The sequence below is a fragment of the Pinus tabuliformis genome, chromosome 4_1 (assembly GCF_031772625.1).
Source record: "Pinus tabuliformis cultivar Carrire ecotype Pingquan chromosome 4_1, CPIR1, whole genome shotgun sequence".
Taxonomy (NCBI): domain Eukaryota; kingdom Viridiplantae; phylum Streptophyta; class Pinopsida; order Pinales; family Pinaceae; genus Pinus; species Pinus tabuliformis.
Window position 1 is genome coordinate 748,407,854 of NC_142303.1, and position 144,179 is coordinate 748,552,032.

A 144,179-nucleotide genomic window follows, 5' to 3' on the forward strand; every position below is an offset into this window, starting at 1 on the left:
GAACTAGTCTAAATCAAGTCACTGTGGGAGATTTCGCATAACTCTTCCTTGGAGAATCCAATTTGGGTCAGACTTGTGGCATTGGAAAGAGGACACAGAAGGCTACTACAGGTTGCAATTTCAGAACTGGATGATTCGAAATTACAGAGATACATCAGATTCAATATCAGGCTTCTACAAAGTGAAAAAAGGTGTGTAGTTTTTTTTAAATTTTTGCGTAAGCTTGGTTTGAAGGAATTCAAAGGGCATAGTAAAGCATTATTATCGGTAACTGATGCCCCGAGGAAAGAAAATGCAAACACCTAGTAAGGAACCTGAAAGCTCTAGCATGACTCATGAAGAAGAGGAAGAAATGCTACATGATATATCAAAATTACAAGAACAAGTGCAACAAATGTCACGCTCACAAAAGCTAACAGAAGCTAAGATAAATGGCGTGGAATCTAAGATAAAGGGCATGGAAGCTAAGATGGATGATTCGAACACAGATTTGAAGACAGACATGGACGAATTGAAGATAAATATGAATAAGTTGCTACAAGAAATGGGCACTAAGGATGAAAGGGTACTAAAGGAAACTCATGATGAGAATAAAAGAAATGTTAATCATGATTCCATAGATCTAATGTTGGATCGAAGACTCACCATATTCCAAAAATCGATATGAGGAAGTTTGATGGCAAGGATCCTGCCACATGGATATTACAGATGGAGCAATTCTTCGATCTCAATAATGTGCAAAACACACAAAAGGTACGTATGGCAACTGTATATTTGGAACCAAATCAGTTTGTATGGTATCAATGGCTTTGCTCTCGTAAACAATTTATCACTTGGGCAATTTTTACGGAAGAATTGATAGCACATTATGAGGATACAAAAAGCAACACTTTTTTTAGCCAATTGATAAGTCTCAAACAAAAGGGTTCAATAATGGAGCACATTGAGGAGTTCCAAAAATTGAACATAAGGGTAAAAGATATTCCAGAGGAGCATAGGATTGATGTGTTCATAGGGTCTTTAAAGGATAATATCCAACATGATGTTCGCCTTTGGGAACCTGATTCATTAGAGAAGGCATTCAGGTTAGCAAGAAAAATGGAAAGCAAAATTATGGCAACCAGGAAGCATACCACTCACAACTATAAAGATGGAAGTGTTGTTGCCCTAGTCTTCCACAACCTATAAGGTTGACACCACAACAATTGGAAGAAAAAAGAGCAAAAGGGCTTTGTTACAGTTGTGATAGCAAATACACTAAAGGTCATAAGTGTGCTGAGAAGAAATTATTCTACATAGATTGTGAAGAGGAAGAAGAAAAGGAGCAAGAAAGGTCAAAAGAAGAGGATATACTCCAGGAACAAAGCCTAGATGAAGAACAAATAAATCCGACCATATCTTGTAATGCATTGGCGGGAATTACCACTCCTCAAACCATCAAGATAGAAGGACAAATCAAGAAGAAAAAGGTAATAGTGTTGATTGATTCAGGAAGCACCCACAATTTTATTCATTGTAGGGTAGCAAAAGAATTGAATTGCTTCCTATATCCAGCACCAGAGTGTCAAGTGATGATTGCAAATGGAGGAACAATAAATTGCTCTGGAAAGTGCCATAATATCAAGCTATCCATGGGAGAATATGTATTGACTAGCCCAATGCTTTCCATTCCAATGGGAGGTGCTGATGTTGTACTAGGAGTCCAATGGCTACAATCCTTGGGTACAATAGCTTTTAATTTTCAAGAACTTTTCATCAAATTTTCTACGGAAGGAAAGGAAGTTGAATTAAGGGGTATTGCAGGGAAACCAGGAAAGATAATCAGCTCTAATGGTATGACAAAGCTTCTAAAAAAGGAGCAAAGAGGTGTAATTGCACAATTATGTTCGCTAGATGTTTCCACATTGGAATCATCTATTTCTCCAGATCTCCAAAAAGTCCTGGACAATCATTCCAAGGTATTTGAGACTCCCAAAGGTCTCCCACCTATGCGTGATCATGATCATGCTATTCATCTGATTCCAGGAAGTGTTCCTCCAAACATCAGGCCGTACAGATATCCCTATGTCCAAAAAAGTGAAATTGAACGTATGGTTGCAGAAATGCTAGAGGCTGGTATAATTCAACCGAGTCAAAGTTCTTTCTCTGCTCCAGTAGTATTGGTGCACAAGAAGGATGGATCATGGCGCATGTGTCCAGATTATAGGGAGCTCAACAAGCTCACTATTAAAGATAAGTTCCCCATTCCTGTCATTGATGAATTACTGGATGAATTGCATGGATCAATTTACTTCACCAAGTTGGATCTTCGTTCGGGATATCATCAAATCAGAATGAAGATTGAAGACATTCCAAAAACAACATTTAGAACTCATGAGGGTCATTATGAATTTTTGGTCATGCCTTTTGGCCTTACCAATGCACCTTCAACATTTCAAGGTTTGATGAATTCAATTTTCAAACCATTCCTTAGAAAATTTGTGTTAGTATTTTTTGATGATATACTAATCTACAGCAAGTCTTGGAAGGATCATGTTGAACATGTTGACAGGGTGCTACAACTATTGGAGGAGAAACAATTATATGCAAAAAGATCCAAATGTTTCTTTGGAGTCCAGGAGGTGGAATATTTGGGTCATATTGTATCTCATGAAGGAGTTAAGGTAGACCCTAGCAAAATTAAAGCCATTAAGGAATGGAAAATCCCCACATCCATAAAGCATCTGCGAGGATTTCTTGGGTTGACAGGGTATTATCGCAAGTTTGTTAAGAATTATGGGAGAATAGCAGCACCTCTAACAACATTATTGAAGAAAGATGCATTTTCATGGACTCCGGAAGCAACAAAGGCCTTTGAACATCTTAAAGAGGCAATGTGCCAAGCACCGGTCTTAGCTACACCGGACTTCACAAAAACCTTTATTGTGGAATGTGATGCTTCAGGAAATGGAATTGGTGCTGTTCTAATGCAAGATGAAAGACCCATTGCTTTTGAAAGTCGTCCAATCAAGGGAAAGTTTTTAAGCAAAGCTATTTATGAGAAGGAAATGTTGGCAATACTCCATGCACTTAAGAAATGGCGACCCTACCTAATGGGAAGACACTTCAAGGTAAAAACGGATCATGATAGCCTTAAATACTTTTTAGAACAAAGATTATCCTCTGAAGAGCAACAAAAGTGGGTCACAAAGATGTTGGGTTATGACTTTGAAATCATCTACAAAAAAGGGAAGCAAAATGTGGTGGCAGATGCACTCTCAAGAAAGGATGAGGATGTGGAAGCATTGTTGTGTGCCATTTCTATTATCCAACCAGATTGGATAAACGAAGCAAGGGAGGAATGGAAGAATGACGAAGAAGTGTGGGCACTTATTCGAAAGCTACAACAAGATTCCAGTACGTCTGATACATTTAGCTGGAAAATGATTCGTTATGGTACAAAGATCGCTTATACCTCTGTAAGAATTCCCAGCTAAAACAAAAGATTCTTATGGAATTGCACACTTCTCCCTTAGGAGGGCACTCAGGATTTTTAAAAACTTACCACAGGGTTAAGAAGGAATTTTTTTGGGATGGCCTTAAATCAGATATTCAAAAGTTTGTGGCGGAATGTTTGGTTTGCCAACAAAATAAAGTTGAAACAATTAAGACACCGGGTCTATTACAACCTTTATCCATTCCAAGCCAACGTTGGGAGGAGGTTTCAATGGATTTTATCACAGGTTTACCCAAGTCTGAGGGAAAGAGTGTCATCATGGTGGTAGTTGACAGACTTACCAAGTATGCACACTTTTGTGCATTATCACATCCATTTAAAGCCAGTACAGTTTCTACTGCATTTATGGAAACAATTCAAAAGCTACATGGAAACCCAAAGATTATTGTAAGTGACAGAGATCCCATTTTCACTGGAAATTTTTGGACAGAATTATTTTCTTGTCTTGGTACTCAGTTAGCTCATAGCTCATCTTATCATCCTCAATCTGATGGGCAAACTGAGATAGTAAACAAATGTTTGGAAGGATATCTTCGTTGCTTTGTATCTGATAAACAGACACAATGGGTCAAATGGTTGCCTCTGGCTGAATGGTGGTATAACACTTCCTTCCATACAGCAACAAAAATGACCCCATTTATGGCACTTTATGGGTATCAACCACCATCCATCACATCATATTTAAGAGAAAATTCTAAGGTTCAGGCAGTGGAACATCACATCGAACATCAACAACAAGTCCTCCAACTCTTAAAGGATAACCTCGTGTTGGCACAAAATAGAATGAAACAACAGGCAGATCAACATCGCAGTGAAAGAAGTTTTGATGTAGGTGATTGGGTATTCCTACGGCTACAACCATATAAGCAAATGTCCCTAAAGCAAGCTAAGAAGGATAATAAATTATCACCAAAGTATTATGGTCCGTACAAGGTGTTGCAAAAGATTGGTACTATGGCATACAAATTGGAGCTTCCTGCAGCTTCTCGATTGCACCCAGTTTTCCATGTTTCATGTTTAAAGAAGGTTATAGGCGACAAGCTCCCAGTTCAAACAATATTGCCAGAACTTGACGAGGAAGGAAAAATTATATTGGAACCGGAAGCAGTCACAGAAACAAGAACTCGACAGCTACGAAATCGATCAATTTCAGAGTATCTTATCAAGTGGAAGAACTTATCCGCTGAAGATTCCACATGGGAGGATGAGAATTTTATGCAGAAGTATCCAGAACTACTCAAGCATTGTTGAGGACAACACTTTTTTGAAGGAGAGGGGCATGTTGGGTCCCTATAATACTAGTGATTACCCCATTACTATTGTAGTTATACCCCTTATTTATATTGTTGTGCCCCTATTACCCCCATATTGTTATTTCTGTGCCCCATAGAATCCCTCTATTGTTATTTTTGTGGCTTTATATTATTATTGTTAGGTCGGCTGGATTATATTGTGACTCCTTAGACTCCTATATATAGAAAGGAGGTTTTGTCATTTGAATCATCCAAGAATTGTTCATTTATGTAATGTAAAGGAGGTTGCCCCCTCGAAGAGGCTGAATTCTAAGGCGTTGATCTATCTTTTCTATCTTTTCTTGAGCTAGTTTCATAACAGAGGAATTGGGATTTGTAGACAAAATCAGAGGTAATAGCCTGAAATTTGGTTAGCTGGAAATGTCCCCAGCCTAGTGAATTTTTTTACAGCTCGGACTATACACCTGCAACACAGCAATAACAATGTATAAGAATAGTAACCGATGAATGGGTGAAAGGAGGGATTATATAGTGTTTTGGGCTTTCCTGTTGATGGTGGCGTAGGTCCGTTGAATTAATGGTTAAGCCATTTAATTTCCTAATGGTTTAATTTTGGAGGGAGCGGAGGTGACTAGCGGGATCAACGAGAAGATGGCGTTTCAGAGAATGAGTGGTGGGAGTGAAACGGATAGAGCAGTGGTATCAGGAGGTGGAAAAAACAACTTTTCATGGGGGGAGGTGGTTAATGGTTTCACATGAGGGGGGTGTGAAATCATGTGGTGTTGACATGTTTCGATGGGCGTGTTTTTGAATACCACCCATTTCGGACCCCCACATGCACGCCGATGGTAAAGTTCAGATGGTGAGGGAGGGCTGAAATGCACTATGGGTCGTCAGATTTTAAGAGGTGGGTGTGGATGAGGGGAGAAGTGGCAGGATGTTAATGTGATGTGACAAGGTGTATGGTGGGGTCGAAAAATATATTTAATGCATAGCGGGGGAATGGTTGGAGTGTATGGTGGGGTAATGAAACTTAGGAATAGGGGATTATATACCAAAATCACTTGATATGCTAAACTTTAGAGTCAAACTCTAATTCTTTTTTCCTTTGCTCTGTGCATGAAAATACATTTGAAATTCAACTTAGAATAAAATTTTCATGCTTTTCCTCTAACCACCATAGTGCTTCTACCTACCCTTTCTCATTTCAATTCTTTTTCTAAGCTAACATTTTCTCTTCTTGTTTTGCAGGGTGCATTTAAACTAGCAGACCCAAATCATTTTTCTTTTGTAAAAATCTACCTCATCCTATCACTTATTTTGCCATTGATTTAGATTAAACTATTGAATCAATTTTATTTCTTCCTAACTGCTGATTTACCAAGATTAAACTGGTAAATATTCATTCACTAATGTATTTAATAGAAATTTAAATGTGTCCAATCATGATCAAACTATATGATTTGAACATTAGTCTAGTCATTGTGGCATTCAAAAAAAATTTGCACACAACCTTGTTTTTTAATGACTCAAAAGAACTAACTTATTAGTAGTGGAACCTAGACTTGCAACACTTTTAGTATTATTTTCTATTTTTTATTTTATGGGTTCTTATTTCCTTTTTTCTTATTTATTTTTTAACATACCCTAATTTCATTTTAATTTTTCATATTTTTGGAAATCATTTGAATATTGAAATTATGTACAATATGAAATCACTAATACAAAATACTCAATCACCTTGGGGTCCTATAAATTATAGGACCCTAATATGAGGGAGAGAGAAAAGGGGGTAGGAAGAGAGAGAGAGGTGGGGTGGGCAATGGGGAGAGAGTGAGATAATTGGAGAGAGTGAGATATTTGGAGAGAGTGATGGGAGATTAATAGGGAGGGAGAGAAAATATGGATGAGATATCTAGGGAAGACAGGAGAGAGAGAGAGAGAGAGAGAGAGAGAGAGAGAGAGAGAGAGAGAGAGAGAGGGTGAAAGAGTAAGAGGAAGAGGGAGGAGTGGGAGTGAAGGGAAGGGAGGTAGAAGGAGAGATAGAGGGAGGGAAAGAAAGCAAGGGAGGGAGAGTAAGAGAGTGAGGTAGAGTGGGAGAGATATAGAGAGAGAGATGGGTAGAGGGACAAGGAGAGGGACATGGTGTGAAGGGAAGGGAGGTAGATGGAGAGAGGGTCAAGAAGGGAGGGAAAGAGAGAAAGGGAGGGAGAGAAAGAGATCAAGGTAGAGTAAGGGAGTGATAAATATATAGAGGGATGGATAGAGTGCAAGGGTGAGAGATCGAGGGAGGGAGTGAGAGAGAGAGGAGGAGAGAGAAGGGGTGTAAGAGAGGGATAGGGAAAGAAGAGAGTTGAGAGAGAGGGTAAGGTATATGGAATGGGAGAGGGAGAGAGAAAGCAAGAGATAGATTGAGAGAGATATAAAGGGAGAGATGGAGTGGGATAGAGAGAGAGAGGGAGAGAGTTATTGGGAGAGGATGATAGAGCGGAAGAGGGAGATATAGAGAGAGAGGGAGATAGTTAGTGGGAGTGGGAGAGAAAGTAAAAGATAGAGGAGAGACATAGAGAGAGTGGGAGATAGGGGGGGAGAGAGAGAGAGAGAGATAGAGAGAGAGAGAGAGAGAGAGAAAGAGAGAAAGAGAAAAATAGAGAGCCAGGGAGAGTGAGAGAGATGTAGGGGAGTGTGAGGGTGAGAGGGAGAGAACAAGGGAGAGAGTGAGAGTAAGGGTGAGTGAGAGAGGGAGGGGGAGATGGAGAGGGAGGGAGAGTTGAAGGAAGAAGGAGGAAAAACATGTGATGGAGAGTGAGTGAGAGATAAATTTAGAGAGTGAGGGAGAGTGAGAGATATGTAGGGGAGGATAGGGAGAGAAAGCAAGGGGGAGAGAGAGAGAGAGAGAGAGAGAGAGAGAGAGAGGAATTGAGGTGTTGGGATAGAGGGGGATAGAGGAAAGGAGAGGGAGAGAGATGGGGGGAGAGAGAGAGTGAGAGGGAGGGAAGAGAGGTAGATGTTGAGAGATTCAGTGGGGAGGGAGAGAAAGAGAGCAAGATAGATTGAGAGAAAGATAAAAAGAGGGGGGTTTAGATGGAGGGGGATAGGGAGAGAGAGTAAAGAAGGGAGTGCAAGAGAGAAAGGTAGAGAGAGAGGGGGAGGGGTGCAAGAGAGGGAGAGGTAAATAAGAGAAGTGAGAGAGAGGGAATGGGGGATGGAAAGGGAGAGGGAGAAAGAAAGAGAGAGAGAGACAGAGAGAGAAAGAGAGGGAGAGAGAAAGGGAGAGAAAGAGAGAGAGAGAAAGAGAGGGAGAGTGTCTCCTGGGACCAAAGGAAGATGAAATTACGTGACCTGTAATTGTTCAAAGATAGATACATATATTCATGTTACTGCTATAGTGAACAAAGTAAACGAGAAGAGTTACATATCTATCTCTAATGTAGCAGTGTGGTAAAGGTAGGACTGCTTCACCCACTCCTAGAGGAGAACCTGCAGATAGACAAGACAAGAAGTAACATTCATAACATATACATGTTGATGATTAGAAGCATTTAACATATAAGAATATATAAAGATATCATGCATCTAAGAGAACCATCAATCTTGATTTCAAATCAACATATACATAAAAGACTTTTCAACATCATCAAGTAGACAGAAAAGGAGCAGATCTATATTATCATATAAGAGAAGAATGATTACAACCATGGTTTTTGAATCACATCTTCCCTTATCTCCTTGGATCCTTTCCCACTCTCTCTCTCTCAACTCTTCAACTACATGACAATACTTGTCTCAATATTCAGATTCAGATCCTTGTTACAATGGACAAGCCTCTAATTTATAGATGAGGAGAGGCTCTCCTTGCCAATTCCTTCACGAGTTCCAATGAGGAATAATCTTGGATGTTGCCTCAATTTATTACTCTTTTCTTTCTTGTGAAGCTTTATTCAGATTAGCAATGTCCTTAGTTAGGATTGAGGCAGATGTATCCCACTTTTCGAGCTGCCATTTGAGTGAAACGTGGAGTGTCAGTTAGCCAACTTGTGCTTTGACCTCCAGAATCTCATAAATATATAGTAATTCTTCCTTTTAGGTAAAAAATGCATTAAACTAGGGAATAACACCCTTTGCTAAGTCATGAGGAACGTTATAACTCCTTTTGTCTATTTTTGGGGTGCCTTACTCTAGCAAATGGGCCTGCAACTTTGGTATTTTCTTCCAGTCAAAGTGTCCTCCTCTCAGCTAATGAGGGTGTCATTTTGTGTATAATAGAACCACCCTAAAGTGTGAGGTTAGAGACGGATACGATGGCTGAAATACCTTATATAAGAGAGAGAGAGAGAGGATTGAAGCTTCAAAACTGCAAGTGACCCGAGAACAACAAAATATGTCAAAAATATATAAATCTACCCTGAGTTAGCCATTCCCATGTTCAATAGTTGTATCAGAGTGATTCTCAAAAATATATATCCCTGTCATGTCCACTAATAAGAATAGTGTGGAAGACATGTGTCAGAATATGATCAATATAAAAAGATGTATGTGAAAACAATATATGTAGCTTGGGAGAGGAAACAAGGTTAAGTGATCTAAGGCTCTACCCAATGTCTAGGTGGTTGCCTCGCTAAACGTCATATTTCCACACATATGAATAAATGAGTTGAAATCAAACAGATCTGATAAATCATCTGATTACCAGTCAATGATGAAAACTATTAACAAACACAAGGATGGCCACCGATAAGGATGATGTTCTCCAAGATGTCTAGTACAAACTAGCGAGTGTGAAAAGTTTTTTGTCATTGATCACTTGTAAAATCATTCAACTAGGAGCCAATAGTGAAATCCACCAATCAAACATAGAGTAACCTTCCACTAAGGACTGCAAGTTCTAGGGTACTGATATGTTTCTAGATCTTGTTCCTAGATAGGATGTTGAAGTCGATAGGAAGAGGTCTGCCAAAAGGTAGGAAATAGGGTGTCCTACATCAGTCATTAGGGGAATTGTGAGGTCTAAAATGATCCTCCTAAGAAAAATGTACACACAAAATACAATTTATAAGAACCAATAGGATTCAAGATGATTATGTCAACCATAGGGGATGATTCATCCTTGGAGTAAAAAACTAAAAAGATTAAAAAGTAATAAAATAATAAAACTACTTTTTCAGCTTATCTCCCTAAGATTTTAATCAAATTTCGATTGGGAGCACTCGTTGGATGTAAAATTTAATTCCCCATCCAAGGAGTACCCATGCTCATAGTTTTGATGGACCTTGCGACATTAAAAATGAGAAATACATGAAAAAATGTGATTGCAATCACATTTTTCATGTATTTCTCTTTTTTCATGTAGAAGGGTCTATCAAAAGTATGCAACATGGGTAATCCTTGGATAAGGAATCAAATTCTGAATCCAATGAGTGTTGTCACTCAAAATTTGAGTAAACGCATAGGGATATAAGTTGGAAATACGAGTTGAAAAAATAGTTTTTTCTTTTTTCCATCTAAAATTTGATGATGTAATCTAATCTTATTTTATTATTTCCACTATTATTATATAATTTCCTTAGGAGGCCCATTTTAGACCTCAAAAATCCACTAATGTGACATGAAACGAGACAATAATGATTGTTTTGGAGATACATTAGAGCAACGGGTCCAACAAATGGGGGGCGATTTCAGGCATATGATGGTATGGTCAATACAGAAAGTAGAGGATAGATGAATCCCTTGAAAAATAGAAGGCACACCATCAAGGTTACCAAGCAACTTAGACTCATGAACACCAAAGAGTGTTAGGATATAGGGATGTAGGAACATCAGAGTATGAAGGCTAAACTCATAGGATGGTAAGGTTTAGTGAGAAGCTGACAAAGAGGTTTGTTGAGGGGGTGCCATGTTCAAGGGATTGACTGCTGCCAAAAGATCCTTTACAATATAGATATTGAGCCACCATTTTGTCCAATTTTTTCCATCTGATTAAGCTTAACGAGTCCATATGGGTAAATTCTATGGTTTTTTCATATTCAAAGAGTGAAAAGATCGTAAAGACATCTCCAAGGGGTAACTTTGTCATGGTTAATGATTAGATGTGACAAAAGGTTAATAGTATACCTGGAACAATTCCTTTTCCGTAAGATAGTCCATTGAGTTTGGATAAAGTTACAATACTATGCTCAATAGATTTTTACCTCATTCTTTTATGAGTACGAGGAGACAAAGTGAACTCGATATTCTTCATGAGATTTTAATGAGTGAGATGAAGAAAAAATCGATGGATCTTGATAAAATCTTAACAAGTCAGATGAAGAAATCTCAATAAAACTTTTTTCAATTTAAGGAGCGACAAAAAGAGATAAAAATAATTGCTCTGGTCTTCTTCCTAGAAGATATGAGCTCAAATAGGGTAACTCTAGGGATTTTAAGTTCAAGAGTGAGAAAATGTCCCCAAAAAAGAATGTGCTCATGTCTTCTTCATAGGAGTTTAATGAGCCTGAAGAAGGTAACTCGAGGGTTTTTCAGTATAAGAGTGAGAAAAATCCCTAAAAAAATATGTGTTCATCTAGAGTCAAACTTGGTCAACTCTGTATAAATAAATTAAAAGATCATCAGAGCATAAGTAAAATTTGATAGAATATCGATATGGTGCATGTTTAAACAAGATATGAATGAATAAGTTCAATTTCAATGACTAGTTAAAGTGATTCATATCTCTAGAGTGACTATAAGAAGGGTGTTGGGCCCTCTTTTTCACTTTTTGATGTTAATGAGAGTGGTCTGGAGAGAAAAAGGAGTAGAAGTTTCCCAAGTGATTGTGAGCAATCTAGGCATCGATTCGATGTTCCATCAGTTCCAGGTAGGTGGATTGATCCCTAACTTGCATTTAATTACTTAATTCAAGTTGATTACTAGTCATTTTTTTCATTTTTGAGCAAGCCCTATGTGGCTTGGCTAGCTAACATGGCTAGTTAGGCCATGGGGTGCATTAAACACCTTTTTAGTGAAGGGAAGGGGTGCTAAAACTCCTTGTGGGCATTGGAGCACCGCGTTAGTTGGTCAAGCATAACGTGAGCTTGGTTTTCTTGATTTATTACGGATTTTTTCCAATTACAAACTAATTTAAGGGTTGTGTTATGTAGGGTTGAAGATTGCAAGATGATTTATGGGGAGAAAGAGCCCATGATGCTGAGAAACTACAAATTCTAAATGATTTGGCATGTTTGGCAACTTTGAGATGATGTGGGTTGCTAAAGTATGCTAGACTTGACCTGATGAAGAGTTAGGAGGATCTCTTGAGTTGGATTATCCAATGGTGGGATGAATGACAGGGTGTGTTTAGGATTAGGGACCATGAGCTCTCTACAAGGTGCGACGACAAATATTTCCTCACTGGTTGATAATATATAGATGCATGAGTAAACTTGAAACGAGGCATAGTAGATCTTAGGACCACTGTGGAGTTGATCAAAACATTTTGTGGAGATGGGAGTTGGTTAGTGAGTAACAAAATTCCCATACAGTGGATTAGAACAAAACCCATGACGGCTACTTTTTAGATGATTGTTCACCTGACGGGGTCTAACAGTCAACATGTGGCTACAAAGACCTAGTTTCTATTGGCATTCAATTTCTTGCACCTGTAAGTTTTCAACTGGTGAGAGGGAGACCTCCATCAGGTGAAAGAAGAGTTGAAAATGTGTAAGATTTCAGCCGAAAGAGAATTTAGGGATGACGCTTTGATCATGTCCTTCATACTAGAGAGGGTGCCTGTGAAGAGGCCTCGTATGAGTCTTGGTATAACTAGTCCTAGGGAGCTTAGATAGGAGAAACAGACATCCCTAGCACCTCATACTAGAGGGGGATCAATTAGACACTTCTTTGAGGATGACTTTTTTGAGTGGCTCAATGGCAAGATCCTTATGATTGAGGACTATTCATATGCTAGTATGAACTATACAGGGGATCTGAAGCTGGTATTGCCACCTGAAACTTAACGGGGGCCACTAGGTAAGAGGATAAATCAAAGTGAAAAGTGTGTTTTGTCTTTTGAAGTTAATTCGAATTTTTTTATTTATGGGTGAATCTTTTTTACATGAAGAGTTTACTTCACACAGATGTGGCACCAGTGTGTCCTGAAAGTATGCCTTGCCATGCTAGGCGAGGTGATAAAATACCTGGGGCTAGAGCACCAGCAGAGGGTGTGGCAGTCGTCAAAGAGGGAGATGACACACAAAGTCTGTGTGAGGTTGCTAGGAACCCCGAAGGTTTGAGCATGGGTGTGTTTTCTCTTCCTATTAGAGAGATATCGATCCACATGTGTGGCACACAATGGGTGTGTAGGAGCATTTTTTGTTTCCTCTAAGGATGTGTTTTGTGATTTTTGTAAATTTGTACTATGAAAATTTTACACTCATCCTTGTAACTATAAAGAATGTGAGAGATGCGAATCCAATACATAATTTGCCAACAAATCAACTAATGCATTAGATTCTTTAGGAATGTGTAGATAAGTAATAAAATTGAATTGATATTCTAAAAGTCGTACCCTTAAAAAGTAACATAACAAGATTGGATTGTGAATGTGATAATGATTAGTCAATTGCATAACATAAAGTTGAGAGTCTAACTTGACAAACAAATTGGAGATTTTGCGAGATGGGGCTTCAGTAAGGAGTTTGATAATAGACATCTAAACAACAATATTATTGGTGGCATAACAAAGAAACTCCACCCAGAATGTAAGTAGTTCCAACTCAAGTGTATAAAGAACCCAAGAAACTGATGCAATGTGTCATGTGTGACGACTGACACCATTTGCATATCTGATGTATGGTAAGGGTGATGAAGACATCTGTGCAACAAGAGACGTGTATGAGACAAATACCCATTTAAAAGCCAAAATATCCATACACACAAAATGAAGAAAAATTTATATACATAAAATTACAAAGTAGATTCCCAGTAGAAAACGAGGCAAAATACTTTTTCAGATAGAACCCACTATGACGCCCAAAGAGTGGGATTCCATCACAATCCTAAAGCTAATAGGCACCTTTTGAAATAACCTTAGTACCAACATATGTACTGACCCATAATGGTTGAAGGGTTCCTGCCCCTAAAAGATCATGCTTCTAATCATAAAGTAAAAGAAGGTCACCCTCTTGGTAAGATCAAGGCTTGACATGTTTTGCATATTGGGCTTTGACTCACTGTTTATGTGGTTTTAGAGCTAGTGCGACATCTCAACAAGTCTCATCTAGCTAATTTATTGACAGTAATCACTCTTCTTCGGCAATAGTGTCGAGAAAGAGTCCAACAACTAGTTTAAGGGAGGGAATCTGGCACTCGATAGGAAGAACTACTTCTAGGTCATAGGAAAGTTGAAATGGCGTGAAGCCTGTAGCAGTTTTGACTGACGTTCGATATGCCCAAAGAGTAGGATATAACATTCGATTCCAGTGGGTTTTATGATTTCCCACTAACCAATATATCATGGTCTTGAGGACGCCATTGACATACTCCACTTGGTCATTGGAATGTGGGTAGTAGCAGGAATAACGTTCTTGCGAAAAACCAAGAAAAGATGTTAAGTCAGAGATCATATGGTTCTGAAAGTGGGAGCCATGGTCTGTAACGATCATGCGAGGTAAACCAAAACAAAAGATTACCTAATTAAATAGGAAAAAGGCAGTGGTTTCTCCATCAACCAAAAAGTGGGAATGGATTTAGCCCATTTTGTGGAGTAGTACACAACAACAACAATGTAGTTGTGTCTATTACAGGAAGTGGGATTACATGTGACAACATCAATGCCCCATTTAGAAAAGGGGTTTACAGAAATAACTTGTTGAAGAGGGGTAGGAGGTGCATGCATTTTCTTTGTATAGATTTGATAAGGATTGCACTTCTAGATTGCAGTAATACAATATTTAAACAAGGTTCACCAATGGTATTATACGCACAAAATTTTCTAAGCAATCACCATGCCATAAATATGACTGCCATAGGCCCAGCATGACAGTCATTAAGAACGTGTTCTACCTCGGAAAGTGTGAGACAACATCGAAGAACTGAGTCAATGCCACGACGATATAGAGTATTGTTCAACACTAAGTAGTTCTTAGCTTGGTGGCAAGTGCGACGTCAATTGTCTAACGATAGATCTTGGCTAAAACATTATGCTTATAGGTAGAAAATAATGTCTCCAAACCAAGGATCAGTAGAGTCAACTAGATAGACAGATTGATCAGGCATAAGATCATTGGATACTTCATCTAAGTCAACTTTGGGAAGGTCCCACAATAATTTGGTGAATACTAGGGATATTTTATCATTGGTAGTGGTGAAAACCAGATCAAATTGTTGGAGGATCACAATCCATTTGGAATATTTTCCTCTAATAACTTGTCAAGACAAAATGTGTTTCATGGGATTCTCCAAGGAAATGATAGTAGTCTTTTGCAACGAGATGTAGTGTCGAAAGCAATTGACAACAAAAAAACTGCCAAGGATAGTTTCTCCACATGTGAATACTGATGTTTAGGCCCAACGAGGCCTTTCGAGAGATAGTAAACCACATGCTCACTATGATCATCATGAGTTTGAACCAGAACCATGCCAATGGAGGATGGTGAGGTTATCAGGTATAAAAGAAAGTCGCATGAATAGTTAGGAGGACTAAGTAGGGTGAAAGATATGAGTGCATGCTTCAAGGCATCAAATGATCATTTATCTTGATCGCCCCACAAGTATGGCACTCCTTTCTTGAGTAGACACATAAATCCTTTCATTAATTCAACATAATTCACGATTAAACGATGTAAGATGTTTTCCTTCCCCTGTAAACATTGGAGTTGTAGGATGGATTGTGGTACAAGAAATTGAGTAACTGCCTTTACCTTATCGGGATCAACTTGTATCTCGTGTTTGGAGAAAATCAAACCAAGAAGGCGTCCAAAATCGAAAAGAATACACACTTATGTGGATTCAGATATATGTTATAGTCTTATAGATCCTACACCTAAGAAAGATTACTCAAAGATGAGCCAAGTGTTAGGCTCATTTCCAAGAATGAGCTGCAAGATTATCCAAGTAAGCTTGAACAATATGTTTGATATCATGAAATGCATAGTCCATAACCCTATGAAAGTTTGCACCCTCATTTTTGAGACTGAATGGGAGCTTCTGATACATAAATGTGCCCCAAGGATAGATGAAGGCGGTTCTATGCTCATCAGAAGGTCTTATAGAAATCTGGTTATACCCTGAGAATCATTCCATGAAGGAGAAGGACTCAAAACTGGTGCAATCATCAATTGTTTGGTCAATGAGTGGAGTTGGATAGTTGTCTTTTGGACATGAGGTGTTCAAATCGACATAGACATAGATTTTGTCTATAAGAACCAAATTGGAAACCCATTCATTCAAGGGATCGGAGTAGATGAAACCAACACTATATTTTTCGACTTCAGTTTTGATAGACGCAGTTTTACAAGGGTAGAATGGTCAAAGTCTTTTCCGGACATGCCTAGCATTATAACAAATCTTGATATGATGATCGACAATATGAGGATCTATGGTGGGAATTTCCTTATAAGACAAGAAAAAAACACGTAATTCCTTGAAAAGGCAGGTGAAGCTCAGAATTTCCTTAGGACTGTAGTCAGCTCCAATATGAATGTTTTCCATAATACCTGTTTTGATCGAGATGTTAATAAGAATAGTCTTTGAAATATTTCCCAAGTTACCTTAAGGATCCATCGTTTCGACAATCATGTGTTGGGTCCCTATAATACTAGTGATTACCCCATTACTATTGTAGTTATACCCCTTATTTATATTGTTGTGCCCCTATTACCCCCATATTGTTATTTCTGTGCCCCATAGAATCCCTCTATTGTTATTTTTGTGGCTTTATATTATTATTGTTAGGTCGGCTGGATTATATTGTGACTCCTTAGACTCCTATATATAGAAAGGAGGTTTTGTCATTTGTATCATCCAAGAATTGTTCATTTATGTAATGTAAAGGAGGTTTCCCCCTCGAAGAGGCTGAATTCTAAGGCGTTGATCTATCTTTTCTATCTTTTCTTGAGCTGGTTTCATAACATTTGGTATCAGAGCTTTGGATTCTAGGGTTTCGCTGCTCCAAACAGGTCATCGTGGAATTTTCGCTATAACTTTTTTTCTGTGACGTTTCAGAAGTTGCAAAAAAAAACCCATTTGAGAAGAAATCGCGCTGAACCTTGGGTCTAAATTTCAGAGCTTTTCGCGCGATATTTGCGGAGATATGATCTGAGGAAGTTGGTCTTTTTGCAGACTCCTGAATTACATTCAAAACAGGTGACCTGGGGAAAATCGTCATAACTTTCTCTCTGGGGATCGGATTGAAATTTCGTAAGAAGGTACAGAAAGAGGACGGACTGTAGTTTCTTGTATGTGTGTTTCAGATTCAAAGGTTGAAACAGTGACTCGTGGCACGTCGTACAAGTTCGCTCTACTGAACCAGTCTAAAAGCAAGTCACTGTGGGAGATTTCACATAACTCTTCCTTGGAGAATCCAATTTGGCTCAGACTTGTGGCATTGGAAAGAGGACAAAGAAGGCTACTACAGGTAGCAATTTCAGAACTGGATGATCCGAAATTACAGAGATACATCAGATTCAATATCAGGCTTCTATAAAGTGAAAAAAGGTGTGTAGTTTTTTTTTTAATTTTTGTGTAAGCTTGGTTTAACGGAATTCAAAGGGCATAGTAAAGCATTATTATCGGTAACTGATGCCCCGAGGAAAGAAAATGCAAACACCTAGTAAGGAACCTGAAAGCTCTAGCATGACTCATGAAGAAGAGGAAGAAATGCTACATGATATATCAAAATTACAAGAACAAGTGCAACAAATGTCACGCTCACAAAAGCTAACAGAAGCTAAGATAAATGGCGTGGAATCTAAGATAAATGGCATGGAATCTAAGATAAAGGGCATGGAAGCTAAGATGGATGATTTGAAGACAGATTTGAAGAGAGACATGGCAGATTTGAAGATAGATTTGAAGACAGACATGGAAGAATTGAAGAAGTTGCTACAAGAAAGGGTCACTAATGGTGAAAAGGTAGTAAAGGAAACTCATGATGAGAACAAAAGAAATGTTAATCATGATTCCATAGACGCTAATGTTGGATCGAAGAATCACCATATTCCAAAAATCGATATGAGGAAGTTTGATGGCAAGGATCCCGCCACATGGATATTACAGATGGAGCAATTCTTCGATCTCAATAATGTGCAAAACACACAAAAGGTACGTATGGCAACTTGTATATTTGGAACCAAATCAGTTTGTATGGTATCAATGGCTTTGCTCTCGTAAACAATTTATCACTTGGGCAATTTTTACGGAAGAATTGATAGCACATTATGAGGATACAAAAAGCAACACTTTTTTTAGCCAATTGATAAGTCTCAAACAAAAGGGTTCAATAATGGAGCACATTGAGGAGTTCCAAAAATTGAACATAAGGGTAAAAGATATTCCAGAGGAGCATAGGATTGATGTGTTCATAGGGTCTTTAAAGGATAATATCCAACATGATGTTCGCCTTTGGGAACCTGATTCATTAGAGAAGGCATTCAGGTTAGCAAGAAAAATGGAAAGCAAAATTATGGCAACCAGGAAGCATACCACTCACAACTATAAAGACGGAAGTGTTGTTGCCCCTAGTCTTCCACAACCTATAAGGTTGACACCACAACAATTGGAAGAAAAAAGAGCAAAAGGGCTTTGTTACAGTTGTGATAGCAAATACACTAAAGGTCATAAGTGTGCTGAGAAGAAATTATTCTACATAGATTGTGAAGAGGAAGAAGAAAAGGAGCAAGAAAGGTCAAAAGAAGAAGATATACTCCAGGAACAAAGCCTAGATGAAGAACAAATAAATCCGACCATATCTTGTAATGCATTGGCGGGAATTACCACTCCTCAAACCATCAAGATAGAAGGACAAATCAAGAAGAAAAAGGTAATAGTGTTGATTGATTCAGGAAGCACCCACAATTTTATTCATTGTAGGGTAGCAAAAGAATTGAATTGCTTCCTATATCCAGCACCAGAGTGTCAAGTGATGATTGCAAATGGAGGAACAATAAATTGCTCTGGAAAGTGCCATAATATCAAGCTATCCATGGGAGAATATGTATTGACTAGCCCAATGCTTTCCATTCCAATGGGAGGTGCTGATGTTGTACTAGGAGTCCAATGGCTACAATCCTTGGGTACAATAGCTTTTAATTTTCAAGAACTTTTCATCAAATTTTCTACGGAAGGAAAGGAAGTTGAATTAAGGGGTATTGCAGGGAAACCAGGAAAGATAATCAGCTCTAATGGTATGACAAAGCTTCTAAAAAAGGAGCAAAGAGGTGTAATTGCACAATTATGTTCGCTAGATGTTTCCACATTGGAATCATCTATTTCTCCAGATCTCCAAAAAGTCCTGGACAATCATTCCAAGGTATTTGAGACTCCCAAAGGTCTCCCACCTATGCGTGATCATGATCATGCTATTCATCTGATTCCAGGAAGTGTTCCTCCAAACATCAGGCCGTACAGATATCCCTATGTCCAAAAAAGTGAAATTGAACGTATGGTTGCAGAAATGCTAGAGGCTGGTATAATTCAACCGAGTCAAAGTTCTTTCTCAGCTCCAGTAGTATTGGTGCACAAGAAGGATGGATCATGGCGCATGTGTCCAGATTATAGGGAGCTCAACAAGCTCACTATTAAAGATAAGTTCCCCATTCCTGTCATTGATGAATTACTGGATGAATTGCATGGATCAATTTACTTCACCAAGTTGGATCTTCGTTCGGGATATCATCAAATCAGAATGAAGATTGAAGACATTCCGAAAACGGCATTTAGAACTCATGAGGGTCATTATGAATTTTTGGTCATGCCTTTTGGCCTTACCAATGCACCTTCAACATTTCAAGGTTTGATGAATTCAATTTTCAAACCATTCCTTAGAAAATTTGTGTTAGTATTTTTTGATGATATACTAATCTACAGCAAGTCTTGGAAGGATCATGTTGAACATGTTGACAGGGTGCTACAACTATTGGAGGAGAAACAATTATATGCAAAAAGATCCAAATGTTTCTTTGGAGTCCAGGAGGTGGAATATTTGGGTCATATTGTATCTCATGAAGGAGTTAAGGTAGACCCTAGCAAAATTAAAGCCATTAAGGAATGGAAAATCCCCACATCCATAAAGCATCTGCGAGGATTTCTTGGGTTGACAGGGTATTATCGCAAGTTTGTTAAGAATTATGGGAGAATAGCAGCACCTCTAACAACATTATTGAAGAAAGATGCATTTTCATGGACTCCGGAAGCAACAAAGGCCTTTGAACATCTTAAAGAGGCAATGTGCCAAGCACCGGTCTTAGCTACACCGGACTTCACAAAAACCTTTATTGTGGAATGTGATGCTTCAGGAAATGGAATTGGTGCTGTTCTAATGCAAGATGAAAGACCCATTGCTTTTGAAAGTCGTCCAATCAAGGGAAAGTTTTTAAGCAAAGCTATTTATGAGAAGGAAATGTTGGCAATACTCCATGCACTTAAGAAATGGCGACCCTACCTAATGGGAAGACACTTCAAGGTAAAAACGGATCATGATAGCCTTAAATACTTTTTAGAACAAAGATTATCCTCTGAAGAGCAACAAAAGTGGGTCACAAAGATGTTGGGTTATGACTTTGAAATCATCTACAAAAAAGGGAAGCAAAATGTGGTGGCAGATGCACTCTCAAGAAAGGATGAGGATGTGGAAGCATTGTTGTGTGCCATTTCTATTATCCAACCAGATTGGATAAACGAAGCAAGGGAGGAATGGAAGAATGACGAAGAAGTGTGGGCACTTATTCGAAAGCTACAACAAGATTCCAGTACTTCTGATACATTTAGCTGGCAAAATGATTCGTTATGGTACAAAGATCGCTTATACCTCTGTAAGAATTCCCAGCTAAAACAAAAGATTCTTATGGAATTGCACACTTCTCCCTTAGGAGGGCACTCAGGATTTTTAAAAACTTACCACAGGGTTAAGAAGGAATTTTTTTGGGATGGCCTTAAATCAGATATTCAAAAGTTTGTGGCGGAATGTTTGGTTTGCCAACAAAATAAAGTTGAAACAATTAAGACACCGGGTCTATTACAACCTTTATCCATTCCAAGCCAACGTTGGGAGGAGGTTTCAATGGATTTTATCACAGGTTTACCCAAGTCTGAGGGAAAGAGTGTCATCATGGTGGTAGTTGACAGACTTACCAAGTATGCACACTTTTGTGCATTATCACATCCATTTAAAGCCAGTACAGTTTCTACTGCATTTATGGAAACAGTTCAAAAGCTACATGGAAACCCAAAGATTATTGTAAGTGACAGAGATCCCATTTTCACTGGAAATTTTTGGACAGAATTATTTTCTTGTCTTGGTACTCAGTTAGCTCATAGCTCATCTTATCATCCTCAATCTGATGGGAAAACTGAGATAGTAAACAAATGTTTGGAAGGATATCTTCGTTGCTTTGTATCTGATAAACAGACACAATGGGTCAAATGGTTGCCTCTGGCTGAATGGTGGTATAACACTTCCTTCCATACAGCAACAAAAATGACCCCATTTATGGCACTTTATGGGTATCAACCACCATCCATCACATCATATTTAAGAGAAAATTCTAAGGTTCAGGCAGTGGAACATCACATCGAACATCAACAACAAGTCCTCCAACTCTTAAAGGATAACCTCGTGTTGGCACAAAATAGAATGAAACAACAGGCAGATCAACATCGCAGTGAAAGAAGTTTTGATGTAGGTGATTGGGTATTCCTACGGCTACAACCATATAAGCAAATGTCCCTAAAGCAAGCTAAGAAGGATAATAAATTATCACCAAAGTATTATGGTCCGTACAAGGTGTTGCAAAAGATTGGTACTATGGCATACAAATTGGAGCTTCCTGCAGCTTCTCGATTGCACCCAGTTTTCCATGTTTCATGTTTAAAGAAGGTTATAGGTGACAAGCTCCCAATTCAAACAATATTGCCAGAACTTGACGAGGAAGGAAAAATTATATTGGAACCGGAAGCAGTCACAGAAACAAGAACTCGACAGCTACGAAATCGATCAATTTCAGAGTATCTTATCAAGTGGAAGAACTTATCCGCTGAAGATTCCACATGGGAGGATGAGAATTTTATGCAGAAGTATCCAGAACTACTCAAGCGTTGAGGACAACACTTTTTTGAAGGAGAGGGGCATGTTGGGTCCCTATAATACTAGTGATTACCCCATTACTATTGTAGTTATACCCCTTATTTATATTGTTGTGCCCCTATTACCCCCATATTGTTATTTCTGTGCCCCATAGAATCCCTCTATTGTTATTTTTGTGGCTTTATATTATTATTGTTAGGTCGGCTGGATTATATTGTGACTCCCTAGACTCCTATATATAGAAAGGAGGTTTTGTCATTTGTATCATCCAAGAATTGTTCATTCATGTAATTTAAAGGAGGTTGCCCCCTCGAAGAGGCTGATTTCTAAGGCGTTGATCTATCTTTTCTATCTTTTCTTGAGCTGGTTTCATAACATCATGTAAGATGAAGGAACAATATGAGGTGGGTCAATAGGCAATATTTGTAAGGGTGTCATATCCAAATCAGATATCAAAGTGTAGTGATGATAATTTTCCTGATTTCACTCTTTTAAAGACATGATATCTCAAATAGCTTCATCCAAAGGTAAGACTTCATTGAGGAGATCATTAGAAGGAGCCATGATGAGAGAGGAAGTGGTACCATTGGTCATAACCAAAGAAGTGGAAGAATTATATGCAGATTTAATTTCTTGATAGGCTAATTCATCTAGTTAAAGTGGAATTTTTTTTCCATCAGAGTCAATGTTTGAAGGGAGCAGGAGGATATAGGGATTGGTTGGTCATTAGGAATGACTGAGACAATAAAAAACATCTTTGGAGCCTCAAGCGACAGGAGAGGAAAGCAATCCAACAGGGAGGAACCATTCAAAAGACCGGTACCTACACTGACATAGGAGTCAGGTATACAACCCATTAAGGGTACAAAACCACTAGGTAACAGGGAGTAATCTGGGGTTTAGAAGGATATCTGGCCCACTTTCACTATTTTTCCATCCAAAGGGAAGAGAATGAGTTGGAAGATCAAGGAAACAATGGAAGTAATGTTGTAAGTCCAACTACGTGACAAAAGCATATTATAGTTGATATGACGATCTATGACTCCAATATCCACTGTTACCATTTTCCCACTTAGAGTGATGGGGTAGCTAGAAAGGTATCCTTTCAAGATGAAAGTGTGGCCATCAACTTCTTTGAGGGAATTTGATAGAAGTGTAAGAGTGGGATAACCCATAGCAAGCAAACATGAAGTGAGCATTACGTAGGTCGAAGCATCTTCATCAATGACCATTCAATATATAGATCTACCTTTCAATATAAATTGCACCTGAAATGCATGCTGGTGGGAAAGGTGAAGGTTAATTTTATCCATGTCAAAAATTTCTAGCATGGAATCCTAAGGGTCAATTTTTCCAATTGCTGAAAGCAAAGATTTTTGTTGTGCTGGATAGATTTGTAATACTTCGAGGGTTGACATGGCTGATGGTGCTTGTGCCAAATATTCTACAATACTACAGTTTTGGGAAACACGTGCAAAGGTATTGTGTGTCATGCGATGAAGTGTCCGTTTGGGGGGATGGATCACAAGGTCAGCGACAAGCCTTTTGATATGAAGATCATTAGGTAGTGGTGGATTCAAACTCGAGAATGTGTTTAGAGCATTAGTGACTAGAGTTCCATAGTTCTTGGTTCGTGTTTGTACATCAATCATTTTAAAGGTGTAAATAGTTTATGATCCTTCACCAAAGGAAGGAGGATATGAACCTTCGTTTCCCCCTTGTGGGGGTTGGAATGGGTTTGAAATAAGTTGTTGTTGCTTCTCAGCAGGGAATGGGTTGTTTAGGACTACTGGGGTCCAACTAATGTCCTATGGAACAAGAAGGTATGTGAATTCCTGAAGACAAGGACATTTGTAAGTCATATGGTCCTCTGCATGGATTATGCAAGGGAACTAGATTATTTTTTCTTTTCTAGTATCATACTTGGTAGTAGATTTATGTTTGGGGTTGTTCTGCATAATTGTCTACTCCTTAAAAGGAGACGTGTTCTTCTTATTCTTCTTGTTCTTTCCCTTGAGTTGTTATGTATACTTCAATGTGTTTATCACAACAGTTGGAAGAACATATGATTGGCAAGTAGGATCGGTATCGATAGATAACTAGGTAGCTTGTTCGTTGAGTTGTTTTACCATAGCCCTAGAGGTAGCACCCACGAGGCTGTTAGTGTGCACACTAGGTTACTAAGTAGTAGGAGCATTGGAAATTCAAGGGGCATGTGGGATTACATCGTAGAGAGTTATGGACTGAGAGTAGATCTAATCTAAATGTCAGATACGATGAATGGATTGGTCTTTCGGGAACGTACCACCTAGGGCAACGTCCTTGGCAATTTGGGGAAGAAGTGACTTGTAGAACCAATATGTTAACAAGTAATCTTTAAGTTTCATTGCACTCTTTGTGTAATGTGGATGAGAGGAAAAGAATGTGTTGGTTATTAAGTTGACATAAGTATGAATAAACATTCATAATTTGTCTCAACTTTCAATTGTATCTATCTCATATATAAACAAATATTAGTTAAGTGTAGAATGTAAGGAAAAAAGTAAATTTCTCATTTATAATTGCTTTGTTGAAAAAAGGAGGAACATAAATTTTGCCTCATATGATGTTTTTTGAGTTATGGTTTCATTCAAAAGAAAACATACACGCCCATCCCATCTTATAAAATTAAGGAAGTTAGATAAGTAGCACGTGTCTGTATCAACTATTCCATAACTTAAATTTATTTTGGATTCCTACTTTGTTTTCTTATTTATGATGTGCTGTTCTTAGAGAGCTATAATTTTGTGTGTGTATCTTGTAAGGAACTCTATTTATTTATGCTTCCTAAAAAAGAATAGAAATGGAAGTGGGCAAAGAAATAACTTTATGTATACATAAAATCTAACAAAAGTTCAAATTTTTTCCCTTCTCGTCCACTTATTGTTTATGTTGCATTGTGTTAGGAATTTAATCTCATTTGTATGTCTCTCTACTTGGATGTTTGTGTTAGATGTTTTTATTCCTATCTCTTATTTATTTGTTTATTGGATCTTACCTCTTTAAAAAGTGAACATTCATTTAGTACCCACACCGTGTCTGAAGCCTATAGATTATTCAAAACCTTTTTGACACATATTATTCACTAATAAGAAAAGAATATACATAATAAGGGAAGAATACACCATATTTGAGAGGTGAAGCACCTACGTTCAAATGATTGTTCATGGGAAAATAAAGATATACACATTTACTACAGAATTTGAATTAAATTATTGAGTGAAGAGGTTTCAATAAAAAAGGCATTTTAATAAATACATTTTACGGATGAGTAGAAAAACTCTAACTAGAGCTTTAGGACATCACAATGTTTGAAATTTTACGTAATTTTTTATACATTACTTTTCCGAAAATTTCAAAGTGTATTATTAGAAAATATTATTAATAAATAATAAATTTTGGCATTATTTTTGTAAAACTATTTAAATATCTAATCTTTGATATAGTTATTATAAAATTTTGGTGGTTATTAATTTAAATTAATTTTATTTTATAAAAATTATAAAAATATTTTTAGAAAAAATGAAAATCCTGATTGTTTTTGAAAGCAAAAAAAAATAGCCACATAAGAAATTTAGCCCTTCAAATTTTGCATCCAAATAAGAAATATTAATTATTGATGTGATGATTATATATATATAATCATATATATATAACCATTTTATCTCTTTTCAAATTTGTTAATTATTGATTTGATGATTATATATATAATCATATATATATATATATATATAACCATTTTATCTCTTTTCAAATCATTGTTGCTTTTGGCTCACTATTTGGATAAAATATCTATTTTTGAATGGAATTATATAATTTTAATTTAATTATCAATAATTACTAAGTGTAATTACCAAGTGAATGGTAAAGATTTAATTTTTAAGAAATATTTTAAAATAATTTATTCACAAATCAAAGATTGAGATTTATATATAATGTAATTAAATTCCTCTTGCCCCTTTAATTAAGGCGATTAATTAAAAAAGAGATATATGAACAAATTTGATCAATATATAATGCGAAATAAACCATTATATCAACTTATAATATTGAAAAAAAATATTTACAAAATTAAGAATTGCTATAGTAAGTGAAATTGAATCTCCATAATTACGAAATATATTATCTATATTAAAAAAATTATTTTTTAGCATTATAATTTGAAATAAAAATAAATACGTTCATATATATATAATAAAAAAGTACATATATTTTAAATTTAAGTAAAATTCGAAAAACAATATCAACATTATCTTCTATTACATGGACTAAAAATTAAATACATTTACTTTCTATTAAATTGAATAAATAATTAAATTGATAAATTAAGCACATTTACTTTCTATTAAATGAATAAATATTTAAATTGATATGGAATGTATAGAAACATTAAGAACATTATATCTCACTAAATAGAATAAAAAATGAACGCATTTACTTTCCACCAAGTAATAATTGTGTAAATGTTGCATACATTTCTGTATTAGAAAGGCAACCCTTTATATTATTATTAGAAAGGATATATATGTATGGTCATAAAGAATAAAATTTCCATTTTCACATTGTGGTAAAATGATGTAAATATAAAGCAAAGGGAACTCAGATCCATTAGGGCCTTTATAATAATTTCAAAGCAATCACATAAACACTTCCGCTTCTATCAGAAGTAACGTGGAATAGCCGACGGTGGCTAACCTATCATATAACTAGTTCATGGGAATTGAAAAAGTTAATATTAAGTTGAAGGACGAAAAGGAAGATTTACCAAATCAATCAGTGCAAGCATATATTGATGTCTTTTTCAAATTGTCCATTCAATTCCATATCTCTCATCCAGAAGAGGTATTAATTATTGAAAGGTATTAATTATCAAATTTAATTCTAGGTTTTTGTTTTTCATCGTGGATTTGAGTTGTTTGATGGTATTTTTTTGGGCTTTGGCTATAGAACGTAAAATGGTTCCTAAAACACGATCTCTTTTTGGTCTATCTAATCTCGGCTTTGTCTCATCCCTTGGTCTACATTTCATAAGACCAACTCACATACTTCAAGAGACTCTTGAGTGCTTCAGAATATGCACTCCAACAAAAATCATTTTATAGAGGTAGAGAAACCAAATTCCTCTACATCACTCGCAATTGTTTCTCTTGATAATCATACCCAAGTAGGCTCCACTCTCATCCTCATAACTACCAATGTGGATCCTGACTTATCATATCTTGTATGTCAGAAGGGACACACACAAGTGCATACCAAATGGATGACAGAACATACTTTCCTTGATTTGGTGAAGGAAGTCAGGATGCTTGCCACTCTAAACAGGGAGGAATTAGGAAACATCTCTATAGTTGTTTTATTTAATAGTGTAATTTATATTTATTGCATATATCTTGTAATTTAAAATAAAAAGAATGTTTGCATTGTTTATAAAATGCTCATCTCTGCTTTATAATAATATGGAGGTATTGTTTTCGAGAAGATTGGGTAATTCTCTCATTTTTAAATCTTTTTAGACCTGTGTGTAGTTCAATTTAGCTATTGAAAAAAGTAGAACTTGACAAAATAAAAATTAGTGTGAGCATTGCAAGAAGTGGAACCAACGAAAAAGGAAATTAGTGTTTAAAGATGCTTTCTCTCCTTCTTTCTCTCCTTTTTGAATCTTTTTAGACCTACGTGTAGTTCAATTTAGCTATTGAAAAAAGTAGAACTCGACAAAATGAGAATTAGTGTGAGCATTGTGAGGAGTGGAACCAGTGAATGAATCTTTTTAGACCTGTGTGTAGTTCAATTTAGCTATTGAAAAAAAGTAGAACTCGACAAAATGAGAATTAGTGTGAGCATTGCAAGAAGTGCAACCAGCGAAAAAGGAAATTAGTGCTTAAAGATGCTTTCTCTCCCATCTCTCCTTTTTGAATCTTTTTAGACCTGTGTGTAGTTCAATTTAGATATTGAAAAAGGTAGATCTCGACAAAATCAAAAGTAGTGTGAGCATTGTAAGAAGTGGAACCAGCGAGAAAGGAAATTAGTGTTTAAAGATGGTTTCTCTCCTATTTGTCTACCTGCTCCTTTATGGTGAAATGATATTTTTCATAATTCTGTTTATTGATGGATCTATGCCCTGCCCATCTACAATGTCTATTTATCACTACATGTTCTTTTATTGGGGTGAGAGGCACATTGTACAACCCAGTATGTCCCTGATGTGTATGTATGTCTGTGTTCAAAATTAAATTTTAGCTAATGTCGACTAGCATAAAAATAAGAAATTACAAATATAAATATTGTTTATGTTCTAAGAAATTAGAAATATAAATATTGTTTATGTTCGTCTCTCCAATAAATAATAATAATAATGAAAATAGAAAAAAGTTAATGTTGCCCTGAAACAAAAACAAAAATAACCATATAGATAAAAAAACTACAAGACAATTATCTCATGCCTTTAGATAAAAAAATTATGATACAATATATGATGCTTTTAATAGTTCTTTATCATATATGTTGAATTTTAATGGATCATAAATTTACTTTCATTTTTTTTACGACATTAAGATTCCAAACTATGTAAACTTTTAAACATATTTACTCTTTACTAAAACCACTACCATTTCTTAAATCAAAATGAAAAGGTTAATTCAACACGAAGAATCCACAATCTTGTTATAAAATCCTTTTAATATTTTTTTTAATTAACTATTTGTAAAATGAATCTTTAAAAGGAAAACCATATTGTATGAATATATCAAAATTTCTATACACATAAATATTTCCATGTCAAAGTTTTAATATTTGAAAATATTCATTTGATGTATTTTTATTATGAATTTTTTTATCATGGCATGTAAGAACTAAGAAACATCATTAAATCTAATATTAACATTGAAATATTAATATTAATATCAATTTTATTATTAAATCTCATATATATATATATATATATATATATATATATATGGGATGGAAGAACATAAACATAGATTGATAGATAGAGTGAGTGAGAGAAAGGAGAAGAGAGTGAGGGATATAGAGATGGAGTTGGAAAGAGAGAAAGGGAGGGCATAAGAAAGACATAGAGAGAGAAAATTGGAGAGAGAGAGAGAGAGGGAATGACAAGGAAGAGATGGAGAGAGAATGTTCATGCTTGGGGATGAGATAGAGAAACAAAGAAGGAGATATGGATAGAAAGAGAGAGAAGGAGAGATGGACGGATATAGTGACATAGCTAGAGGGAAAAGAGAGAGAGAGAGAGAGTTGAAGGGGAGAGATAGAGGGAGGTGGGAGAGAAAGGGAGAGAGAGTGGAAGGAAGAGAGTGAGTGTTACACAGTAATTTGTCACCATTGGTCACCGTCCCTATCACCCTGTTCCCGTACATTGGAGGACGAATTCCGGGACCTGTGAATAGTGACATAACCCAAAAGCGCTTGCATTATGTTCCCCTGAGTATGTACTTCATGTTCCCTGAAGACACCTTCTGCAAATTCTCCCTGAAAAGTACTCTTTTTCCATTGGCGCAGGTCCACAAGTATCTTACCCGCGCCAATCACTGAGATCCTCAAAAGAGGGCGCGACCATTAGCGCCCTGTCACAGAGCAACACCCGCGCCAGCCCAGTTTGGTAATGATTTTTGCTAAACGCACGCCCATCTGTTTTTTCCCTTCAGATCATGAAGTCTTTTGAGGGTAAAATCCATCTGGTAGAGGTCGAGAGTCATCATCTATCCTTGATATCTATCCACAGTGGCTTTTCAGAGATAATGCCAATCCACAATGGGTGTCCTGGTTCATCGAATCTTTCTCCCTTCTCCATCTATAAATATCTGTCCTCATGCATTAGACAGGGGAGTTTTTGGAGGAATGCTAGTTGTGATTATACTTGTCGTGAGTGATAGTGAAGCATAGAAAGGTTATGTTGCCGGAGAGGAGGTACATTGCAAGACACATATAGTTGCTCGCCCAGCCAGAGGAGAGGTTCAACGTCAGAACCTTGGTTGTAACTTTTCCTGTCTATTATTTATTAATGAACGACTGTTGTTATGGTTCCAATCTCATTGTCTATTATAGTGATGTTTGATTTATTTCCTTTCTGACTGAAATATAGTTGTGCCTTGGTGGATTTTATGCTTGTCTTTGTTTCTTCCTTTGCATGTGCAGGTGTCCGTTTGCAAGGATCGCAAGGATTGTGACTTGCCAGAGCGAGGGAGCGGGAATACCAACTCTGCTTCGACTATAGCATTGGATTCCAGGTTGGTCTTCTTAATTCACTTTTAATGTACAACTAGGAACTTGCGTGGCAACGTGAATTGATTGTGGCTAGTTCTGTTTTAGGCTAGTGGGATCGCCTCTGTCTACAGAGGGGATTTACCTATCCAACAATTTGGCGACTCCACTGGGGATCGCTATTTGGAATTTGTCTTGCATGTTAATTTTCTCTTTCTTGCTTGAGTGAATGAGCTTTCTGGGTCAGTTTTGAGATTGTTATTTACTGTTTGATCCATCTGAGCACTGTCGGCCCGACCTGGGGTCGTGTTATTTATTTTTAGCCGGCAAGCTTAGTTGGCGCGGTTTTTACTTTGACAGTCGCGCCAGTTGGTGCATGTTGCCCAACAACAACTCGCGCCAATCTTTTGGTAGCGCAAGTTGCAGGGTGACAGTCGCGCCAACCCTGTGAATTTTGCCTGTGTGTCGGTTGGAAGCTCTTTCAACCCAGACTTTTATCTTTTTATATCTCTTACAACCTCTGGAAGTGTGTTGAGCCTCTGTTTGACTGGTTTTGGCCTTTATCCTTCAGTTGTTTGCTTATTTCTATTGATTTTCGTCTCAGCCCTAGAACATCTAGTGGCTTCGCATGTCTAGCCTTTTGTGGGAAGTTTCGATCTTTTGATTTTCCAGTCAACTTGTCGGTTGTGTTCCGCATCTATCTAGTGGTTTGTTAAAGCTTGGTCTTCTATGCTTTGGGTGATTCACTTCTAGCTCCTTCGGATTTTGCTCGACTTCATTTGAACTTAGATTACATGGTTCATTGAAAGTCTTTGTGTTTTTCCTTGCTTGCATAATTCATTTTGGTGTTTCACGATTGGTTCTATTTCATTGAGTGAACTTGGATTGTGTATACTTGTGAATATATCTTAAGATTTGTTTAAATGCATCATGCCGTCTTAAAAGAAAGAAAAATAAAAGATCTTTTGCATCATATTAGTTAGCGTTTATTGTTATTTGTTGTTGTTAAAAAGAAAAAGAAAAATTTTCATTTCTTGTTATTAGCTGCATTAGGATCTTTGTTGTTTGCTGAGTGATCATTTCGTTTGTGTAAAGATCTCAACCCTCCTGTAGATAGAATTCATCGAATGAAATGGTATAGTTTTGGCATGTAGTTTGCATCTAAGAAGCTTTTGAGATATCACATACGGTAGGACCAAAAAACTGAAACATAATTGAAGATAAACTTTAAAATAAACTCAATGAACATAACAACGCATTGGAACCTAACGCAAACATTCTAGAGGTCTAGGTTAGAGATGTGTTTCGACCTCTTTAAACCTGGTAGCTTACCATTGAGTGGTTGGGTGATTCCTCCACGGTGAAACGATAGGTGCGAATACGGACTGAGCTCCCACGTATCGTCGCGTATATACGGGAGACCCCACTAGGTTATCATCCTTTATCCATAGGAAGCCGAGTCTGCCGCCTTACAAGCCGTAATGCACTGAACACAACATTTGGGAAGATTGACTGCAGTACGGGAAGTCCTTGGTTTTCATCTGATTGTCGAGGTGTATAAGAAGTTTTACGGATTGTTTGGTAAACCTTTTTACCTAGAGTCTCCAGAGTAGTCACTTTTGATCCTTTTTGGACTCCCTAAAAGAAAAGGTGCCTGTGAGCGTCTTGTCACTTCGTGCTCATTAAATATTCGAAGGAGACTAGAGTCATCTTTTGTCCTTTTCTCGACTCTTAAAACATGAAAAGGTCAAGTCGTGTCTTTGCGTCCTAAAATTTATCTGGCTACGATAACATTTACCCAATTAGATTTTGTTTGTGTTAGCTTGAGTAGGATTATTTCTCGTTCAATGGCATCCTTCCCTGAACCCACCGGCCAAGGTGTTCCCCCTGGTGTAAACCCTAGTCCATTTCCTGCTGTTGGAAATGTCGGTGTTCAGTATATCGCAACTTTGTCTTTGCCTACGTTAACCATCGGTTTGCCCGTATGGTTGTTTTCAAACTCGGTGGTCTCGAATGTGATAACTTCTGCTCCACCACCACCTCCTCCACCCGAACAACGTCATGCTGATTCCAAGGTGGACCCTTCCCCTTCTTCGCCTATTGCTGCGTCCTCATCTTCTACTTCGCCTGGTGAAACTCTGGATTTAAGTAACCAGGTGGCTAAGAAGAAGGAGAAGAAGACCAAAAAGGAGAAGTCTCCCAAAGGAAAGGTCGCATCTACCCCGAGTATACCTAAAGTAGAGCCACCTTCTGCTCCTCTGCGGAAGGCTAAGTTTCCTTGTCAATTATGCAAGGAGGACCATTTTCTTACTGATTGTCCTGGTATTCCCAGGATCCTAGATATATGGTCCCGTCACCCGACTCACCCCTCGTCGTCACAGATTGACAATACCTTATCAGCTAGTAAGGGAAAAGGGAAGGTTCATTTCCCTTGTCGACTTTGTGAAGGTAATCATCTCCTTCGCCTTTGTCCACTTATGGATGAAGCTTCCCGTCTTTTGGAAAGTCTGTCAGCTCCCTTACCCCAACTACCCGCTGGATATCAGCGTCTTTTTGCAACTGCAGATCATCTCTCCGCTAACCAAGAGATCAACCAAGATTCCTCTCTTGTCCAGCCTTCTCTTCCCGAACCTGGCTGTGCTCAGCCTGTTCCAGACCAGTCCCTGGTCGGAAAGAGTGTTGATTTACGTTCATCGTCTATGCACGACTTTGTTCCGAGAGTGTTTATCATCAAGGATGAACCATATGAATGCAAACCAGATGAAAGTCCAAAGGTCCAGATGACAGTTGACCCGGTCTTTCAAAAGGTCCAGATGACAGTTGACCCGGTTTTGCCTTCAGAAGTTCCATCCTCAGATGATATTATCCCTGAAAAGAATGAAGACCACACCGTCCAAATTCTATTCATAAACACAGACTCTAATGATCAAGTGAGCATCCCTATCATTCCTCCACACCAGGAAGGAAGTTCATCAGAGTCATATCCGGCCATTTATCCAGTCCCACCTCCAAGCAACCTAGTTTTTTCCTTCAATTGGGATCAACTAGGAAATCCCCGGTTACCAGCTTCCATACCATTTCGAATTATAGTCCAAGTCTACCGAATGGTTATGGCTGGTACCATTATTGATGAAGGATCTCCTGTGAGCATCCTTTCTTCAACAGCTTGGGAAGCACTTGGTTCGCCACTGCTTCTGCCTGAGATGAGAAACCTTACAGGTTTTGATCGAGAAACCTGTCGACCTTTAGGAATTCTTCCCAATGTACCTATCACATTAGAAGGGAAGACCGTTCAAATGGGCGTCATGGTAGTCCAAGGTCCATTAGATTACAATTTACTCCTTGGGCGAGACTATATTTATCGCATACGCGCAATTGTGTCCTCACTCTTCAGAGTGATGTGTTTTCCGCACGAAGGAAGGATGATCAAGATCGTAGACCAACTTTCGTTCCCCGGTTCACACTTCACATATAGTCATCTACCATTCCTAAATGGTCTTATTTCCACGGGAAATGCCTCAACATCCAGTCCGTCATCCTGATGACGGCAGCTGACCCGGGCACGTGACTGAAGCCCGGGGGGCATGCATCCTCCTTTTCAAAATCGAGTCTTTCCAAGTGAACCTTCATTCCATCCACTCCGTGAATGCCATGAAGCTTGGGGGGCATGTACCTCGATTTGCATTATCATGCTGGGGGCATGCAAATTTATAGCAAGCATAGTTTTTTGTTTCAAGCTTGTGTAAACATGAAACCGAATCCAAGCAAAGTTCTCTATGGTTCAAGCTTGTGTAAAAATGAACCCATACCTGATTTACATCCCGTGATTGCCTTTTATCTGCTAAATTCTGCTAGATGAGCCTTGGTTGTTTCATTCCATCGCCACCATCTCTTTGGCTGATCATATGCTTTCACTTGGTTGTTTTCCTTTTCCTGAGGATCCACAACGATGAGTGGTTTTATTAGCCAGCCTCTTGACCATTACATGTTTTGAGCAGTTCCACCATTACCGGAACCAGTTGCTACTCTTTATACCACTCGTTCCTACAGGACGAGTCGCCTTTACGCTCTTTTCTGACTCGTAAAAGAAGAAAAGATTGCCGAGTTACTCCTCTTGACTCGTTAAACGTTAATAAGGGGCGGTCGTTTTAAGTTCTTTTTGTCGACCGTTAAAACATAAAAAGATTACCGGGTTTTGTCGTTTCAAACTCGTTAATGGTCATGAAACGACGTGATTTTGATCGCTTTTTTACTTTTTCAGGTCGAAATCACTATTTATGAAAAGTACTCCTCGATCGTAATGGTCGGGCGGTTCTTTCGTGCATTATTTTATACTTTTTCGGGCCCGAGAGACACAACTTTACGAAAAAGGACACCCGTGGAGTTTCCTTTTCTGCTGTCTTTTCAAACTATCTAAACATGAAAAGACGCCGAGTTCTTCCTTTGTCAGACTCGTTAAAACCTGATGACATTGGATTTTGTCTAAATGACACACCACAAGCATATGCTATCCCCATCAAGCTTGTTAAAAATAACTAGGGTACTCGCCAGAAATGGTGGGGAAAAAGAAAATTTTGGAACCATAATTATTATCGTGTCGGCAGTATGTCGCTCTTGAACATGGCACTTTTCTGCTTTCGTGTCCAGGGTGGGGATATCTCATCTCATATTTTTCACTTGCTTCCATGGACTTGGGTACCCTATTTGGCCTCTCATCTACTCATTGCCTCGTCATCATGACCTTTGATACATTGATGTCAAATACTACCAATTCCATTAATGTGCCGCCGATATGTTGAAGAGAAGTTGACCTCTGCAAAGAAACAACCTCCCTTTGATAGCTCGTACAATCTTGATTCACAACATTATCTCTCTGTCTCGTGTCGATGATGTGGGAAACATTATGGCCCACCTTCGATCAAGGTCACTTCCTGTCGACTTCAGCTCATTATCCAGGAAGCTGATCTAGAGACTCCCTGCCGGTGCCTTGGAGCCTGCATGCCTTAATGGCAGGTTCTTCGTGTTCGACGTGAGGTTTTCATCATTGGCCTCCGATCGAATGATTCTATGGGTGTTCGACTTCAGATCACTAATTCACACGCCGTAGATTGTACCTATAGTACCTTGAGGGCCATTTTCATTATTGATGGTACCTCTCGCGTCTATTAACAGTTTCCAATATTGACTGGTAACAGACGATGTTCATGCATGTTCGACTTCAGCTTACATGTTCGCATGCTTGAACTTGTACTTCTGTTCGGGTCGAGATGGAGCGCAAGACCCTGGATTGTGTCCGTTGTAATCCAGGCATGATTCTTGATATATGACTCATTCACTAGATGGCTGCGACCATACCTGAGTCAATTCATTGATCCTAACCAGATGGTTGCGTCCATACTATGGATCTAGATTATTTATGTACTCTCTTATGGATGGCTACGACCATACCACGTACATCATGTAATTGAACTATCAGTCGTGTCTCTCAAGGCAGATCCTCGGCAGCAACTATATGTGTTCTTGTGTGTTCTTGTAAAGCATTTCACCCCTCTCTTTCCCTCTCAAACTTCATGCTTTAGGGGGCATCTGTTACACAGTAATTTGTCACCAATGGTCACAGTCCCTATCGCCCCGTTCCCATACATTGGAGGACGAATTCCGAGACCTGTGAACAGTGACATAACCCAAAAACGCTTGCATTATGTTCCCCTGAGTATGTACTTCATGTTCCCTGAAGACACCTTCTGCAAATTCTCCCTGAAAAGTACTCTTTTTCCATTGGCGTAGGTCCACAAGTATCTTACCCGCGCCAATCACTGAGATCCTCAAAAGAGGGCACGACCATTGGCGCTCTGTCACAGAACAACACCCGCGCCAGCCCAGTTTGGTAATGATTTTTGCTAAACGCACGCCCATCTGTTTTTTCCCTTCAGATCACGAAGTCTTTTGAGGGTAAAATCCATCTGGTAGAGGTCGAGAGTCATCATCTATCCTTGATATCTATCCACAGTGGATTTTCAGAGATAATGTCACTCCACAATGGGTGTCCTGGTTCATCGAATCTTTCTCCCTTCTCCATCTATAAATATCTGTCCTCATGCATTAGACAGGGGAGTTTTTGGAGGAATGCTAGTTGTGATTATACTTGTCGTGAGTGATAGTGAAGCATAGAAAGGTTATGCTGCTGGAGAGGAGGTACATTGCAAGACACATATAGTTGCTCGCCCAGCCAGAGGAGAGGTTCAACGTCAGAACCTTGGTTGTAACTTTTCCTGTCTATTATTTATTAATGAACGACTGTTGTTATGGTTCCAATATCATTGTCTATTATAGTGATGTTTGATTTATTTCCTTTCTGACAGAAATATAGTTGTGCCTTGGTGGATTTTATGCTTGTCTTTGTTTCTTCCTTTGCATGTGCAGGTGTCCGTTTGCAAGGATCGCAAGGATTGTGACCTGCCGGAGCGAGGGAGCAGGAATACCAACTCTGCTTCGACTATAGCGTTGGATTCCAGGTTGGTCTTCTTAATTCACCTTTAATGTACAACTAGGAACTTGTGTGGCAGTGTGAATTGATTGTGGCTAGTTCTGTTTTAGGCTAGTTGGATCGCCTCTGTCCGCAGAGGGGATTTACCTATCCAACAGTGAGGATGTGAGAGAGAGAAAGAGAGAGGAAGGTAGAGAGAGAGGAAGGTAAGAGGAGAGACACGGAGAGAGAAATGTGGAGAGAGTGAGAGGGAGTGATAATGGTGATGAAGAGAGAGGGAGATATGAGAGCAGGAGGGAGAGAGAGAGAAGCGGAAAAGCGGGAATGAGGGAGAGGAGGGAGGGAGATTTTGATAGATATGGAGAAACAATGTGTATGTTTTGTGGTTGATATAGATATACAAGAGAGACATAAGGAGATAGAGATATAGATGGAAGGTGAAGAGAGGAAAGAAGATATATATATATATATATATATATATATATATATATATATATATATATATATATATATATATATATATATATATATATATATATATATATATATATATAGATATAGATATAGATATATGGAGAGAGAGAGCATGTGTGTTTGGGGGTAGTATAGTGTTATGAAACCATCTCTAGAAAAGATAGATCAATGCCTTAGAATTCAGCCTCTTCTAGGGGGAAACCTCCTTTACATTACATAAATGAACAATTCTTGGATGATACAAATGAAAAGACCTCCTTTCTATATATAGGAGTCTAAGGGGTCATAATATAATCAGAGCCGACATAACAATAATAATGTAAGGGCACAATAATAACAATAGAGGGATTCTATGGGGCACAGTAATAACAATATGGGGATAATAGGGGCACAACAATATTCATAAGGGATGCAACTACAATAGTAATGGGGTAATCACTAGTATTATAGGGAGCCCCTCTCCTTCAAAAAAGTGTTGTCCTCAACACTTGAGTAGTTCTGGATGCTTCTATATAAAATTCTCATCCTCCCATGTGGAATCTTCAACAGACAAGTTATTCCACTTGATAAGATACTCCAAAATTGATCGATTTCGTAGCTGTCAAGTTCTTGTTTCTATGACCGCTTCCGATTCCAATATAATTTTTCCTTCCTCGTCAAGTTATGGCAATATTGTTTGAACTGGGAGCTTGTCGCCTATAACCTTCTTTAAACATGAAACATGGAAAATTGTGTGCAATTGAGAAGCTGCAGGAAGCTCCAATTTGTATGTCATAGTAGCAATCTTTTGCAACACCTTGTATGGACCATAATACTTTGGTGATAATTTATTATCCTTCTTAGCTTGATTGAGGGACATTTTCTTATATGGTTGTAGCCGTAGGAATACCCAATCACCTACATCAAAACTTCTTTTGTTGCGATGTTGATCTGCCTGTTGTTTCATTCTATTTTGTGCCAACAAAAGGTTATCCTTTAAGAGTTGGAGGACTTGTTGTTGATGTTCGATGTGATGCTCCACTTCTTGAACCTTAGAATTTTCTCTTAAATATGATGTGATGGATGGTGGCCAATATCCATAAAGTGCCATAAATGGGGTCATTTTTGTTGTTGTATGGAAGGAAGTGTTATACCACCATTCAGCGAGAGGCAACCATTTGACCCATTGTGTTTATTTATCAGATACAAAGCAACGAAGATATCCTTCCAAACATTTGTTTACTATCCTAGTTTGCCCATCAGATTGAGGATGATAAGATGAGCTATGAGCTAACTGAGTACCAAGACAAGAAAATAATTCTGTCCAAAAATTTCCAATGAAAATGGGATCTCTGTCACTTACAATAATCTTTGGGTTTCCATGTAGCTTTTGAATTATTTCCATAAATGCATAGAAACTGTACTAGATTCAAATGGATGTGATAATGCCCAAAAGTGTGCATACTTGGTAAGTCTGTCAACTACCACCATGATGACACTCTTTCCCTCAAACTTGGGTAAACCTGTGATAAAATCCATTGAAACCTCCTCCCAATGTTGGATTGGAATGGATAAAGGTTGTAATAGACCCAGTGTCTTGATTGTTTCAACTTTATTTTGGTGGCAAACAAAACATTCTGCCACAAATTTTTGAATATACAATTTAAGGCCATCCCAAAAAATTCCTTCTTAACCTTGTGGTAAGTTTTTAAAAATCCTGAGTGCCCTCCTAAGGGAGAAGTGTGCAATTCCATAAGAATCTTTTGTTTTAGTTGGGAATTATTATAGAGGTATAAGCGATCTTTGTACCATAATGAATCATTTTGCCAGCTAAATGTATCAGACATAGTAGAATCTTGTTGTAACTTTCGAATAAGTGCCCATACTTCTTCGTCATTCTTCCATTCCTCCCTTGCTTCATTTATCCAATCTAGTTGGATAATAGAAATGACGCACAACAATGCTTCCACATCCTCATCCTTTCTTGAGAGTGCATATGCCACCACATTTTGCTTCCATTTTTTGTAGATGATTTCAAAGTCATAACCCAACATCTTTGTCACCCACTTTTGTTGCTCTTCAAAGGATAATCTTTGTTCTAAAAAGTATTTAAGGGTATCATGGTCCATTTTGACTTTGAAGTGTCTTCCCATTAGGTAGGGTCACCATTTCCTAAGTGCATGGAGTATTGCCTACATTTCCTTCTCATAAATAGCTTTGTGTAAAAACTTTCCCTTGATTGGACAAATTTCAAAAGCAACGTGTCTTTCATCTTGCATTAAAACAGTACCAATTCCATTTCCTGAAACATCACATTCCACAATAAAGGTTTCTGTGAAGTCCAGTGTAGCTAAGACCGGTGCTTGGGAAATTACCTCTTTAAGATGTTCGAAGGCCTTTGTTGCTTCTGGAGTCCATGAAAATGCATCTTTCTTCAATAATGTTGTTAGAGGTGCTGCTATTCTCCCATAATTCTTAACAAAATTGCGATAATACCCTGTCAACCCGAGAAATCCTCGCAGATGCTTTATGGATGTGGGGATTTTCCATTCCTTAATGGCTTTAATTTTTCTAGGGTCTACCTTAAATCCTTCATGAGATACAATATGACCTAGATATTCCACCTCTTGTGCTCCAAAGAAATTGGATATTTTTGCATATAATTGTTTCTCCTCCAATAGTTGTAGCACCCTGTCAACATGTTCAACATAATCCTTCCAAGACTTGCTGTAGATTAGTATATCATCAAAAAATACTAACACAAATTTTCTAAGGAATGGTTTGAAAATGGAATTCATCAAACCTTGAAATGTTGAAGGTGCATTAGTAAGGCCAAAAGGCATGACCAAAAATTCATAATGACCCTCATGAGTTCTAAATGTTGTTTTCGGAATGTCTTCAGTCTTCATTCTGATTTGGTAATATCCTGAATGAAGATCCAACTTGGTGAAGTAAATTGATCCATGCAATTCATCTAGTAATTCATCAATGACAGGAATGGGAAACTTATCTTTAATCGTGAGCTTGTTGAGCTCCCTATAATTTGGACACATGCGCCATGATCCATCCTTCTTGTGCACTAATACTACTAGAGCAGAGAAAGAACTTTGACTCGGTTGAATTATACCAGCCTCTAGCATTTCTGCAACCATACGTTCAATTTCACTCTTTTGGGCACAGGGATATCTATACGCCCTGATGTTTGGAGGAACACTTCCCGGAATCAGATGAATAACATGATCATGATCATGAATAGGTGGGAGACCTTTGGGAGTCTCAAAGACCTTGGAATGATTGTCCAAGACTTTTTGGAGATTTGGAGAAATAGATGATTCCAATGTGGACACATCTAGCGAACATAATTGTGCAATTACACCTCTTTGTTCCTTTGTTAGAAGCTTTGTCATACCACTAGAGCTGATTATCTTTCCCAGTTTCCCTACAATACCCCTTAATTCAACTTCCTTTCCTTCCAAAGAATATTTCATGAAAAGTTCTTGAAATTAAAAGCTATTGTACCCAAGGATTGTAGCCATTGGACTCCTAGTACAACATCAGCACCTCCCATTGGAATGGAAGGCATTGGGCTAGTCAATACATATTGTCCCATCAATAGCTTGATATTATGGCACTTTCCAGAGCAATTTATTGTTCCTCCATTTGCAACCATAACATGAAACTCTGGTGCTGGATATAAGAAGCAATTCAATTCTTTTGCTACCTTACAATGAATAAAATTGTGGGTACTTCCTGAATCAATCAACACTATTACCTTTTTCTTCTTGATTTGTCCTTCTATCTTGATGGTTCGAGGAGTGGTAATTCCCACCAATGCATTACAAGATATGGTCGGATTCATTTCTTATTTATCTAGGCTTTGTTCCTGGAGTATATCCTCTTATTTTGACCTTTTTTACTCATTTTATTCTTCATCTTTGCAATCTATGTAGAATAATTTCTTCTTAGCACACTTATGACCCTTAGTGTATTTGCTATCACAACTGTAACAAATCCCTTTCGCTCTTTTTCTTCCAATTTTTGTGGTGTCAACCTTATAGGTTATGGAATACTAGGGGCAACAACACTTCCATCTTTATAGTTGTGAGTGGTATGCTTCCTGGTTGCCATAATTTTGCTTTCCCTTTTTCTTGCTAACATGAATGCCTTCTCTAATGAATCAGGTTCCCAAAGGCGAACATCATGTTGGATATTATCCTTTAAAGTCCCTATGAACATATCAATCCTATGTTCCTGTAGAATATTTATTGCCCTTATGTTCAATTTTTGAAACTCCTCAATGTGCTCCATTATTTAACCCTTTTGTTTGAGACTTATCAATTGGATAAAAAAAGTGTTGCTTTTTGTATCCTCATAATGTGCTGTCAATTCTTCTGTAAAAATTGCCCAAGTGATAATTTTTTTATGAGACCAAAGCCATTGATACCATACAAACTGATTTGGTTCCAAATACAAAGTTTCAATGCGTACCTTTTTTGTGTTTTGCACATTATTGAGATCGAAAAATTGCTCCATCTGTAATATCCATGTTGCAGGATCCTTGCCATCAAACTTCCTCATATCGATTATTGGAATATGGTGGGTCTTCGATCCCACATTAGAGTCTATGAAATCATGATTAAAATTTTTTTTGTTCGCATCATGAGTTTCCTTTACTACCTTTTCACCATTAGTAAGTATTTCTTGTAGAAAATTTGTGAAATCTGTCTTGAAATCTGCCATGCCTGTCTTCAAATCTGTTCAAATCTGCCATGTCTCTCTTCAAATCTGTCCTCAAATCTATCTTCAAATTGTACATCTTAGCTTACACGCCCTTTATCTTAGATTCCACACCATTTATCTTAGCTTCTGTTAGCTTTTGTGAGAGTGGCATTTGTTGCACTTGTTCTTGTAATTTTGATATATCATGTAGCATTTCTTCCTCTTCTTCATGAGTCATGCTAGAGCTTTCAGGTTGCTTACTAGGTGTTTGCATTTTCTTCCCTCGGGCCATTAGTTACCGATAATATTTCTCTACTATGCCCTTTGAATTCCTTCAAAATAAATTTTCAAACCAACCTTAAGCAAAAATTTAAAAGAATCTACACACCTTTTTTCACTTTGTAGGAGCTCGATATTGCCTCTGATGTATCTCTGTACTTTTAGATCATCAAGTTCTAAAATTATGACCTACAGTAGCCCTCTATATCATCTTTCCAATGCCACCAATATGATCCAAATTGGATTCTCCAAGGAAGCGTTATGTGAAATCTCCCACAGTGACATGATTATAGACTAATTCAGTAGAGCGAACTTGTATGACATGCCACGAGTCACTGTTTTGACCTTTGGCTTTGAAAAATATATACAAGAAACTACAGCCTATCCTATTTGTGTACCTTCTTCCGAAATTTCAATCTGATGCTCAGAGAGAAAGTTATGATGATTTTCCCCAGGTCACCTGTTTGGAATGTAATTCAATAGTCTACAAAAAGACCAACTTCCTCAAATCATATCTTCGCAAATATACCACAAAAAGCTCTGAAATTTGGACCAGAGGTTCAGCGAAATTTCTTCTCAAATGGGTTTTTTTTTTAGCTTCTGAAACATCATAGAAAAAAGTTATAGCGAAAATGCCACGATGACCTATTTGGAGCAGCGAAACCCTAGAATCCAAGGCTCTAATACCAAATGTTATGAAACCAGCTCTAGAAAAGATAGAAATGATAGATCAACGCCTTAGAATTCAGCCTCTTCGAAGGGGCAACCTCCTTTACATTACATAAATGAACAATTCTTGGATGATACAAATGAAAAGACCTCCTTTCTATATATAGGAGTATAAGGGGTCATAATATAATCAGAGCTGACATAACAATAATAATGTAAGGGCACAATAATAACAATACATGGATTCTATGGGGCACAGTAATAACAATATGGGGACAATAGAGGCACAAGAATATTAATAAGGGATGCAACTACAATAGTAATGGGGTAGTCACTAGTATTATTGGGACCCAACATATAGAGAGACAAATAAGGATATATTGAGATAGATATATATATATAGATGCAGGGGGGAGAGAGGGAAGAATATTTTTTGCACTAGATGCATTGATTTTAGTCTAGTTGGAGACTTCTAATCCTATTTTATTTCTTCCACTAAAGGAGATAAACTAAATTAGAGGGAAGAGGATGAATGAAGAGAGAGAGAGAGAAGGACAAGAGTGAGAGATGGAGAGAAGGGTAAGACAGACAGGGAGATACAAAGATGGAGGGGGAGAGAGAAGGAGAGAGGGAGGGATAAAGAGATGGAGTTGGAAGGGGAGAGAGGGAGGGAAGAATAAACAGAGAGAGAGAGAGAAAAGTGGAGATAGGGAGATGGAGTGCGAAGGGAGAGATGTAGATATTGTGTATATGTTTTGGGGTGAGATAGACAAACAAAGAAGGAGATATGGGGGGAGATATAGATATAGATAGGCGGAGGGGGGAAGGAAAGAGAGCGAATAATATTTATTATGCTAAATGTATTGATTTTAAAATACTTGTTCATTTCTAATACTTTTTGGTTTCTTGCACTAGATGCATTGATTCCAGTGTAGATGTTGATTTTTAATGATATTTGATTGCTTGCACTAGATGCATTGATTTGAGTGTAGATGTTTTCTAATTCTATTTGATTGCTTGAATTGGATGCATTTATTTTAGTATAGATGGTCATTTATAATCTATTTTATTTCTTGCATAAGATGCATTGATTTCATTGTAGATGGTGATTTATAATCCTACTTGATTGCTTGCACTAGATTTTTCGTTTTCAATGTAGATGTTGACTTCTAATGATATTTGATTGTTTATAGTAGATGCATTAATTTCAGCATTAATGTGATTTATAATCCTATTTGTTTGTTTGCATTAGAGACACTGATTTGAGTGTAGATGTTTTCTAATTTTATTTGGTTGCTTGCACTGGATGCATTGATTTTAGTGTAGATGGTTATTCATAATCTATTTTATTTCTTGCATAAAATGCATTGATTTCATTGTAGATGGTGATTTATAATCCCATTTGATTGCCTGGACTAGATTTGTCATTTTCAATGTAGATGTTGACTTCAAATGATATTTGAATGCTTGCATTAGATGCATTAATTTCAACGTTAATGTGATTTATAATCCTATTTGGTTTCTTGCACTAGAGAAATTGATTTTAGTGTAAATTTTTTCTAATTCTATTTTATTGCTTTCACTAGATGCATTGATTTCAGTGTAGATGTTGATTTATAATTGTATTTTTTTACTTGCACTAAATGTATTGATTTCAGTGTACATGTTGACTTTTTATTATATTTGATTGCTTGCATTAGATGCGTTGATTTCTGTGTAGATGTTGATTTCTAATTTGATATCACTGGATGTATGATGGTAGATTAATTTTAATTGGATTAACAATGTGATTGATTTTAGTGTAAGGACAACAAAAAATTATTGACAATGTGCATCAATTTTTTGTTATAGTAATTCAACCTATTAATATTGGAGAGCAAGAGAGAAAATATAAGATGTTTACTACAATAGCTTGAGTTAAATATTTGAATGTTTTGTGATTTCATCTACACTTTTCATGTAAATGATATGAAAATATGGCAAAACTAATAATGGTGGCAATAAGAATGGTAGAAACAAATAGTTGGGATTGATCACAATAAAGACTATTTGTAATTGACAACATTATTATTTCACAAATTTTTTTCCATTCAACACTCTTACATTTTCACTTTGCATTCAAAATTTATATTTCATCATTTTCATAATTAAAGTTATTAACAATATCTATCATCTCAACAAATTGAGGTAACTCAACAAATTTAAAATTAAAACTACTCTTCAAGATATATTTAGTAATACCTGGAGGGACGCTATTAAGAATTAATTAGTTGTCAAAAGATGTGATACCTAAAATTAAATGAAATAGATGTGCAATATCAATCCTCCTACAAGATATTGACAACATTGTCTTCCTTATTTATCACCAACTATTTACTAATAGACAATAACATACACATATAAAAATATAACACAAAAATTGTAACATTCACAAACGTTAACATCCAAATCCAAACACATAAAAATACAAACCACTCAAAGCATCCAAACATAGACACAAGCAAACCATTAAAAACATCCAAACCATTAAAAACATCCAAATACAGATTTACAAAGCATTCAAGGAAAGCAACATAGACTAAATTAAAGAATAAAATTATATGGTCATTCCACACAAAGAAAAAATAATGTAAATTTGAAAGTATAAAGTTTATTTCAGACATATACATAATAATGCGAATCTAAAAATATGACATTGTTTCCCTCAGCTAGAACTAGCTTGGATCCATCTAACTTCAGATCTATCATGCATCAAGAGGGATTGAATCGCTTGAGGTGCGAACCTTTCCTCAAATTCTACACTCCAAACGGATGGATTGCACCTCAAGAGATTTGATCGCTCTCGGTGCATCATAGATCTAGAGTTAGATGGATCTAGAATGGTTTTTTTAATAGTTGAGGATGGAGTGGACCTCATTCAAGGTCATCACCTACAAAATAAATCCAAAGAAATAGTGGAATGAATTGAAAAAATCCTGAAGGCTCTTTTTCATCAATGTTATTTATCAATAACAATATATTTGAAAGCAGAGAGCTATTTTCAATTTTCTCCACTCTATCTTCTTTTCGATGCTCGATGTATAAGTTCATGGTAGGAATCGTGATATAAGTTGTGTTAACTAATTATTCAGGATTATGTTTATACAATATTAATTATATGTTAGTTTTCCTTTTCTATTAGCAAGTTATTCAGACAAAACTATCTTGTACCTACCTTATATTTCTGCAAATGATTTTTTCACAATCAATGCAATAAATTTCCCATTGTGATTTTATTCACAAGGTTGTCTACAATGGTATCATAGCACAAGCTAAATTATGAACTCCACATGTGCATCTATATTTTATGATGGCTAGTTACTGATTCACGGTGCTATCTGTAAATGTGTTAGAAAACCTGCACAAATGAATCTAGCTAGTAAAGGTTGAACACACAGCTTTGCAGAGCAAAAACACTAAAAGAAAATCGAAAGAAAAAAAGAATGATTCATTAGAAAATAGGTTACAATGCTCATGATATAGCATTAATGGGTGATGATCCCAAGGTAATGCACCATATTGGTGATTAATGAGAAGACTGAACACCTACAACAAGTTCCGGAGAGAACTAGCCAGTTGCGGAGTGAAAGAAGGAGAAAATTAGGGAGTAAATCATGCAGAAGAACTAACCAGTTATGGAGTTAAAGAAAGAGAAAGTCAAGGAGTAAATCATGCAAAAGGAATCTTGCATGTAGTCCCATGCTTCTAACTAAGAGTCCACATGTAGGTGTGTAGTACTTCCAACACCCCGCCTGAACACCACTATGGGGAAAAATAGAAAATGGGCCCTGGCAACTAAGGCCAAAGGTCACCCAAAATACAGTGCAAATTGTACTAAAATTGAGGAAAGAGGGAAAACCTCATGGGGACCCCCCCCCCCTCAAAATACAATGTAATCAAAATAAAAGAGGAAGAAAAGACAATTGCTAAGCAACTATGTCCTTCACTCCAAGACGATCCCACAGAGAGTGAAACTTCTTCTTAGTGAATGTCTTGGTGAAGATGTCTGCAGTCTGTTCTACTGAAGGAAAAAATTGCAAATCAATGACCCACTCATGTACTAAGTCTCTGATGTAGTGCATATGGATCTCTATGTTCTTCATCCACTGCCGTTGTACTGGATCCCTACAAAATTTGAGAGTGCTCTGGTTGTCACACCAGATGACAATGGGCTGGTGGAACTGGACGCCCAACTCAATGAGGAAGTGTTGTAGCCATAGAGCCTAAATGGTGATGTTGACTACTCCTCTGTACTCAGTCTCGACTGAAGAGAGAGCAATAGTAGCCCCCTTCTTGCTCGACCAATAGATAGGGCTAGACCCTAGACTAAGTGAATATCTATAGGTGGACTTGAAATCAATACTGTCGTCCACCCACTCAGAATCAATGAAGCCAAGGAGATTCAATGCAATGCCTACTGGATAGTGAAACCCAAAGGTGATGGTGCCCTACACATATCGGAGGATGCGCTTGGCAGCATTCTAGTGTAGCTCATGCAGCTCCTGCATGTATTTGGACACTGCCCCTACTGCATATTGGAGATATAGTCTGGAGTGGGTGAGGTACAATAAGCTCCCCAATAGCTGTCGGTAGAGAGTGTTATCAACTAATGGAGTGTCACCTCCATCCTCAAGGCGGACCCCAGACAGAAAAGGAGTCGGTGCTGGCTTGCAGTCAGTCATGTGAAATCTTTCAAGGAGATCCCGTGCATACTTAGCCTAAGAGAGTTTGATGCTTGTGAAATCCTAGCTGATCTCAAGACCAAGAAAGAAGTGTAATGGACCTATGTCCATCATCAAGAACCTATCATGCAAGGCCCTCTTAACTGCAGAATGGCTGAAGCCGAGCTGCCGGTGATCAGGAGATCATCCACATACAAAACTAAGATAAGAAGAGAATCATCTGTCCTGAGCATGTAAACATTTGGATCAGACTTACATCTTTCAAAGTTTTGTCATAAGAGAAAAGAATCCATCTTTGAATACGAAGCTCTCAGGGCCTGCTTAAGGCTGTAGAGAGATTTCTTCAGTCTGCAGACCAAAGATGAATCCTAAATGAAACCATGTGGCTGCTCCATGTAGATCTCCTAAGATAGGTCTCCATGAAGAAAGGCATTATTCACATCCATTTGATGTACTTCCCACCCTTAGGCAGGCATAATGGGAAGTACAAGGTGTATGGAATCCATCTTTGCTACTGGAGCAAAGGTCTCATCATAATCAATGCCATGCACTTGCTAGAAGCCTTTGGCTACTAGCCTAGCTTTCTGTCTAGTGATTTTCCCATCTGTAGCACTCTTGGTCCTGTAGACCCATTTGCATTGGAGAAGTTTCCTTCTTGAAGGAAGGGGGACCAGATCCTATGTCTAGTTCTCAAGGAGGGAGTTACACTCCTCCTCCATGGCGAACTCCCAAGATGGATGCCCAGCAGCCTCAACATAAGACCGTGGATCAAAAGACTGAACCAAATGACAATGCCAGGATGGCGATGGTTCAGTGGCAGTGAGGGCAAGAGGAGGCTCAATAAACTCTGAGCTAGTCCTCTGCCAGAATTATCCCCCACAAGACCATTTATAGCAACTGGGTGGTCTTGTGCATATATCTCACGTAAGCTCCTTGTTCTTTGATTTATGATAGGGGAATTTGATTCACTGCTAGAAGCCTGATCCTAGCTTGGATGTGGATCATCATATGCATGCACTGGATTTGTATCTAAATACTCTGTCTCTGCATCTGCATGATCTATATCTACATCTGAGTGTACTAAGTCATCATCTCGAACATGAGGTAGATAAAAGGTGTCTGCATGTGGAAATTGAGGTGCATGTGAGATACTTTCCTCAAATTTGACACTTCGCTCAATGATGAGCTTGTCCGTAGAGAAAATTAGGAGTCAATATCCCTTCACACCATCAGGTTATCCAACAAAGATGCACTCAATGCTCTGTGGATCAAGAACTTTCCTCTTTTCAGAGGGGATCCTGGCCCATGCCCAGGAGCCAAAAGCACGGAAGTGGGTGACCTCTGGTTTAGTGCCACTCCAAGCCTCAAATAGGGTATAATCCTTCACAAACATGTGAGGAGATCTATTCTAGATGTGGTTAGCACAATTAAGTGCTTCAACCCATAGCTTATGAGGTAGTGAATTAGCATGCAACATGCAGGAAGCCATCTCTTTGAGAGATCGGTTCTTTCTCTAAGCGACTCCATTCCACTGCAGAGTGTATGGAACTGTGTACTGCAACTGTATGCCAGACTGAAGGCAGAACTTCTAAAGTGTTGTGTTAACATATTCCACCCCATTGTCTATACGGAGGGCTTTGATCTTTCTCTCTAACTGTGTCTCAACTAGTGCTTTCAAATCTTCAAAGTGCGCAAAAACTTCAGATTTGTTCCTGAGAAGATACACCCAAGTATACCGTGAGAAATCATCAACAAATGTAAGCACATACCTTGCTTTGTTGATGGAAGGATGAGGAAAAGGTCCCATGAGATCACTATGGATCAGATCTAGAGGAGAGGATGCTTTAAGAGTCTTGCCAATGTCAAACATTTCTCTAGGATGTTTGCCAAGGCACATCCTTCACAAACTCCTTTGGAGAAACTGATATTTGGCAAGCCTTCCACCATCTCATGCTTTCTTAGCTACTGCATCTACCTGCAACTTAAGTGACCAAACCTTTCGTGCCAAAGCCTACTACTATCATCAGAATGTGTGAGTAATAAGGAGGATTCAGATTCAAAAAATTCAGAAAATACATAAAATCTGGCTCCATTGTTTACCTCATTGGTTGAAATTTTGGAGCTGCTATGTAGGTCATATATGTTCACTACATCTGGAGTGAATTCCACTCTCTTTTCCATGCTGGAATGAATGATCTGATAAACTGAAAGTAGGTTTACCGAAAATTTTGGAACATGAATAACATCTTCAAAGCTTTTGTGTAAAAGTTCCACTCTACCTTTTATGGTGACCTCAATAGGTGAGTCATCTCCCATGAGGATGGGAGGTCCTTTGCATGCATCTAAAGAGGAATAGACTTCCTCTACAGCAACCATATGATGTGATGCACCAGAATCTATAATCCATGCATCAGGGGAAGAATTAATTGCAACTAAATCATGAAAATTGTTACCTTTCCCATGTGATGGATCCTCAGTTCTCTTCTTAGCACCCTGAGGGATGTGGTCCCCAAGGTTGTGCTTCTGAAGGATTTCTACCAATTGGTCAATTTGTTTCTTCATGCAAGAGTATTTTGGATGGAATCCTCTTTGACAGTAGGTGCATCTGTTTCCTTTCTTCCCTTTCTCATTTGTCGAGCCGGAGGAGTCATTGAAGGGCTTGGTGTACCCTTCATTATTTGGATGGGAATGCGCTTATCCCTGGTTGTTTTACCACTGATTTTTCTGATTTGAATCAGATCTGTGATTTTTTTTGTGGGTTCCATCATGCACAACAAGTACTAGCACTTTTGGAGGTTTGATTTTCCCCATGCCAATGAGTTTATCTTGCTCAAAAGTAAGGGACTCCATGAACTCTTTGAGAGAAGGCATAGTGTAGGATTTACCTGTTGCGAGCCTTACTGAATGAAATGTCAACACAAATATGGAGTATTCCAGTTCGAGCTTTGACATAATAGAGAGAACTTGGTGACTCTCCTCCTTGGATTTTTCAATTCCACAACCCTTGAGTTGTAGCAATAGATCATTATATTTGGAGAAGAAGTCCTGAATTTTGTCATAGTTCCATAGATCCAATGACAACAACTCCACTTCAAGTAGATGTCCTTTCATCTCATCCTGTTTCCCATAGAGTTCTTCAACCTTTTCCCAAATCTCATTGGGAGTATTGCAGGCAGATAGATGAAACTGCAACTCTAGAGAGATGCACATGCATATGGATCCGTGGGTCTCATCCATACAGTTGAGGTACTTGGATTTCTCTATGGATGAAGTGGGTTCCACTTCTACAGCCATGGTAATCTTGTACAACTCTTTTTGATGAAGGTATTGAGCCATTTGGTCCTTCCAATTGTGACAGTTGTACGGTGTTAGGATCGATGCTTTGGGAAACTCCATTTTTCTGTCGATCTTCAATCTCCAAGTTGTAATACCTGCAAAATAATTTATTGGTGTGCCTTTTATCTAGCAACTTGTGGGCTCTGATACCATGTAAATGTGTTATAAAACCTGCATAGATGAATCTAGCTAGTAAAGGTTGAACACACAACTTTGTAGAGAAAAAACACTAAAAGAAAATCGAAAGAACAAAAGAATGATTCATTACAAAATAGTTTACAATGCTCATGATATAGCATTACTGGGTGAAGATCCCAAGGTAATGCACCATAGTGGTGATCAATGAGAAGACTAAACACCTACAACAAGTTCTAGAGAGAACTAGCCAGTTGCAAAGTGAAAGGAGTAAATTAGGGGGTAAATCATGCAGAAGAACTAACCAGTTGCAGATTTAAAGAAGGAACAAATCAAGGAGTAAATCACGCAGAAGGAATCTTGTTTGTAGTCCCATGATCTAACTAAGAGTCCACATGTAGGTGTGTAGTACTTCCAACACTATCTACAGTGGTATCAAATCACGAGCGAAATTATGAACTCCACGTTTTGATTATGCATCTCTCTGTTTTGATGGCTAGTTACTACTTGTTTCGTTGTAGAAGAGAACTAATGTTCACATTGTTGAAAGACTTCTTTTGTTACAAATTTGTATCGGCCATAGTACCAAACAAATGGAAACCAACGTTTTTCTCACTGACTAGTGCATTGAGCATCCAACATGCAGCAAAAGGAGAAAATTAGAAATCAACCCACCCAAGTTATAGAATGCTTTATCTCAGTGAAATTTCGAGGAAGGCACTTCAAATATTCTGTAATTTATATTTTGTTGAACGACCAAAGTTCCTTTCCATAGAGAGAAAATAGGAGGGTCATTATTGATGTGTAGATATGATATTACCACCGTGGATGTATTGGTGGCCTCTCACATAGGGGAGAGATCATGCTCATTCACACCATTTGAATCAATTTCAAGGCCCAACTGAATATCCTTGGATGCCAATCCACTATTTATTTTCCTCCAATGTAGAATTATCCAGGAAAAGGTCATTTGAAGGTGTAGCATGTCAATCCTTTGTCAAAGTAATGTAATAAGACTTGAATAAATTGTGAGTCTCATTATTAGCATTGAGTGCATTGAGTCAGAAGAAGAGGTGAGAAAGATGCATTCATTTTATTACGTCTCTTATAAGAAGAAGAGGTGAGAGAATTGCATTCTTTTCATTACGTATCTTATATAATCTGATCCTACCATTTGTGGAAGATTGAAGAAGTTGCGTGGTCATATCTTTTTCAATATGATTAAAAAAAATAGAGGTACGCATTTACTAAATAGTAGGTCTATAAAGTTTTTTTAATGGCACGGGGATAACATCATAACTCAAAAGCAATGAAGATTTGTTTCTCTATAAATTATTGAATTATGTCCTATATATTCCAAAGCCAGTGCAAGAAATGAATGCAAACTAAATTCCTTAGCAATTGTTCATGCCTACATACTTTTTTAATTTACATAACTCTAACACTATTGATTATTCAAATATTTTATTGGAGCCATTAATTTTAGTATTATTTTGTGAAATTTGTGATAAGTAAACATGAACTTTGGGTTTGAATTTATTGATTTTAATATTTCATCAATTGAAGTCGATTGAGTTGAACATTTTGTTTTTCAGTTTTATTTTGGTTTCCAAATACATCTGTAATTATCAATTAGTTAATCTCCATAGTAGGTGTTATTTTGAGTGGAAAGGAAATTTATTAAGAATGGCTATGAAAAATCAAGAATACTTATATTTTTAACCATTTTTGGAAAGGTATTTGTGAAGGAAAGGATAAAAATGAACCAAAACCACCCAAATATAAAAAAGAACTTGCAAGTTGGATGAATAAGGATTAAAATGCATATACATTGATTTCTATATCAGTAATATAAGAGGTAAGTCTAGAAATTCCTCCCAGTATCACAAAATTTGCAACATTAAAAAAATTAAAATAGCTTTTTGACTCTAACTCAAAACTGGAAATCATACAAGCTTTGATGAAGTTGTTTAGTTTTGAATTGAAAGATAAGGATCCCATGAGGTTGGTTTCAGATATAAAAGCTATTTATCATGAAATTTATTCCACTAGTGTTAAAGATGATTTTCAACTTACTACATTCATTAAATCTTGATACTCTTCCTATTTACACTAATTGGGATCTCTTCAAGCTAGAGGAAAAATAAAAAAATGACCTTTGATAAACATGTAGGCAAAATCTCCAAGAGAGAGAAGGACTTTCAGAAGAAAGAGTCACACCCCGATTCCAATGTTGAGGCTTTATCTCTTGAAGAAAAGGAACATAACTATGAAGAACAATCTACTAGAGGTGGAAAAAATAGTAGAGGTTATGGTAAGAAACAATTTATAGGTAGGGGGTTATTATAAAAGTAATAGGCAAGGGGGTTATAATCAAGGTGTTAGGAAAAAAAAATCTAGAATGATAAACAAACTGTTAAGTTTCTTAGGTGTGGTAAACTTGGTCATACTGCCACAAATTGTTGAACTCCTTAGGAGAAGATAAGTGAGAAGAGAGATCAATTTAGCAAAAAGATATAACAACAACCTATTAACAAAGGAAACTCATATTTATTTTCCTACTATATTGTTTCACATTCTAATGTGAATATAAATGCCATCTTTATCACTACTTTAACTGATTCAAAAGATTGTAACAACCCTCGTGAAAATTCCATGTAATAAAAGTTAATAAAGGAAAAATAATAATGGCAGTTATGGCACAGTGATTACAAGATGAATTTTGGGAAAAACAACCTAGTGTGGGTGTTAATTTAAGTTATTATGGCTAAGGAAATTGGCAAAGGTAGTGGAAAAGGATTTGGAAAGGCCAAATCACATTTTTGGAAATTTATTTATTAAAATAATGGAAATTAGGAGAAAAGGAAGGCGAAATGATAGAGGTTGCATGTGAGGATGAAAATAAAGGAAAATAATCGAAAATGAAGAATATAGAGGTCACATTAATAAAAAGGCTTCTAAGGATAAGTGGGTACCTTTTGTCAGTTTAGTTTTGGAAATCTCTTTCTATTCTCTCTCTCTTTCACTCTTTCACACTTAGCATTTTCTTAGAGTACTTCAACGTTAGATCAATAAAGCCAATGAAGGCAAATAGGAAGAAAATATCAAGAATGGAAGAGCAGGATCAAGTAGCTACAATGGGCTTACTTGTAGGTATTTATTTTCATTTGTGATTTCCTTTCTATCATGGTTATACATGAGTGTTCTTGGTTCTCTTGTTGTCATAGGCATGGTTTTTTCTAGGTGTGACAATGTTCTTTAGCCTTGCCTTGCCATTTACTGATAGCCTTGAATTGATGGGTTTTCATGTTTTGGAGGATTTGGATTTCCAAATGGATTCAAAGCTGAGTGAGGTGGATCTCTAAAATGAAAAGCACATGGCCTAATGAGGCCTAAACTGGACTGTAGATTGCAATAAAGCCACAGACCTAGTAACCCCTCAACCAAAATGTGGGTTGTTGTAAATACATGTACTTTGTGCCTTAGTGTGCTTAGGAATCCTCGAACGATGAATGATGGGATATATGGTAAGGCATAGAGTTGGTTTCCATTGATGAGGCTTAGGAATCCTTACCAGTGAATGGTGGAATATACAGTAAAGCCTGGACATTGGTTTCTCGGTCATGGCATAGTGACCCCTAAATCAAACTGTGGGTTACAATAAAGCTTAGGTATTAGGAGGAGGTAAAATTCCTCATGGTGTAGGTGGAGATACCCAGCGGCATCCATGCTGATTCAATTTTTATTTCAGTTATGAGTCTCGAATTCATGCTTGGAATAAGGCACGGGGGTGATTGCATGAAGAGAGACTTGGCTCAGCCAATCTAAGGTTGGATGGAACATGGTAGTCCCATATGGGGTTGGATTTTTCATTCACTAATAAGAGTTTCGTTCCTTAGTATTTTATGTGTAAATGTACTAGATAATTTATGGAATAAATGGTTGTTTTATCCTCATGATTTTTATTGTTTATATGCTAGTTATGAATATGTTTTATGACAGTGAAAATGTATGGTGGTCATCATGTTTTAATTTGTAAATGAATGAGAAATGAATATATGACCTAATATATGATAATGCAACTAATGTGATAAGGCACCAATGCTTCTTCTCGATTCTTAGATAACTATAAGACCCCTGTGCTCAAATTTGTTGTTTAAACCTATAGAATGCATAATTGTGACATGTTTGACGAAATGTATGTCATGGCTAGTAGGGGTCTAGTCAAGTCTTTGTTCAAGAATTTGTATTGACATCATTGTCTCTATGTTTCCTTTCATTTCTATAAATTCCATGAAGTTCTGGGTAGTGATTGGGTCGTAGCCATGGAATTTAGCCTTAAATCTCATAGTTGTTGGGATGCCATTGGCATAAAAAGGCTTCAGTTTCACTCAGGTAGGCTCATGGGAGTGACTAAGACCCTCAGTTGCTTGGAGGGCTTGGGAACAGAGTGACTAGATGTCTAGGTCCTTGAATAGTCAAGTTTCCTTAGGGGTTGGTCACCTAGAAAGGTGGGCTTCATCACATGTTTACCTCGGTTGGCTTATTGGTTGGGTAGATTTTGGAGGAGCATGTTACAGAGAGGTATCAAAGCATGGTTAACCGATTGAATTGAATGGGTGGTGTATGGGTCATGCATTCATGTCGGTTTCATATGTTTTCTCATGTTTGTGGTCTATTTATTGGTTGTGTATGCATGGCGTTGTTTATGGTCGCAGTAGTGTTTCCATGTGAAAACTTAATGACATTGTTTTTTGATGTGTTTATTGTGTTAGGACCATATAATACTAGTGATTCCCCCATTACTATTATCATTGTAGCCCTTATTGTTATTGTTGTGCCCCTATTGTCCCCATAATTTTATTATTGTTTCCCATAGAAGCCCACTATTTTATTGTTATACCCTTATATTATTATTTTTACGTTGGCTTTGATTATATTGTGACCTGTTAGACTCGTATATATAGAAAGGAGGTTTTTTCATTTGTATCATCCAAGAATTGTTTATTTTTGTAATGTAAAGAAGGTTTCCCCCTCGAAGAGGATGATTCAGAAGTTGTTGATCTCTCTTTTCTATCTTTTTGTCATTCGGTGTCTTATATTTGGTATCAAAGCTTTGGATTCTAGGGTTTTGTTGCTCTAAACATGTCATCGTGGAATTTTTTCTATAAATTTTTCTATGAAGTTTCAAAAGATAAAATAAAAACCCATTGGATCGGAAATCATTCTAAATCTTGGGCCCAAATTTAAAATCTTGTTTTGCTATATTTTTTGAGATATGTATGAGGAAGTTAGGGTTTATACAGACTCCCAAATTACATTCCAAAAAAGTGACCTTGGGAAAATCATCATAACTTTCACTCACAACATCATATTGAAATTTCGTAAGAAGTTAGAGAAAGAGGATGGAATGTAGTTTTCTATGTAGCTCCTTTAGATCTGAAGGTCAAAATAGTGACATGTGGCACATAATACAAGTTTTCTTTACTGAAAAATTATATAATGAGGTCATCTTGGAGAATCCAACTTTGATCAAAATGGTGGCATTGGAAAGAGGACTCAGAGGGATACCGGAGGAAGCAATTTTAGACCTTGGATATCCGTAATTACACAGATACAACATATTCAATACGATCTTCTACAAAGTGAAAAAGGTGCGTAGTATTTTTAAAATTTTGCATAATTTTGGGTTGAAAGTTAGTTTTAAATTAAAAAGGGATAGTGAAGCATAATTATCATTAATTGATGCCCTGAAGAAAGAAAATGGAAACACCTAGTAAGCAACTAGAAATCTCTAGCATGACTCATGAAGAAGAGGAAGAAATGCAACATCATATATCAAAATTAGGAGACCAAGTGCAACAAATTTCACTCTCACAAAAGGTAACAGAAGTTAAGATTGATGGTTTAAAGAAAGGTGTGGAAGCTAAGATGAATTGCGTGGAAGTTAAGATGGATGGTGCAGAAGATAAGATGGATGGTATAGAAGAAAAACTGAAAGGTGACATGGAAGATTTGAAGAAATATTTGACTAAGTTGCTACAAGAAATGCTTATTAATGGTGAAAGGGTAGTAAAGAAAACTCATGATGAGAAAAAAAGAAATGTGAATCATGATTTCACAGACTCTAACATGGGATTGAAGACCCACCATATTCCAAAGATTAATATGAGGAACTTTGATGGTAAGGATCTCGTAACATGGATATTATAGATGGAACAATATTTCAACGTCCATAATTTGCAAAACACACAAAAGGTACTCATTACAACTTTATATTTGGAACCAAACTAGTTTGTATGGTATCGACAGATTTTCTCTCATAGAAAAAATATCACTTGGGCAATTTTTATAAAATAAATGATAGCACATTATGAGGATATAAAAAGCAACACGTTTTTTAGCCAATTGATAAACCCCAAATGAAAGGGTTCAATGACAGAGGACCTTGAGGACTTTCAAAAATTGGATATAAGGGTAAAAGATATTCCAGATGAGCATAGGATTGATGTGTTCATAGGGATTTTAAAGGATAACATCCAACATGAGGTTCGCCTTCGGTAACCTAACTCATTAGAGAAGGCATTCAATTTGGCAATAAAAATGGAAAGAAAAATTATGGAAACAAGGAAGCCTACTACTCAAAACTAAATGGATGGAAGTGTTGTTTCCGCTAGCTTTCAACGACCTACAAGGTTGACACGCCAATAATTGGAAGAAAAAAGAGAAAAAGGGATTTCTTACAGTTGTGATAGCAAATACATTAAAGGTCATAAGTGAGTTGAGAAGAAATTATATTACATAGATTATGAAGAGGAGGAAGAAAAGGAACAAGAAACATCAAAATCAGAGGATATACACCAGGAACAAACCCTAGATAAAGAATAAATGAATCCAACCATATGTTGTAATGCATTGGCTGGAATTACCACTCCTCAAACTATCAAGATAGAAGGTGTTATAGACATTTTTGTGCCCTCAACCCCAAGCATGAAATGTCCATAAACAAAGGGCTCCTAAGTCCCTAAAAGTGTTGTTCTAACCCCTAAAGGAACAACGTCAACAGATTACAACTTCTCCTAGAAGTTCTCCATGAAAAACTACTCAAAATTGGTCAAAATAGGATCATTGCAGCTGCTCCACTGGCTAGGTGCGTTGCATCTCACCCAAATGCACTGTGGGGGTGCATTGCATTTCAAAAATCCCTTCTGTGGAGTGCGATGGGTGAGAAATGACAAATGGCAGTGTCATTCCGCGAGGTGGAGAGGCAATGGAAGCTTCCAGAATCTTCTCGTGTGACACTTGCCTCACTGAATTCGACCAAGGATGAGTAAGAGGCCCTCAGTCTCCAAGTGGAAGCAAGAACTGTCAGAGAGAAGACACTAATCAAATCACAAGCTGACTCATCCCCCTTACAGATATCTATATATGGATCCCTCATCCCAGAGATCCAGAGGCTGGAATTTTGTATATTGTAAGGAATTGTTGTTGGTTTCTAGAGACAAACATCAGATTGTTGGGTGATCTAAGCTTTGTTTGAGGTGAAGAGGGGCTTCTTTGCTGGGAGGTTGATGTTGGGTCAGAACAACTGGTTGTAACTCCTCCTGGATCTTTTCTTGCTTATCAATAAAAGCTATTTGAGTTTTCCTCCATGCTTTTGTATCATTGATGCTTGTTACATTTGTATGGTCAATTTACGTCTGATCCTAGATTGTTTATGAATATATATCCATGTCTTCGTATAGTGCTATGCTTCTGTGATCTTACAGGTACTTTGTGAAGCTGGGTGTGCAAGGGAGCAGGTAGCTGGGGACTATCAAAGAAGAGAGGGATCGAATCGAAGGATTACCGCAAGATAGAGGTTGGTATTTCTATTCCTCTCTATCTATAATTCATAAAGGAAATACAAAAGTAGTTTTTCTTTGTTTGTTTCTAAGGCAACTGTCACACCTTAGTGGGATAGAGCAGTTCTATATAGACACTTTTCCCTGTAACAAAATGGCGACTCCACTGGGGAGCTAATTAGTTTGTTCATTTATCATTCTTTGTTGTTTGTTTCATAAACTTATAAGTAGCATTCGAACTGAATTTTCCATAACAAATGCAAAGTAGATAACTGCTGCTTCAATCCATCCACTGGATCTGTTTATGATTTAAACAACTGATTCACAGACTATCTGATTTCCCTTGTGATAGCTCTTAGATCCTCCTTAGATCTACCCCTGATTATTACATTACTGATTGCTTTTTACTCGGCCAAAAACCAAGAACTGAACTGCAAAATGTGACTCGGAGACCGAACAGAGTCTCGTTTCTGGCCCAGCGCAGGTACTGTTCAGAGATTCTGAATTTCAGCGCACTTCCCGAGTGGGCAACCTGCGCTGCATTTTAGATTCTCTGTGTTACAGGTGCGCTGATCAGACTAGCTCTGTGTAGTTGTGGTTTCTTTGGATCATTCTTTCCAGTTCTATTCCTAAATTTTGCTGCCTGTGATCAGTATATGTCTGTTTGAAACCCCTTTTCCTTTTTTTTATTCTGCCTCCTTTGTACAAAAGAACTGTAGATGTTTTTGTGTGTTTGTTGAGTCATTTACAGGTTTCCTTTGCAAAAGTAGCATAGTCGTACTGTCGTCCTTTGATTTGAATCTGTCGCAAGTGTCGATTTCGATTGTAGGAGAAAGTTTGGTTACTGTTGATGGTCGATTATCCTGTTACTATTGCTTTTGGTCTAAATTTGTAATTTTCCAGTGTCAAAAACAAGTATTCATTTCAAAATCGTAAGGTGTCGTAATCGTCTCTATTTTTGATTCCGAAAAGAAGCTTGTTTATATTTGTCGCTTGAAAAGAAATTCAGATTTGTACATCAACTTTCTTTTTAGCATCCATATACTAAGAAAGTCGAAAACAAATACATGCATGTGCATTTGCATATAGACAGTCTGTTTGGCTTGATTTAAGAAAGTGCATTTACAGTGTGCTCTTTGCTCTTTGTGAAAAGATTCTGTCTTTCTTTTCCCTAGTAGCTAGGATTTTCATTGCACAAAAGAGATAAAATATTTGTTTATCATCTTTAGATTGCATTTTAGGAATTACATCTACATATCGTGGTGAACTCGAAAGGAAAACTTCATAAGCAAGATCAACTTAAAATAAATTCAATGAATCTAACAATGCTTTGGAACTTAACGCACAACATTTAGAGGTCTAGGCTAGAGACGTATTCCAGTGTCGTAAAGCCTGGTAACTGTTGTTCTCACTGATGGTTGGGTGATTCCTCCACTTTGAGACGATAAGTGCCAGTACGGCCTTGTGCTCCCACGTACCGTAGAGTATATTTTGGGAGACCCCTATAGGCTTAAATCCTTTATCCATAGGAAGCCATGTCTGCCGCCCTATCGATTGCAATGCACTAAACACAGCATTCGGGAAGATTGACTGCCGTACCATAAAAAGTATTCTACAGTTTTGCGATTGGTTTGGTACTCCCTCTACCTAGACTTCCAGAGTAGTCTCTTTCCTTCCTTTTAAGACTCCTTAACGGAAAAGGTCCATCTGAGCACTTGTCACTTCAGGCTCATTAAAAATCGAAGGAGACTAGAGTCATGTTTTGTTTTTTCTCGACTCTTAAAAACTGAAAAAACAAGTTGTGTCAAAGCGTCTAAAATTCATTTAATTCGAAAACATACTTCCCCTTTATTTCAGTTGATTGAGTAATCCGAAATCGTGGAAGAAATTCAATTGAAACCCCGTCATTCGCGGAGGCTTACGAGTCAACCGTCTTTTTCTCCGGAATTGAAGCCAGCACGGACAAAGCGAACTCGTTTAACCTGTTCCAAATCTCCTGTTAAAGTTAGAACAAGTGTTCCAACGACATCAGAGACTCTGCTTACTCCAAAAATTTATGGAATCCCTGCCTCTACAGAAGAAGTTTAACAGCCACAGAAGGACAGTGATACTAATCCTAGTCTGAGAGTAAACGCTTGTGTTACTGAACCAGTTCCATCTACAACCGGTTCGGAGAGTCTTGCTCTTCAAACATCTGTCGCTGTCGATTTCACACCTTCTTCGGCACCAGAAATATTTTACGGACCTGAAAGTCTTCCCCTTCCACCTGGTCTGATTGCCATAAAAGAAATTGTAGAAGATCCTTAAACAAGTACTCCAACGCAATTTGGAGTCAGGATCACTCTATATCCTTCTTCGTCAGAAGTTAGTCTACCACCAGCAGAAGCTCCTATAGAATCACTAGGTAATCTTTTGGATAGACTACAAATGTCTGAACAACCGTCAACATCTAGGACTGTGTCATCTGACACAGCGACGATAGAAATCCCTGCTATCACTCCGATAATGTTCGCCAGTATACCATCTGTCCCGACTAGCTCTCAATCGCTAGAAGGAGTCCACTCAGGGGCTATCTCGACAGTATGGTCTGTTCTTGTTTGTTCATCCGGAATAATATCCGGAAACTCTTTTGTTGAGTCTCAACAAATTGACCCATTTGGAGGTCAATTTGGGTAGTCCGGCCCCCAAGGGCAAACAATTCCCTTGAGTTCTGGATTACCACCATATGGGGGGCAGTATACCCTTTCATTATCCCCTCCTAAAGGATATCCGTACGGGAGTTCACAACAACATTCAGGTTATACTGGAATTACCTCAAGCGGTTGGGTACCTATACTACCTCAACAACCAAGAGTTGTATACTCGATGCAACAATGCTTACCTACGTCAAATATCCCAACTACACTAGCTATTGTGACGGTGTCACAAGTTCAAGCACTACCTGTTGTATGCCAACCTCAGGTTTCTCAGGCTGTAATGCAACAGCCCCTTGACCTTGCGACTCAACCACAATCGCCGACCAGTGGAATGACACAGGTTTAGACGGGTACAATTACCCCTCATCTTGGTCAAACTGTTAGTATCGGGCAACAGCACATGGCTTCACAACCATGGCTGGTGCAATACCAACAACCGAAATTCCAACAAGTATACCAAGGTTCTGAGCAACAAATCTTTGCTAACAGTGGATAGCCGTACATTGAAAATGGTCAAAATCAACCATTTTACAATGGTCATGTCCACCAACCTTACCAAACATACCAACATCAAATGCATTATGCCGGTATGCAAAGAACAACTGCTCAGGCAATCTCATCTTATCCTGGGTATGCTTTGCATAACCTGAATCAGCAGTTACCATTTGTGGCAACTTTGGAGTTACCTGATTTAAACCGGTTAACCAACGATCCAATTGCTTACGCTCCTTGGTGGCTAGCAATTCCGCATAAACTTCTATCAGATATTCCTAAATTTAATCGAAATCCGGGTGAAGATCCATCGAATCACGTCATGACCTTTCATCTATGGTGTTCATCAAACACCCTAAATGATGATTCGATAAGACTTCGCCTCTTTTAGAGGACATTGACGGGTCCGACGGCAAAATGGTACATCGAATTGCCTAGAGCTTCGTTCGACAACTTCAGCACCTTAGCCACAACCTTTTTAACCCATTTTTAGTTACCAATAAGGTACGAAATGGGAACAAAACTTCTTACCAATTTCAAATAGACGACGGCCACTCACATATCTGATCATATACATGAATGGTGACGTCATCGTAGAATGGTAAAAATGTATGTCCCCGATCAGCTCTTAGCTGAATGGTTTATCAAGTCATTACTACCTTCCATCACGGAAGATGTGGCAAAGGGGGGAGTTGTAACAGAAGAGCAAGTTATTTCTCGTGCGCAATATCTGGATTTGATTTACACTCAGTCCGGCACGCTCTATGATAAAATACCTGACGCCCCTAGACCGGAATTCTCAATTCCTTTTCCTCCTAAATCGAACAATGAATCTCATACCGGCGATGGCGTGATTGGCACAACAGACACGAAATCGAAAAAGGCTACATCCAAAAAGGCCTGTAAGATTTCAGGTCAAAATGCAAAAGATGAACTTCTTGCTTCAGAAGTAAATTCTGTATCAACAGATAAAGGCAAAGAAACCAAACAACCAGGGAGCAAGAAAAAAGGAAAAGGGAAGAAGAAACAGGAGGAATCATCACCTGAAAAATCTTCTTCAAACCCTCCTAGAGATTGGAAACCAAAAAATCCATGCCTCATATGCGATGAGGATCATTGGACCGCAAGTTGTCCACACGGAACTGAGGTTAAAAAATTCTTTAAGAATTCGAAAACCTCAGCAGTGTTAACTGATCCGTTTCCAAATCCAGGAACAAATCTGGTTGAAAGTGAAAATGCTTCCCCGTCCCAAGTGCTAATGTTGTCGGTTTCAAAACAGCAAAATGATGCTTTGATATCGACAAGGAACAAAGATTATGGGAATCCACAGTTGTCGAACAACAAGGATAAAGATCAACCCAGTAGTTCGACAACAACTTCAACAGAGGTTGCGACACCCATCATCCCTGAATTGACAATAAAACCGCCAAAGGGAGTAGTACACAAGTCGACGTTTAATCCCCACGCTAGAGCGGCATGACATTATAATATAGTGGAAGATTTGGCCCAATTGCCATCTGCTATGTCGACTCTTGAAGTACTATAGAATTGCCCATCCCAAAGGCAGGCTTTATTATCAGCCATTGGTGGGATAGACCCAAAGGATTCCAATCTTGTATCCTTCGATCATAAAGGATACGATCCTCAATTACCAGCTCAACTAGCTTTCCTTGTTCAAGTGAAAGCCCTCAACAAAACTGTTCATCGAACAATTATTGATGAGGGGGCATCTACATGTATTATTTCGATGAGTTGCTGGAAAACTTTAGGATCTCCAACCTTGTCGAGATCTTCGACGACATTAAAAGCATTCGACAGAAGGACATATACCCCATACGGTATCCTAAGTAACTTGAAAGTTGAACTAGGAGGGAAAACGGTAGAAATAGATGTTGAAGTCATCGATGGGAATCTTGATTACAACATCCTACTAGGAAGACCATGGATATATGCCATGGTAGCTGTTGTGTCGACCTATTTTAGGAAGATTGCATTTCCCTTTCAAGGAGGGATTACAGTCGTCGATCAACAAAACTTCCTCCCCAATGGTTCTCAAGTTACAGGAAGCATTCCCATGATCCATGGAAGCCCCCATTTGCTTCAAAATATCGAAGTAGGTTTACTAAAATATCCTATACTAATGGGAACTTTCGTCCTTCCACCTCCAGTCAACCTGGCGGAAGTAGCATCAATAGGAACCTGTAATATGATATCTTCTAAAAAGATCTCAGAAAACGATATTGACATGGATCATGCAACGGTTTTGCCCCCAAGCGCTACGGAAATATTGTAGCAATCAATGTTCCTAGCATGGGAGGCAAACCCAAATCAGCATTCATCAAGCGTTTGGATAGATAGGTCTAGAGAATATAGTACCCCTTCAGATCCTTGGTCGCGAGTGCATGTCACCGACGAAGGAATTGTCCAATCAATGGTAATTGAAGAGGCACCATGGAATGATTCCCGCCATTATTCCCTTCTTCCGGATTGTGGAGAAGATAATCAAGATGACCTTTATCATCCTTCAGTTTTTGAATTCCTATCAAATACTGTAAACACGGTGGATTCCGAGCGAAACTTGTCCAACATTGAAGAGACAATCGCCATAAATATCTCAACCAAAACAGATGTTGTAGAGAATATTTATGTTGGCAAATGTTTTTCTCCTTCAGAACTGGAAATATATAATGCTCTTTTTCACGAATTCAGAGATGTCTTTGCTTGGTCATATAGTGAAATGCCGGGCATTGACTCGAGTATCATTGAACACGAAATTAAGATGTATCCAGATGTCAAACCAGTACGACAACGGCTAAGGCAGGCGCACCCCAAGAAATCCACTGCCATTAAGGCAGAAGTGGAAAAACTTCTCCATGCTGGTTTCATCTACCCAGTTCCTCTAACCGATTGGGTATCGAATATTGTCCCTGTTATGAAAAAACAAGGAACAATTAGAGTGTGTGTCGATTATAGGGATGTAAATCAAGCTTGTCCTAAAGGCAACTACCCTACACCCTTCATCGACCAGATAATTGATGAATGTGCCGGATGCGAAATCTTTTCATTCATGGATGGATTCTCCGGGTATAATCAAATAAATATCCGCCCACAGGACCTGTCAAAGACTGCATTTATCTGTCCGTGGGGCACATTCACATATCGAAAATTACCCTTTGGTTTGAAGAACGCAGGGGTGACGTTTCAGAGGGCAATGAATTATGCCTTCCATGACATCAAGAACATCTTTCAACCATACCTCGATGACCTTCCGGCTCATTCGCTAAAGCGGACTGATCATCTGCAGCATTTAAGAGTGATATTTCTACGTTGCCGACACTACAAGATACGACTCAATCCACACAAATGTGTATTTTGCGTCAGTTCTATTCATTTGCTTGGCTTTGTAGTCTCGAAGGACGGGATTCGTCTCGACCCATGTAAGGTCCAAGCAATCATAAATTTGCCTCCACCTTCGAATTTGCTTCAAATTTAGAAACTCCAAGGGAAAGCAATCTTTCTGAGGAGGTTCATTCCAAATTACGCCGAACTTGCTAAAGGTTATAGACGTCTTTTGAAAAAGGAAGTTCCCTTTGTCTGAGATCAGGTCGCGCAAGCTTCCTTTGATGCTTTAAAAGAATCCTTAATGAAAGCATCATTAATGTACGCTCTTGATTATCAAAAATATTTTAACCTGTATCTGGCTGCAGCGGATACGACCATCGCAATGGTTTTAGTTCAAGAAGTCGATGGAATAGAACATCCCATATATTATTTAAGTAAAAACTTAAATGATACAGAAAGAAAATAATCTTACATTGAAAAGCTAGCACTCGCAGCTGTTCAAGCGATACAGAGGTTTCGACACTATGCCCTCTTTCGGAAAACTACCATTCTGTCAGATTGCAACCCCATGACTTATATATTGTCGCGGCAGTTGCTGGGGGGAAAATATTCAAAATGGATAGCAATCCTACAAGAGTTTTATCTGTAATTTGTAAAATCCAAGTCGAAGAATGCTCTAGTATTCGCAGAATTATTATGCGATCTCCCATCGTCGTCCAACAATGACACATCCAAAGAAACAATCGTGGGCAAAAATTTGTTTCTGATATCTTCAAGCAATGAGTGGTATGGAGATATAATAATTTATCTCCAAACCCAAAAATACAGGCCAAACACCTCACACTCCGAACAAAAACGTATTCGATACCAAGCAAAAGACTACATGATCGTCGGTGATACACTCTACCGTCATGGTATCGATACAGTTCTGAGAAGGTGCCTCACCCATGAGGAGGCCGAAAAAGTCCTGAATGATTTTCATTCAGGCGCGTGTGGGGGGCATCAGTCTGGATATGCTACAGCGCAAAAAATCTTACGAGCAGGATACTTCTGGCCAACAATGTTCAAAGATTGCATAACCGCAGTTAGAAGTTGCCATGCTTGTCAAAATTTCGATTGCAAAACCAGAAGACCACCCGCACCTCTACAACCAATAGTTGTTGTTGGGCCATTCGCCAAATGGGGCATCGATTTCATGACATGTAACCCCACCTCGACCAGGGGGCATGGGTATATCCTAGTCGTAGTTGACTATTTTACCAAATGGGCCGAGGCGATGCCTACATTAGATAATACTGGTGAAACAACGACCCTCTTCTTTTTCAATCATGTAGTCACCAGATTCGGCGTACCACAGGCTATAGTCACAGATCATGGATCGCATTTTCGCAATCACATGATGGTCGAATTAGCTGCCAAACTAGGGTTGTCTCACGACAGCTCCACTCCATATTACCCGCAAGCCAATAGACAAGTTGAAGCAATCAACAAGGTCCTAAAGCGCATGCTGCAAAGGATGATTGGAGTTCACAAGAGAAAATGGCACCTAATCCTATACTCAGCTTTGTGGGCTTACCGAACATTGGTAAGGAATGTCACCGGGTTTACACCGTTCCAACTGGTATATGGCCTGGAAGCAGTCTTACCAATCTACTGTGAAATCTTGTTCCTCAAACTCGCAATTGATCTCCTCCCCAGAACATCATAAGAAAAAGCTCGTTTCTTGGAATTAATGCAATTGGATGAAACCCATCATGATGCCGCTTTGGCTAACGAAGCCCATAAGAAACGATTCAAGGCGCAGTTTGACAAAAATGTCAAACCCCGTGTCTTCTCAGAAGGTGACTTGGTCTTGCTTTATGACCAAGAGTCCGATAAATTGGGAGCAGGTCAATTTAAGTCTTTATGGATGGGCCCCTATATTGTTAAACGAGTGTTAGCAAAAGGAGCCTACGAGTTAATGGATTATGACGGAATCCCACTAGCACAACCTCGTAATGGGTTGTACCTCAAGCGTTACTATGCGTAATGGTAACCTGTATGCTTTTGTTATGTTTTTGTTTTCGCTAAAGTGTTTATTTTGGTCAAGTAATCTACTTTTTACATTTATTGCAGATATCAAACCTATTGGAGTCATGTGTTGGATATGCCAACAGAGCGAGTCGTAGTTCGCAGAACCTATCCTCCATAGCCTGGGCTATTTTCGACCCAAGCGGCAAGTTAGTAAGTTTCAGAGGGGTATGTATTGGTCGATCAACAAATAACATCGCTGAATATAGCGCGTTGATAGAACTTCTCTCTGATGCCATCACCCATAGTATACGCCGACTAATTGTTAGGCTAGACTCACAACTCGTAATACTGCAACTCAATGGTATATATTCCATCCGAAACCCAGCTATTTATCGCATGTTCCTAAGGGTTAAGATTTTGGAAAGACAATTTGATTTTATTCAATATCAACATATTTCCAGAAACTTAAACACATTAACCGACTCATTAGCAAATTATGTGTTAGATAGACATTTGCAACATTTATAAAAAGAAACACACCATCAATGTTTGCATGTGGATCATGTAACTTAAGCAAAGTAAAACTCCGAAAATCAAAAATATATATAACTGTTTATGGTTTACACATAATGTTGTGTGACCAAGACAAAATCGGTCAAATGACCCAAAAACTCAAAATGCTAGGGGGCACCCTAGTCTAATGATGCTCGTGATAGCAAGTCACAGCCTGTGCGATCATGCGTAAGAGACGAGTCCATCGTCTTGGCACACCAGTAGTATGCCGCTGTAATCACAAAGGTAGCTCGTCAGTCCTCACATCTGGAATACCAAGAGTGAGGCCCTCAACCTGCTCCTGTAATGTTGTGAGAGTCTCGGCCACATCGAGGTCACGAAGAATAGCCCTTCCGACGGCCTCTCCTGCTGGAGCAGCAGCTGGTACTCTCAGGCGAACTACTGGACGAACAGGACCAACATCTGCATGTACACATGAGTTTGATTAAAGTCTTGATAGAATAAAGCACAAGGACATTATAAACAAAAACGATAAACAAGGATATGGTCAAAAGATTTTACCAATGGCGCTCCACTGTTCGCCATCTGGTAGTTCTAAATCTGGATCACCCCGGAAGTCCATGCCAGCATATGGATACTCGGAATAAACCATCTCCTAACGATCAAACCACCTGAAGAAGGTATCAAAAAATGAACTTTGAGACTGGCCAGCATGCCTAGACATATGGTCAACCCATCTCTGCATACGTGGTTCAGTAGGAGAAGGTAAATCGAGTGCAAGATACTGCGGCTGCATCAGTGGTATCTTCTCCAAGGCAAAGGCAGTCAAAATAGAACCATACCTAAATTTCTTCAACCTACCACTCTTTATCTTGGTCAACTGTTCTTTCATCACAAGAAGTACTGCGTCGCACCAGTTGAACACTTTCGGTTGGAGGCATTCCAAGGCATGTTGCATGTAAGATCGGTTGACTACATGAAGAGCCGCACCACCGGCCATCCTACCAAAAGCAAAAAGAATAGTCCTGAGGGACCTGTCAGTGACATCACGAATGATGATCTTGCCGTCTTTACTCGGCTGAGATCCTTCTCTGCAGTACCGGCGAACATAATCTCTCACAGAGTCGCCTCCTCGGGCTGAGCCTGACAAAGAGATGGGGGCACCCCGCCTCGACAAGCCAGTCAAGAAATAGATGTCTACTACAGTCAAGGGGATATATTTTCCCCTAATCTGGAAAACCTGATTGGTAGGATCCCAAGCATCGAGCAAATATTGCAGTAAGTTGATCTGCTATCTCATGCTAGAAATGCGGAAGAACTTCAACAAGCCACAGTTCCGCAGTGCGTTCACTGTAACTGGATCATGTAGGGAAAACATGTCCTCTTCTTCATGCTCATTTTCTCGCCATGTAATGGTCATCTTACTCCAAACATCTATGAAAAACAAACAAGGGAGGAGTTACATCCTGATTTTGGTAAGAAACAGGAAAAATTTCCATAAAAAATTGTGCATCAAATTCCCTTTTTGCGCCCAACGCACCTGCAGCAATGTTCTAGGTGCGTTGAATGTCAGATAGCCTTTAGATAGGCCAACATTCAACACAGCTTTCGATACACAGAGGGTGTGCTGAAAGCAGAACGAGTTTTTCAAACCCCAGGGACTCAGAAAAGCTAGGAATCAAACTCAAAATGCAAAATGGAAACCATGAAATGAAAGAGCTTAGGTTTAGCTCCTACCTGGTCCAGACGGCACCGCGAATCACCCACAGAATCTCCCAAAATCAGCTGATGAAAATCGAGGGGGAAAAAGCACCTCCAAAGCTCCAACAAACCAAAGTTCAAATGAAATGGTAAAATGAGAGGTAAAAACACTTTTTCATTACTTTTACATAGTTCAAAGTAAAATATTAGTGTTCTAACTCGTTTTCAAGCATATATTGTTCATTTCTGACTAGTTTGATGAAGCAATTGAAAATACAGTACGATCTTTGAAAGAAAAAAGCTATTTATTGTAAAATCAAAACAAGACCATCTAATCGAGCAGTTTTAGCACATAGTTCAAGCTCGTTAAAAAATAAACATAAGACATGAGCAAATGTTCCCACCCGCGTTTAAGCTCATTAAAAATGAACTATTCCCCCGGTAAATAACCATCGTGAATGTAGTACTTCAGCCATTAAAGCCTTGGTCGTGTCTGCACCGTCACCTCCACCTTTGCATTGGCCAATCATTCACCTCCATTTGATTGTTTACCCATTTCGAGGAACAGCTGCGAAGAGTGATTTCACTAGCCATCCTTGTGACACTGCCGTGATTGGAAAATTCCAAACCTTACCTGGAATCAGCTGCTACCTGTTTTATCACTCGTTCCTCAAAAGACGAGTCTCCTTTAAGCTCTTTTCAACTGACTCATAAAATATGAAAATATTGCCGAGCCATTGGCCTCTCCAGCTCAGTAAAGGGACATGAAGTGCTATCCCTCCTATAGATTTTAATCTTTTTGGACCTGAGGGATTATTACACAAAAAGATCGAGAGCTTGTTTTGTTCGGCTCGTTAAAAGTATCGAAAATTCATCCCTTTTGTATTGTTTTATACTTTTTCGGACTTAAGGGATTAGATGACGAAAAATGAATTTTGGAGTTACCTTTACGTTCCTTTTCAGACCCTCTAAAATTGAAAAGGACCGAGTTATCTTTGTCGTTAAACTCGTTAAAAAGATTAATAGCAACAAACTTGTCTTTAGACGAGAACGAGTTTCACTATCGCTAGGCTCGTTAAAACATAGCGATGGGTTTTCCCAAAGGGAAAATTATAGAACAAGCATATGTTATCCTCCTCAAGCATGACAAAAATAAAGAGGTACTGGTCAGCAATGACTGGGGAAAAATTGGGAAGAAAACTCAAAGAAACTTTGTTGGTAGCAAGTCGCTCTTGAACATGACACTTCCACTCCGTGTCCGAGTCGGGTTGGGTTGTTTCATTCACCGGTCACATCACCATGGTCACGCCATACCATCGACATTTGGGGTTAATGCTACCAATCCATCACATCAGTGTCGCCGATATGTTCAAGAGAAGTCATTCAGTGAATTCACCTGTGTCTCACCCACTACCATACATTATACTCCATTCTTTCATGACCGACACCCTGAACCTTATATCACCAGATCGTTTTCACCTCGATTAAAATCATTTGGTTCATTCCGTGTCATTGATGTGGGATTCATTAAGGCCCTCCTATGACGGATCACTTCTTGTCGACATCAGCTCATTATCAAAGAAGTTGATCTAGGAACACCCCATTCAGTGCTTTGAAGCTTGCATGCCTCAATGGCAAGTTTCTCACTTCCAGCGACAGGTTTACATCAATGGCCTTCGACCGAAAGATTTTGCGTGGTGTTCGACGCCAAGTCCTTTATTCACACCATGTGAATTCTATTGCAGTACCTTGAGGGTCATTATCATTATCGGTGATTCCTCTCGCGCTTGTTAACATTTTACATCATTGACTGGTAATCAAGCAATGTCTTTCCATGTTCGACTTCAGAACATTTCTCACATGGATGGACTTGTACTTCGAGTGAAGATCAGACGAGATTGAAGACCCCGGATCTAGTTTCATCCATTCGGGCTACGATATATATTCAAGGAAATAAAGACATTAAATGTACATCATTGCAGCACAGATAATCATCCTATCAAAAGGATGATGGCTCTACCAGAATCATCAGTCTACACTCAGACGATTGTCTGTCCTATGTACATGAAAATGAATTTATAAAGCTGAGCATGGGAATGCCCGCCTCAGCTAGATCATGAAAATATTATGAAGATAATGTATTGTAATGTATCCTATTACAGGTCTCCTCCCAGCATTGAAAGAACTTCGGATCCTCATAATAAAGCATTTCACCCGACACCAAAAGGTTAACGGCCTCATACTTTAAGGGAAAACTATTATAGACATTTTTGTGCCCTCAACCCCAAGCATGAAATGTCCATAAACCAAGGGATCCTAAGTCCCTAAAAGTGTTGTTCTAACCCCTAAAGGAACAAGGTCAACAGATTACAGCTTCTCCCAGAAGTTCTCCATCAAAACCTACTCAAAATTGGTCAAAACAGGATCATTGCAGCTGCTCCACTGGCTAGGTGCATTGCATATCACCCAAATGCATTGTGGGGGTGCGTTGCATTTCAAAAGTCCCTTCTGTGGGGTGCGATGGGCGAGAAATGACAAATGGCAGTGTCATTCCGCGAGGTGGAGAGGCAATGGAAGCTTCCAGAATCTTCTCCTGTGACACTTGCCTCACTGAATTCGAGCAAGGATGAGTAAGAGGCCCTCAGTCTCCAAGTGGAGCAAGAACTGTCAGAGAGAAGACACTAATCAAATCACAAGCTGACTCATCCCCCTTATAGATATCTATATATGGATCCCTCATCCCAGAGATCCAAAGGCTGGAATTTTGTATATTGTAAGGAATTGTTGTTGGTTTCTAGAGACAAACATCAGATTTTTGGGTGATCTAAGCTTTGTTTGAGGTGAATAGGGGCTTCTTTGCTGGGAGGTTGATGTTGGGTCGGAACAACTAGTTGTAACTCCTCCTGGATCTTTTCTTTCTTATCAATAAAAGCTATTTGGGTTTTCCTCCATGCTTTTGTACCATTGATGCTTGTTACATTTGTATGGTCAATTTACATCTGATCCTAGATTGTTTATGAATATAGATCCATGTCTTTGTATGGTGCTATGCTTCTGTGATCTTACAGGTACTTTGTGAAGCCTGGCATGCAAGGGAGCAGGTAGCTGGGGACTATCAAAGAAGAGAGGGATCGAATCGAAGGATTAGCGCAAGACAAAGGTTGGTCTTTCTATTCCTCTCTATCTATAATTCATAAAGGAAATACAAAAGTAGTTTTTCTCTGTTTGTTTCTAAGGCAACTGTCACACCTTAGTGGGATAAAGCAGTTCTATACAGACACTTTTCCCTGTAACAAAAGGACATATTAAGAAGAAAATGGTAATATTGTTGATTGATTCAAGTAGTACCCATAATTTTATTCTTTGTCAGATAGCCAAGGAATTGAATTGCTTCCTATATCCAGCACAAGAGTGTCAAGTGATGGTTGCAAGTTGAGGAACCATACATTTCTCTAGAAAGTGCCATAATATCAAGTTATCCATGGGAGAGTATGTATTGAATATCCCAATGCTTTCCATTCCAATGGGTGGTACTGATGTTGTACTAGGAGTCCAACGTGTACAATCCTTTGGTACAATAGCTTTTAACTTGCAATAAATTTTCATGAAATTTTCTTCTGAAGGAAGGGGAGTTGAATTAAGAGGTATCACAGAGAAACTAGGAAAGATAATGAGCTCTAATGGAATGAAAAAGATTCTAAAGAAAGAACAACAAGGTGTAATTGTATGATTATGTTCACTAGAGGTTCCCACATCGAAATCATCTATTCCTCCAGATCTCCAAAAAGCCTTGGATAATCATTCCAAGGTATTTGAGATTCCCAAATGTCTCCCACCTATTCATGATCATGATCATGCTATCGATTTGATTCGAGGAAGTGTTCCTCCAAACATCAGGCCTTACAAATATCCCTATGCCCAAAAGAGTGAAATTGAATGTATGGTTGCAAAAATGCTAGAGGTTGGTATAACTCAACCTAGTCAAAGTTCTTTCTCTACCCTAGTAGTGTTGGTGCACAACAAGGATGGATCATGGCACATGTGTTCGGATTATAGGGAGCTCAACAAGCTCACTAGCTCACTATTAAAGATAAATTTCCCATTCCTGTCATTGATGAACTATTGTATGAATTGAATGGATCAATTTTCTTCACCAAGTTGGATCTTTGTTGAGGATATCATCATATCAGAATGAATACTGAAGACATTCCAAAAGCAACATTTAGAACTCATGAGGGTCATTATGATTTTTTGGTCATGCCTTTTGGCCTTGCCAATGCACCTTCTACATTTCAATGTTTTATGAATTCCACTTTCAAACCCTTCCTTAAAAAATGTGTTAGTATTTTTTGATGATATACTAATCTATAACAAGTCTTGGAAATTTGAGAGCGTGCTCAAAGTATTGGAGGAGAAATAATTATATGCAAAAAGCTCCAAATGTTTCTTTGGAGTACAAGAGGTGGAATATCTGGATCATATTGTATCTCATGAAGGTGTTAAGGTAGACCCTAGAAAAATTAAATCCATTAAGGAATGGAAAATACCCACATACATAAGGCATCCGAGAATAGCAACACCTCTAACAACATTATTGATGAAAGATGTTTTTTTATGGACTCCAAAAGAAATGAAGCCCTTTGAACATCTTAAAGAGGAAATGTTACAAGCACTGGTCTTAGTTATTCTGGACTTCAAAAAAACATTTATTGTGGAACGTGATACCTCAAGAAATGGAATTGGTGTTGTTTTAATGCAAGAAGAAGGAACCGTTGATTTAGAAAGTCATCCAATCAAAGGAAAGTATTTACACAAAGCTATTTATGAGAAGGAAATGTTGGGAATACTACTTTCACTTAAGAAATGGTGACCTTAACTAATGGGAAGACACTTCAAGGTAAAAATAGATCATGATAGTCTTAAATAATTTTTAGAAAAAAGATTATACTCAAAAGGGTAGCAAAAATGGGTCACAAAGATGTTGGGTTATGACTTTAAAATGATCTACAAAAGGGAAGCAAAATGTTGTGGCAGATCCACTCTCAAGAAAGGATGAGGATCTGGAAGCATTTCTTTGTGTCATTTCTATTATCCAACTACATTCGATAAACGAAGCAAGCAATGAATGGAAGAATGATGAAGACGTGTGGGAACTCATTCAAAAGTTACAACAAGATCCTAGTACATTTGATACATTTAGCTGGAAAAATGACTTGTTATCGTACAAATATCGCTATACCTATGTCAGAATTCCCAACTGAAACAAAAGATTCTTATGGAATTGCACACCTCTCCCTTGGGAGGGCACTCAGGATTTTTAAAAACTTACCATAGGGTTAAGAAGGAATTTTTTTGGGATGGCCTTAGATATGATATTCAAAATTTTATGGTGGAACGTTTGGTTTTCCAACAAAATAAAGTTGAAACAATTAAGACCTCGAGTCTCTTACAACCTTTATCCATTCCAAGTCAACATTGGGAGGAGGTTTCAATGGATTTTATCATATTTTTAACCAAGTTTGAAGGAAAGAGTGTCATCATGGTGGTAGTTGATAGAATTACCAAGTATGCACACTTTTTTGCATTATCTCATCCATTTAAATCCAATATGGTTTCTACTGCATTTAATAATTCGAAAACTACATGGAAACCGAAATATTATTGTAAGCAACAGAGATCCTATTTTCATTGGAAATTTTGGACATTATTATTTTCTTGTCTTGGTACTTAGTTAGCTCATAGATATTCTTATCATCCTCAATTTGATGGGGAAACTGAGATAGTAAACAAATGTTTGGAAGGATATCTTCGTTTCTTTGTATCTGATAAATAGACACAATGGGTCAAATGGTTCACTCTGGCTGAATGGGGGTATAACACTTCCTTCCATACTGCAGTAAAAATGACCCCATTTATGGCACTTTATGGATATCACCCACCATCAATCAAATCATATTTAAGAGAAAATTATAAGGTTCAAGCAATAGAAGATCACATCGAGCATCAACAACAAGTTATCTAACTCTTAAAGGATAACCTAACTTTTGCACATAATAGAATGAAACAATAGGCAGATCAACGTTGAAGTGAAATAAGTTTTGATGTAAGTGACTGGGTATTTCTATGGCTACAACCATATAAACAAATGTTCCTCAAGAAAGATAAGAAGGATAATAAATTATCACCAAAGTATTATGGTTCGTACAAGGTGTTGCAAAATATTGGTACTATAGCATACAAATTCGAGCTTCCTACAGCTTCTCGAGTGCACCCAGTTTTCCATGTTTCATGCTTAAAGAAGGTTATTGGTGACAAGATCCCAGTTCAAACAATATTTCCATAACTTGATGAGGAAGGAAAAATCATATTGGCGCCTGAACCAGTCATAGAAACAAGAACTCTAAATCTACAAAATCGATCAATTTCATAGCATCTCATCAAGTGGAATAACTTAACCACTAAAGATTCCACATCGGAGGATGAGAATTTTATACAGAAGCATCCAGAACTACTCAAGCATTGAGGACAACACTTTTTTGAAGGAGAGGGGCATGTTAGCTCGCTATAATACTAGTGATTCTGCCATTACTATTGTCAATGTATCCCTTATTGTTATTGTTGTGCCCCTATTGTCCCCATATTGTTATTATAGTGCCCCATAGAGGCCCACTATTGTTATTGTTTTTCCCTTATATTATTATTGTTATGTCGGCTTTGATTATATTGTGACCCCTTAGACTCCTATATATAGAAAGGACAGTTTTTCATTTGTATCCTCCAAGAATGGTTCATTTTTGTAATGTAACAGAGGTTGCCCACTCTAAGAGGCTGATTCTGAAGTGGTTGATCTATCTTTTCTATCTTTTTATGAGCTGGTTTCTTAAAAGCATGTTTTAATTTGTAAATGAATGAGAAATGAATATATGACCTAATATATGATAATGAAACTAATGTGATAAGGCACCAATGCTTCATAACAATTCTTAGATAACAATTCTTAGATAACAATGCTAGTAGGGGTCCAGTCAATTCTTTTTCAATAATTTGTATTGACATCATTGTCTCTATGTTTCCTTTCATTTTTATAAATTCCATGAAGTTCTTGGGAGTGATTGGGTCATAGCCCTGGAATTTAGCCTTAAATCTCTTAGTCACTAGGATAAAACTGGCATAAAAAGGCTACAGTTGCACTCAGGTAGGCTAATGGGAGTGACTGGGACCCTCCGTTTCTTGGAGGGCTTGGAAATGGAGTGAATGGGTCTCCAGGTCCTTGAACTATCAAGTTTCCTTAGGGGTTGGTCAACTAGAAAGGTGGGGTAGCTACTATAGGATGTGTGCATGGTCAATTTTCTTATGTTCCACTTCCTTAAGGTGAAATAGGAGGTTGAATCAGATCATAGTATCCCCTTGTCACATGTTTACTATGGTTGGATCCTTGCTTGGGTAGATTTTGGAGGAGCGTGTTATAGAGTGGTATCAGAGCATGGTTAACCTATTGAATTGGATGGGCTGTGTGTTGGTCATGCATTCATGTCGGTTGCATATGTGTTCTCATGTTTTTGGTCTATCTACTGGTTGTGTATGCATGGTGTTAGTTATGGTTGCAGTAGTGTTTCCATGTGAAAATTTAATGGCATTGTTCTTCAATGTGTTTATGATGAGTTTATGTTGGTTATGCACTGGATATGCATATCAATGCTCATATGTAGTGTGTATGTCTACATGTCATACATACGTTGTTATGAATATAGTGATATGGTTGTAGATACCATGCATGAGGACATGATATGTGGTGGGTATGGTCAGGCATTTATGACTAGACTGTGGTTATGATGGTAACTAGATGTTGTTATGATTATGTTTATATATGCATTGTGCTAAGCTGGTCAATCTTGCAGACAAGATATCCTCCTAGAATTACATTAAGGTCTCTGGATTGTTTGTGATTTGGTTTAGCTGACATAGTATGCCTTCCAGGAAGAGACCAGGATGACTAGAAAGATAGTAGACTGCAAATGTTATCCCTATGAATCAGATGAGAAATGTGGTGTTGATCACTCTCTTAACCTAGGAAAAATATTGGGGAGTTTTAAGGAAGATATAAGGAGTTGTAAAGAAGATGATGATATAATCATGTAGGCGCAGGAGAAACAAGAAGAAGTCAATGCTATAATACTTCAGAGTTTTTGATAATTGCAGAAACAAGTGGCACTCTAGATCAGATATGGTAGGAGGGTGGGACTAATGGGGCATATGGAAATAGGTTGTAAGGTGGTCATATGTTAAATCGAGATGACACAGTCAGATATGATAAATTATTGGATACTCCACATAGTAGAGGTGATGGACATAGGTACTATTCTAGTTCTAGTTTTGACAAGCACCATGATTGTCATCGTTATCACCCTTACATGACAAGTGATAGGGGATAATTTACATATGAATTTAAGAAAGTGAAGTTGCCTACTTTTGATGTAGAGTTGAAAAATCCAGAGGATGTAGAGACTTAGTTACTTAGGATGAATAATTTCTTTGAACTGCATGAGTAAACAAAGAATATGGATGCCAAAATAGCTATCTTTAGCCTGAAAGGTAAAGAAAACATTTGGTGGGAAGATGTAAAATGGGTCAGAGACATCAAGACAAAGGATTTGAGTTGGCATGAATTCAATACACTCTTGAGAAAGAGTACTTGTCATTATTGTACCATGACAAAAAAGCCAAGGAATTCTATGATCTTAAAATGGGATCGATGAGATTGATGACAGATGAGGAGTATATAACCAAGTTCTTGGAGCTATTGACGTATGTACTGTATCTTAAAGTTGAAAAGGAAGAATTCTAGATATTTTTTAGTGGATTTGATTATCATTTAGAGATTAGATTGAGTATGATGAGCCTTGGTCACTTGAGGATTTTATTGGGAAACTAAAGCATTTTTATGAGCAGTCAAAGCGTAAGAATTAATCTCAGCAAGGATGGAAAGGGAAAGATAAATGTAAAGGTAAATGACATCTGAAAAGAGAAAGACCTACGAATGCAGAAGAGAAAGAGAACATTACACTGCATAAGAAATTCATTGCAACTAGACAGAGAAATGGGTGACAACGATAAAATAGAGGTGAGGTTACAAGACGATTGAAGTGTTGGACATGTGGTAAGGAGCATATTTTGAAGTATTTTATACATAATTATGGTGGCGGGCCTCATATATATAGTGCATGGGAGGCAAAGGTTGTTGTGGATGTTGGGCAAAGAATTCGCCATATCTATTTAGCATTAGATAACAGGTAGGAAAATCATCAGGGATATATCATTGAGATGGACGGTAAGCTTTGTGATCAAGTTGTTTCTATTTTAATTGACCGTGTATCTACTTTTCTTTATGTTAACACTGACTTGGTGGATAAGTCTATTTTGAATAAAGAAGTGCATGCAAAATCTTGATTAATGTACTTGGCTTCAGGTACAAAGAAGAGAGTTCTTAATTAGCTAAGAGCTTGTGCATTTGAGTTGAATGGTATACCTACAAAAACACATCTGAATGTATTATCGTTGGGGTCATATAGTATGATTTTGGGTATGGACTAGATATATCTTCATAGGACTAGAGCGGAGCGTTATGAAAAAATCATTTAGTGCTTGGATAACAATGCGGAATAGAGAATATTGTAAGGCAAGAAGAAATCAACCTCAGCTAGGATGGTGACATCTATTGAGGAAAAATGCAGTCAAAAAAAAATGGTGTGTGTGGGTACAAATATATTGAGCAAGTACCTGATCTTGCAATAGCTTTTGGATGTGTTTCTAGTGAATACTTCAAAGTTACCACCTCATAGGGAAGTAGATTTTTCTATTGAGTTCATATGAGGGGCAACATCATCATCAAAGGAACCATATAGAATGAGAAATCCATATCTAATAGAGTTAAAGTTGTAGTTGAAGGAAATGTTTAACAATGGATACATTAGGCCAAGTGTATCACCTTGGGGTGCACTGGTATTGCTTGTGAAGAAGAAATATGGTACTCTTAGGTTATGCATTGGTTGCAAGAAGTTGAACAAGGTGACCATCAAGAACAAGTATCCTTTTTGAGGATTGATGATTTATGTTATTAGTTAAAGGGGGAAGTAGTGTTCTCAAATATTTTCTTTGAGATTAAGATATCATCAGGTATGCATTAAGGAAGAGGAAATTTACAAGATAACTTTTCGGTCCATGTATGGGAATTATGAGTTTGTTGTAGTTCCATTTGGTTTGAATAATGCTCCAACTACCTTTATGTGCTTGATGAATAGTGTGTTAAATCCTTATCTAGAGAAGTTTATTATTGTATTCATTGATGACACCTTAATATATTCTAAGAATGAGGAAGAGCATGTCAAGAATTTAGTAGCAATGTTGACACTATTGAGGGAGCATCAATGTTTTTTGAAGCTCTGTAAATGTAGTTTATTTCACGCAAAGGGATATTACTTGGGGATGTGGTCCCTAAGGAAGGAATGTCAGTGGATTCAAAGAAGATAATAGCTATCATGGAGTGGGAAGCTCATAGAAATGTGGATGAAGTGAGATCCTTCATGGGGTTAGAATGTTACTATAGGAGGTTCATTAGGAAATTATCTCACATTGCATATCCTATTATGTTATTTCCAACAAAAGGTAATAAATTTGAATAGACAGAGGAATGTGCAACTAGTTTCGAGTAGTTAAAGGAGTTGATGAAAAATGCTCCTGTGTTAAATATTGTAGATCTAGACAAAGAGTTTTTAATATGTACAGATGCTTGAAAGAGAGGGCTTGGTTGATCTCCTATGCAAGAAGGATAGGTAGTGTAGTATGAGTGTCATAAACTAAATCAACATGAGAAAAACTATCTAACACATGAACTTGAGTTGGAAGTGATCATTCATGTGTTGAATATGTGGAGGTACTATCTTCTTAGCATGATGTTCGTATTTATGAGTGATCACAATGTGTTGAGATACTTGTTTGACCATCCAAATATGAATGTCAGGCAAGATAGATCATTGGACATGATTAGCAATGTTGACTTCAAGATGATGTACATCAAGTATAAAGAGAACATGCTTGCAAATGCTCTTAGCTGACGGATACAGGTGAACAATATAACATCTATGAGCTCTTATGGGATATAATTGAAGCATATATTTTATAGGTAGGTTAGCAAGATAGCAGGTATAGAGAGCTTAGGAACATGTTACAACAGAGTATAGGTATAGGTACATATGATGTGGAATATCATCTCTCAACAGATGGATTAATCAAATTTAGGGATAGGATATATGTGCTCGAAAATAGTGAGCTCAAGAAGATTATCTTGAGGGAGTTTCATGTGAAACCATATTCAGGTCACCCAGGGTAAAAGACATTGACAACGGTGAATTTTTTTTACTATTGGCCAAATTTGAAAAAGGATGTGGCGGAGTTTGTGGGAAGATGTTTGGAATGTCAAAAGGTAAAGGTAGAGTATAAGAATCCAGGTGGACTATTACAACTGATTCTCATTCCAAAGTGGAGATGGGAGGTTTTTTCCATGGACATCATCACAAGTTTGTGAGGAACATCTAGATAGGATGATTCGATCATGGTTGTGGTTGAAAGGTTGACTAAGGTAGCACACTTCATTTATGGGAAGACTACGTATTCAACTAGTGATGTGGCATAGGTGTTCATCAGAGATGTGGTTAGATTGTATGTTGTTTCGAAGAAGATTGTGTTAGACAGGGATGAAAAGTTGACTTCCAAGTTGTGGAAGACACAGTTTAGAGGTTTAGGTACAAAGTTGGCCTTCAACACAGCTTATCATCCACAGATGGATGGACAGGGAGAGAGGGTCAACCAAATTTTGGAGGACATGTTGAGGACGTATGTGATACACCAGTAGAGGTGGTGGTAGTAGTATTTTTCACTGGTGGAGTTCTCTTATAATAATTGTTACTATGGTGACTCTGTTTGAGGAACTCTATGGGTGGAGTTACAATAATCCCATTAGTATGAGTGATCCAGTGAATAAGATGTTGATTGGACCAGATATGTTGGCATAGATGGAATGGGAAATGCAAGTGATAAAAAAAAATTTAAAGGCAACAAAGGATAGATATAAAATCTATGTAGATCGAAAAACGTTGTTTAAGGAGTTTGAGGTTGGAGAAAAGGTGTACTTGCGCATCAAGCCAAAGAAGAGCTCCTTGCGAATTGGATCATGTGTCAAGATGGCAACTTATTTTTTTTTCATTTCAATATTATTGAAAGGATTAGGCTAGTACCCTATCGAATTGCAATGCCTCCGATAGTTAAGGTCCATGATGTTTTCCATATGTCATTATTTAAGAAGTATGTTAAATGTGTTGATCATGTGATTGGTTTGTTTGTATTTTAGGTGGAGCCACATGGATAATTCTTGTCCGAACCTCAATGTATATTGTAGAAAAATGTGCTAATTCACTAGAACCAATCAATCAAGCAGGTTAAAGTGGAGTGGAAGCACTTTCTGCCCAATGAAGCTACATGGGAGATTGTTGTTGGGAAAAGTATCCAATACGGAATGACCCTATCCCACTCTAAGGGTGATAGTACCTCAGCAACAAATGAATGCAAAGCTATTCAAGATTACTTCTTTATGAGATGTAAGAAAGAGGAGAAAGGGATCCACTAACCTTTATCTTCCGCTAATGGTTGATCCAATCTTCCTTCTTTGCTGCTTGCTCCCAGCTCCTTGCTCTTTCACTGGCCCAGCTACACAAAGATCCTGCAAAAGCACAAGAAAGGGAAACTAAAAGAAGCATACATCCATAATTGATTCAAGGATTAGAATAAATCAAATATACAAGTATCAATACGCCACAGAGACACATGCATATAGAAGAACCTCAAATACTTTATTAATGGAAGAAGTAAAGTTCTGAAAGTGTTACAACCATAATAGGCCCAATCCAGCAACACCTCCCAGCAGAAAGAAATCTCCTCTTCACCTCCTTCAAGCAAATCACCCAATAGTTCTATACTCAAACCAACAACACTTCCTTACAGTCACAAGATTCCAGCCCCCCTAGACCTCATGAGAGAGCTCTATATATAGGAGTTTTGGAGAAAGGATGAGTCAGCTTGAGGTTGGCATGAAGCTGACTAGTGTCCTCTCCCACTTCAGTTATTCTTCAGTTCTTAAGTCCACTTGGAGGTTCTTGCTTCCACTTGGAGATCAAGACCCTCTTACTCATCAATAGGCGAATTCCCTGATCCAAGTGTCATTTTGGAAGCTTCTTGGGCATTTGACACATTGAGGAATGACTGTGCCACTTGGCCAATCTCGCCCAGCGCAGGTAGCCTTCATTGCTTTTGACATTCAGCGCAGGTACAGAGTGGAGCAGTTGAAATTCAGCGCAGATGCTCAGTGGAGCAGTTGACATGATCGAGAAATAGCTTGTTTTTGAGTGTTTTCAGGTGGAGAACTGATTTTTAGTGCTGTGGTTTGCTGACCTTGTTCCTCTAGGGGTAGGAACAACATGTTTAGGGACTTTGGATCCCTTAGATTATTGACATTTCATGCTCCATGCTGTAAGGCACAAAAATGTCTATAACAGTTGCCCCCTAAAGTATGAGGTCGTTTATCGGGTGAAATGCTTTATCAGGAGGATTCGAAGTTCATTCAATCGCTGAGAGGCGCCCTGTAATAAATACAATACAATACATTATTTTTCATTCTGCTTTCATGATCTAGCTGAGGCAGGCATTCCCATGCTCAACTTTATAAATTCATTTTGGTACATATAACAGACGACCGTCTGATGGTAGACTGATAATTCTCTGCTGAAATTATCATCCTTTGAGTAGGATGATCATCTGCTGCAATAATGTACATATCAAATGTCTTTATATTTCCTGAATATATATCGCAGCCCGGATGGATGAAACTAGATCCGGGGTCTTCAAACTCGTTCGATCTTCACTCTAAGTACAAGTCGATCCATGTGAGAATTGCGCTGAAGTCGAACATGGAAAGACATCGCTTGATTACCGGCCAATAATGTAAACCGTTAACAAGCGCGAGAGGAATCACCGATAATGATAATGACCCTCAAGGTACTGTAGTACAATTCACGTGGTGTGAATAAAGGACTTGGCGTCGAACACCACGCAAAATCTTCTGGTCGAAGGTCATTGATGTATACCTGTCGCCGGAAGTGAGAAACTTGCCATTGAGGCATGCAAGCTTCAAAGTACTGGGGGGGGTGTTCCTAGATCAACTTCTTGGATAATGAGCTGAAGTCGACAAGAAGCGATCTGTCAAAGGAGGGTTTTAATGAATCCCACATCAGTGACACAGAACGGAGCTAATGATTTTAGTGGAGGTGAAAACAATCTGTGAGATATGATTCAGGGTGGCGATCATGGGTGGATGAAGGATAATGTATGGCAGTGGATGGGACATGGTTGACTCTTTCTGAACAACATCTCTTGAACATATAACGACACTGATGTGATGGATCGGTAGCATTACCCCAAATGTGGATGGTTTGGCGAAGACCATGGTGATGAGACCGGTGAATGAAACAACCCAACCCGATGTGATACGGAGGACAAAGTGTCATGTTCAAGAGTGACTTGCTACCATTAAAGCTTTGAGGTTCTCCCAATTTTTCCCAAGTCATTTCTGACCAGTACCTCTTTATTTTTGTCAAGCTTGAGGAGGATAACATATGCTTGTTCTATAACCTGCCCTTCGGACAAGCCCATCGCTATGTTTTAACGAGCCTAGCGATAGGGAAACTCGTTCTCGTCTAAAGACAAGTTTGTCGCTATTTAATCATTTTAACGAGTCTAGCGACAAAGACAACTCGGTCCTTTTCATTTTTAGAGAGTCTGAAAAGGTACAGAAAGTTAACTCCAAAATTCCTTTTTCGTCATCTAATCCCTTAAGTCCGAAAAAGTATAAAACAATACAGAAGGGATGAGTTTTCAATAACTTTAACGAGCCGAATAAAACAAGCGCTCGACCTTTTTGTGCAATAATCTCTCAGGTCCAAAAAGATTAAAATCTAGAGGAGGGATAGCTCTTCTGGTCCTTTTAACGAGCTGGAAGGCCAAAACTCGACAAACTTTTCATATTTTACGAGTCAGATGAAAAGAGCTCAAAGAAGACTCATCTTTCGAGGAACGAGTGATAAACAAGGATAGCAGCAGATTCCAGGTACAGGTTGGAATTTTCCAATCACGGCAGTGTCACAAGGATGGCTAAATGAAATCACTCTTCACAGCTGTTCCTCAAAATGGGTAAACAATCATATGGGGGTGAATGATCGGCCAAATGGAATGGAGGTGGCAGGTGCAAACACGACCAAGGCTTTTTATGGCTAATAAATTTACGATCAGAATGGTTATTTACCGAAATAGGTTCATTTTTTATTTAAAAATGAGCTTAAACTCTAGGGGAAACATTGCTCACTGCTTTTATTTATTTTTTAACGAGCATGAAGACCGCGTTAAAACTGCTCGGATCTTGCGTTTATTTTTTAACGAGCATGAACTTTATGATAAAACTGCTCGATATACCAGTCATAAAATAAGAAATGTCTCCTGTGAGATCTCTATTTTTTATAGAGCTTCATCTTCACTAAGCTTTGCTCCCTCTCATCCTTTCTTTATGCAAGTTCGGACATGGCTAATCCTAAAAACAGATAAATAACCGCTCCTAGCTTGCACTCCAAAAGGTTTGCATGCCCCCAGGTATAAAATACAATTTCAAGGCTGCCCCTCCTCTCCCCCATCTCTATTTTTCTTTGGGTGTTCACACCTACTTGTCGTCTTGCCAGTCTAATGCTAACGATACTTGTCTTCTCGTTATTCTTAACGGGTCTTATGTGGTACTTGTCTTCCCGTCGGCCCAACTTTTGACAGCTCTTTTGCAAGATCGCAAGAGAACAACTACTTGCGACAAGAGAACAGCTACTTAAAGACAAAATATTAATGTTATTGAGGGAGGCTTGCCTCTTTCTGGTTACCCAAAGATTGTTTTGTTAACACCATCAAACGAAAACATTTCCTCGGAATTGCCTACCGAAGTAGACAATGGTGATTGACCTTTGTCAAACAAGTAACCTTAACAAAAGAATCCTGTTCTAGAACAACCCCTCTTCCATCCACGGACGGGGTACAGACTAGTCATATTCTTTCGCGGAAATTCTACCTTATACCCAAGGTTTCCTCTGCCCGAAGCAGACCAGGATGCATGCCCCCTGGGTTCCAGTCCCATCTTTCCGAATCACTCACACTCATCGGGAAGGAGGACTGGGGGTGGAGACATTTCTTGGGTGAATAGACCATTCAGGGTTGGTATCTGACTATTTGCGATGCGTGATCCCGGAAATGAAAGTTGGTCTACGAGCTTGACCATTCTTCCTTCGTGTGGAAAAGACATTACTCTAAAGAGTGAGGAGACTATAGCTCCCATGCAATATATATAGTCTCGTCCAAGGAGTAGGTTATAATCCAAGGGTCCTTGAACGACCATCACGTTCATTTGAACGGTCTTCCCTTTCAATGTAACAGGTACATTGGGGAGGATCCCTAATGGTCGACTGGTTCCTTTATCAAAACCCGAGAGATTTCTTATCTCAAGCAAAAGCGCCGGGGAACCCAGTGCTTTCCAAGCAATAGAGGAAAGGATACTCACAGATGCCACTTCATCAATGATAGTTCCCGCCATTACCATTCTATAAATTTGGACTATGATTCTGAATGGTATACTGGCTGGCAACCGGGGTCTGCCTAGTTGGTTCCAATCAAAGGACACAACCAGGTTGCTTGGTGGTGGGACCGAATACACAGCCGGATACGACCCTGACGATGTTCCTTCCTGCGATAAAGGAATGGGCGCATTGCCCTGATGCTCATCAGAATCTGTTTTGATGAAAAGAATCTGGATGGTGTCATCCTTATTCTCTTCAGTGAGGGTGTCATTTGAAGATGAATCTTCAGTGACGGTGTCATTTGAGGATGAAACCTCTGAAGGAAGAACCGGGTCAACTATCGTATCGACCTTTAGACTTTCGTCTGGTCTGGATTCAGTAGGTTCATTTTCAATGATTGACGCCTCAGCTGACCACTTGAGCGGACCGCCTGTATTTTCAACCAACGAAGGACTTGGCACGAGTTTTTTGTATCCAAGAGGAAGTCTCAACGGTGAAACCGGGTGATCTTCCAAAACTCTCTTCGCTTCGTCTAAGAAGGGACAACGGTGGACGGCGTGATTGCCTTCACACAGTCTACAAGGGAATCTTGTTCCCCCTCTTTGTCTTGAACCTTCACTTTCACTGGTTGACGGTAAGCATTCAACCTGGCTATCAGAGGTTGATGCTCCCGAATTGTGCAACCGAGGGGACCAGTCCCTTAGTATCCGGGGAATACAGGGACAATCTCTATGGAAGTGGTCTCCTCTACATATGACACATGGCGATTTTGGCCCGGTTTGTGCTGTGTGTGGATTTTTGTCAGATGTCTTTTGCTTGCCCCCAGTCGCCTTAGGCTCCTTCTTCTTCTTCTCTTTCTTCTTCTTCTCCTTCTTCTCCATGGGAGCTTGGCTTTTGCCAGCTCTACCTTTTGAAGATGAAGGATTGGAGGAAGAGTTATGGGAAGTAGAAGGCTGGTGGGCAGCTCTAGACTCATCTAACTATTGACTCGACTGTTCAGGAACCGTGGTGTTCTGAACTACATTGGTTGAGAAAATCCAAATAGGCAGGCCAATTGTCAGTCCTGGAAGCGACAATGTGGCCATGTGGGGCGCACCAACTTCTCCCCAAGAGGAGAAAGGACTAGGATTTCCATCATGTGGAATTCCTTGGTTGGGGCGTTCCATGTTCTCAACCTACAGATCAACGCAGGAATAGGAGGTGATTATGTTCCGTTTAAAATAAATTTTATAACGACGCTTAGACACAACTTGCTTTTTCACTTTTTAAGAGTCGAGAAAAAGCTAAAGATGACTCTAGTCTCCTTCGATGTTTTAACGAGCCCGAAGTGACAAATGCTCGGATGGACTTTTTCAGTTATAGAGTTCGAAAATGGCCAAAAGAAACTGCTCTGGAGTTCTAGGCAGAGGGTGTGCCAAACTTTTCGCAAAACCACAGAATACGTTTTACGGTACGAGTGGTCGATCTTCGTGAATGTTGTGTTCACTGCATTGCGATCAGTAGGGCGGCCGACACAGTTTCCTATGGATAAAGGCTTTGTTCCTATAGGGGTCTCCCAATATATACGCGACGGTACGTGGGAGCACAAGTCCGTATTGATACTTATCGCTTCACCGTGGAGGAATCACCCAACCACTCAACGCTAAGATATCACGTTTAACGACGCCGGAACACGTCTCTAGCTTAGACCTCTATGTGTTTGTGTTATGTTTCAATGTGTTGTTATGTAAATTCAATTTATTTTAAGGTTGATCTTGTTTAGTAGTTTGCCTTTATGGATCACCACGAGATGTATAGTAACACTCCTAAATGCAGTCTAAGATGATAAGCAAGCTTTTCAATCTTTCAACTTTGAAAATCTTAACTACTGAGGGAAAAGAAAGATAACATCTTTTCACACAGATCATAGAGCACACACTAATGCATTTTCCTTAAATCAACATGCAAACTGTCATAATGCACATGCACAATGCAAGTATTTCTTTTCTCTTTCTTAATGTTGGTGCGATACAAAAAGAAAGCTGTTGTATAACTTTGAATTCAATTTCAAGTGAAAGCAAACAAGCTTGTCCAAAATCAAAAGACACCTTAAGATTTACTTGTTTCGACACTAGAAATATATAAATTCAAACCATATGACGAAAGAAAAAGCTCAATCAGCTATGAACAACAAATAAACTAACTCTTAAGATCAAAACGACACTTAATCACAGGTCTAGATCCAAGAGGTCACAGCAAGACTAGTTCACTTTCGTTATGGGAAACTGTAAATGACACAAGAAATACACAAAGAACAAACACAGTTTCTTTATACAACCGAGGCGGAATAGTGGCAAGGAAAGTTGGTTTCAGATAGGCACATTGACTGGTAACAGGCAGCAAAAACAAGAGTGAAAACAGGGCAAGAAACAGCAGGAAACCCCAGAAGCACAAGGCAAGACTGGTCCAGCGCAGGTGGTACACAAGCAGTTTGACCTTCAGTGCAGGTAGCCCCTTCGGGAGCTGCGCTGAAATGCAGACAGCCTTCACGCAACCTGCACTGAAGAACGAAACTTTCGTTTCTCTTGGTTTCCGGGTCACAGATTGCTTAAAAATTCACAGTTTTTGGCCAAATCAGAAGCTATCAGTCAAGTACACACTAAGGGATGAAAAGGAGGATGAAAATCTATCACTAAGAGCTTATTAGAGTCCTTGTGAATCAGCTCTTCAAATCATAAACTTGCCCAGAAACTGAGCTAGAGTAGCTGCCCTCTACTTTGCATTTGAAATATCCAAATGCAGTTCGATTCGGTACTCCCTTTGTTTATGAAATGAATAGCAAAAACACAAACAACCAACAAGATACGATCCCCAGCGGAGTCGCCAATTTGTTGTTGGGAAAAGTATCCAATACGGAATGAACCTATCCCACTCTAAGAGTGATAGTACCTCAGCAACAACTGAATGCAAAGCTATTCAAGATTACTTCTTTATGAGATGTAAGAAAGGGGAGAAAGGGATCCACTAACCTTTATCTTCCGCTAATGGTTGATCCAATCTTCCTTCTTTGCTGCTTGCTCCCAGCTCCTTGCTCTTTCACTGGCCCAGCTACACAAAGATCCTGCAAAAGCATAAGAAAGGGAAACTACAAGAAGCATACATCCATAATTGATTCAAGGATTAGAATAAATCAAATATACAAGTATCAATACGCCACAGAGACACATGCATATAGAAGAACCTCAAATACTTTATTAATGGAAGAAGTAAAGTTCTGAGAGTGTTACAACCATAATAGGCCCAATCCAGCAACACCTCCCAGCAGAAAGAAATCTCCTCTTCACCTCCTTCAAGCAAATCACCCAATAGTTCTATACTCAAACCAACAGCACTTCCTTACAGTCACAAGATTCCAGCCCCCCTAGACCTCATGAGAGAGCTCTATATATAGGAGTTTTGGAGAAAGGATGAGTCAGCTTGAGGTTGGCATGAAGCTGACTAGTGTCCTCTCCCACTTCAGTTATTCTTCAGTTCTTAAGTCCACTTCGAGGTTCTTGCTTCCACTTGGAGATCAAGACCCTCTTACTCATCAATAGGCGAATTCCCTGATCCAAGTGTCATTTTGGAAGCTTCCTGGGCATTTGAAACATTGAGGAATGACTGTGCCACTTGGCCAATCTCGCCCAGCGCAGGTAGCCTTCATTGCTTTTGACATTCAGCACAGGTACAAAGTGGAGCAGTTGACATTCAGCGCAGATGCTCAGTGGAGCAGTTGACATGATCCAGAAATAGCTTGTTTTTGAGTGTTTTCAGGTGGAGAACTGATTTTTAGTGCTGTGGTTTGCTGACCTTGTTCCTCTAGGGGTAGAAACAACATGTTTAGGGACTTTGGATCCCTTAGATTATTGACATTTCATGCTCCATGCTGTAAGGCACAAAAATGTCTATAACAGAGATGGCAAATTAGATGCAGGCTATGTGTGCTTCTTCTACTTTTTGATTCAGTGAATGTTTTGGTATATGTGTTGGTATGATGTGTTGGTATATGTTCATATATATATGGATGTAAATACCACTGTAAGTTGTGTTATAAATATCCAATGAGCAGTACGGGTGTCATGTAACTATGGTTGTCATGTTATTATTTTTCATTTTGCTTTCCTTCTCAGTAGGTTGATCATTGTAACTATTGCAACGAAGTAAGTTATAAATATCCATGAAAAATATTAGTTTCTTTCAACAATATTGTTGGTTGTATGTTTCATTGAACACCGTGGATGGTGTTCCCCCAAGGTGGAGGGTTCTATAACAACCTTGGTGAAAATTCCATGTAATAAAAGTTAATAAAGGGACAATAATAACCACGGTTATCATAAATTTATTCCAAGTTGAATGTTGGGAAAAACATCTTAGTGTGGGTGTTCATTTTGGTTATTATGGATAAGAGAATTGGAAAAGGCAAAGAAAAAGGCTTAGAAAGGTAAAATGGCATTTCTAGAAATTTATTTATGAAAATAATGGAAATTACGAGAAAAGGAAGGTGAAAGTTCATAGGTTGCATGTGACGAAGAAAATGAAGGAAAATAAAGGAAAATGAAGAAAATAGACGTCACGTTAATAAAAAAGCTTCTGAGGATCAGTGGGCACTATCTAGGAAATCCCTTCTACGAATAGAAGTGATCCCTTTACTCCAATGAGTGGATCTAGTAACGACCGAAACAAATACATGCAAAAGTCTCCTATTTTAAATAAAAAATGAGATGAGAGAGGAAAGATGACCTACCTCACTCCTATGTGGTCACTTTTCAATGTCGATCTCGATCTCCTCACTTCCAAGCTCTATCCCTGCTACTCTGTTGCGAACAGATACCTGTAAGAGAGATCAAACAAAGAAAACAAAGGAAAAACATAGCATATGCATTCTAATGTAAACCATATGACAGATCAAGAAGCATCACACTAAGAAAAGTAAAGACAAGAGGTTGAGTATACAACCATTGCCTTAATGTTGAAAGCCTCCTTGAGGATGGGTTTCCAAGTCCAAGCCAAGACCTCTCAAGCTCTCCTTTATGCTTCACAAATTGGCAAAAATTAGGCACAATTTAGTAGCAACATCACCAATCTAAAACTGAAATAAAATATGAATAATTATCCTTTAATCCATCATTAACATCCACTGATGTCTTTATTATACACACATAATGGATTGGTTTCCACATCAAAAACCACCCGATGCTTTCTCCTCAACCATGTGCACATACGCATAGAGTGCCTCACACACATACATCTATCCATGTCATCAGACCTCATTCAATACCTTGATCCACACCACTACCATATGTACCACATGTGCACAATACCAAATGTCCATACCGTTACATGCATGACATGTACCTTGTCCACATGTTTTCAAATAATGCTAGTATAATTAAGATAACATCAAGTCCATGTAATAATTTCCTTTATTTATTCTCACTACCTTTGGGAAAGTCTAATCAAAACATGCTCAGTTTGCTGATTAGAGAATAAGGAATTCATGGACCCATTCAGCGTCTACAATGAGAGCATAACTGAATAAATTTATGTCAAAGTATTCAAGTCCTTTTATTTAGCTAATCCTTTTCATGTATCTTGTGGTTGCATGAAAATTTTAAGAGAATTATAACATAGAGGTAATCATGCATAGTAACACTTTACAATACCAATAACTTTGGGTTTTGGGATAGAATCTAACACTTAAACAAGGTTTTAATAACAATTGAATATGACCTTAGCCTAACCATACCATAGGCTATTGACTATGATTGCTAGTCTAGTATGGACTTCAATGTTATATTTTAAGTTTAATAAAAATCTTGGCCTTTTATTTAGCCAAAAAAATAATTGTTTGGTATTCAAAGTACTCCACACATAATCTAGTTATGCCTTCTGATTTCCTGTTTTCTCTTTTTACCACTACTCCCAACACCTTGTTGGCCATGAATAATTCAGTGTATATTCAAAATAAATCGAACAATTAGTATGTAAGTACATACACCTCCTATACATGAGTCATAAGTGAAGGTTACCATGTTCTCAATTCCACACCCACTAAGTTTTTAGGCACTATGTGTACTAGGGTGTGAACCTAGGTCATTAGCATGTTGATACCCCACTTTACACTAGATCATGACCTGGTAGAATATCATCCATCAATTTTAAATTCCTTAAAATAATTTTTTTATGCAATAATTGATATGTTTTCATATTCAAAACCAGACAACACTATCCATGCAATCTGACATGTAGAGTTCCCAAGATTTCTTGATAGGAAATAGTGGTACGGAGTTTGCATCTTACATTGTACATTTGTCAATTGATTTGAATATATTTCTAGATTTAATTTTATCAAAACCAATTATATTTTTACACTAAAATCTCGCTTACCAGTACCACTTAGCCATCCAATATGGTTAAATAATCCTATTGATTTAACAATGAGTTGTTGCATGGTTTATTATTCTCTCTCTTCTAGAACCTTTTATATGTCACACCTTACTTGGTTCATGTATTATTTTACTTTTATCATAATATCATTAGATCATCATAAGTTGTATTAATATGAAACCTTTCTGGTTTACCAAGAATTTATTTATGAATTTAGGAAATCATGTTCTAAATCTAGTGTACAATTCTTGTTATTCATTAGGCTACTTTGAATTGCTCTAACATATCTAATATGTTTGTCATTTTTATTTTTCGTAAAGCATGTATACTTTGTTTATATACAGTAGAAGCATACAAATTATTTCAATCTTATTTATTTCCCCAGAAAGTACATTCTTAAGATCTACCATCATTCTACTGGAAGCATCTTTTCCTTGTTATAGATTTGAAAGGTTCCTATTTGTGAGATATTATTAATGGAACCCATCTATGCACATCAAGGTTGTGGAGTTTGAGGTTGCATACTGTGAATTATAATAATTGACACATTAGAATTGGAGTGAATTTGAGAATGTGCCCTTGAGCTTGTATTTAATATTGTCTTACTGCTATTAATCGAGAAGCACTAGAAGTTTCTTTCACACTCCCATCATGTATTTACTCTAAATGTACTTTTGGGTTCCAGTCCCATTGACCTACTTATGAAGGTCATTAAATTATTAATGTATGATGTCTTCTTCCACATGAAAGAAAAATAATTTGTGGAAATTAAATCACTATAAATCCACATTCATGTGATCAACATATCCACACTTTGAAGTAAGAAATAAGTGTTAGATTAAAGTAAATAAAGTAACCTAAGTTAGAAGTGCCAATCAAAAAATGGTAGAACCTCCATCAAATGAACCTTACTATTCCTAAAATAATATTTTGGAAGTGAAAATTAAAAAAACACATGATACTATAATCACTCGCTAAGAGCTTTTGAGGAGTCTATCCAACATGAGGGTTTGGCAATTGAATCCTTAATAAATATACAAATGCGACCATGGAATTGAGGCCATCAATAATGACCAGGGAAACATTAATGAGGGACATAACATGCAAAAGGAAGTGACTGAAGATCGTCTTGCCGAACTTCACCCTCAACATCATTTCCCCATAGCAACTTACTGAAGCATAGGCCCCATGGTTCCCCTTCAATATTGAAGGAAGCCTCTGACTGATAAATGAAAATTCCACCACCATTGCTACTTAAGAAATAGATCTACATCACCTCATTTCATTGTCCATAGTTGTAATCCCCATAGACAGATGAAGGGCACAACGCGAAGCATTTATGACAAAGATGGGGATTTCCTTCCTTATCATCCTTTTCTATGTTGAGTAACCCACTAAAACTACAATCTTTAACAGAGATGCACTTTCATATGGAGGTAAAATAGAGTTTTATCTACAATCAGGGAAATACTAAATGGATTACGTTGTCATATCAGAGAAACTTGGATAAACATTATCCAACTGAATTCTTTTATAGCATGATAGCTAGGGTGACCATTATCCACTAAGTGTTTTTGTGGGGTAGAAGATTCCTCATAGATTTAGATTTTTCTAGAATGTGTATGTACATATGTGCAACTCGATAAGCCATCGCACCCAAACATTTCTTGCTCAGTGGATAAGGAATGCATAAAGATCAACGAGGAGGATCGAAAAAGGAAACCAGTAATCCTTACTAGGATTTTCTCCATCCATTCAATTGAAAAGGTGTTTTTGTACTTTAAATCTAATGCTTTCAAAATATGTCATAACCACAGAGCTAAATATTGTGGGGTTTTGAAAAAACTTTGGAAGAATTAAATCATTTCAACAAAAATGTGGAAAGAACAATAGGTTGGTAATACCATTCCATCTCTTTGGCACGTCATAGCCTCTGTTATGAAACCAGCTCAAGAAAAGATAGAAAAGATAAATCCACGCCTTAGAATTCAGCCTCTTCGAGGGGGAAACCTCCTTTACATTACATAAATGAATAATTCTTCGATGATACAAATGAAAAGACCTCCTTTCTATATATAGGAGTCTAAGGGATCATAACATAATCAGAGCCGGCATAACAATAATAATGTATGGGCACAATAATAACAATAGTGGGATTCTATGGGGTACATTAGTAACAATATGGGAACTACATGGGTACATCAATATAATAAGTGGGTTTTACTAATAACAATAAGGGGTTACACTAGTAGTATAGGGGCCTAACATGCCCCTCTCCTTCAAAAAGCATTGTCATCAACGCTTGAGTAGTTCGTGATGCTTTTGTATAAAATTTTTGTCCTCCCATGTGGAATATTCAACAGGTAAGTTCTTCCACTTGATGAGATACTTTGAAATTAATCGATTTTGTAGCTTTCGGGTTCTTGTTTCTGTGACTGCTCCAGGTTACAATATGATTTTTCCTTCCTTTTCAATATCTAGAAATATTGTTTGAATTGGGATCTTTTGCAACTTTTGAATAAGTGGCCATACTTCTTTGTCCTTCTTCCATTGATCCCTTGCTTTGTTTATCCAATCTGTTTGGATAATATAAATAACACAAAACAATGCTTCCACATCCTCATCCTTGAAGAGTCTTCCCATTCGGTAAGGTCGCCATTTTTTAAGTGCATGTAGTATTGCCAACATTTCCTTCTCATAAATATCTTGCTTGAGATGTAGCAGTCAAAATACCCAATCACCTACATCAAAACATTTTTCACTACGATTTTGATCTACATATTGTTTCATTTCATTTTGCACCGAAGTGGCGTTATCCTTTAAAAGTTGGAGAACTTGTTGTTGATGCTCGATGTGATCTTTCACTGCTTGAACCTTTTTCTTCTTGATATGTCCTTCTATCTCTAGAGTTTGAGGAGTGGTAATTTCTTCCAATCCTTTACAAGATATGGTCCAATTTATTTCTTGATGCTCAATGTGATCTTTCACTTCTTGAACATTTTTCTTCTTGATATGTCCTTCTATCTTGATAGTTTGAGGAGTGGTAATTTTGAACAATGAATTACAAGATATGGTTGGATTCATTTCTTCTTTATCAATGTGATCTTTCACTTCTTGCACCTTTTTCTTCTTGATATGTCCTTCTATCCTGAGAGTTTGAGGAGTGGTAATTCTTGCCAATGTTTTACAAGATATGGTCTGATTCATTTCTTCTTTATCTGGGGTGGGGTCCTGGCGTATATCTTCTTCTTTTGTTGTTTCTTGATCCTTTTCTTCCTCCTCTTCATATTCTATGTAAAATAATTTCTTCTCAGCACACTTATGACCTTTAGTGCATTTGCTATCACAATTGTAACACAGCCCTTTTTCTCCTTTTTCTTCCAATTTTTGTGGTGTAACCCTTGTAGGTTGTGGAAGGCTAGGAGAAACAACACTTCCATCTCTATATTTGTGAGGGGTACACTTCCTGGTTTCCATAATTTTACTTTCCACTATGTCACAAAGCCCTTTTACTCTTTCCAATTGTTGTGATGTTGCTCTAAAGAAGGTGTTGCTCTTTGTATCCTCATAATGTGCTATCATTTCCTCCGTGAAAATTGACCACGTAACAAGTTTTTTACAAGAACAAAGCCCTTTGTACCATAAAAATTGATCTGGTTCTAAATATGAATATGCAATACATACCTTTTGTAACAGTTGTACACCATGTATATCAAAATATTGCTCCATCTGAAGTATCCAATTTACAGGATCCTTGCCATCAAACTTCCTCATCTTGCCTTTTCTTGATTTTAAGACCTCGATCTTCAAACAACTGTAACTCTGTGCTTGCAGACATTTAAGTTCTGAAATTGATACCTGTAGTAGCCCTCTGTGTCCTGTTTCCACTGCCACCAGTCTGATCCAAATTGGATTCTCCAAGGAAGAGTTATGTGAAATCTCCCACAGTGACTTGCTTCTAGACTAGTTCAGTAGAGCAAACTTGTATGACATGCCACGAGTCACTGTTTCAATATTTGGATCTAAAACATACACACAAGAAACTACAGTCCGTCCTCTTTCTGTGACTTCTTACTAAATTTCAATCCGATCCCCAGAGAGAAAGTTATGACGATTTTCCCTAGGTCACCTGTTTTGAATGTAATTCAGGAGTCTGCAAAAAGACCAAATTCCTCAGATCATATCTCCGTAAATATCGTGCGAAAATCTCTGAAATTTGGACCCAAGATTTAGTGCGATTTCGTCTCAAATGGGTTTTTTTTGTGACTTCTGAAACACCACAGGAAAAAATTTATAGCGAAAATTCCACGATGACCTGTTTGGAGCAGCGAAACCCTAGAATCCAAAGCTCTGATACCAAAGGTTATGAAACCATCTCAAGAAAAGATAGAAAAGATAAATCCACACCTTAGAATTCAGCCTCTTTGAAGGGGAAACCTACTTTACATTACATAAATGAACAATTCTTGGATGATACAAATGAAAAGACCTCCTTTCTATATATAGGAGTCTAAGGGATCATAACATAATCAGAGCCGACATAACAATAATAATGTAAGGGCACAATAATAACAATAGTGGGCTTCTATGGGGTACATTAGTAACAATATGGGAACTACATGGGTACATCAATATAATAAGTGGGTTTTACTAATAACAATAAGGGGTTACACTAGTAGTATAGGGGCCTAACAGCCTCCCACCATTTGGAAGAATTACGACTATGAGAAACCACAATAGCTATCCACAATATGTGGTTAACATATATTCGATGGGTTGTTGTTTGGTTGTAACTTCCATAACCATATTTCACGATTTTTGAATTTCTATTCATCTAGACGTGCTTGCCAATTCAAGGTAGACAACCATGAAATGTTATGATCCATCGCCTTGTTTCCATAGTATCTGCAAGAATGGTATTTATATCCACAAATCTTCTTACCATAGATATCAGTGTGTGATCGCTCCATTCATTGTTTTCTTGTAAAGTACACAAGATAATATACCAATGGTATACATGAGCCATTCCAATTGTAAATTTGTCTTTACTTGATAACACCCTTAGTCTGGTTAGTTTAACGAGTTTGTGGTCATGAGGCTACAAGGAGGAGCACGATGTTGATTATTCAGGCTAGGTATGCATGGTGACATAATCTGTTGGGTGTGGCTCCTTGTACTACTTTCATGTAACACCATTCAAGTATCAATCATTAGATATAGTTATAACACATATCATTTATGTCGATATTTGAACGACAAGATACCAATCGGCCTTCCAACTTACGCACATAATTCTCATGACACTTCGACCATCACTATTTTTAGTGATACATGCACACAATAATCCTTTGGTGGTTCTAAAACTCACTCCATCAAACCTTGAAATGGTCATTAAGATATGTATTTTAACTCCATATATATAGTGGCTACATAGTATCAAACGATGTGGACTTTTAGGTCTAAATTAATAGATTTATTTACTACATTCCAAATCAACCCTTCCACATTTACTATGCATACATTACATCTCGAAGGAAAGAGTCAACATGGGCATTCAACATGATAAGATTATGCATTTTGATTTCATTCCTTTGATAACCAAAAAAAACATTAATGCATTCCATATAAATCACAACTTCATATTCAATGGGTAAGTTGTCACACATCATGCTTATGTTGTCATAACTAAAAGTAGCCTTAGTGGATGCAATTCAACCCATGGTGCATAATGGATAACATAGATAACGTGAGCCACATGCTATACCATTCAAAACCTTAAAGATATATATCAAGTCACAATTTTTTCTTTGAGTATAGCGATGCCATATGAAGAATGCAAACCACAGAGATCATTGAACTTGTAGCCTTCACGACACAATGGATAGGATTAGTTATTCCCTTCTAATTAATTATCTAGTGATCTGATGGACTAATTTTTCTTTTAATTTATCCATTCATGCAATTGGAAAACACAATTAGCTACATCCTTGACAAGAAATATAGGATATTTCACTCCTCATTAAAATATCAACCTTTAGCTCTTTCAAAATCCATAATTTCAAACAACCTTAGTTCAAAATTACCTTTGATTGTAAGTAATCAATATAATATTCACATGCTATGGCTTCAAATTCCTCCTCCAAACTATTTTAATATTTAGTTTCAACCTTTATGGATTCTAATGCCTTAAGGCACTACTCTAAAACTCATTGGAATATTTTTTTATAGCAATTTTATGACCAAACCCTTCAGTGAAATCTCTTATTCGTTTAGGACCTAGTTAAGGACCTACAACCCATTCATATCTTACCAATGTAGGTTGGCTGATAGGCCTCAAAATTTTAACTTAGAGCTCTGATACCATTTGTCACATACCTCCTTGACCCATTATCAACAACCACATACAAATTATCCAATCACTACATCAAACATTGATTTCTTTTATGCATTCAATAATTGTCACATGCATGATTACTCAATCATTTTACATGCCAAGATATCACTTGCAATTATACTCATATGCTTAAATATTAGACGAAATAGCATAAAGAGTAAAGAGTCATCATATAGAACATTCTATGCACTTAAATCAGCTTGGATTAGCTGAAAGAATCTCATTGTGAAAACCGAGCACTGCCACCAACCTAGAACTGAATTCCTGTAATTCACACCCAAGCTGAGAGTTCTTGCTATGGATTAACTCCCTATTGTTGATCTAATTAATGGATATTTAATGTCCTCTTTCATGATATGGTTTCCTTTAGCGACATCCCACTTTTAAGAATCTTTTTATCCACTTGCCTAGGCTTTGCTAAGAAAATCTAGCTTTTCTCTCCTGTGAGACTATTCTTCATAAAATATTTCCTTTTCCTCCCACAAGGCTTTTATGTTTTTCTTAAACTTACATCATTCTCCAGCTAAGTAACTTAATGGATATTTGTCTCCCAATCAATTAATCTTATCTAAATTTGGATCTAGAAATCTTATCATGAAAGAGCTATCCATTCCCATTCACCAATGAGATTTCATTTTGCAATAATCTCATCTCTTGGTGTCTCTTTTTCCAATTGATTACATTATATTTATTATTTATTTAAGAATAAAGTATTTACTTTCATTTTTATACCTTAGACCTAGCTTTTCTTAGCTTAAGTCAATGGAGTGTTACAACAACGGAGGGGTGTTACAAGTTTTGCAAGGTTAAGGATAATGGCAAGGCGTTCCTTAATAGAAACATTTCTATAGAAATCCTCAATATGGACATGTTTGGTATAAACTGAAGATATTGTAACCTAAATCTAAAAGAGACCATCTATGTGAATTGATGTCATGATTGGAATTTTTTTTTTTATATACTTCAAAAAGAATTTTTGGAAGCATTACTCATATTTAGTGTGATAGATATTCAAATTCCTTTAAGGTATCCTTTAGGAAGAATTTTCAAACTCGTATTAAATGTATTTTTATACTTTTCCAAAACATATCATGATGGAGAAAACTAACCTCTGTTCATTTGACCCAAACATTTTCCTAAATGCTATAATGCTCAGATTCACCAATTCCTTATTGTTGTTAAACTTACTTATGACAAATAAGTTCATCTAAGAGATAATTAATATTTTTAATATTTCAATGCAACCATGCTATTAAAGTTCAATTTTTTTTTTTTTTATTACAAATGGAAAATCGAAGGAAGTGAAAAAGGACCATGTTTATCTTTCAAGATTTTTTTAATGTATTATTTCTTCAAGAAGAATCTAGATTTAATTCTATATATTGAACCTTTTCCAAATTTTCATTTCTCTACATTACTTCAATACAAGTATTCTTCATTACTTTGACCAGTCTAGATCCATCTTAACTCCGGATCTATCAAGGATCAAGAGGGATCAAATTCGTCGAGGTGCAAACCTCTAGAGATTTGATCCCTCTCGACACTTGATAAATCTAGAGCTAAGATGGATCTAGGTTGGTTTTAGTCATGTGTGGCCAAAGAAAATCTAATGAGTAGATGATGAGATTAATCTTGTGATTTTAATTTTAAATTTTCTTAGCTAACTCAGTTTGTTGAGATGATAAATATTGTGAATAACTTTAATGATGAAATAAAATTTTTGAATATAAAGTGACAATGTAATAGTTTTGAATGATAGAAAATGTGAAAAATAAGTATATAGTAAATTACAAATAGTATTTCATTTTGATTAATCTTAAACTATTTTACTATACTATTGTTATTGTCACTCTTGTTACTTTTGTCATCTTTTCATATCGATTATATGAAAAGGACAGCTTAAATCATAAACCATTTAAATCTTTAGCTTGAGATATTGTAGTAAACATCATACCTTGTCTCTCTTTCTCTCCAATATTAATAGATTGAATTACTAAATACAAAAATCAATTTACATTGTTAATAATGTTTTATGCTTACACTAAAATCAATGAGCAATATTAATCCAATCACTTTAAAAGTAATGTACCATCATACATCCAATTACATCAATTCAAATATCAACATCTACACTGAAATCAATGCATGTAATGTAAGAAATCACATAAGATTAGAAAACAACATTTACAATGAGATCAATGCATCTAATGCAAGCAATCAAATATGATTAGAAATCAGCTTTTACACTCAAATCAATGCATCTAGTGCAAGTAAGAAAATAGGTTTATAAACCAACATCTACATTGAAATCAATGCATCTAGTGCAAGTAAGAAAATATGATTATAAACCAACATCTACACTAAAATCAATGCATATAGTGAAAAATATCAAATAGGATTAGAAATCACCATCTACACTGAAATGAATGCGTTTAGTGCAAGCAATAAAACAGGATTATAAATCATCTACATTGAAATAATTGCATCTAGTGCAAGCAATGAAATAGTATAGAAATAACCATCTAAACTGAAATCAATGCATCTAGAAAAATAATATTCTCCCCTCTCTCCCCACTCCATATATATATATATATATATATATATATATATATATATATATATATATATATATATATATATATATATATATATATATATATATATATATATATATATATATAGATATATCTCCCTCCATCTCTCCATCTTTGTCTCTCTATATCAACCCTTCAAACACACATTCTCTCTCACTACATATCTATCAATATCTTTGTCCCTACCTCTCTATCTCCATCTCTCTCTTCTTCTCTCTCTTCAATTTCCATCTATATCTCTATCTCCATTTGACTCTCTATATCAGCCCCAAAACATACACTCTCCTTCTCCCATATATCTATCTATCCCTCCCTCCTCCTCTGCCTCTCTCTCTCTCTTCCCCTTCTCTCCCTCTCCTTGGCTTCTATCTATCCTCCCTCTTGTTATCCTCTCTCCCTCTCTCTCCATCTTTCTTATCAATCCCTCTCTCCCTCTCCACCTCTATCTCCCTATTTCTTTATTCTTACCTCTCTCCCCCTCCAACTCCATCTCTCTTACCCTCCCTCTCTCCACTCTCTCACATCCTCTCTCTCTCTCTCTCTCTCTCTCTCTCTCTCTCTCTCTCTCTCTCTCTCTCTCTCTCTCTCTCTCTCTTCACCCTCCAACTCTATTGGTATATTTTTCCCTCTCTCCTCTCTCCTTATCTCCTCAATTATCTCCACATCTCCTTCTTTGTCTCTTTATCTCACCCTCAAACATACACACTCTCTCCCCATCTCTACCGTGTCACACTCTATGTATTTCTTCTTCCCTGCCTCTCTCCACCTCTCTCTCAAGTCCTCTCGCTCATACTTCCTCTCTCTCCCTCTCTCTTCCCCCATCACTCTCTCTCTCTTTTCCCTTCAATCCTGTCTCTTCCACCATGACTCTCCTTCTCTCTCTCAAATCTTGTTTATCATTATTCCTCTCTCTCTCTGTCTCTTATCTCCAATCCTCTCTCTTCCATCATCTCTCTCTCTCTCTCTCTCTCCAACTATGTTACTATGTCCCTCCCTCTCTCCTTCTCTCCCCCCTTATCTCTATCTCTCTTTCTTTGTCTCTTTATCTCACCCCTAAAAATACTCTCTCTCTATCCATCTCTCCCTTGTCACTCCCTCTCTTCCGACTTCTCACTCTCTATGTATTTCTTCTCCCCTCCCTCTCTCCTCCTCTCTTGCAATTCATCTCTCTCCGTTTGTCTCCTACCTTCCTCTCTCTTCCCCTCTATCTCTCTCTCTCTCTCTCCCTCTCTCTCTCTCTACCATCCAATACTCTCAATATCTCCCTCCTCCTCTCCTTCTCTATCTCCCCCTTCATTTCTATGTCTCCCTCTACATATCTCTCTCATTTCCCTATATCTCTCTTCATTCCTCCTCTCCCCTATCCTTAAGATTATCTTCATCTCTCCTTTGTCACTCATCCTATCTCTCCACCTCTATCACTGTATGTCTTTTTTCTTCCCTCTCATATGTATCTAGAGCTCACCATCGGAATAGTGAGTGACTCCGTCCCTCCGGTCCTTGATGCTTATTGGGGGGCTGCTGGCACAACAGGGTGGTGCCTTATCGCAGGTGGACGTCGCCGTGGTAGCATTCATGGTGGTGCATCAGGATTCCAATGTACTGCGTCCAGGCAGGATCAGAACGAGATGTTTTTCCATACTCCCTTCATTCGGTTCTAGCTATTTCTGCACCTTTCAATCGACCTGGACGACAAATACAAATTCCCCTCACCCCTAACATATATCATTATATATTAATATATATTATAATATAACAAATTTAATATTGTATTAATCCAAAGTTATTAAATTTAATAATATTAATATTATAATATATTGATATGAATATTATATTTAATAATAATAATAAATTCAATTTGATTTAAATCATAAATTACAATTTTTTTGCTTATGGAAGAACCATGTATTCACATAAATATTTAAAATTACTTTTGTTCATTAGCCCAATGTACAGTTTAAGCTATCACGCTTTCTTGCTCTAAAATATCTACGTTCATTGCAAATCATTAATAGTCATTATTGGGGTGTTATTTGTAAAAAATATTTTGACAAATTCCTAAATCCATTAAAGCAATTCTATCAATTGTCTTCAATTTTCAAAACATTTACGAAACAAGATGTGAGTTTATAATGATTCTCCTTTCTACTTTGTTCATAAGAAAATTTTCAATATTTGAGTTGTGTAGAGTATTGCAACTTACTCTTTTAATACACATATTTAAAAACTACAATTACTAAGATAATTGAAATTCCATGTAGACAACCAACACACAATATTTGTCATCCGGTTCCATTAGCATAATAGAATTTCAACATAATAACACCCTAGTTGCCAACGTGTTAGTCACCATTCATGCACTTCATCTCTTATTCATTTAGGACCTAGCCATGGACTTACGACTCATTCATACCATATCGAGGTGACTTTTCCCTTAGGCCACAATATTTGAACTTAGAGCTCCCATACCATTTGTCACATACCTCTTTGACACCATATTAAAAACCACATCCTACTGGCATACCTACCAGACAAAATATTAAAAACCACATTATGTTCCTTCACTAAATTTAACTTGGATTAAATTTAGATGCAATAGTTTTCACATGCATTCATATATAATCATCTCGAAGAAAAGTTAACACATGCAACTCTACCCATGCATACATCACATCATAGAGGAAAGAACCAATCTTGATCATTCAAGATCCTCCATGTGAGTTTCATTCCTTTGAGGATTCAATAGATGAATTAATGGAACCTATGTCATAAATACATTGTAGCTATCATCTCTAACATATATATTTTATTTAATATGAACAATTAGCTAAAAATAGCTTCGGGGGATGCAATTTTCCTCACGACGCATAATGCCTAGATAACCAGAACCTCAAGCTCTAAAACTAAAACCTTAAAACATATTTATTTATCATACATAGTTGTCTCACTATCATTAAATTTTACATAGGGAAATTGATACCATTGGTCACCTACCTCCCTAATTCAATATTAATACTCACCTATTATGGTCCCATCATTAACTACAAACTTTGAGTTAATTTACATTCACTAGTGCCCACATGAATACATATTCAATCATTGTCATAAAAAAGATAACAAATGCAACTTTACACATATGCTGAGAGGTTAGACACATAAGGAGTGAGAGGCAAACATATACAGTACATCACATGCACTTGAAGCAGATCAAAATACAGAAAGGAGGTCACTTGGAAAGCCAATCACTGCCACCCAACCTTGAAATAGCTGTCTCTAGTTCACCCCCGAGCCAAGATTTTTTTCCATGGATCAAATGCCTCATGTTGATCTCTTCCATGGGTATTTAATACCCTCTTTCATGATATTTTTTCCATTAGAAACATCCCTATTTTATGGATCTTTTATCCATTTTCCTAGGCTTTTCCCATAAAATCTCCCCTTTATCTCCCACAAGGCTTTTCCTCATAAAAGCTTGCCTCTATCTTCCACAAGGCTTTTATGTTTTTCCTTAACATAGCATATTTCTCCAGCTAAGTATATTAATGGATATTTATCTCCAAATCCATTAAGCTCATCTAGATTCAGATCTAGAAGTCTTATCATGAAAGGATTATCCATTCCCATTCACCAATGGGATTTGGAAAGAATCTTATCTCTCGGTGTCTCACTTTTCCAAGCGATCAATTATTTTATGTATTTCATAAACCATGAACCTTGCTTTTCTCAACTTAGGTTAACAAATTTCTACATACAAGGGAGGGTTGTTACACATAACATAATCGATCAATTATTATCTCATTAATTTGTAATTCATTTTTATTATGAACCTATTAAAGAGTAGCCTCCCCCAATAAATTAGTCGCAAAGATCAATTATTTAGTTGTGGAGAACAAATCGCTACTGGGGAGAGGATTAAAAGCACACAAGTTTTACTAACAACAAAAATAGAGTAAAAACTTGGAGCAACACAATTAAAAATTTGGTTTAAATTATAATTCCTAAAATACATTCATATGGAGGCTGCGACTCCTTCACAATTAAAATAAAAATTTACGGTGATTTACACTTCACTAGGGGTTGTGGAGTAATAGATAGTAAAACTGAGTAGCTATTGTTCTCAGGAACCCACCAATAGTTGCTCCACAATGTTCTCCTCTATACCTCTCAAACTTACACCCTCTTGACTCGCTCTACTATGAAAAAGACTTTTACATACATATTTATCAAAACATACCATTTTGACTCAATAATTCATGTCAGAGTAAATCATTAAGACACAGGAAAGCACACCCATAGGGGGTGAAATCATCCATATAAATTTCCACAGAGTCATGAACTATCTCTACAAAGATGCTTAGGACTGCCCTCTGAAAAGTGGCAGGGGCATTGCATAACCCGAAAGGAAGGACCCTGTAAGGAAAGGTGCCCTAGGGACAGGTGAAGGTTGTTTTATCATGGTCTTCTGGGCTAAACTGGATCCAATTGTAACCACTGAATCCATTTAGAAAAGAGAAGAACTTCTTTCTAGCTATACCATCTAATACTTGGTCAATGAAAGGTAGAGGGAAATGGTCCTTTTTTGTGGATTTTCTTAGCTCTCGGTAATCAATAAGCATCCTCATCTTCCCATTTTTCTTTCAAACCAAAACCAGAGGAGACACCCACTTACTATCTGAGATGGGGTAAATGTGGCGAGTACACATTGAAGTGTGCACTCCCTTTATTTTTCTTGTAACTCTAGGGAATGACATCTAGATGCTTTCTTAACATGTCACATAACTTCTCTTCCTGATGTATAAAGAGAGAGGGGTTGATTTTCATTGTTCATTTTGGGCCAAATTCTATCATCTTGACATGAGTGGAGCTTGATTCATCTAGGCACAGACCAATCCAAGGGTTATCTTCATCTTTCCTCACTAACTCTTCAAGAGACACCGTGTTAGGGAGCTGGTTCTGGAGGATTTTCTTAATCAGGTCATTTTCATCATGTTGCCCCCCTCCTATAGTAGCATCTAGGGTATAGATTGGGGAAGAGTAGAGTTCATCTTATTTCTCCTCTTCTAACCATAAAGGTAAGTCATTCTCTAGAGATGGTTTAGCAGGAGGGTGCAAGAACAATTGTTTAGACAAATTCCCATTTTTAATGATCATATTCCTAGCCCTGCAACTTATGTAAGCATCAGCAGTGGCTAACCATGGCCTTCCAAGGATGAGAGGATAACCATTGAACTTGGTATTAGGATGGAGAACTAAGAAGTCAGCAGGGTATTCCCAAGAATCAATAGAGACCATCACATCCTCGAAAAATCGCTCAAGAGCTACTGTGGACCTGTTTGCAAGCTGCAAGACTGTTGTGGTCTTTCTTAATGATACTTAGAGATTCAGTTTAATCATAGTCTCCTCAGTGATCACATTGATGGAAACCCCAACATCGATCAAGGTATGGAGGAAAATGAAGCCATCGATGTGTACATCTACCACAGGACTTCCAGGATCTAAATACTTTTGGCAAATCACCCATCCCAACATTAAGCCAGGCAGTTTTCCAATGACATTAATGGTAGGGGAGTCTTTATGTTGCCTCCTAGGATGTTTGAAATATTTCTCCTTGATTAACTTGTTGTAGATGGGGACATCCTTGATATCTTGGAGAAGTGGGATTTTAACACACAAGTTTTCCAATTCACCTAGAATTTCAGTTTCTTGTGGGGTGTGTTGGATAGGATGGATTAATCTCTCAGGAAAAAGAGGTGGATTTTCTTGAGGGACACTATTGAGTCCCAAACTTGCACTTCCCTATATCCTGTTTCAGCCTTCTTTTTCCATTTACTTCATCCACCAAGCTGTCAAATCGTTGCATATTAGTCTAAAAGAGCTTATGAAATGGTTTCCTAACTATGTTTATGACTGTTGTTTGATTTAGATTTTTGTTCAAGTAGCTGCGTAAACTTGTCACTTTCCGCAACCAGCCCATGTTTCCGCAACCATTTTGGTAAAAGATATGCTACAGGTGTCCAATGGAGAAACTGGCCACATGGGTAAGCTGCAAGTGACGTGTACATGCAGTGTGTCCCCTCAGATTAGCCAAATCACTCATAAACAGTCGCGGTCAACGATGGTCAAAGGAAGAGCCAGATGAGGAGTTTTGCGGTGGCATGGCTCTGTTTTGCCTACGTGAAGGTTTGTGTGGCACGATCCTTAGTTTCCAGAGGTACTGGCACACCTAGAGAGCAGCCCGTGAACTGAATCAAGCAACCACCACTCCATGAATTCATGACCATAACGCTAGATCTCGGGTCAAGGATATTTACATGTCTCTTGGCAGCATAAATCTAGGAATTAGTTGCAGCACCTTTTCTTATAAATAACGCGTTGATATACGCTGAATAGCTTAGCTCTTGTATTGTAATTTCGACTGTTGTCATCAGCCCACTGTGCTGCATTTCACTTTGCTTTATTACTGCACTTTAAATACATGAGAAGACAATTCTTCTGAATCTGATTTGTGACTAAGTGATTGACTAGCCGAGGTTGTAGAGGGCCCCTGTACACCAGAGCTTTGTATATTTTCTTATTTGCTTTCATTTACTATTTTTTTTTTAAATCATTGTTTGTATATATATTTTGTTGTTCTGATGTTCATTTGTTGTCTATATTTCCTTTATGTTTCTTTTATAACTGTTAACTGATCAGTGCTTCTTTTACAGGCTTTGTCGTAGGTAGCTCGGGTAGATTTACATATTTTTTTTTTATAACTACTGACATGAGATCATCTTGTCCTTTCTGCTGATTTTCATTTCCTAAGTTTAATTCCAGCACTACCATTTTTCAAATTGTGTTCTTCTTATTTAGTTTTCTGCTACTTAGACATCATATTACTCATCTGTTTATGATTCCATTTCTATAGTCAAGCGACTCTATTAGTAAGGAATCATAATATTACTTATTGTAGTATGATTTAGTTTGTTTTCCTGCAAGTTAGATATTGAATTACTTATGTCATTTTCAATAGTTGAAATATGATTGAGTAGTTAAATCTTAGTTTCCTTTTATGCAATTTATTTTCCTGCAGTTTAGATATCATACTACTCAGCTTGTTTATGATTACTTCCTATAGGCAGATTGAGTTGAAGGGTAAAGGATCAGGACAAGGGTTGAAGTAGTGTGATTTAGTTGCTTTGCTTTCAGTCTTTGAGTTGCTTTAAGTTCATCTTTTACTTTCTTTTTCATACAGCAGTAAGAATACTAGGCCATTGTCACTAGTTCAATGTTTGGTACATTTACTTCCTCTTGAGAATTGATTTCATTACAATCAGTTTAGAGCTTTCTTTTTGAAGACTTTTAAGTTTGGAAAATCACTGTAGAAATCACCATTGCCATCCATACTTAAATTTCAATTTCGCCATCACACACCAGGGAATCCACAAAAGATAAACCCAAAAAGAAACTAAAAAAACTCAAAAACGACAAAAGACTAAGAAAGTGGTTATCTTGTACATATAGTACACCTCACTTCGTCAGTTTACGAATCCCAGATTGACATTTAATTAGAAATTTAGAACACACTAAATTGACCAAACATTTTGGCATCGTTGCCAGGGAAGTGAAACTAGGTAGCCAATTTCTTAAAAAAAAAAAAAAAAAAATTCAAGAAAGGAAAATTGATAAGCTCTCAAAGTATGCTCTCCTCTTGCACTTAGCGTGATCTGGAGGATCATAAAAGAGAAAGTTATTGCTTTAATAGTTTATTGAGTATGCTCTCTTCTTGCACCTAGAGTGACCTGGAAGATCAGAAAGAGAATTATTAGCCTAACTTGAAGAAAAATAATAATTACATGCATAGAGAAATAGATTCTAGGGGAAGGTTTTTAGCCAGAGCCAAGAGTTTGATTTTCACAACTCCATCTACTTCAAGGAATAGACAAAAGACACCTCCATCATCTCCAACCCACACTCCTAGCCCTAGGATTCCTGGAATTCAAGAGGCAGTAGTTGAGTTAGGAGACTCTTCCACACCATCCATCGAATCTGAATTAGGAAAAGATCCTTTCTTTCCTTCTACAGGGAGACACATTGTAATTGAAGAAGTATAATCACCTGAGGAAGAAGAGGGAGAAATTCCTCCTCGTTCGCCATTAGTAGAGGAACCAAAGGACTCTGAAATCTCTGAGGAAACTCTCATGACAGAGGAGGGAGTTAACAGATTTGGTAGAGGTAGAGGTAGAGGAGGGGGAGGAGGAAATAATGGAGGAGGTAGAGGTAACAATGGTGGAAATGGGGATGGAGATAACTCATTCAGATTTCCTATAGTCGATGAGGATTCTCGAGCAACAATGAAAAACATTTCACCATTTGTCCTCCCAAACTTTCATGGGTTAATAAATGAGGATCCTGAAACATTTCTATTTGAGTTTGAGGTTGTGTGTTGAACTTATGATTATCTGGAAGACTCTCAAAAACTCAAACTGTTTCCTTCAACATTGAAAGGAGCTGCTTTGAAATGGTTCATGGGATTACTCACTCAATCCATTAGGACTTGGAATGATATGAAACAAACATTTTTGGATAGATACCTGGACTATTGTATGCCCACCAACCACAAGGATGAAGTATTTAAAATGGTACAAAGAGAAGATGAAAACTTGGAGGATTCACTTGAAAGATTCCAATACAATCTGAAAAGAGCAAAAATGAGTAACTTAGATGAGAAAACCCTAAAAGCCCTTCTATTAAAAGCCATTAGAGATGAATGGATAGATATTTTGAACATGATGGGAAAAGGAGACATATCTCAACTTCCACTTCATGATATAGCAGAGTTGTGTGTCCATCTCTCAAGAGGAAAATCTAAAACTGGAAAAGGTCCTAGAGATCCTTCTCTCATCAGAGCAAACAAATCTGCAACTGGATCAGTAAGAAGGGTTGAGATTGGCAATATGCTTGATGAATTCAAAACTGATACCTTAGGGAGTCTTAGTGAGCAACTAGACACTCTTAAGATCCACAATAAGCAGAAAGCAGAAGCTGAAGCTTTAGCCATATTTTGCCCAAAATGTAGAAAGAAAAATGCTCTCATGGAATGTCCCTTGGATGCAAAAATTGTAGAAACATGTGCGATTTGTTCATAGAATCATGAGACCAAGGATTGTCCTTCAATTCCTGGGCTCAAAGTTGTCTTCCAAGAAGATCCAAATACAATTGAGTCTCTCTGTTTTGTTGCAAGGAGACCTTGGCAGGGGCAACAAAACCAAGGGTTTAACAACTCTATGAACTTTCAAACCCCACCAAATTGGAATCCTTAGCAAAAACCGTGGTCCCAACCTCAAAATCCTTTTCAATCATGGGTACAAGGCATGCAAAATCCTTATGGGAGATTTTCTCAATTTTATCAATATCCTCCATCTTTTCAAAACCAACAAGCCCCGCAACTTCCAAATCAAAATCCACAACTATCATTGCGATTTCAACAACAACAACCTTCTCAACAGAACCCAAATTCTCAACTCTTGCTTCCATTCCAACAAAAGTCAAATCAACTTCCTTCCCAGCCATTGTCGAACCCCAATAATAAAAACCCTCAAAATGCTTACATGGTAGAAGGTCAACAGTTTCCTACCTATATGATTGTTCCTCTCAATGATGTACAACTCAGATCTCGTAGAGTTTTAGATAAACCTTCTATAGATGCCCAAAAGCAAAGCATTTATGAGGAAGATTCTCTTGAAGCCAATAATGGTTCTAAAGCATCTCTTCAAAACCCAAGCACTCAGAAAGAAAAATAAAAAGAGCTAACCCCCACAACTCCTATAGTTGAGCAACCTACATCTTCATCCACACCTCCTTTTCCTGAAAGATTACAAATTGATAAAGGGGTGGAAAAAAAAATCTTGTTGCCTGACTATGATTTTCTAGATGAATTAAAGAATGTCTGTATCAAGATTCCCTTGTTACAAGCCATTAGAGAGATTCCTATTTTAGCAAAAACAATAAAGGAGTTGAGTCTTAAAAGACCAGGAAGGAAACCTAGAGATACAAGAAGAATCCACCTGGTAGGAAAAATTGCAGATATCATGATGGGAAAAATTACTATGCAGAAGTATGTAGATCCCGGTAGTCCAATTGTCAAAACACATATAATTGGGGTAGAAATTCCAAATACTTTGAATGATTTAGGGGCTACTATCAACATTATAAGTAGATAGACTATGGAACAACTGAAACTTTCTAATCTTCTTTTTACACCTACTTTACTGCAAATTGCAGATCGATCAATTATCAAACCAAATGGTATATTAGAAGACATTTCGGTCTCATTAGGCTCTTGGGAATATCCAGTAGATTTCATGATTTTAACCCCTAAGAGTAATTTAGGAGGACACCCTCTCATCTTAGGAAGACCTTGGCTAGCCATAGCCGATGCTTTCATCAGTTGTAGGTCTGGGGATATGTATATTTCTAATGGTAATTCGACAAAGAAATTCAATCTGTATCCTCCAGCAAAAGAAATTATAGAAATAGGAGATAATGAGTGGATTGATGATGAGGATACTATACAACCTATCTTTACCATTTCTGAAGTCAATGAAGATAGTCAAATTCTGAACACATTAGAAAAATGTGAAACATCTTCAGAATATGACCACACACAATTTCAGTTAGATTCTGACATTGAGTATCTATCATCTAGACAAATGTCTCTTTTCTCTATGGAAGAGTTTGGTAGTTCTGCCATTGAGATCTTTCCAGGTAGAACATTGAATATCAACAAAAAATTGGAAATATCACCACAGGAAGAACTAACCAAAACCTTGCAAAAACATTCTACTGCATTTGCATGGGAATATACTAATATGAAAGGTATTGACCCTAAGACTTGCATTCATCACATCTACATTGAGGAAAACAGTAGACAAATCAGACAATCTCAGAGAAGGATGAATCCAAACCTTAGGGAGATAGTGAAAGAAGAGCTCCAAAAACTACTTAATGTAAACTTCATTTATCCAATTTCAGATAGCCGATGGGTTTCTCCTTTGGTTATAGTACTTAAAAAGAATGGTAAATGGACGATATGCATTGATGAAAGGGAATTGAACAAAACAACTTTGAAGGATCAATTTCCTTTACCCTTTATCGATCATGTATTAGATACTTTAGCAGGAAAAAAGTATTTTTCATTTTTGGATGGTTTTAGTGGCTATAATCAGATTCAGGTAGCACCTGAAGATCAGGACAAGACCACATTTACCTGTCCATGGGGAAATTTTGCTTACCGAGTACTTCCTTTTGGATTATGTAATGCACCTGAAACATTTCAAAGGGCAGTACTAGGAATCTTTTCTGATCTAATCCATGATTGTGTAGAGGCTTATATGGATGATTTTACAGTTTATGGTAATTCGTTTGAAGAGGCATTAGAGAATTTGGAAAAAGTCCTTATAATATGTAAATAAACAAACCTATCATTGAGTCATGAAAAATTCTTTATGATGTTTACTGAAGGGATTGTTTTAGGACATCATATTTCAGGGGATGGGATTAAAGTTGATAGATCAAAAGTTGAAGTCATCTCCAAGTTGCCTATTCCAAATTGTCAAAAAGATGTTAGAAGTTTTCTTGGATTTACTGGATACTATAGAAGACTTATTGAAACTTCACCAAAATAGCATCTCCACTCTTCAAATTACTTACAAAAGACTGTGAATTCAAATGGGATCCTGATTGTCAATCTGCATTTGAAACTTTGAAAACAAGAATATCTGAAGCACCCATTTTGAGAGGGCCAAATTGGAAACTTCCTTTCCATATTTCCACAGATTCTTCAGATACAGCTCTAGGAGCTATGTTGGGACAAAAGGATTTAGTTCCTTATGCCATTTACTACACCAGTAAAAATTTGACTCCCACCGAGTTAAACTATACTGTGACTGAAAAAGAGTTCTTAGCTGTTGTTCATGCAATCAATAAGTTTAGACACTATATAACTGGCTATGAAACTTTTGTCCATACTGATCATTCTGCAATTAGATATCTCATGAATAAACCTGTTACTAATGGCAGAGTTACAAGATGGCTCTTACATTTACAAGAATTCAATATTACCGTGTTGGATAGACCAGGAAAACAAAATACAGTAGCTGATTTCTTGTCTAGAATCCAAAATACTAATGAAGATTCTCATGTAGAGGATAAGTTTCCAGATGAGTATTTATTTGCAATAACTACTAAGACTCGTTGATATGCAGATATTGCTAACTATTTGGTTATAGGAAAGCTACCTCCACATTTATTTCCTGGTGAAAAAAGAAGAATTATTCAGGAGAGTTCAAGTTATTCATGGATTTCTAATGAATTGTTTAAAACAGGGCTAGATTGTGTGATCAGAAGATGTGTTCGGGAAGATGAAATGCCTGAAATCATCAAGACATGTCATGATGAACCATGCGGTGGACACTTTGCTGACAAAAGGACGGCCTATAAAATCCTTTCTTTAGGATATTATTGGCCTTCCCTTTTCAAATATGCAAAACAATATGTCAGAAGGTGTGACAGCTGCCAAAGAGTTGGGAGACCGACTCTTTCAAATGAAATGCCATTACAACCACAGGTACGCATCGAACCCTTTGAAAAATGGGCTTTAGATTTCATTGGACCTATTAATCCACCATCTAAATAGAAAAAGTATATATTGGTATGCACTGATTATGTCACTAAATGGGTAGAAGCCAAAGCATTGCCTTTTTCCACTGAAAATTCAGTTGTTCAATTTATTATTGAGGATATTTTTACTCATTTTGTTGTCCCAAGAGAAATTGTGACAGGTCAGGGAAGTCAATTTACATCTAACTTGATGGAGAAGCTGATGGAAGAATACAAAATCAAGCACAGAAAATCTACTCCTTACCATCCGCAAGCAAATGGCCAAGTGGAGTCTACAAACAAAGTTTTTGAGAGAATCATCACCAAAATTGTTCATCTACATAGAAAAGATTGGGCAGAAAGGCTTCCTGAAGCCTTATGGGCCTACAGAACTACATGGAGGAATACAACAGGACATTCTCCCTATGAACTTGTTTATGGGAAAGAAGTCCTGCTCCCCAGTTTCAAGTCAAGAATTTTAAGATGGCAGTTCATTTGGGGATGAATCTATCAGAAGCCCAAAAGCACAGAATGGAGCAGCTGAACGAGCTAGATGAGATCAGACAAGAAGCAATTTTAAAGACTGATCTAGTTCAACATCAAAGAGCTAAGTGGCATGACAAATACATCAAAGAGAGAAAGTTTCAAGAGGGAGATTGGGCATTACTGTTTGGTTCCAAGTTCAAAGACTTTAAAGGTAAATTTCAGAGCCATTGGCTTGGGCCATATGAAATTGACAAAGTCTTAAATAATGGAGCGGTAAGAATCAAGACTATTGATGAATTTTAGATTTTTTTTCTTGTGAATGGCCACCGATTGAAAATTTATCATAAGCCACTCTCAAAAGAAGAATTTGTCAAAATGTTCCAAGAGAATTATGCAATAAGGCTGGTGGAGAAGAATCCTTCTTCCCCACCAGCCTAACCTTTGATTCTTTCAGTTAAAAAATAAATAAATAAAAATTGTATAAGCCTGAAAACCAATCATAGATTGGAAGTCTTATACAGAAAATATAGAGTGAAAATCAAGGACACTTGACACTCTATATTTTCCAAAAAATCTCCTCTCCTTCTCGTTCCATCTTCACTCCACCTCATTTTCCATTCCACTCCATCTCCATCTCATTCACATTTTCTCTTCACTCCGCTTCATTTTCATTCCATTCCACTCATTTCATTTTCATTTCATCAATAAAAGTTCCTTTTAGAACTATTTTCACTCAATTAGTTCTTTTCTAACCATATTTGTTAAACTAATTAGGTGTTGTCCCAGTTTCCGCAGCTGGAAGCAGTTTCCGCAGCCAAAAACAGTTTCCGCAGCCAGAAACAATTTCCGCAGCTACCACCACTCTGTTTTTCAAATTCACAGTCAAAATGTTAGTACAAAAATCATGAAAATGTAGGTGTAAGTGAGCAAATGCCATGAAGACATGGAGCATCTCCAAGACATCAAGAAAGAACAGTTGGTTAAAAGCTATGGGCAGGAAATGACAAAGTTTCCAAAGGTATGAGCAATTTTTTTTATCAAATAGCAATTAAAGTCATGATTATGCATAGTTATCAAACCATGAAAAGTTCTACTATGTGCAATGATTCGATATGATAGCTCCATTACCCACTCCTATCCCATGATATTACTCCATACACCATGCATTCATTTCTTAATGGTCTCATGATGGGTTTTTGGGTTTAAACTCAAGTTGACTGCACTTTCATTTGCCACCTGCGCTCATAAGATGTGACCAATCTCTTTACGGCTCTTCTTCACCATATTTTCCACAACCATTTATTAAAACGTGTGATCTCCCGTACGTAGCCGTTAATTCAAAAAAAGATCTCGCCTCCACTATCGGTCACTTACCATTTCATTTAAGACCTTCCTTTCATACACACGCACTTCAATTTGTAAACCCATTCACTACTGTTCATCCTCTGTTCTGCCTGTAATCCAAAGCATTCCTGTTAACTACTATCGATTGCAGCCATTGCCTTTTACCATAAACCCTGCAACCAAGCTACTTTCCTCTGCTAAAATCCTCATACGCAATTGCATATTCAGTTGAAATTTAAAACAGGGAAAGGAATGGGAAAACTACTAAGGGCAAAGCCAGAAGGACTGAAATATCTAGAAGGTTACCCTCAAGCCAAGGATTTACTGAAGAAAGCCAAATTGTTACGTTTCATTCAAAGATTTGAAGGGTATAACAAAGAAGTAACCAAGGCTTTTGCATGGTCATTTGATGGTCAGAAAGTGGAGATTGGAGATTTGAAGCTCACGGTGACCGAAACAACAGTAGTAGCTACCACAGGCTTACCTCAGGAGGGTGAGAGATGGTTCAAAAATAAAAGCATGGATGAATAGGCATGGAGAATTATGCTAAGAAAACTAGGTATGGACACCACCATGTTTACTAAAGGAATTCATGTTCATGCATTGAAGGAAGAATGGGCTAGTCTGCTCTTAGTTATCCAAAAATTTGTCACCTGTGAAGGACGCTTCGGTTCAGTGTATATGTACCATGCTAGACTCTTGATGAATTTCTTAGAAAATCAGACTCTTAATTTGCCTTATTTCTTACTCTTGAGTTTGAAGAAGATGAGCATTACAGTCCAAAAACACATAGGCAATATAGACCCTCACCTATACCATCATGGACTTATAAAAATTCTTATTGAAGACCACTTAAGGAAAAACAAAGATACATGGGAGCAATTCTTGATAAGAAACTACTTCCAAGAGCCATCTGAGGCCTCTGAAAGTAGCACATCGAAGAAACCAAGAAAACGTAGGATAAGAGAAAAGAGCACTACAGTCCAAGACTCCCCTACTATAGAAACTCAAGAAACTGGTCAAAACGAAAAAGAAGATAGAGCTAAAGACAAGAAACAAAAGAAAGAAAAAGGCAAAAGGACCATCCGAGAAGTCTACAAATCCCCTGAGAAATCCATAGAGGAGGATTATCAACCACTATCAGAAAGATTAGTACATCTTCAGGCTGATGCTATAGCAAAGAAAAAGGAAAAAGGAAAACAGAGTATACAAGGAAAGAGTACTAGTCCACCATACTTAAGGAGAAGCACAAGGTTAAGAGGAAAAGGGAGTAAAACGCAAATAAAACGGCCCCAATTCATTGACTTGGGTGGAGAGACACCTGAGAAAACTCCAGTTGGTCGTAGTCCACCTCATCCTCAGCCAAGCATTGAAATCAGTCCTCCACATGATGAAATCCCTTCTCGGCCAGAGCTAGAGAGCAATCCTCCTCGTCCACCAGATTTTGAACTCAGTCCAAGAAAGAAACCTGAAGTAGACCCCAATCAACAGGAAGTATATGACTACTTGGAATCATTAGAAAAATAAATTGTAGGTCCAAGTACCACTCTGCCACTAGATGCACAAGTTCAGTCCTTAAAACAGGAGGTATTTGAATTAGAAGTCCTAAACAGGCATATCAAGCAGGAAAATGAAGCACTCAAAGAGCAGAGAAAAGTAGATAAAATTATTCATGATAACACTATGCTCCATTTAGGACTATGGCAAAAGAAAAACAAGAAACTGAAGAAAAAGTGCAAAAAGTTGAGCAAAGCATTGATAATCTCAAGTTCAGATGTCTAATAAGGAAACCAAGAATGGTGGTAGCACCAAAGAAGAAGAAAAGAGGGCTAGATGTCCTAGCAGAAGCATCAGAACATATGGATTAGAAAGGGGTGACTAAATTTTGGTTGCATGAGGACATGCAACACCTTCATAGTGGGGGTATCTTGAGTCCCAAACCTGCACTTCCCTATATACCCTTTCAGCCTTCTTTTTCCATTTACTTCATCCACCAAGCTGTCAAATAATTGCGTATTAGTCTAAAAAGAGCTTATGAAATGGTTTCCTAACTATTTTTATGACTGTTGTTTGATTTAGATTTTTGTTCAAGCAGGTGTGGAAACTTGTCACTTTCCGCATCCAGCACAAGTTTCCACAACCATTTTGTTAAAGGCTATACTACAGGTGTCCAATGGAGAAACCGGCCACATGGGTAAGCTGCAAGTGACGTGTACATGGAGTGTGTACCCTCAGATCAGCCAAATCACTCATAAATAGTTGTGGTCAATGATGGTCAAAGGAAGGGCCAAATGAGGAGTTTTGCAGTGGCACGGCTCTGTTTTGCCCACGTGAAGATTTGCATGGCACGATCCTTAGTTTCCGGAGGTACTGGCACACCTGGAGAGCAGCCTGTGAACTGAATCAAGAATCCACCACTTCATGAATTCATGACCATCACGCTAGATCTAGGGTCAAGGAGATTTACGTGTCTCTTGGCAGCATAAATCTAGGAATTAGTTGCAACACCTTTTCTTATAAATAACGCGTTGATATACGCTGAATAGCTTAGCTCTTGTATTGTAATTTTGACTGTTGTCATCAGCCCACTGTACTGCATTTCATTTTGCTTTATTACTACACTTTAAATACATGAGAAGACAATTTTTCTGAATCTGATTTGTGACTAAGTGATTGACTGGCCGAGGTTGCAGAGGGCCCCTGTACACCAGAGCTTTGTATAGTTTCTTACTTGCTTTCATTTACTATTTTTTTTAAATCATTGTTTGTATATATATTGTGTTGTTCTGATGTTCATTTGCTGTCTATATTTCCTTTATGTCTCTTTTATAACTATTAGCTGATCAGTGCTTCTTTTATAGGTTTTTTTGTAGGTAGCCCGGGCAAATTTACATTTTTTTTTTTGATAACTATTGACATGAGATCATCTTGTCCTTTCTGCTGATTTTCATTTCCTAAGTTTAATTCCAGCACTGTCATTTTTCAAATTGTGTTCTGCTTACTTACTTTTCTGCTACTTAGACATCATATTACTCATCTATTTATGATTCCCTTTCTATAGTCAAGCGACTCTATTAGTAAGGAATCAGAATATTACTTATTGTAGTATGATTTAGTTTGCTTTCCTGCAAGTTAGAGATTGAATTACTTATGTCATTTTCAATAGTTGAAATATGATTGAGTAGTTAAATCTTAGTTTCCTTTTATGCAATTTAATTTGGTGCAGTTTAGATATCATATTACTCAGCTTGTTTATGATTACTTCCTATACACAGATTGAGTTGAAGGGTAAAGGATCAGGACAGGGGTTGAAGTAGTGTGATTTAGTTGCTTTGCTTTCAGTCTTTGAGTTTCTTTAAGTTCAAATTTTACTTTCTTTTTCATACAGCAGTAAGGATACTGGGCCATTGTCACTAGTTCACTGTTTGGTACATTTACTTCCTCTTGAGAATTGATTTCATTACAGTCAGTTTAGAGCTTTCTTTTTGAAGACTTTTACGTTTGGAAAATCACTGTAGAAATCAACATTACCATCCATACTTAACATTCAATTTCGCCATCACACACTAGGGAATCCATAAAAGATAAACCCAAAAACAAACTAAAAGAAACTCAAAAACGACAAAAGACTAAGAAAATGGTTATCTTGTACATATAGTACACCTCACTTCGTCAGTTTACGAATCTCGGATTGACATTTTAATTAGTAATTTAGAACACACTAAATTGACCAAACAGACACTCTCCTCCTTTCCCTCTTCATGCTCCTCAGGTGGAGATGGATATTGATTATCTAGAATCACTCTTCTAGACCTGAGGTTAATTTCTGAATTTAGATAGCATAGGAAGCATAGGACGCTTCTCCACTATAGACTTGTTCGTCTTGTTTGTTGTTTGGGTTTGGATTTGGTTGAGCAGGCATATGAGTTTTCTTAGGTGGAGCAAGGTGTAGGAGTTGTGGTTGAGATGGAGGTCGAGGTAATAAAGCTTGAGCTTGGTTGTATGGGGGCCTCTAACCCTGGGATGGTGCATTCCACTGAGGTTTTGGAGGAGCATATGGCTGAAATGGTTAGTTGATAGGTTGGGAATGGTATTGAGGTGTAAAATACCAGGGAGAAGGTGTGGAACATGAAGGATGCGAAGGAGAGAACCAGGGGGCATGGATGTATTCTGTTTAGCTTTATAATATGAATAAGATACACATTGCATGCCTATAGGTATGGAAAAGGTCCTTGAGGCCTCCTTTGGGTTATATAGCAGAGTTGTTTAGTCACCCCTTTAGTTCCATGATATACAAATTTTAGTCTAGGTAGAGAAGGGAACTTGTCTGTTGGGTGGTAATCCTCACAGGTCGAGAAGATTTCTATAATATTTAAAGGACATTCATTCCTAGGGTGCGTCCTTGTGCATTTAGGGCAGAAGACAACCAAGGCTCTCTCTTCTTCCTCCTGCTTCCTCTTGATCTGCATGGTGTCCATTTGTAGAGTAAGGGTATGAAACATTCCACTCTTAAAGTCTTCCAACATGTTACTAATTTCACTTTTTATGGATGTGTTGGAGGAGGATGAACATACCAAAGATTGATTAGCCCTACCCTTTTTTCTAGCTGCCCTAGAATGATTTTTGAAAATTATCTTAATATCATCATAGGTTAACTGATAGATGTCCTCTCCTGATAGCAGGTTTAGGGTTTCTAGGAGATCTTCCCTAATATCCGTAAGAAGGAATAGGTTAAGCGATTCATGCTCAAGGGTGCACCTAGCCCTTTTTTAGCTAAGTTGGAATCTTTCGTCATAATCTTCTAAAGATTCATCATGTCCCAAGGTCATTTCAAAAGTCTCCTCTTTGGTATCTTTAGACCGCTAGTAGTCCCTATACTTATTGTTGAAGGCTTGTTCCATTTGAACCCAGGTGGTGATGACGTCCCCGGGTAAACTAATGAACCAGTGCAAGGCTGCATCTTTGAGAGTGGATGGGAATAATTTCAAATTCTGGTCATGAGAGGTGTAATCATATGTTCTACATATGAAAAAAAATTCAAACAAAAAGGTATCTCGGTCCTTCAAGGTCTAGCCATTGAAGTGAGGAAGGGTAGAGTGGTTTATGTTTTTCATCCTAGCATCCCCATTAGCTTCTCTGATGGGAAACACACCCTTAGCTCTATTATCAGCTCCTTCTTTGTCAACAATCCAAATTTTATTTCTAGCCATGGTGTAGGTTGGTGGAATGGTCTCTTATTCTTACCCAATAGGCTCTCCAAAAATATCTAGTTGTTCGCCTAATGGGTCATCTAGCTCATAGCCACTGAAGAAGAGGGAAGGTTGGTTGTTTGATGCGGTGGGGTTATTTGGAAAAAAATTCCCTAAGTTGTCTCTAATCCTACGAGGTATGAAAGGAGTTTGTTTTTTATTTAGGGCTTTTTCAACACTACTTGTAGAATGGAAACAAAGTGAGACAAAATTTCAACTACTTTCTCAATGGAATTATTTGTAGAAATAGAAGAAAATAATAAATAGAAAATGCTTAGACACCTCCCAGGAAACAAAGCCAAAAAGTGATGAGCACCACTATTGTAGCAAGAATGCTACAAGTCATGCGGCTACCAACATTACTTCATCAACCCAGGGTTTGTACAAACTTGGAGGTGACAATATTGTATACACAATAGATGCAATGATCTACTCTTCTCACTTTTAAACTGGGGCGATAAAGCACTAGGGTTTTTCAAACTAGTCTTCTATTGACTAGGAGTCTGACTACCAAATGGAAAAGGCAAAATTATCCTTAATGCAAAAAAGAAATTCTTTTTACTTTATGAAATGAAAGATTGAATTAGAAGATGCTATAAAGTGACATTAAATCATCTAGCTCCACATTTACACATTTTTCTTGCAAACAAAATCTAGCTTAAAATTGTTTATAAAATGTGATGATCTAGACTAACTGAGCATGGGGCCTGATTTAAGAAATATTATGACTACTACATGCATATGCTAATTTAGAAATTGTAATTTTTTTTTTTATTTTTTTATTTTTTTATTTTTTTAAGTTCAGTTTTATGAATGCAAATGGTAATTGTCACTTGTTCTTTGGCAGGGGAGACAAGTATGGAGGGAAAGATATGGAATAGTCTCAAGGGTATGGAAGCCAAGTGGATACCTAATCTAATCTTAGATGATTTTTTCTATAAATTTAGGCCTAAAACAGGCTGCTACATTTTTTATTGTAGTACTACAAGTTATCCTAGTTGTACTACAAGATGCCCTATTTTACTACAAGAGACAGGCCGAAAGCTTAAATGATGGTAGGAAAGGTAGAATGAAGTGCGGGAATGCTGTCTAATGGGGAAATAAGGCACGGAGGAGTTGAAAAATATCCAAGTCTTAATCATATGCTTCAAGATGGTTGGATTTGCTCAATGAAAATGACAACTTTGTTTACGAAACAAGTTTTTGGATTTTCGGTTTAGTTGACCTTGGCAGCATGGGTGGATAGGGCTTGGATGAGGTGAATGAGATGAGGTATCCTTGAAAATTAGAATCTCTTGCAACAACATACACTCTTATCTTCATTTATGCACAAACTCCTCTATACATGGAAGATATTTGTTGAATGGAGGAAAACGGAGTTATTATTAGCTAATGACTAATTTTGTAAATGGAAGTGATTTTAAACCATAGAAAAATTCAAGATGTCAAAATGACAATTGCAAATAGTTATAATAAACTCATAGACAATGATCTATTTCACTAAGAAACCCTAGATTATGCAGTAATCAAACAAGAAATTTGTTTTTGGGTTATATGAATGGAACCCTCAATTCGTTATCCCATAAGGGAGATGAGGTGAAATCCACTACCAAAATATTTTTTTGTAGTGTTTACTGTCACTAATATACCACTGCTATAACTATCCACAAATGGAAGCAAACTAATTAATCATCTAAATACTTGCAGATTAACAATAAAAAATCACTTTAGGAGCTAACTATGCATGTAATCTAAGCATACATGTACAAAAAGAGGAACCTATACTACTAGAGTTGGGCCACAACCCAAGAGCTTTAGCCATCCGAGTCAACTCAGTGCTAGATCAAGGGAATGCTTCTCATTTTCATAAAAATATCAAAAACACAGAAGAGTCATCGGTCACAATGTCTTAACTTGAAAGTACCTCTTGGCTACAACAAAAAAAGACGAATCCTAATGACGCTTTAGGCCTCCTTATTTACACAAGTGAAGCTACTAACAACTTCCTTAAAATTAGGGAGGCTTGGCTTTAAACTCAAGACCAACTGGTCTTCAACTATCACTGGATTAGCTATCATTGACCTTAATGGCTCGGTTGCTTGTAACTTCGAGCTGATGAGATCTAGTGGAGGAATCTTCCTGTGAGTGAGGATTTGAGGGAGATCCAATCTCCTAAAATCCATATTTCTTGTCTACTTCGAGTTCCTCCATTTTAATTAGCCAAAAGTTTCTCCAAAAACTACAATTAATACACCTTAGACCACAAGACATGACATCTCATCTTTACCCTTCTCACTAAGAAAAATATAACAAAATGTGTAAAGAAATGTAGTTGATTTTAATAAGCTAGAGAGTGGCATTAAGGTCCATATAATTTATCCATTAAGGAGCCTCATCACCTTGCTTGTGCTCTCATTCTTTATGTTTATTCGATACCCAAAACTAAAACTTTACACTAAAATAAATTCAATTGTTGACATTCCCCAATCAAGGAGGTCACAAAAGATTCCTTTTAGAGTTGTGAGCATATTTTTTTTCATCTCTATGGAACATATTTCATGTCTAGGGTCTTTAGTTTATTAATTATTACAACTATGTAAGTTTTCCAACATGGCTTCAACCCCACCTTTTTGTATTCTTAATTATGCATGTCCACACAGGATAAAATATTGATTTGTTATAGTAAGGTTGTTGTCACAATTACATTCAACGCCGCAAGAAGGGTTTTCTCCTAGTATAAAAAATTACTAACATGTACAAATGACCAATTAGTTCAAGGTATGAAGGATAGTAATTCTATTGAAAAACCTTCATAATTGATTCATACATAGACCTATGGTAAGGCATAGCCATACAATCGTTAAAGTGTATAAATTTTTTCAGCTTCATCAGACTTTTCCATTTCCGGCCTTCCCTTCTTTTTTTCTTCATATATTGCTTGTTGTTCAGGTCTTCTCTGCAGATATTACATTTGAAATTGTATCATTAGTTAAATCAATTATACTAATATAATATCCTCTTTATACTCTAGTTTTCTATGCTTTCCTGAGTCATGCTTATGGACCTTGTCTTTTTTAAGTTTTAAAACTACAATGCTCTTTTCTTAGCTGTAAATATAGTAATTTTCCCAATTACTTGTATCTCCCTCTATAAGGATACTTTATCTAATGACCTATTTAGGAATTACATTATGACTGGTTGCTTCCAGTTTAAGCCTTTTACTAACTCCAACATTTTAGGTTGTAGAAGGTGACACGTCATTTCCTAGGTGCAACAATGCCTACCCTCTTTCCATAGGTGGTCTAAAATGTGCTTATATCCTTACTATCTTCTTTACATCCTTATTTTGTGAAACATAAATAATAATTCTAGTAAGCTTCCAGTTTTGGACTAGCCCCTAGGCCTCAGAGTTGAACCAATTCTTTGATACCACATGTAACATACCCAACATAAAAAATAAAATAACGGTTAAGATTTACATGTTTAATTATTCATAAGTGTGAGAGATATTAATACTATCACAAAATTTTTTTAACTTACCATCTTTTGTCATCAGTAGAATGTACTTACAATATTGAATATGAAAGGCTGAAAAGCAAACTTCAAATTTTTATGATTATTCTCCTTTATCCACATAACTTGTCCTAAGGGTTTTCTTGATAAAAATAGCTAAAACACACAATTACAGAAACTCAAACCATATATTATGCACAAATGGTGTATGTGAAAAGACACTCACACACGGATTTACATTCAGATTGCTCTATTAAATAGAGTTTCTGAGATCCAACTTATTCCTAAATTAGATAGAGAGGTTGAGAGAATTTCTCAACCAACACAAACCAACTTCTTAAATATGGAATGTAAGCATTAACTCCAACATCCCCCCTTAATGATTACATTACATGAAAATAACAAAATAGTCAAGTTTATCAGTAGATGCTCCATCAAGTTGCCTCATAACCCTCGGAAAGGTGTAGTTGGCAAGTTGGATTCCCGAGTTCCCTTCCTCAACTCCCGAATCAAGGACCTTCCGAAGTCAATTACTGGACAACATCCCAATCTGTCACATAACCTCATTAGGAAACCACTTCCACGTCTACCGCTAATGAGGGATCCTTCCCTAGACCCGCAACTGCCATACTATCTGGACAACCATCCATATTGAGCCTTACTGCTACTTGATCTTTAAGTACTAGCATCAGACACATAGTTGAACTGCTGGTTATTTTTAAAAGAGTTTAATAAATCTCGGAAAATGCACCAAACACGACCTCCTCAAGCCAGAACAAAATGGGCTGCTCACGCCACGATTGTTGGCCACTCGAACTAGTCTCCACACTCTCACATGACCTCTACAATACACAACCAACATGCTTACAGGTATCCATCAAAAGCCATCGAGCTATTCATCGCAATACCAAACAATGGTCCACTTTAAAACACATAGGCTGCCACTCTAAACACATGGATTGTGTATCCAGGTGACAGATCACACACAAATCCGCAACACCAGTATGGAGATCGCTCACACAAAAGTGGGTTTGCTATATATGGAAGAGAACTAATTTTGAAAGGTTCACATCTAAAGGATACATTGAAGGCCATGCTAATGCAATTCAACGAAGGAACACCTGTGGTTAGCACGCAATTTCAGGCTCTCAGATTCGATAAGAGCAACACTGCTCAAATGGAATCCACAACCCTCGATGCTCCTCGGCTATCTTCCTCGGCGCTCCTCGACAAAGCAAGTAGCACTGACGATGACTACACAACTCTCGACCAAGACAAGAGCCAACCAAGACTGCCTATCCAGAGGCGCCGTGAGTCCTTTTCCAGAGCACACAACTCTTCTGCAGGCACCGTCACACGCCTTTCCGATCACCAAACGACCCTCACCGCATCACGGGTTTCTCAACATACTGGTCTGTTATTCCCCTTCCAGCAATGCTCTCACAGTTCTGCGCAACTCGAACAAGTAATCAAACAACCAATTGAAAAGCTCTTTACCATGCTCCAACAACAGTAGTACGCAGAATCAATTATCTCCCTGGTGCAGCTCCACGCAGTTAACGCAGCAGCGAGTATTCAAGCAGTTGCTCCTCAGGTGGGCAGCGCTCCTCAGATGGACAACACAGGTTCAGATCTAGCTCTGATACCATGATAAAAGTAGTTAAAACAACACAATTACAGAAACTCAATCATATATTATGCACAAATGGTGTATGTGCAAAGACACTCACACACATATTTACATTCAGATTACTCTATTACTCTATTAAGTAGGAACAATTTACCAACAATATACATTGTAAACCATGGGGCTAAGTATTACGTGAAAATACCCATATTTAATAGTCTAAAAACTCACTCTCATAAGGAAATTTGTTTCCCTTTCTTTTATTATGTTAGAATTTTCCTTGTAGAATTACACAACTAGTTACACAATGTCTTTCATAATCTTTCATATTTGTTGCACATAATTATATGTTCATATATGAGTACATCCTTATAAATATTCACCTTCTTTGGAAAACACAAAATTAAACATACAACAAATCCTTTCAAAAATAGTTATGCTTTTAAATATTTCTATTAAAAAACTCAACCCACCTAAATTATTTCCAATGAATAAAAATAAAATGCTACTATTGAGAACCCAACCTTGAACCAATACTCTATTTGTTCCCATGAGGTAATCCCCAACTCTGAGAAAGAAAAAACATCATAAAAGGAGTCAAATCCCTATCTTTAGCACCTCGTGAACCCTTAACAACGTCCTTCTAAAATCTTAATGTTTTAGCAGTCGTCCTCTCCCATTGGTGTTTTGTGTGAAGGTTTGTCTTATGTCCCAAAAGTATTCATTCATTTTTTACAAGTTCCAAACTATGAAATTTATTCGTTACCTCCAAAATATATTCTTTTCCTTATAAGTTGCGAAGCATGGCATTTATCTCCAAACATACATACTGTGTGGTTTTCCAATCTATCATGTCTTCTCTTTCTCTCTGAGAAGCACAACCAAGTCCCAATCTTTTTCGTGAGAGTTAGGATTAAGCTCTCATGTTATCCTTTTACTTTTTTCCTTTCTTAAGATAATTGATATACTAACATGGGTATTTATTCATTAAAATATTCACTTTTTCATTTCTTTTGTTTTTGAAAAAAATAAAATATTTCATAACATGTTAGTTATGCTTATTTTAAATTTTCAAACATAAATTTAAAAATATCATAAATAGACTTACTGGGGTATTATAACTACAATTACATAATTTTACAATTTAATTTTACCTGGCCGGAAATGAATTTATCTTTCAATTGATTCTAGCACAACATGCGTCAAACTGAAATTTAAACCAAGACATTAGACAAGAAACCCTTACCATTTTTGTGATAGTCCAGATATCAACATTTTTCTCCCTTAACACTTTGTTTATAATAAAATATTTTACATAAGACGTAGATTGAAACATTTTATAACACAAATTAAAATATTGGTTTTAATATTAACACATTTTTATGATATTTCAATGTTAATTCGTATTAAAATATTGTATTCTATATACGATATTAAAATGTTTTATTTTAACAATTTACTTTCTATATATAGATATATACGAAGTTGATATCTACATAAATTAGTTAACATAACATAGATCTTCAAATAGTTTATTTAAATCTCTTGTTCAAATATTTTTCAAAAGGATAAGGTTTAAACATCTTTATTGGATGTTTTTTTCCACTTCTAATTGCTTTACAAAATATTCATTTTTTGATTATAGTGTATATTACTTTTTCAGTTAAAGCATAATTTATTTATTTGTATTTTAAAGGGGTATTGTCAATAAACATACACGCCCCCCTCATACTATGGTATAGAATGGGTCTCTCCATTTATTTAAAAATTATAATTAAAATCATCATAGATCTATCTAGTACGGATCTAACATGAGCGGAGAGGGATCAAATTTCTTCAAGTGAAAATTTCCTTAAAGTGAAAAATACAATGTGTAATTTTTCATTGTTTAAATTGCACATTTGAATATTATGTAGAGTATATATAGGACCAAATAAACTTTTTAAGCATAAAAATTTATTATTTTCATGACCTATACAATTATTTTTTAAATGATATGCAATATATGCATAATTTACATTAAAATATTTTACATAACAGGTACATTGAGACATTTTAAAGCACAAATTAAAACAATTTTTTTTTTTAAATTAACGCATTTTTAGTTATTTGTCAATATTAATTTGTATTAAAATATTTTATCTATATCCTACATTGAATATTGTTTTATATACAATATTAAAATATTTTGCTTTAACAAATTATTTTCTATATATAAATATATGTAAAGTTGTTATTGACACAAATTAGTTAACATAACATACATATTCAAATAGTTTATTTAAATCTCCTATTGAAATATTTTTTTAAAACTATAAGGCTTAAACATCTTACTCACAAATATTATCTACTTCCAATTAGTTTACATTATATTAATTTTTTTATAGCCTCTATTATTTTTCTCTTTAGACCATAATTTATTCATTTTTGTTGTAAAGAAGCAAGTGTGAACTGGACGGAAATATTAAACTTACACATCCCCTCATACTAGCTTGTAGAATAAGTCTTTCGGCTCAATAATTAACTATTAAGATTCCTTATAAGCAGCCACATTCAAGCTTTAGAAGTAGCTAATAATTATAAATTAAAAAGAGGGTTAAATTATAAGGGAAATGAAATAAGTTAGTGGATATCAAGAAGCTGTTACATAACCATTTTTAACTAAATCACTCATTTTAAGAAGAGGAGAATCTCAACGAGGGAAATGAACTTTGTCCTAGGTGAATGATGCACTATGAAACTATCATTGTGTACCACTACTTGTTTTACGAGAATGAGGGTTTGTAGTTCTCCCACAAAGCTGCCATGGCATCTTTAAGACGAGGAGAATCTCAGTGAGGGATATGAGCTTTGTGGTAGGTGAGTGATGCACTATGAAACTATCATCATGTACCACTACTTGGTTTACGAGAACGAGGGTTTGTAGTTCTCCCACAAACATGCCATGACATCCTTAAGAAAAAAATGAAAAATCTTCGGCACATGAGGGATGTCCCAAATGAAAAAGCTTGTAAGAGTTGCAACGAAGGAAGAGTGGAAGAGTGGATTTAGGTGATACGGGGACTCGAACATGTGCTGCCAACCTACGTGACTATAGAGCAATTTATAAGATGCTATGAAATATGACATTTAAACATTTGAAATCTATGGCGAACAAGTTTCTTCAGGAAAATGCAGCCACGCTTCGGTTCTTGCACTGCGTCTTTAGCTATACACATGATGTAGAGGTAGACATTTCTCCCCTTTTTTTTTCTCTTTGTAATTTTTTTTAATATTTCAAGTAGATATTGAGTAATTCGTTCTTTTGAATTTCAAGTTCTCTCTTTTAAATGGATGGGTGGAGTTACGGAAGATATCACGGTCTTTACTTGAACCAATTTGAGAAGATTTTCTCAAATTATGGATTTAGGATTATTTATTTTATTTTGATGTGGTATTATAAAAAGCTAAAGTGATCCAGGTTGCTTTCGTGAAGAAGCACAATAACATTTTATAAACAAAAACATGTTATTAAGTTTCAGAGAACTAATGTCTCAAAAATCATTAAAAGACATAAAATGTAGCATAGTACATGTACATTTTCTTAAGAGAGTGAAACTCTCTTTCTTTTATTCGAATTCAAGTTTGTGTGATCCATATCATAATGTTTAAAATATTTTTTGGAAGAAGTTACATTGAAGATTTTGGTCGACGCGTTTCAAACCAGCAAGTGTGGCTCATCTTAAGGACACGATGAAGAAACAGATAAAAAAAGAGGTTAAATAAGAATTGAATTTGAAAATATAAAAGTTAGCAATTGCCTCTAAAGGTGAAAATATGCATGGAATGAATAGAAAGGGCATGTAGGTTTTCTTTAATACCATTTATGAGTACATAAAGGCACCCAAGGATTACACTACACAATCAACATTTATTAAGAGAGAAAATTGAAGAAATGAACAAAGTTTCTTAGTTTCTTGAAAAATGGACTATACATCTTTCTTATTTATAGTAGCAAATGAAGCTTAATGAACATGTAAAAAATAATGTTCACAATATAGCAGATACGATTTCTACATAAGCTTCCAAGTTTCACTATTATTTTATTAGATCTCTAACATCTTTCCCATGATTCCACATGCTTAGTGAAACTAAAATTCACATAATATATGTTATTATTTTCATTATGTATTCATGAAATTAATTTGTAATTTTTTATTTTTTCGATAACTCTTTAATATTAATTTGTAAATGTGTTTCACTGCAAACAAAAAGTTTTAGAATAATTGAATATTATTAAAAAATAACATTAGTATAATAAATAATTCTTCCAAATTTAATAGAAAATATAAAATAATAAGAATATGTGCATCACCCAAATTAATATCCTTCAAACACTTGTGTATTTATAAAATTAAAAATAAAATCATATATCAATATAATACATATGGAACAACCACTATGTGTTTTTATATTACGCAATTCTCACTGAATGATATGTATCGTTCAATAGCCATAGTACATATAAAATAACCAATGCATGTTGTTATATTGTGCAATGCTCATTCAATGATAGATATGGCTCAATAACCATAATCATTTTATATGTTGTTATATTATGCAATGTTCAGTCAATGATATATATGGCTCAATAGCATAATACATTTTACAACCAATATATCACTCAAAAGTATGCTCAATATGTTATGGAATTCAAAAAAATGTTGGATGAACAATGTTTCTATTTCAAACATCAACAACATCCATGAAATTTAAAATGACATCGGGAACTGTCACTTTCCTCTTCAACTTCTCTTTCATTGAGATATTCATTAAATGTAGAAGAGGAGAAACAACAAGGTAATGTATACAACAAAGAGACAAATGGATACAACTTGTAGGACTACATGGTTTTGTAAACTATATTTGAAATTTATTAATTTATATGCACTGTAGCTTCCACATGGATCTAATTCAATCAATCATATATAATGCTAATAAAAAGTTTAGCTTCTTGAAAATTCAGATCTTCATTAAATTCACAAGAGAAGTAACAAGAAGGTAATTTATGTAACAATGAAAATGGATACAACTTCGAAGGCTACATGCTTTTGTAAATTATCTTTGAAAATGTTTATTTTTTTTATAATTGTATCTTCCACATAGACCTACCACAATCAATTATATTTAAAGCCAATAAAAAATTAAAGAATTTTAATTTGATTGATAAAAATATAAATTTTTGTACATTAAAAAATATATATTAATCAAAACGAATTTATATACATAAAATTACAGTATGCATTTTCAAAAGTAAGTATAATAGAGTCTATTTAAAATATATTAAAAAGTTAACTGCAAATAGAAGATAATATAAAATAAAAATATTTATCATTATAAAAATAAGTAATAATCATTTAGAAACTATTGCAACATCATATGGATGATTGCAATACCATCCATGAAAAAATTGCAATACCATCCATGAAGAAAGAGTTAGCAAAATTCCTAAATATCGAAACATCATATGGATGATTGCAATACCATCTATGAAAAAATTGCAATACCATCCATGAAGAAAGAGTTAGCAAAATTCCTAAATATCGAAAGAAGAAATTTGCCAAGAATGATAAATATATAAGTATTAAAATAAATTCAATGAATATAGAACTATTAAAATAAATTCAATGAATATAGGGATGGAATTAATAAATGGGTGTGTTTATTCCAGTAACCTATCGACCAATTTTTTGCAAACAAAAGTTATGAAAAATAAGTTTTATTGGTAGTAATTTTTAGAAACTACAAAATATTCAAAATTTAAAAATTTTTATTCAAAACAAGAGGCTTCCGACAATTACTTTTTTTTTTTTTTTGTCAAAATTACAAGAAACCTAATGATGTTGGCATAAAAATTTGGTAAATCATTAAAAAATAAAAAAAGAAGTTAATTGATAATTTTAAAAATTGTTATTCCATGGAAAAATTAGGGAGAAGTTATTGCATGATAAAGAATTAGAAGATGAAATAAAATTTAGATACTACAAAGAGATGATCCCTATATTAAAAATAAGAATTAGTTAAAACTGTATTCTGATAGGGGAGTATTGAATATGAAAAAACGTTCTCTTAAAATGTTTTACATTAAATAAAAAATTCAGAATATTTGCTACAATACCTATTTTCCTAAAGTTTTAACTTATAAAATCTATGATGATTTCATAATTTTTTTCTCTAAAACTTTTCAATTAAAATAACATTTAAAAAATCAAATAATTACTTACCTTAAAATAAAAAAGAAAACTAAATTCAATCTCAATAAATGTTGACCATCATCTTTTGAATTTTTTTTAATGTCAATTCAATTTTATATTATCATATCTCTCCTATAGTGTTTCCAATATATTTCCATTAATATGTTGTATTCTATCTAAGGCACCAAATATGATATCAATTTCTTGTTTTGTGATGCTCCATAAACTTCACATAATTACAAATAAAAATGAGACTAAATATAATGAGTCCAACATTTCTGGAAATTTCAACAACATTATTAATAAAAAATAAAAATAAAAATCATAAATTCCTAAATTTTTCCATAAATTTGTTATAATTTAACTTGTTAAGTAGCAATGTGGAAAACAAATCGATGAAAAATTCTTCCTTTCAACAAATATATTACCAAGATTCCAATAACTCTTCTCGTAGACACTTCTATCAAAATCTAAATGGCAGAGCAATTCCACTTTAAATAAAGTTGCTAGAATTTAATAAAATTATTGTAATATTCCTCTTTAAATAAAGTTGCTGGAATTTAGTAAAATTATTGTAATATTCGTTAGGAACGGAACATAACTCGCTGCAAATTTTACTAACCAGAATCATTTGACATAAATTGTCCTCACCCTGTATTAATCCATTTCATCATCCGACCACATGAGGACCTCCATGTGTAATCACTTATTATTATTATGTAATCACTTATTATTACCTATATCATAATATAACAATGGCTTAACTGCTAGCGAAATTTGAGTGAATAACCATCACGATTTGGGTTGAGCGAACAAGAATAATACAAGCCAGGCCATCCTCGCTATCTATTATTATGTTTTCAATGTTCGTATTTATTCGTATCCCTCACACGTCCGTAGGCACCTTCAATTCCAATATTGTCATAAGAAGCATGTGCGTATTTTAGTGGACATAATATTCTTTGAACTTTATTTTAAGAAAATTTAAATACAATGGACGAACACAAATTAAAATGTATTTAAAATTTATAATGTTGAATCATCATGCATGTTTGCATATTGAAGTTCCTTTTTTTTGCAATTGTTGCACCAATTTCTTAAACTAATTTGGAAATGGAAGTTGTTTTAAAAAACTAAAATTTTTCTCACTATTTTCCTCTACATAGTCTTTTAACTTTATTGGTTTCCCAGTCATATATGCTAGTTATTAGGTTTGTGTGACCAAGAATTACTTACTATTCTTACGATGATTTGTCTTTTAGACAAGAAATGATTGTATTTACGGAAAAATAAGATCAATCGTTTTTAAAAATATTTAGTCTATTTTTAAAAGAAAATTAATATGGTAATTTATTTATAACTTCTTTATGTTTATTTTATATATATATATGAAATTAGAAATAGAAAATTCCTTACTCTTTTTACATTGATAAGGGAGGTTGGTTAGTTTTTGTATATACTCATTTACCATTACTAAAAAGTGTTAACTTTTTCAGAAAAGGATGAAAATTGTGTTTGTTATGTTAAATTTGTTTTTTTAGTAGTTTTTAAGTGACTTTTTGAAGTTTCTCGTGGATTTTCACTCGGTTTCCATCAAAAGAATTGTAATCAAATCTTGATTTTTGTTGTTTAAATTAGTCTTTTGACTGCATATATACATTCAACACCATCATAAACCCTTGGAATACGTTGATTCGGAATAGCTCATTTGTCAAAATTTTGATTTTAATGAATTCCTTAGAGGCTACTCTATTTTTTAACGTATAGTTATGATGATTTTAAGTTTTTAGTGATGTTAATGTTTAGAGTATTTATTAACATTTATAATTTATAATTTATTAATTATATGATTAAAACATTTTTAAATTTTTTATCCTATATGGAAACAATATTATTTTATAAAACATATATTATATTCTAATTTAAATATTTATATAAAGTATATTTGCAGGAAATATAAAATTGTATTTTATAATTTGTTAATAGATTCATTATTTATGTTACATTTTTTTCTTGAATTTCTTTTTAATAATTATATGGAATGTATATTTAAAATTCATAATTAATGCCATATTGTTAGTGCTCATTTATTGTTTTTAATTTTAATTAGAAGTATATATATTTTACTTCAAATATCATAATGAATGTATTATTCTCTATTTCATATCTAAAAATAAATTGAGTAAAACTATATATTGTTAGATTATAATTTTATTTTTTTTGGTAGAGAATGGTTTTTTTTATGTAAGGTTATATCATGTGACATTTTGGTACGGAACTTAGGGTTAAAGATTGGTTTTAAAGATTTAGGATTAAGATAATGAAGCATTCTTAGGTTTGACAATTTAGACATAAAATTACTATTTAGGGTCTTAGGCTTAAGGTTATGCAAGAATAAGGTTAACTAATATATCTATGTTAGGTTAGAATAGTTTATGTTAGTTAGGGTAGAGCATGTTAGGCTATGGAAGGTTAGCTTAAGGCATGGTAGGATAGGGTTTTGTTAGGCTAGGATATTTAAGGGTATCTTAGATTAGGGTGTGTTACTCTAGGTTAGCATAGGGTAGGATACGTTAATGTAGACTACGCTTATGTAGGATGGGTTGCAATTGATTAAGTTAGGTAGATTAAGATAGGCTAAGTTATGTTATGCTATTTTAGTGTTAGGTTAACCTTTGGTAGATTACTATACCTTAGCTTAAAAAAAATTAGGTTGGGGTCAGTTAAGCAAGGTATGGGGCGATTACAGTACTCTAGTCAGGTTAGGATAGGCTAAGCATATGCAGTATAGTGTACCTTATATTAGTATAAGAGTAGGATATTGTATTTTAGGGTAGGAAATGTTATGTAAGCCTACAATAGCATAAATTATGTAAGTGTAGGTTCGGTTTGACTAAGTCAACTTATGATAAGGTAGGCTAGCTTAGTTAGGCTAGAATAGTTAGGTTAGATTAAGCTAGATTAGGTGAGGTTACAATAATATAAGCTACATTAAAATAGGAAAGTGTCACCATCTTAGGGTTTAGACAATATATCATCAAATTTGTGTGTTGGAACATTAGCAAACCATTTTTGAACTATCTTCTTTAACCATTGCCACAAGAAGACACCAACACTTATAACGCACAGACATTCACTTACACACTCATGAAATGTTTTTCTATATCTCTCTCTCTCTCACTTTCTCTCTCTCATAGTCCCCCATTTAAAAAAACACCCCTCCAACTTTGTCTCTCCCTTCTTCACTTTATGAGCAATGACTATCTTCATCCCCCTCCTTTCACACCTATTTTTCTTATCTCTCTCACTTTTCAACTCTTATTCACTATCTCCCCTCACACACTAACTCATTCTTCCCTAACTCCCAATCCTTGTCTCTATTTATTTCCCTCTTGATCTTTCTTGGCCCCTCTATCCCTCTAATTCTCACCATCGCACTACCCACCCATCATAAAGCAATTTAATTTCCCATTTATTAAGAAACTAGTTGTAGAAATGCACAAACAATTTTAGAGATACAAATGTGCATTTGATTTTAGTGCTAGGAATCTTCATGTGTTTTTGTGCTAAAACTGTCCATCCATTTTAGTGTTAGAAACACGGATACAAATTTTAGATTTAACTTTCTCCAAGTGGGAATCTTATGTACGTGATGACTTCGATTCGTTAGATAGAGTTGTAGGTTTAAAAACACAATTGTATGGGCTATCTATCTATATATAATATTTTATATAAAATTAATTGTTCTAATTATTTTTAATACATTTTTCTTGCTAAATATATCAAGATATTTAAAACAAATCCCTTATCTAATTCTATTATAAACTTTCAAGCATTAATTGTTTGGAGAAACAATTATAGGGTACACTAAAGGACATTGAGGACTACAACCTTTAAAAAAAAAATGGTTGTTTGATAATGCTAAGACCCATTTATGTTTCTCTAATGGAAGGCCTCATAATTGGAATGATATATTGAGTTTCATAATTTAAAAATTAAATATAAAAATAAGAACATATTTTTTGAAAAGGACTTGCGCATAAGAACACTCTACTCTCTACAACTCTATATGTTTTTGTAAAAAAAATCCATTATTTAGTTTCATGAAAATTAAACTACCAATGATAGGAAAACTAAAAATTCACATACACAAACACAATTTCTATATAAAAATTATATTACCATCCTGTGTAAATACCTCTTATCATCCTTACAATTTACTAGTTTTCTAATGCCTTATGGCATACCAATTTTAAGTTACATTGATCCTCCTATTATCTCTAACTTTGATATTAACATACAATTAAATTTGGGAAAAAATGTTTTAGAATATATAAAAATATTTAGAGAAATAAACAAAAACAATTCATTCAACAAAAAAAATTGTGTGAATATTTAGAAAGTGTTGAATGGCCCTCTAGAAACATTGGGATTCAAATTCTATTTTATGGAAGCTATGAATATCGTAATTGGAAGATATTGAGTGTTTGTACTAATTAATTTGAAAATGGTAGATTATTTTTAATGGTTATGATCTAGTTTAAATCTAATATTTATTTGTATGACTTCCCATTATGGTGAACAAATGCACTAACCAGAATGAGCTCTATTTTAGATTGGAATCTTGACCCATTTCTCTTGACTTAGTTCTATTTGACATAGGGGGTGAGGGAAAATTTATATTCATTCGTGTTGAAGAATTTACTTTTGAAATCAACAATATCTACTAGATATTTCATATTAAAGGTTTCAACCATCTTAAATTGTAGTTAAAATAAATACACATATCTTTTTTAGAACTAATATTTGCAAGTCTCAAGCATATCCAAAATTAAATTGAGTTTAAAATTAATAGACCTATCCTTGTTAAAACTAATATTGGAAGTCTCAAGCATACCCAAAATGTCTAGACGTTAATTCTTTAGAATTTTAAAATTTTGTAAATTCTTTAAAATTCTAAATTTTTGTAAATTCTTTAGAATTTTAAAATTTTGTAAGATATATATATATATATATATATATATATATATATATATATATATAGACTCATAAATAATGGTGTTGTCTTCAAGTGTCACAAATTTGCGTGGATGACATTTTTCTTGCTGGAATCCTGTATTTTTTTAAAAAAATCAGAATGTTGGAGTGTTTGATTTGTCTTTTTTATGGTGGAAATAGATTCATCACCATCAAAAGCCCCTGGGGTACCCATAATCCCGATCTTTGATTGCTCTAACCCATATTTTAAAAAAAAATGCTGGATTTTCTCATAATCTTGGCCGAATTCCCATTATTTTCCGACTAATTTGTGAGTTTTTTAGACTATGCTATAAATAAAAAAGAACTATCACATTATAATTTATCATCAATGTTAAATAAAATTACAACATAAATCTTGAGTGTTCTTACTTTTCGATGAACATATTATAAAATTGTGTGTAAGGAATATGATTCAAGGTTCAAATCTTCATATATCAACCTTGAAACAAATAAAAAAAATTACCATACAAATTAAAAAATATATATATTATACAATTTTGTGAAAAACTAATAATATATAATATAAACATTACTATAAATGAATATATGTATTTAAAATTAACAAACTCAAAAACTTTTCACACAAGATATTTGAAATCTTCACAAAATGATGGTGACTAAAAAGTTGTTGATGAAATTTTGAATTAAAAAAAAAAAAAGAAAAAGAAAAAGAAGAAGTCATAATGATGGTAGCTGAAAAGCTATTGATCTGAAAAAAGAAAAGAACAAGAGCATCCAGTTATTGTGACTCAAAAGAATCCATTAGTTGAAGCATTTATGGACCAAAGAGTTTAATGGTCGTGACTAAAAGGCATTATAAACTTAATCGTTGATAAAATATGAAGGCATCTAGTGATCGTGATTGGAATCCGTTAACTAAAGCATTGATGGAAAATTCTTCCAACTATTTTAAAACTTAAAATCTAAAGAGAAAAAGCACGAGAGATATGGTATTCGAAAATCACTAACCCTTGAGAATATATACTAGACATCAATGGTCAATATCAACCATTCATCCAACCCTAAATATAATAAAAATTTGAAAACTAAACAACAAAACCGTTGAAGCCTCAAAAGGGTGGTGCCCAAAAATGGATAGATAAATATAAATTTTTAGATAATATATGCTAAAAATAATGTTAATGGAACCTAAAATCAAAATAAAAAAACACTAAAAGAGGTGGTGCCCAAAGTCAGATAGATAAATATAACTTTTTATATAATATATGCTAAAAATGATGTTAATAGAACCTAAAAACAAAATAGAAAAAAATAAAAAAAGCTTATGAAGATACTAACTAAACATTGATGCTAATCAAATTTAAAATAAAAATAGTAAAAACTATCTTAGAATCATTTCTTTCCATAAAATAAATCACCATAATAATATTTGAAAACAAAATACCAAAAACGTAGAAAATTCAAAAGGTTGGTGCCCAAAAAAGATAGAATGTAATAATGAAATTAAAATAAAAAATTATAATAATATATAAAATTAGAATAAAAATAGAAACTGTTAATAAAATAAAAAAACAAACTGAAAAGCATTGATATTAATGAAATTTTGAAGCAACAAAAAAATAATATGGTAACACAGCCTCACGAAAAGCATTATAAACTTGGTCGTTGAGAAAAAACAAGATCATCAAGAGCATCGAGTCCCTGAATCATCGATGGATGATGGACAAAAGCGTTTAATGATTCTCACCTGAAAGCGATAATCTTAACCATGTATAAAAAAAAATGAAAGCATCTCACGATTGTGAATGAAATCCATTAATTGAAGCACTAATGGACCGTTGTTGTAATTATTTTGCAATTATTTTAAAATTTGAAATGAAAATAGAAACAGAACAAGAGGTGGTGACTTAAAAGTCCATATAGACTAAACTGTTGAGAATATATAATCTGCTTAGAGATCTGTGGAGTTTAAATGATGTTTATGTGATAGATGAGGACGCTCCACTGGATCACTAGCAATCAGATCCTCCAGCAGTGAAAACAACTTTAATAGAAGAGTCATCGAGCTAGTTAATATTCAATTCTCTTTTCATAGGCTAGGCTAGGTTATGTTAGGCTAGGCTAGGCTAGGCTAGGTTAAGCTAAGTTTGGCTAGGCTACGTTAGTCTAGGCATGGCTAGGTTAGGCTAGGCTAAGCTAGGCTAGGCTAGGCGAGACTAAGCTAGCCTAGGCTAGGTAAGTTGAGGGTAGGCTAGGATAGGTCAGGGGAGGTTCGGTTATGTTAGGCTAGGTTAGGCTAGACTAGGTTAGGTCAGGCTAGGCTAGATAAGGTAGGCTAGGCTAAGGTGGGTTATGTTAGGTTATGTTAGGATAAGTTAGGTTAGGTAGGCTAGGTAGATCTAGTAGGCTCGCTAGGCTAGGTAGGCTTGGTAATGTTAAGTTAGGTAGGCTTAGCTAGCTAAGCTAGGCTAGGCTAGGTTATGCTATGTTTGGTTGGGCTAGGTTAGCTTAGCTTAAGCTAGACTAGCCTAAGTTAGGTTAGGTTAGGTTAGGTTAGGCTAGGTTTTCCTAGGCTAGGTTAGGGAAGGCTATCTTAGGTAAGGTTGGGGTAAGTTAGGTTAGGTTAGGCTAGTCTATTTAAGCTTAGGCTAGGCTACACTAAGCTATACTACTCGAGGCTAGGCTACCATAGGCCAGGCTAGGAAAGCCTAAGGTAAGCGAGGCTAGGTTAGGCTATGCTAGGCTAGGCTAGGTTAGGCTAGGTTATACTAGGCTAGGTTAGGCTAGGCTATGCTAGGTTCTGCTCGGCAAGGTTAGGCTAGGCTATGTTAGGTTCGACTCGGCAAGGTTAGGCTAGTTTAGATTCAGGTAAGTTAGGCTAGGTTAGGCTAACCTATGTTTGACTAGGCTACGTTAGCCTAGGTTTGACTAGGCTAGGCTAGTATAAGCTAGATTAGGGTAGGCTAGGTTATGCTAGATTATGCTAGGCTAGGTTAAGCTAGGGTAGGCTAGGGTAGGTTAGGTAGTGTAGTCTAGGTAAGGTTGACTAGGTTAGTCTAGGCTAGGTAGGTTAGGTAAACGAGGTAGGCTAGGTTAGATTAGGTTAGGCTAGGTTAGGGGAGGTTAGGCTAGGCTAGGCTATGCTAGGTTAGGCTAGGTTAGGGGAGGTTAGGCTAAGATAGGGTAAGCTAGGCTAGGTTATGCTAGGTTATGCTCGACTTATCTAGGTTAGGTTAGGTTGTGTTAAGATAAGTTAGCTTATTTAGGCTAGGTAGGTCCTGTAGGCTATGTCGTCTTGGTTAGGTTAGGTTAGGTAGGCTAGGAAATCTAGGTATACAGCTTAGGTTAGGTTAGGATAAGTTAGGTTGAGTAGCCTAGGTAGGTTAGGCGAGGCATGGCTAGGCTAGGCTAGGATAAGTTAGGTTAGGCTAGGTTAGTTTTGTCTAGGATAAACTAGGATAGATTAGGCTAATGTAGGTTAGGCTAAGCTATAGTAGGTTAGGCTAGGTTAGGCTAGGTGAGGTTAAACTAGCATAGGTTAGTTTAGGCTAGTCTAGGTTAGGCTAGGCTAGTTTAGGTTATCCTAGGTTACGTAGGCTAGGGTAGACTACGCTATGTTATGGTATGATAGGCTAGGGTAGACTACGCTATGTTATGGTATGATAGGCTAGGTAGGCTAGGTTTTTCTAAGCTATGGTAAGCTTGGTCAAGCTATGCTAGAGTAGGCTAGACCATGCTAGGTTAGCGTAGGATAGACTAAGCTAGGCTAGGTTAGGATGGGTTAGCCTAAGCTAGTTTAGGGTAGCTTATGTCAGGTTAGGTTAGGCTAGGCTAGGCTAAGCGAGGCGAGACCAAGTTAGGCTATGGTAGGTTAGGCTAGGCTAGGTTAGGCAACGCCAGGGTAGGCTAGGCAAGGCTAGAAAATATTAGGCAAGGACAGGCTAGGCTATGATAGGTTAGCCCAAGGTAGGCTAGGTTAGTTTAGGCTAGGCTAGGGTAGGCTAGGTTAGGTTAGGTTAGGTTATGTTAGGTTAGATTAGGCTAGGATTGACTAGGCTAGTGTAGATTAGGCTAGGTTAGGGTATGCTAGGTTAATATAGTTTAGGATAGGCTAGGTTAGGCTAGGATAGGCTAGCCTTAAGCTATGTTAGGTCAAGCTAGGTTAGTTTAGGCATGGTTAGATTAGGCTACGTAATGCTAGGCTAGGCTAGGCAAGGTTAAGCTAGGCTGGGCTAGGTTAGACCAGGTTAAGAGATGTTATGCTAGGCTAGGAAAGGCTAGGCTAAGAAAGTCTAGGATAGGCAAGGCTTGGTTAGGCTAGGCTAAGCTAGGGTAGGCTAGTCTAGTCTAGGTAAGGCTAGGCTAGGCTAGGTTAGGGTATGCTAATATAAGTTAGTTTAGGTAGGTTGTGTACGTTTGGCAGGTTCGGTAGGCTAGGCAGGCTAGGTATGGCTAGGCTGAGACTAGGTTAGGATAGGCTAGGTAAGGGCAGGCGAGGCTAAGTTAGATTATGCTAGGCTAAGCTAAGTTAGGTTAGGCCAGGTCCGATAGGTCCATTAGACTATTCTAGTCTAGGTAGGCTAGTTAAGGCTAGGCTAAGTTAAGGTTAGGTTAGCCTAGATTAGGTAAGGCCAGGGTAAGTTAGGTTAGCTCAGCTTACACTATTTTAGATTAGGCTAGGTTAGGCTACGATAGGCAACCCTTGGATACGCTAGGCAAGGCCAGGCTACCCTAGGCCACCCTAGGCTAGGCTACGCTAGTTTGTTCTAGGTTAGGCTAGGCTAGGTTAGGCTAGGCTAGGTTAGGCTAGGCTAGCCTAGGATTTGCTAGGTTAGACTAGTCTAGAATAGGTTAGGTTAGGCTCGGTTAGGCTAGGGTAGGTTATGTTAGGCTAGGTTAGGGAGGTGTTGCTTATGTTAAGTTAGGTAGACTAGGTTAGGGGTTGTTATGTTAGTCTAGGTTACTCTTGATAAGGTTAACTTAGGTAGGCTAGGTTAGGCTCGGATTGGTTATGTTAGGATAGGATAGTTTAGGCTAGGCTAGGCTAGCGTAAACTAACGTAGGTGAGGATAAGTTAATCTAGTCAAGGCTAGGCTTAGCTATGTTAGGTTAGGCTAGGCCAAACTATGCTAGGTTAAGCTAGGCTAGGTGAAGCTAGGCTAGGCGAGGTTAGGATATGTTAGGCTAGGCTAGGCTAGGTTAGGCTAGGTTAGGATATGTTAGGCTAGGCTAGGTAAGGTAGGCTAGGGTAGGGTAGATTAGGTTAGGCTATGTTAGGATAAGTTAGGCTAGGTAGGCTAGGTAGGTTTGGTAGGTCCAGTAGGCTAGGTACGCTTGCTTAGTCTAGGTTAGGATAGGCTAGGCTAGGCTACGATATGATAGGCTAGGCTAGGCTATGTTAGGTTAGGAATCGCTAGGTTAGGTTAGGCTGAGCTAGAATACATTATGTTAGGTTAGGGTAGGCCAGACTAGGTTAGGCTAGGCTATGCTAGGTAATGTTAGGCTAAGCTAGGTTAGGTTTGGCTATGGTCCTTTAGGGTAGGGTTGGGTAGGGTAGGCTAGGATACCCTAGGCTAGGAAAGGCTAGGCTACCCTACGCTACCCAACTCTAGGCTAGGCTTGCTTAGGCTAAGCGAGGCTAGACTAGGCTAGCCTAGCCTAGGTTAGGCTAGGTTATGCAATGCTAGGTTAGGGTATGTTAGGCTAGGTTAGGCTGGGCTAGGCTATGTTTAACTAGGCAGGGTTAGGTTTCTTTTAGCTAGGCTAGGTGAGTGTAGGGTAGGCTAGTCTACACTAGACTAGGATAGCCTAGGTCTAGCTAGGCTAGGCTATATTACGCTAGGTTAGGCTAGGGTAAGCTAGAGTAGGTTAGGTAGGCTAGGCTAGGCTAGGCTAGGTACAATAGACTATGGTAGGTAGGCTAGGTAGGCTAGGTTACATTAGGTTAGGCAAGGGTAGGCTAGGCTAGTTTAGAGGAGGTTAGGCTAAGCTAAGATAGGCTAGGTTGGGCTAGGTTAGGCTAGGTTAGGTTAGGTTGTGTTAGGATAAGGTAGGTTAGCTAGACTAGGTAGGTCTAGTAGGTTAGGTATGCTTTCTTAAGTTAAGTTAGGTAGGCTAGGTAAGCTAGGTAGATAAGGTTAGGTTATGTTAGAATAGGTTAGTTTAGGTACACTAAGAAGGCTAAGCTATGTAAGGCTAGGTGAAGATAGGCTAGGTTAGGTTAGGCTAGGCTAAAATAGGATAGATTAGGGTAACGTAGGTTAGGCTATGATAGGCTAGGTTAGGCTATGCAAGGTTAAGTTAGG